The sequence below is a fragment of the Dendropsophus ebraccatus genome, chromosome 4 (genome assembly GCF_027789765.1).
Source record: "Dendropsophus ebraccatus isolate aDenEbr1 chromosome 4, aDenEbr1.pat, whole genome shotgun sequence".
In the NCBI taxonomy this organism is placed as follows: domain Eukaryota; kingdom Metazoa; phylum Chordata; class Amphibia; order Anura; family Hylidae; genus Dendropsophus; species Dendropsophus ebraccatus.
Genome location: NC_091457.1, coordinates 42,216,635 through 42,360,813, shown reverse-complemented (window position 1 = coordinate 42,360,813; position 144,179 = coordinate 42,216,635). Strand labels below are relative to the sequence as shown.

The 144,179-nt window shown below is 42.4% G+C and overlaps 1 protein-coding gene across 1 annotated transcript; it reads left to right on the top strand.

The window, feature by feature from the left end:
- Nucleotides 1–29,358: 29,358 nt before the first annotated feature.
- On the top strand, nucleotides 29,359–138,870 carry BRSK2 (BR serine/threonine kinase 2). The gene is made up of 20 exons (XM_069968338.1): nucleotides 29,359–29,447; nucleotides 62,860–62,954; nucleotides 100,931–101,016; nucleotides 103,472–103,612; nucleotides 105,941–106,057; nucleotides 106,236–106,269; nucleotides 106,372–106,440; nucleotides 112,287–112,433; nucleotides 113,705–113,736; nucleotides 114,111–114,275; nucleotides 115,197–115,294; nucleotides 115,385–115,535; nucleotides 116,052–116,112; nucleotides 119,229–119,436; nucleotides 120,488–120,536; nucleotides 121,788–121,911; nucleotides 122,035–122,215; nucleotides 126,272–126,361; nucleotides 130,779–130,826; nucleotides 138,616–138,870. Exons 2-20 carry the CDS (start codon nucleotides 62,949–62,951, stop codon nucleotides 138,792–138,794), a joined length of 1,986 nt encoding a protein of 661 aa, XP_069824439.1. The 5' UTR covers nucleotides 29,359–29,447; nucleotides 62,860–62,948; the 3' UTR covers nucleotides 138,795–138,870.
- The last annotated feature ends 5,309 nt before the right edge of the window (nucleotides 138,871–144,179 follow it).

The window sequence follows — 144,179 nt, the reverse complement described above, 5'->3', positions numbered from 1 at the left end:
CAAATGACCTAATACTGTAATTATTACAGCACTTGCAAAAGTAATTTTTTGTCCACAGTTTTTGCCACTTTCTTCTCCCAAAATTCCACAGTGCCTTCATGTCAGGTATATCGTTCCACCCAAACTCTGTTAACTGTGGGTCTGTTTCTTATAGGATTCAATGAACTCTAAATGCCCCACATCCCCTGAAGTGCACCTTAAAGGGTTGATGGGGTATTCTGGCATTCAGACGAGAAAGAAGGCTGCAGGGTCATTACACCCATCAACAGTATAGCATTAATCTTATGCTTGTGTAATTTTCTTTTCTATCCCACTTGTTACACATACAGAATTATGCTCTGTTATGTTAAACCTGACATTGTTTTGTTTTTTTTTTGTCTCTAAAATATTTAAGGACTAAATCTATGAATATAGCGCAGGCAGCATTTGAGATCCGCCAAGCATACACAAGAACACTCATGATTATTGCTGGTCTGTTTCTCATAGGATTCTGTTTCTCATAGGATTCATTGAACCCTAAATTTGGATCTGGTTCAGTGGTGTTCACTCTGCAGTAGATACGGCTGATATGGATCGCATCACGGCTGGATAAATAGTGCTCTAACCTAGTGACATCAGTAGAAGCACCTACCGTAATAATCCGCCATGATTTTCTTTTTTAAGCTTAACCAACTCAAATCTGGCTGTTATAAATTACAGTGTTCTTCTATGTCACTGGGATCCAAAAGAAGAAAAGTGGAGCCAGGGCAGCAACTGCATCTGCCAGTGCCAGGTACTGTCTGCCCTCACAGTGTGGGATATCTGGATTAACTTCAGTCACTTCTAATGTTTCACTAGTCAGGCATTAGGATTGTTATACAGTAGCACATACATGATGCAGAATTATTAGTCTTTGAGCTGCACTTCAGTCATCTAAGACTTGTTGCTATAGACCTTCTGTGACATTAGACAAAGCCTACAAACCCATCTCAAATGACTGGTCTGCTCAGCTCCAAGCTGGATTGGCACCACACTTCCAGCAGAGAAGAGGAAAAGCAGTTTGGCAGCGGTAAAACCATTCCATTCCCTATCTCATTGTGAAGTTGGAGATATGGAATATAAGATTGATTGGCAGCACAGAGCAGCTCCAGTTGTGTCTCACTTTATGTCACGTATTTTGGCAAAGCATAGTTTGGATGCCAGGTGACAAAATTCTCATGCCAGAGTGTATGGTCATCATAGAAAGTGCAGAATCTCAACTGGTATATACAGCTCAAAGGCTGTGGATACTACTTTGTATTGTTTATTTCTTTACTAAATGAAACATTTCTAAATAAACGTTATTAAAGGGAACCTGTCACTATGTTTATGTTGCTCTATATGAGGCATGTCTGTCATCTCTGCTTATGGGCATACCTATATTTGGAGTCCATGCTGCCCTAGGCACTAAGTGCTTACGTCCAAAACTGACGACTTCCCCTCCCCCACACACACATGTGACAGTCTCGAGCGCCGCTTGCTCAGCAAGGAAGGGGTTAAGTGACCCCATTTTTGCTGGGTCAGGCACAAAACATTCAGCACAGCAAGGGGATACTGGCTTCAAAAGGGTTAAGTTAGGAACAAATATGATCACTGTACATATTACTATCATACTGCTCCTGAACAAAGCCCACTGTACTGACATCAACATCATATAAAAAACAAATAATAATGTCACACAATGATTGCATAATATCACCCCATAGTAACTAAATATTATCACCAATATTACTACACAAGGGAAAAATAATATCGCTGCATCCTGACCATGACTGATATATACCACCAGTACTGCAACTTTATAGAAACCAACATTCAGAGTCCAGCATAACCCCCACATAGCAACAGTAAATTGATTACAGTGCAGGTACATCCAGTGACTCACAGGAGACGTCTTTCTCTTTTCTTCTTGATGCAGTCCAGGCTATCATGGAGACTTCTTTTAGTCATGACTTGTCCCCACAGCATCTATCAGACAAACATTTTTTCAGTGTTTCCAGTACCCTCTTCCAAGTAGTGATAACCCCCTTTCTGTGCCCAGAACTAGCAATACTCACCTCTTGTGCCCCACAAGCAGCAATTATCCCCCCTTCTGTGTCCAGAAATAGCAATAACACCCCCTCCTGTACCCCCAGTAGTTATAATTCCTCCTCCTGTGCTCCCCAGTAGTGATAATCCCTCTTCCTGTGCTCCCCAGTAGTGATAATCCTCCTTCCTGTGCTCCCCAGTAGTGATAATGCCCTTCCTGTGCTCCCCAATAGTGATAACACCCCTTCCTGTGCTCCCCAGTAGTGATAATCTTCCTTCGTGCGCTTCCCAGTAGTGATAATCCACCTTCCTGTGCTCCCCAGTAGTGATAAATTCCTTCCTGTGCTCCCTGTTGGTCTTAATCCCCCTTCCTGTGCTCCCCAGTAGTGATAATGCATCTTCCTGTGCTTCCCAGTAGTGATTATCCTGCGTCCTGTGCTCCCTAGTAGTGATTATCTCCCTTCCTGTGCTCCCTGGTAGTGATAATCCCTTCCTGTGCTCCCCAGTACTGATAATCCCCCTTCCTGTGATCCCCGGTAATGATAATCCATCTTCCTGTGCTCCCTAGTAGTAATAATCTCCCTTCCTGTGCTCCCCAATAGTGATAATTCCCCTTCCTGTGCTCCCCAGTAGTCATAATGTTCCTTCCTGTGCTCCCCAATAGTGATAATTCCCCTTCCTGTGCTCCCCAGTAGTGATAATCCTTCTTCCTGTACTCCCCAGTAGTGATAACCCCCCTTCCTGTGCTCCCCAGTAGTAATAATCTCCCTTCCTGTGCTCCCCAGTAGTGATATTCTCCCTTTCTGTGCTGCCCAGTAGTCATAATCCATCTGCCTGTGCTCCCCAGTAGTGATAATCCTGCCTCCTGTGCTCCCCAGTAGTGATAATCCTGCCTCCTGTGCTTCCCTGTAGTGATAATCCTGCATCCTGTGTCCCCCAGTAGTGATAATCCATCTTCTTGTGCTCCCCAGTAGTGATAATGCTTCTTCCTGTACTCTCCAGTAGTGATAATCCCCCTTCCTGTGCTCCCCAGTAGTAATAATCTCCTTCCTGTGCTCCCCAGTAGTGATAATCTCCCTTCCTGTGCTGCCCAGTAGTAATAATCTCCCTTTCTGTGCTCCCCAGTAGTGATAATCCATCTGCCTGTGCTCCCCAGTAGTGATAATCCTGCCTTCTGTGCTCCCCAGTAGTGATTATCCATCATCCTGTGCTCCCCAGTAGTGATAATGCTTCTTCCTGTGCTCTCCAGTAGTGATAATCCTGCCTCCTGTGCTCCCCAGTAGTGATTATCCATCTTCCTGTGCTCCCCAGTAGTGATAATCTCCCTTCCTGTGCTGCCCAGTAGTCATAATCTCCCTTCCTGTGCTCCCCAGTAGTGATAATCCATCTGCCTGTGCTCCCCAGTAGTGATAATCCTGCCTCCTGTGCTCCCTAGTATTGATTACCCTGCACCCTGTGCCCCCCCCCCCCCCCCAGTAGTGATAATCCCCCTTCTGTGCTTCCACAGGGTACCACCCTAGGAACTGGACCACAGGTGCCTAATATGTGCAGCCTTGCTTCTGGGGTACTTATTGAATAGCTGTCCACAGCCTGTAATTGAAGGAATTCCCTCTCTAGTAGAAAGGAGATCAAAATGGAAAACAAGAAGCAGGTGTGAGATTTAGTGCTGTGCAGAGGAGTGGGAGACTAATGCTGCGTTTACACAGAGAGATTTATCTGACAGATTTTGGAAGCCAAAGCCAAGAATGGATTTGAAAACAGGATACATCCCAGTCTTTCCTTTATGATCTGATCCCGGATTATAGTCTGTTCCTGGCTTTGGCTTTAAAGATCTGTCAGATAAATCTCTCTGTGTAAACGCACCATTAGGAAGCCTGGGCTGTGTACCTGCATTAGGAGGCTAGTGAATGCTGCTGGCTAATAACCCAGCTCTGGTGCCATCTCATGAAATGGAGAGAATGAGAAATAGCTGTGAACCATGGAGGAGACTGTCAGGGGGTCCAAAAACATAAGCGAGAGCCTAAACTCACCTTGTCACCACTCTAAAGAGTTAAAGCCATGATGGTATTTAAAAGTATTTTAAAAATACATGTCTGCTTCACTATAGCTATAATAGCAGGATTAGAGGAAAGTCAGGAGTTTGTGCTCCATTTGCTCACTACAGCAGATAATCTCTAAGAACCGATTAAAATGAAAATGTATAATTCTGATGTCACTGTTATACCAATGCTGACCGAAAAGAATTTCTAGGCCTCTTTTATTCTAGAAAGAAAGGAATTTAGAGGAAGAATAGGTCAGATGTATCCGGAGAGCTAATATTGTGGGGAAATCAGGGGGTGGAATTTCATATAAGACCAGGCAACGTGCATTCACACTGGATGAATAGTGGTCTTGTTGAGTGTCATGTATCAATATTACTTATGACGTGTGTGAGGCATCCCGTCCTCTGAAAAAACATGTAGAGAGTCGGTATTAATCATTACATTTACTGACCATAGAGATAATATTACAGAGATGTAGACGTGACATGACAAGAAGATATCTAAGACACTGTAACATGAAAAAACAAGTTGTCCTAGGTATGTATACTCTCATGGGGTTCATTATAGAGCACTTGTATAAGGGACAATTAGGACAGTAGGATATAGTGGCTGGACATTATGGAGTGTAGTAAAGGACATTAAAGGGAACTGTAAATCCTTGTATTCCCTACAAAATGGCAATAATGAAGCACCATTTTTACAGCTTTGTGTTTTGCCTTACCTCTGTAGCTCCTCTGGAAAATTCATTCATTATTTATCATTTGAAGTGCTGCTGAGGCTCCCTCCCCGCTACCCTTGCACATCAGTCGGAGCTTTGAAGAAGAGGACAGCGGCAGTGATGGAAGAGCAGGACAGGTAAGTATACATGTTACATGGCAGAATTGGGGTTGCTAGGCAACTGGGTAGCTCACTCCTTGGGCGCTATTAGTGTGGTGGTCACCATTTGGCGCTGCCCTATTTCTTGGTTAGGGACCCACACAAATCAGAAACCGTGAAGTGGTGGGTGGACTTATACACTTTGATCAAATTGTTAACTAACTCCTGAAATTAGTAAGTGTTGTGCTGAGAAGCAAAGGATTAGTGATAAATTTAAGGATGTGCGGCCATGTCTTTTCTCCCCATAGAAATACATGTTTGTTTTGTTCCCCACAGCCCCATCAATGTGTTAAGTTATGTATAATCACAGACAACCCCTTTAAGAACAGACTCTTAACATTTTCCCTGTCAGTAAGGGTCCTTTTAGACATACAGATATTTCGGCTATGGGTGGCCGCTAACAAGCGTCCGGTTCCTCTAGGTCTCCCATCCAGCCACTTTGTGTTCAGGCCCCATCTCCTCCAGATTGATTTACAACAGGAGGAGAGTCTGAAGACACAGCAATTGCAGGGGAGAGCCAGAGATAGGATGCTGGATCACAACAGCAGTAAGTAAGCACCCCTCTGTGAACCGACAGCACAGATATATCTGTGCCAGGGAAGTAGCTAGGGGTCCCATACAGGATTCATGGGGCCCTGCCCTATATGGGCCCCACAACCTTACCAGCCCAGTGCAGTCCCCTAGGGTTCCTTCATTCTCCTAGCTCCCCAGCATATAAGTGACGGACCCGTCGCAGTTGCGTGGTCTGCCTCCATGGTAGCTATGCCACTGATCTGTGCTGTCACTTTCCTTTTATTGCCATTGGCTTCACATCCCCCAGGACACAGGAAGATGTGTGAGCGATGACGATAAACAAGGTCAGGAACCTATATGAAGGTCAAACATGCATAAATGCGACTGGCCTTGGATGCCTCCCCACCACCAATCCCCTCTATCATGATCAATTTCACTTTTACATGGGACGATTATTAGCCTAAGGAGCATTTCTTGCAATGCTCCTGGCTGATATTCACCTAGTGTGAAAGGTCCATGAGGTATGCCCCCACACTTTGACAATATCCAAGTACTGACTATGTGGGGGTTTCACAAAGGGGAATGGTAACACCCAGCTGTCAGCTTATTCAAAATAGCTCTAAAGGGGTTTACCAAACATTTAAACATATCACGTCTCCACAGAATCAGTGATAAGTATCTGATCGGTAGTCACAAGAAGGGGGGTCCCTCGTCTGCTGAGTGAATGGAGCAGCAGTACGCATGCTTGGCCATCACTCTGTTTGCAGTAATCCCAATGAATAGAGATTAATAAAGTGAATCATAATATTGTAATCTTAACACACACAAATACTGGTCGTGGATTATTACATGATCAATAGTATGGCTGTGCTTATAGCTAGATTGCAAACTCTCTCATATTTGTCAGGAGCAGTAGCGCAAAATGACCGACTCCACAGAGAAACCCCACAGGCCCCCATTGTAAATCATTGGGGTCAGCCAGGCATTGTGGTGTCCATCTGACGACAAATCTGTCACTCCATCATTTTAATTTTCTTGTTGCTATGATAGAACAGAGAAAAGGAACTTATGGTGAACATGTGAACAAAGCTTAAATGACATCACATTGTTACGGCCAATTGTACTTATAGGGGCATGTTTATCAGCCATGGAAATGTTTGTGGGGGTTATGGGGCATTTGTGGCTCTGCCTTGCCCAGAGTATACAGCAACACTATAGCAGGAAACTGAATCTTTGCTCCAGGTGAAATAATCATACACCAATCTAAACAATTCCAGGTCGTTTGTCATGTATATAAACAAATATATATATATATATATATATATATATATATATATATATATATATTGCTATGGTCCACTGAATAAGCAATCAGGTGCATTGTACATGACCTTTGGTACACTTCATATAGTCCATTCACTGAAGCAAAACTTACTGACCCCCAGCTGTAACATGAGAATGAGCTCATACGTATAGCACCGAGGAAACAGCAGCACAGAGCAGATGCAGCAAGTACTTCAGGGAGTCGTAAGGAACATTTGTATCAAGGGCAGTGATATGGAATTAATATGTGCATGCTTGGCTGTGCCTCCTACTGAAAAATCAATACATGCTTTTATAACCATAAGACATACAAATAAAATCTAAATATGCCCAAAAGCCTGTCTGCATGCCTAACAGTCCCGATATAGGAATTATAAGTGGGATCCTAATAGATCTCGAGGGTAGAGATGCTAAATCTTTGATAGTGGTCTTTCTATACGTCTGGAATTGTGTGTCTTTAAATGTCATACATCATTACCTTGTATTCATTCAGTGCTACAGTGTTACTACTCCTCACAATGAGCAGCATTCATTACTTCTTCTGCAAGGCAACGTGCAAGCCTCCCACTCTGGGTAATTCAATTTCTTTTTTGCACAAAATTAATTGCACAGATTTTGCACACAAAACACATTAAGATACAATGTTGCAATCACAGTCACACATCCCTACACACAAGGTAACCCCCCCTCCTCAGTCCAATTAAAATGCATCCTTCTGCCACCAACCAGAAAACAGCTTTGCATCCACCAATGGTTGTCTGGATAACATCCCAGCTCCATAGGGCTGCATGCCCCCCCTTCACTCCCCACCTCTAAGCAGTGAGCGTGAGGATTGATCAGCAGGTCCCTGCTGAGCTGCTTGTATGTAACACGGCAGCATCCACACCATGCTCCCTGCACCTTAACACTGTCTTCCCTTCCCCCAACCTACCTTCATCACTACTGCATTATATATTTTCCTTTCATAAAAAGGGGAGGGTGCATTTCTTTTTTTTCCCCTAAAGGGGTGTGTTTTTTTTTTTTTATTTCTTTTTGTTTCATTCATTCCATCCAGTCTCACCGGAGCTCTGCACCGAGACAGGACGTACAACAAGGTCCAGCAGACGGAGAGGAAAGCAAGTCTTTATTGATGGTGAGGACCAAAAGGATCTCAGCTGGGCGTCACAAGAACGGACAGGTTTATCCAGCAAGAGAGGGGGGGAGAAGAAGCAAAGACAGCCATCCCCCCCTCCCTCTCCATCCCCAGCCCTCCTCCCCCCTTTTCTCTTGAGGATTTTCCTTGCATCTGGATCCCAGTGGAAAGAGAGAGGAGAAGATGACCACGGTTGGGAAAGATGGTGGTGGAACACCACACATGCAGTATGTTGGGCCATACCGGCTTGAGAAGACACTGGGAAAGGGGCAGACAGGTGAGTACTGCCGGAAACAAAGATGTAGGGGGGAGGACGGGGTGGGAGCAATCCATGATTCCGTAGGAGGACCTGTGATCAGAAATGGTCTTCATGGTTCGGGAAAATGCCCTTTTACATAAACCAATAAAATCCTGCAGGCTGGGTTCCCTAGACAGCTGGTGGAGGCTTATGGGCCTGGTTGGTTTCACCAGGGCAGGAGTGGGGTGGAGACAAGAATTATAGAATTAAAAGATATATAGTAACTTCTAGGATGTTACAGTTCAGGGGACAGTAGTATTGTGTGGGTGTCAAAAGAGGACACCGCTAGACAAGCAGCGGGGGCAATGACACTTCACCTACTGACATGTCATTTATAGTCCGCACAGTCCGTACCCCATTCACAACTAACCCGGTGTAGGAGAAGTCCCGAAATACATCTAAAGAAGTGCACTGTCATTGTAGCTTCATAGCTGAGATTATCTGCAGATTTATAACTTGCAATATGTTGGCAGCAGCTGGAAACTTTGTCATACGTGCATATGACAGCGCAGTCTTTGCTACAGATGTTGCTATGCAGTGTCCATCAGCCGTCACAATATTTCCTGGATTTATGCCCATTTATGCACTTTTAGGGAACAGTGCTCGGTGGCTGGGAATTGTTATGCCGTTTGTTGTGTAGTGTCCTTATATTGTGCAGGTCTGGTGCTTGGGATGGGATGTGGGGTTTAGACCTGGGAGAGAGCTCACAATTGTCTTTGTTTGCTTGCAGGCTATTTTGTCATGAGTGGTGACAATATGGGGGTTGTAGCTTGTCACATTTCAGAAGTAGACACAATTATGGACAGTATAAACATCACCGCCCCCAGCGCCAATATCTAATTTTGTACCCGTCATATTAGTTTTACAGATGAACCTCATAGAAATGATATTGCTCATAGAATTCATTGGCAAAATACATTACATCCCCCACTCACGATCCATGTCAACTTTTGTGCTCTGTAGCTTTCTATTCTTCCTAGTAGATTTACATTGCAGGACAGCAACTCCCAGCATGGTCTGACAACTAGCTAATCATCTTTTACTAGATGTAATCAACATCAAGCTTGATCAAGTGTGATCTGTTGTTCCCTGTTGTCAGCCATTGAGAACAGGCTGACTGTAGTGTTCCTCAGCCGGATGGGATGACTGACAGGAAGTCCAGAACACTATCCGCCCCATAATCAATACTGTGTCTATATTGTCTACAGCTGAGATGTGTACAGTTGAATGCTGTCTATTGTTCCCTGTTATCAGCCATTTCAGGTTGACTGACAGGGAAATGTCTGCCCCCAGGGTCACTACTTTATGTCTCCTATGTCTTGCAACCTGTAACGGCATTAATATACATATGTATGAATGATACCGGCAGCTCTGTGGTGATGCTAAACTTTGAGAAAGTGCTGATTATAGATGTGGAGGCTCTTCAAGTGACTGACAGCTATAGATGTAGATATAGATCACCAGGTGACCTGCCTTTGTGCTGTATAGGCATTGGACCAGTGTTAAAGAGCATTTAGACAATATTAAATTAAGGGCCAGATAATCTCATGACTACAGATGTGCAGACTGAGTGCTGACAGCTCTCATTGACGACATCAAACAGAGACCGGGTTCACTATTACTATGGCCTATCTTGTCTGATAGGTAATCTTTGGATTTCAGATTAAAGTCTGCAGTATACATGGGGGCTGGGTATGGAAGGGTAAGGGTTAATTCAGGTTTTGACGGCACTGGTAACGTGCATGCTTGCGTGTTGCCATCCGTCATACAGAGGAACAATAGCCACAGCTTACATCCTCAAAGCCTTGCTGAAGGGAGGATGTATGGTGTCCATGGAGAGATAGGATATAGCTATCTGTGTGTTTTATTATTGGGTAGAGGGAGAAGCAGGTGTTGGGACTGACCGGTGTGTAATTAGCCTGGGGGGATTATTCCACAGAGGCTCCCAGGCAATGGGAAAAGGATCCATATGCCCCCCTTCTGTCAGCTAACACACAAAGGCAGATGACCCACTCCCCCCGCACAAAGACACTCACACAATATGTCAGGACATATCGCCTCTGAGATACACCTCTCACCTCTGCTGGATATGCACACCCCCAATGTCATAGAACAAATGTACACAGATAAATGCTGCTATACATATATGTGCTTATACAGGTTAGATAGATAGATAGATAGATAGATAGATAGATAGATAGATAGATAGATAGATAGATAGATAGATTTTTTTTTAGATGGATTTATTCATATAAAAAATGTAAATGCATAAATATAAACTAGATAGATAGATAGATAGATTCATAAATGGACAGGTTCATAGATTAGATAAATTCATTGGTAAATAGGGAGCCCATCCATCATGTAACCGACCATCCAGCATCCCAATCTAGAAGTCCACACAAGGCAACAATCGCAGTCCAGTTATAACTTTTAAGCTGTGTCCTTAAATCCACCAACATTTGCAATAGATAGATAAAGCTATAGACTGAACCATTCATAGACAGAAAGAAATGTAACAGTATAAGCCAGATAGATAGATCCGTAAATATGACCTTAGATACATAGGTGTAAACAATACGGAATGAGTGAATGAATGAATGATTGAATGAGTGACAAAAGCGTAACAAAAATCCCAAGTTCTCTTAAAATTTTTGCTGTCCTCCATTTTTCTAAGCGCCATGACAGCTCCATTATGGTCTGTTTTCCAATGAATACTATTGAATTCTCTTTTTTACTCCATAGAATAACACAAAAAAACCAAGCTATTCTGACCAAAGAGTAACAGAAAGCTGACAGAAAATAACTAATGGTGCGCCCATAGGCTTACTGAAATGATATTAGGAATCCATGAAAAATTCTGAACAAAATAATGCAGTATGCCACATACCATGATGGATGCCAACATATCAGTGGAATCCATCGGGCGCCATGTGTTCCATCATCTGACGTATGCAGCAAATTGTCATTTTAGTTGGTCTGCTTGTACGATGGAGTAGAAGTGATTGAATGCTTAATGCACATGTGTAGATGTACTAAATCGCCTGCCAGGTATATGTGTCAATTGAATTATGTACACAAAATCTGCCGTGTATAGGAGACTGCTCCCTTCACAATCACAAATTTACCTGAGGTATATTTAATTCTAATAAGCTGATGAAATATTTAGGCCGGTCATAAACGTGCAGATGTTTCTCCAACACCGGCAGGAGAAGAGACATCTGCCCATCCTACGGGTCCTGCTATGAACCGGTGGTGGAAACTTACAGCTCACCATTGGCTCATACACTATTTCTGCTTTACTTACGAGAAAATGTGTCAGAACTTCTTCACAGAGCATCTGGATTCTTCAACGTCCATGGCCAGCCTTACCTGGCTACCAGTTATCCATAACTACGGCTGAGTTCCAACTGAAAACATTCAGTAAGACAAGTGCTTAACAAGTATACGAATGGCGGCCCACATTCTCCACTGTACACATCCTTACTGCCAGTAGTTTAAGGGACTCGAGTGTTGGCCATCATTTTAGTCTTTTTTTTCGCACACCCAAGCACTTTGTCAATAAGATCACTAGAAGATAAATGAATATGAATATCTAGTGAAATAACATCTGCATTTAGACAAGTCAGGGATTATAGCTCAACCAACATATAACTCATGACCCGCTTCACATCACATGACAGGTTACTTAAAAAATTTTTTTTGCTGGTTCTTTGCAAAAAATGATAAACAACACACCTAACACACCTGACATGCTCCCTCGGGGATCCTCCGCAAAACAATCCAGCCACTATTACCAATATGGACTCGTCTCAGTTGTAACAGCCTGCTCAGCCAATCACTGACTAAAGTGAGATGGCATTGCAGCCATTGGTTGGTGGGCTGTGCGGGCTGTTACTGCCAAGATGGGTCATATCGGAAATAGCAACAGGGGCATTTATCAGAAAGAGTGTGGTAAATGAGGATGGAATCTTTTTTGAAGAAGAAGAAGAAGAATACCTCTTCAAATTACAGTGTGATCTGAGGGCAGCATGTTGTTAAAGAGCTAGAAAACCTGAGTAATATACAGTTTTTTGGGATAAAATTTAATTTTTATTTATTTATTGACAACATTAATGTTTGGTTCCCTTTAAACCAAAGTTGTCTGTAATGTCTATGACTGTGATATTTCACAATCAGTAAACTAGAAAAATGTGCAGGTATCACACAGACCAACAACCCAGCTCTCACCAGCAGTTTAGACTTTATCCTTGGGTAATATTAACTTAAGACTGACCTCCTGGAAACATTCACACCTGTGCCCATATCCCTCACCTTGCTCTACCTCTGTATGTTTGTTCCTTTAGGCCACTGATAATACTCTTCCATGGTCTGCAGATGTTTATTCTCATTCTCTTAGGATAAGCCTTACTGTTCGCGGTAATAGTTCACCCGCCTATCTTTAACAGTATGTATATATAGAGAGAGAGATACGTTATGCAATGAACCTATAGTGATTAGAGATCACAGTGTTGCTCGGCAGAATCAAAACCAAGTAAATTTAATGTGGTCGCCCTGTGATCCGCAAGTTGCCAGAACTCGATCCTGGGTGGTCAGATGGTCTCAGCAGCAACATGGGCACATTCACTGCTGCCTACTGCTGCTACTTTGGCTACGCAGCCTGTTTAACAGCCAAGTCATTGTGCAGTCGTATCCTAAACACGGTCATACATTTTAGATTCAAGTAGGTTGATGACTGAACACACAGCCATACACTTTTTAGTCCATTGGGCATTACAGTTGTCCACATTGCCTGTACTTGTTCAATGACAATGGGCAATGGGGGAATGATCTTTTAGGGGCATTCTGAAAATTTTGTTAATGAAAAAATATTTTTCCACTACAAAACTACTAATCGGTTAAAAATGTCAAACATACAATTTAATTCCAAATGAGCACAGTCAGTTGTAAAAGGTTACTTGATAAATTATCATTTAGGTTGAAATTGTCTGTTTATTAACATGTAAGGGGTATTCTTAGTCTTACTCTTACTTAGTGATACTCACTTACCCCAGTCCCCTGCAGATCCCATACCAGCACCTTCTAGTCCCCTGCTTTTCACTGTCCATTCCTGCTTCTGAGTTGTGTCAGCAGGACCTTAGCCTGTGGCTGCTGCGTTGTCCTGCCTCAGTCAGTAGTGATTGGTTGAACAGGCAGGCCCGTATTAGATTAGAAGAGCAAAAGGGTTAAAAGGTACTGGAACAGGAGCTAAGGAGGACCAGGATAGGTGAGTATCACATTTTTTTTTTACCACGTCCTTAGCATAATTAAAAAAAAAAATGCAATGATACTGGAATACCACATTAATGAGTATGGGTACAGGCTTTTGTGTGACTGACTGAAAATTAAACAAACAAACAAAAAAAAAAAGGCTAAGGTTTTACGTAAGTGAGGTCACATTTTTTTTTTCTAGTGATTTTTTTGCGATAGGAAAACAATAAAATTTGCAACAATTTTCCTGCAACTCATGGGTATCGCTTTGGAGTTACACCATAAAAATCTCATGTATTAAATTGCATTTTAGCTGCCTTCTTGTATTTGTCTTGTACTGACAGTGGTGTGGCTAAGAAGCACAAGACTGTACGCGCTGTGGGAGTGATTTTCCTCTAATTATATATAGGAAGCTATGTATTTCCGTATTAGACTTGATTGCTGATTCTGTGTACTACATTATTGTGGTAATTGAAATGCTCCGCCTGTAAATGAAGCATCGTGGATACCATAAACCAGGGGCTTGTGTTGCATCTACACTGTTCTTGTCCTAAGCTATAAACATTAATATATACGTTTTACCGCCTCTTTCTTATCCCCATAACCTTTAGTTTTCAATCTTTTGATTTTTTCTTTTTATCACAGTAAATCCTTGTTTATCCGAATCAGTCAGCGCAGAAAAATAAGTGCTGGCATCATCTCAAATGTCAACTTTCAACATATTTATTCCCTTCCACATATTAATACACATATACATTTCACCCAGATGAAGCAGAAGGAATTCTGTTGACATTAGTAGAAAATGCTGATTACTTCCACCATGGTGGGGATGTAAAAGCTCACATTTCCATTTCTGCCCTTAGGCCACTTTTCTTTTTTCTATCGGATACCTCAATGGTCTTTGTAGCTCTCTATGCTTCCAGATCCCTGCTGTATCCCATCTGTACTGAATCAATGCACTAAATTGCTTCAGCCTTTATTAAGATAATGCCTACATGTGTATAATGCAGATATAAGAAAGCACTGATACCTCAACAGTTACAGATTAAGGGAGCTAACACATTCAGAAGGTCTCTGGCTATAGACTAATCCTGAACAAGTTCTGCTTAGAATGCTTCACATATTTAAAGGGTTCCTCTATGTTGTCCCATGGCTAGCTCATAGATTTGGTGAGGCACACGGCACCTACACATATATTGGGGAACTGAAATTACAGCCATTCCCTAATGTACCGCTAAGGTCGGTATTACACGGGACGATTATCGCCTGAAAAATCGTTAGATCGTTCGGATTTGAATGATAATTATTTAGTGTAATAGCAGACAACTATTAAACGGCTAACGAAAAAATTATAGAATTTGGACCAGGCTAATTTGGTTCGCATGCAATAAGACGTCGTTCGGTTGTTCGCAGTAGTGAGAAACGCAGTAGCGATGACAAGACGACCGAAAGAATGATTATAAGTAACGATAATCATTCCATGTAATTTGGTAAACGATTTCAGGTTGTTCGCCATATCGGTTGTTTGAGATCGTTTATCGTTAATCGTTGAAAAATCGATTTGTGGAATAGTACCCTAACTGTTAGACCTGCTCTTTTTGTTAGTGTTTAAAACAAGGCGAAGTGGGTCCAATGGGTCTCTATCAGATTCTGTGTTCTATATCACTACGTCCGTCCTGCCAGGAGGTGCAGACTTTCCTACAGGGAATACCTTAAGTTGCTACCCTCACAATAGTCTCTGTTAGCAGCAGCTGACAAAACAATGAGGAGAAGACACCAGAATGCAGTACCAAGGTGGTAGGCAGGAATCAAAGTAAAGTCAATGCACAAATTAAAGAAGGCCGAGCCCAGTAGATGAAAAGATTATACCAAATGAGTCGGTAACAGAGGAAGCAGGAACAAACACCTTTGTAAACAGCAGGAGCCAAAAGGACCTTATTTCTCAGGGTCATTAAGAAGCCTGGGGAACTATGTCATTGGCTGAGGTCAGGAACTCTTAGAAAGCGCTGGCCCTTTAAGAGACTTGGATTCAGTGCATGCAGGAGTAGAGCAGCGGCTGCAAGGAGGATGCCCAGCACCTCAGTTGTTGAGCTGGCGGATTGTGACAGAACAATCCAATAAAAGAGCAGGACATATGTCTTTGCACTTGGCAGAATACTGACTACAATGAACATAGAAGATATATATCAATTCCAATAACAGAGACGAGAGAATCGAAGTATATGCAGTTCATAAAAGGATTGTCAATATCAGAGGTCTGCCCGATAATCAGAAATAATTTGGCTGTACGTTTTACCATAATCTATGTAAATTATATAGGCATACACTAGAGCCAAACCCACCTTTCTGTTCAGCTTTTTACACTGGATCTTTTAAAGATGCCCACACACAGGGCCGCCGATAGGGCAGTACAAGTGGTACTGCCGTATGGGGCCCGGACCCTAAGAGACACGGTAGGGGGCCCGGCGGGCCCGCCGGCCGCCGCCCCCCGACCGCTACGCTAGGGGGGCCCGCACGGCCCCCCTTGCCAACTGTTTTTGAGCATCCCGAAAAGCTGCGGCCACGCAGCTTCTCGGGATGCACTGATCGCTTTAATGTTCCGCCCGCACAGCGGGCGGAACATCAAAGCGATCAGAATACAGGAGAAGGACCTGTCAGCGTCCTCCTCCTGTATTCTCTCCCATAGGCTGCCGGCACTTCATACCAGCAGCCTATGGGAGGCCGGGCCGTGGTCATGTGCCCCTCCGGCAGGCGTGATGATGTGACGTCATCACGTCTGCCGGAAGTCCCGTCCCTGCGGCTCGCAAGATGGAGCCCGAAGAAGAGGAGGAAGAGCTGCTGCCTGCACAGCGCGGATTAGGTGAGTAGGATGTTTGTTTTTTTTAGGGGCACCTCTGGGGGCATTATTAGTGTATGGGGGCACCTCTGGGGGCAGTATTAGTGTATGGGGGCACCTCTGGGGGCAGTATTAGTATATGGGGGGCACCTCTGGAGGCGTTATTAGTGTATGGGGGCACCTCTGGGGGCATTATTAGTATATGGGGGCACCTCTGGGGGCATTATTAGTATATGGGGGCACCTCTGGGGGCGTTATTAGTGTATGGGGGCACCTCTGGGGGCATTATTAGTGTATGGGGGCACCTCTGGGGGCATTATTAGTGTATGGGGGCACCTCTGGGGGCATTATTAGTGTATGGGGGCACCTCTGGGGGCATTATTAGTGTATGGGGGCACCTCTGGGGGCATTATTAGTGTATGGGGGCACCTCTGGGGGCAGTATTAGTATATGGGGGCACCTCTGGGGGCATTATTGGTCTACGGGGGCACCTCTGGGGGCATTATTAGTGTATGGGGGCACCTCTGGGGGCATTATTGGTGTATGGGGGCACCTCTGGGGGCATTATTGGTGTATGGGGGCACCTCTGGGGGCATTATTAGTATATAGGGGCACCTCTGGGGGCATTATTGGTGTATGGGGGCACCTCTGGGGGCATTATTAGTATATGGGGGCACCTCTGGGGGCATTATTGGTATATGGGGGCACCTCTGGGGGCATTATTGGTGTATGGGGGCACCTCTGGGGGCATTATTGGTATATGGGGGCACCTCTGGGGGCATTATTGGTGTATGGGGGCACCTCTGGGGGCATTATTGGTGTATGGGGGCACCTCTGGGGGCATTATTAGTATATGGGGGCACCTCTGGGGGCATTATTAGTATATGGGGGCACCTCTGGGGGCATTATTAGTGTATGGGCGCACCTCTGGGGGCATTATTAGTGTATGGGCGCACCTCTGGGGGCATTATTAGCTCATGGGGGAACCTCTGGGGGCATTATTAGTATATGGGGGCACCTCTGGGGGCATTATTAGTTCATGGGGGCACCTCTGGGGGCATTATTAGTTCATGGGGGCACCTTTGGGGGCATTATTAGTATATGGGGGCACCTCTGGGGGCATTATTAGTATATGGGGGCACCTCTGGGGGCATTATTAGTATATGGGGGCACCTCTGGGGGCATTATTAGTATATGGGGCCACCTCTGGGGGCATTATTAGTATATGGGGGCACCTCTGGGGGCATTATTAGTATATGGGGGCACCTCTGGGGGCATTATTAGCTCATGGGGGAACCTCTGGGGGCATTATTAGTGCATGGGGGTACCTCTGGGGGCATTATTAGTTCATGGGGGCCACCTCTAGGGGCATTATTAGCTCATGGGGGCACAGCTGGGAATCCTACATACAGGGGGCACAGCAGGGGATCCTACATACAGGGGACATCCCACACAGCGCAGTTACTATGGGAGCCTACAGGGGGGAGAAAGGAAAGGAAGTTGCTAGAAATGTGCGGAGCCTAAATTGTTTGTCTCGCAGGTTCTAAGGGGATGAAACGTATCTGGAAGGAATCATCATGGAGGTCTGGGCCGGATGGAGAGGAAAAGGGAAAGTGACGCCTCAGATCAAAGAAGACGTCACCGGTGAGTCACTGTATGACACTTTTCTTATTTTGTAGAACATCATTTAGTAGGGGCGCCCCGAGGTGACAGCTACTACATTATCTGTACTCAGAGATATCACTGTGTTATCTGTTGTATTACATAGGACTGCAGGTGACTACTACATTATCTGTACTCAGAGATATCACTGTGTTATCTGTAGTGTTACATAGGACTGCAGGTGACAGCTACTACATTATCTGTACTCAAGAGATATCACTGTGTTATCTGTGGTGTTACATAGGACTGCAGGTGACTACTACATTATCTGTACTCAGAGATATCACTGTGTTATCTGTGGTGTTACATAGGACTGCAGGTGACATCTACATTATCTGTACTCAGAGGGATATCACTGTGTTATCTGTGCTGTTACATAGGACTGCAGGTGACATCTACTACATGATCTATACTCAGAGGTATCACTGTGTTATCTGTGCTGTTACATAGGACTGCAGGTGAAATCTACTACATTATCTGTACTCAGAGATACCACTGTGTTATGTGGTGTTACATAGGACTGCAGGTGATATCAGGTGATTTCTCCAGGTTGCAGAAGTTCAAACTTCATCGTGCCCTGGTGTGCTGGTGTCTGTATGTGTGTATACATGTGTGCTGGTGTCTGTATGTCTGTATACATGTGTGCTGGTGTCTGTATACATGTGTGCTGGTGTCTGTGTGTGAGATCAATTCTAGAGAACTGGCACATATACCCCATTTTCCCCAGTGGCTTAAAATGTAACCTCTGTTATACAGTTATAAAATTGTAGAAATTAAATGTGAACAAGGTGCAATTCAAATAGACACTTACTTGTATAGCTGCCTCTTGTGCTCTGTATGCAGTGCATTATATTCACCCCTGCAACGTACAATTTATAGCGTGTCTACAAGCCCAGCGGGGCTCATTATGATGGAGACTAAAACTTATACAAAGTGGGGTAGGGGTTCCCCTGTATTCAGAATGCTGTTGAGTGCTAGGCAATGCCCCGTTTGGGGTTATTGAATTTCGAGGGTCTATGCAGAGCAGGATAAAGACACCTCTGCTGCACAAACAGGATCTCCTAGAAAGCGTTCTCACCGCCATGTATTCGCTATCACTGGCTTGGGTGAGCTAAACTAGTCTGCCTGGGGGGGGGGTGATTTGTATATGCTCACTAACATGGAACAGCCTCATTATATTAGCCTTATCAACATATTCTATGTTAGTGAGCATACCGGGGGGGGGGGATATTGGTGAACATATACAAATCAAACAGCCCCCCCCAGACCCTCGAAATTCAATAACCCCAAACGGGGCATTGCCTAGTACTCAACAGCATTCTGAATACAGGGGAACCCCTACCCCACTCTTGTATAAGTTTTAGTCTCCATCATAATGAGCCCCGCTGGGCTTGTAGACACGCTATAAATTGTACGTTGCAGGGGTGAATATAATGCACTGCATACAGAGCACAAGAGGCAGCTATACAAGTAAGTGTCTATTTGAATTGCACCTTGTTCACATTTAATTTCTACAATTTTATAACTGTATAACAGAGGTTACATTTTAAGCCACTGGGGAAAATGGGGAATATGAGCCAGTTCTCTAGAATTGATCTGAACCAAATTATACCTCCCAGCAAGGCGTGGGGCAAACACACAATTTATTTATTTTTTTTAATTAATGTGGGGGGCCCAGACACTTTGGTTGTATGGGGCCCCGAAATTCCTGATGGCGGCCCTGCCCACACAGTAATGGTCTTAGACAGTAGGATTGTAATTGTATAAACCAAGCCACATAAGGGATGGGGCTTATGTAAATGGGGCATGTTTTTGTGGAGTTCCTGGGCAATTGGGGGGGGGGGAATTAAATGTCCAAAATTCAGCTTTCTTTTTTTTTTTTTTTTTGCAAGTATGATGGCTTACAAATACAGTGTGTGTTCCAGTGAACGTTACCGTCATCTATATCCACTGCCCCCACATAGGTCACAAACAACACAGACACAATCTTTCAATGTTGGCGTCATTAAAAACTCACCATATGGCCACTTATTATGACTAGTGTATGTCACCTGAGGGATAGGTTCACCAAGCACATGTACAGTATATGTCACTTTTACTCATTTGCCCACACAGAGTTATCAGAAGTGACATGTATTTTCTCAGGCAAGACTATGTCTGTCTATTCATTTACTGTATTCTGATCAAACTGTTCACATCACAACCCCTCGGCGTATATACCTCAGACAGAGGTCTGCAATGTATACACTGTGATATGTCGGCGGAATATATATGTATTCTTATTGTTTGCTATTAGTGACACAAAGGACACTCCTTTAGCCTCCATCGAGCCAATAAAGACCTTTGCAGACACTCGGCGGAGATCACAACCGTAATCGAAACACGAATGTCTCATGATATCCAGCGATGCCGCCTCCCTCATTATATTTAGAAAGGACGTGTACATTAAAGGCTCCATTCACATAGCTTGCTGTGCTGGGACTTTCATTTCCGTGACATTGGCAGAATGACGCAGTGGGAAGGGGTCCCGTGCTCTCACACTTGATACGGTGGGGATGGTTTCCCCTAGCAACTAAGGGGATGTCCTGCAGCTGTCACAGCGACACCAAGGAGATTTAGCAGAAAAGAAGAAAAAAAAAAGGGTCGTCAGGATTAAGGACAAACCCGTGCATTTGTTGGTTTTCGTCTAAAGACAAACACTAGAGATTCTGACACCTTTTGCCTATACTTACTGGTCAATTAGAATCTGATTTTTCCAGGTCAAATATTAGTCCTTTGCCTGTGCAAAAAGAATAGGGGACAAAATAAATCAAAATGATGTCCCATTACTGGGTGTGACCCCTAATGAGGAGGAAAAAAAGATTGGAGCCCTTGCAGAGAGGGGGAAGCGATGGGGATGTCTAGGGCACCAGCCTGACCTGGGGCCATCCTCTCTCCATGGCACGCACAGCCGCTCTCATTTATCATTTCTCCTTAGGCTCCAACTTGAATAAACTGTATGTTTTTACGGCTATTATCATCTGACAGGCATATGTCACAATAGATCACCGTGCAGCCATCATACATGACTTCTATTATTGTTTGTAAAAAAAAAAAAAATCAGCCTTATAGGTGAACACATGTTTTTCCTCCTGTAAGAACGAAAAACAAAAATGATTATAACGTGCACAAAATGTGTTAAACGTGTTAGATTTTAATTCAGCCGTATTCAGCATTACATGTGCTAGCCGGGCTGCCTGTCTGACAGCACCGGTGGATTAGGTTTCCTGTTAATGATGATGGTAACACAAACAGAGGGGACTTGCTGAGCTTCTGCTGAAGCAGCAATAGGAAAGCCTTTGCCTGGTATCATCATCTTTCACAAGTCTTCCCCTTATAATACTAAGGGTATATTGCTGTCAAGCCGCAAACAGGATGTTACCGAATAAGTTAGTGCCCTTTTGGGACCCTGGCTGCCCTTTAAGCCTCCAACCACTGAGCTATACATACTCGTCTGTGCCACCGGATGGTTTTCGGCTACAACAGACGCCTGGTTTTGCAGCTCTCTCATATCACAATAGCTGCCATTGTTTACATTTTAAAGGATCAGTATTCCTCAACCCCCTTTTTGTCCGGAGAAATTCACAACCCCCCCTGAAATGACGCATGGTTGTTTACATCTGGAATTATCCTTCTCCACAATACTAGGGAGTTTCAGCATTTCCATTTTGGTTTCCCCCTGACTTTTGTACGTTGCAATCCAGGCGAGCGCATACAGCTCGAGTCTATGATTATGATTTTTTTTTTTATTCTCCCTAATGCAGCAGGAACATCATGCCAGTCGTAGATTACTAGAAGTAAGAAATCCAGGGAACCTCTTGAGAGAAGATTAAGAGGAGGACGGACTCAGAAAGGCCTGGTTTTGGTGTAATTACTGCATAATGCCAAGGACAAGCTGAGTTCTGCAAGAGGTGACCTTCTGACTTCAGATTAGCAGATAATCTGGGGACACATTGCGTGTCTGCATGGCTCGCTGTGCACTCATAGCCGAGCAGGTCTTTCCTAGCAGATAGGGGGGAATCTCTATCCCAGCCATATATATTGTACAGTAGTATAAATTTATGTTTCTACTGACCAGAAACATATAGGAGCAAACCTGCTTCTAAGTCTCTCGCCCACTTATCTGCTTTTACAGCTTCGCTTTTACTGTAAGAGGCTCTATGATGTCATAGCAGCTGATTACAGCCAATGAGATCTCTCCTTTACGCAGCTTTCCATCAAGTCGCCGAGCTGGCAGAAGAGAAGAGAGGGGAGAATTCACTACGGAGGCGTAAATCACTGGTGCAGGCCTCCCATTACAGACAGCAGCAGACGTGGAGGGTTTTTCTTGCTTTTTTTTTTTTTTTAATTCATGAATACGGGTCCATTGATTTAAAAGGTAGTGGAGATGATCTGATACTCTATTGCGCAAATACATTTTTAATAGATGAAAGTGAAAGAGCCTGCCGGAGTAGCTGATTCTCCTAAAAATTGGGATTTCATGGTGTCTTATGAATGACACCATGTGTATAAAATGTCTCATTTATACAAGTTATATTACATCATATACAGTCTATAAGAATTGAGCATCATGTATATAGGGGAAAGGAGGCCTAATTACAAAGATCAAGCCCCTCCATTAGGGTATGTTTGGAAAATGGAATAAAATGTGATGTTTATTTCCATGGCAGATATCCAAGACTGGGCCTTGAATGTGCTGTAGACATACTGTGGACGTGCAGCAGATTATACCCCATGCAGCCCATCCCCACCATTTTTTAGCTAGGACAGGTGCAAAAAACTGTGTGTGAACATGGTTGCTTAAGTCCCATTAACATGCCTGGTACCATGTCCACAGAAATCTACATGAAAACTCAGTGGGGGAGATTTATCAAACATGGTGTAAAGTGAAACTGGCTTAGTTGCCCCTAGCAACCTATCAGATTCCACTTTTCATTCCTCACAGACACTTTGGAAAATGAAAGGTGGAATCTGATTGGTTGCTAGGGGCAACTGAGCCAGTTTCATTTTACACCATGTTTGATAAATTTCCCCAGTGTGTATATACCCCTAGGTTTAACACCCACAAATGCCTGATGTTTTTTTACCCTTCTTGCCCTTTCCATCACTGCTCTTCTTTGCAAATAGTTCAGTTCCCCTGGAGAAGGGAGTCCTGCATAGGTTCTCACCACCCAAACACAAAGGAGATGAGACCAGCCAAGTCTAGGGCCACATAGCAGTCACAGTCTCTATGCTATGTATGACCTTGTGTACTCGCCGAGAACATTGCTCCCGTAACACTGCATGCATCAAAGATTAGTTATAAAGGCACAGTGGTACCCAAGCTATTATCATACCATATTTAATTTGACATCGGATTATAACAATGATCGGTTTGTGCGTATGAAATACAGAAAATACTATTTTCTCTGCATGATATACCATGGCTCTATAGCATGCAAACTGCGTGTGTCTATACCATGGTGTCTGCATGGGTCCTTGTCACTGCTCAGCACTGCAGAGTTATATATAGACCCTGTATCTGCAGTCTCAGTGCTGCCTCTGTGCACTAGGATTACAGAGACCGATGGAGGTCAGGCTCATACAAAGCAGGATTAACTCCTTCTTCACCACAGGCCTTCATATTCATGGTCCACTCACGTCAGCCCTTTATTTTAGTACCCATTTATTACCAAGATTACATCCATCTTAAATATAAAGTATTCAGAAGGTTGGAACAACAATTGTCTCTTGGTTCACTGTTGTTTAGAAAAAAGAATAGATGCGTCGATTGTAATAAATAACATTGCTTATACTGTAGAGGGAAGAGTTTCATGGATAAAGAAGGAGCAGAGGGTAACAGGTCTATGTATAGTCATTTTCTTAGTGAAATTTCCGCTTGCTCAGGACCCTGGACAGCAGCGGACATAGGTGTAGTTGGCAAGAGAGGAAGTGGGCGGAGGGCTCCACAGGTTAAGACCTATGCCATTATTTATGGGGACATCAGAAACCAATATATCATCAAGCTTAACATCTTTAAATTCCGTTTGTGAAGCAGATAAACAGTATGGTGGATTATTACTTTGATTTAAATGTGTCACCTGATATGGTCAGAACTAAAGGCAGATACTTGCAGATGTTTATTGGCTTTAGAAATAAAGAGTTAACAGAGCATGGATCCCCTCCAGTTGTATTGTCACTTCTCCAAAAAAGTGGTTGGAAGTCTGAAAAAAGTGGATGTCCTTGTGTTACAGAGGTCCCCACAGCTAGTTCTCGGAAAAGTGACGGCTGAACAGGGGTTTTCCAAAGCAGGAAACCTCCGTAAGGAGGACTCCAGGGAAATAAAATCTAATGTGGGCAGGGGGGTGCGGCAAGATAAATAATGTATACTTACCTGTCCCTGTGCACCTACAGTGCAGCATCATCAGCCTGCTCTCACCCTCCAGTCTCTAGTTTCTCCTGACTTACTGTGTCATCAAAACACAGGGGAAGTACCCACTCAGCCAATCAGTAACTGCAGCAGTGTCCAGCCCCTGTCATCAACGTGGCAAGAGCAGGAGCCGCAGGAGGCCAGTGGGGATCCAAGAGCAGTGTTGCATTGCTGCGGTGGCACACGGACAGGTAAGTATACATTCTTTATTATGTTCCCTCACTCCCTTCCCACACTGCATTTACTGATCTCTTAATAAGTTGAAAGTCCATACTGTAAACACAGGACAGAAATGAGCAGGGGGGAGTAGCTTGATAGGTAAAGAAAGAAACACTTTTCTCTCATAATATTATATAAAGTTTTGTATATTTACTTATTTATACTATTGATTTATGGAAAGTTTGTTGAAAATACAGTAAGCATTTAAGGATTCTCCCTGGCATTTGTCTAATTGCTGTGAATGTCTCCATCTATATTGTTCTTGATTATCCTCTTATTCTGTTTGGATACATGATGTCCATAGTGTCACACAACCATGACACTGATCAATGCACATTTCAGTAGCTTGGTGTCCATTGGGGCGTGCAGCAATTGACTACCCCAGTAACATGATATTATGTCCATATTGACATCTACAACAGAAAAGAGGACAGGACAGAGATCAAAAGCATATTAGGCAGTCATTTGCAGCTTTTCAGAATATCTCAGAAAGCCATTTTACTATGCTGAAAATAAGAACTTCAGCTTTGTCTGCCTTGTGTCTCTATCTGGAGTTGGTCAAAGGGATACAGTAATTCCAGATCATCACCTGGTGATGATTACAGAAGTCCGACGATTTAAAAAATGTGATTGGGGCGGGGAATACTGTATAACAAACAATCACAACTCACCTCTCTCCATGCCATAGCAGTGCTGGATTGCTGCAGGACACTGCTGTAGTCACAGATTGGCTGAACGCACAATCCATCAGCTGGGACAGGCATTTTTATCCCCCCCCCCCCCCCCCCCCCGAGTTATGACGTCATTGGAACTTCCGGCAGTTGTCCCAGGGCCTATGAAATGGCACTTTACTGGCAGGGGGAGAGGTAAGTAATGACTGATTATTATGTTCTCCCCTGCCTCTGCTGGCTGTAAAATTTTTCAAATTGCTAGAGCTTATAGGTAAATTGTGGCCACTAGCGATGAGGGCAAGTGGAGCATGCTCGAGTCTGATCATTCAGCATTTGAGTACTGGTGGTTCAAGAAGTTGGATGCCACCCTAGGGGGTCCATGAAAATATGGATACAGTCATAGGATCATCTCTAGTGGCCACGAGATATGAGATCACAGCCTCACACTGTTATATAGCAATTAGACTAGTGCTACCTGGCTACTTTCCCTGATCTGTGTGTGTAATGGCTCAAAATCAATGTGTTGCAATACCTGCATTATGCTGCATTGCAGCTAATAAAAGTAAATGTGGATTCAGTGCAACCTCCTACATTGCTGCGATGATGCAGCAGTAACAACAACCTTTGGCATGGCCATAACCACTGTGTAGCCCTATTCTAAATCATAGTGAATGTGGTTGTACTGTGGCCTGCAAATTGCAGTGACTTCATCCAGAAATCCAGCCAGTTTGTGGTACTGGCAACTGAAAAGGGTAATATGACACATTGACGCAAGCCCAAAGAAATACGGCGCTATTGGCTGCCTCACTATTACCAACACAGCGCAGCGTCCCTTTACTCATGTGTCATGTGGATGAGAACATCAGCCTAGCTCCAATAGTGAATATAGCATGCACAGCCATTTTGCACTAAATGTCAGTCTATTATACTATAATAATGCCAATGCTGCCCTATAAGGCTATGTTCACACGTCGTAAGACACCGGCCGTTCCGTGACCCGGCCGGGTCATGGAGGCCGGACTCTGAAAAGATCATCCCGGCCAGTACTGCAGTAGTGGCCAGATGATCTTTCACGCCGCACCTGAGCGCGCCCCCAACAAAACTCCTCACAGCACACTATGAAGCTTGCGGCCAGAGCCGAGCACTCCATAGTGTGCACTGACAGGGCTTTCTGCGGCCGTTATTAACTGAATAGCTGCCACAGAAAACTGACATGTCATTTGTTTGCGGCGCCGCTAGGGGTCCCGGCCTGAGCGTATTCTTTGTGTATACGCTCGGCCAGGATCCCATTGAGACCTGGCCAACGTATTTTCTCATATTAAGTATGGGCGTAGAAATACGACGGCCGTAGAAATACGAAGAAATACGTTGTGTGAACATAGCCTAAGAGTGCATTGTTTTAGTGTACCCTTGTACTGATATTGGACATTGTTTTTATTGATGCAGCATAACATGACAATCTGTCGTAGCCTTAGGCTGGGTTCACACTGTGTTTTTGCAATCCATTTTTTTTATCCATTTTTTGCAAAAAAAAAATGGATGTAAAAAAACCTGAATTTGTGTGCATCCATTTTGATCTATTTTTACAATTGACTTCCATTCTATCAAAAAAAATGCACACAAATGCATCCGTCTTTTTCTTCAGTTTTTGGGGGTTTTTTTTTGCAAAAAACAGATGAAAAAAATTAATTGCAAAAACGCGGAGTCAACCCAGCCTAAGTTGCAATTTTAGCAGTACAACAGCCATCTAATGTAATGCACCCACAAGTAACTGTGTAACCCTGGCCAGAATGAGCAGTTTTTGCCTCCACTTTATGGCAATGAAATAGTTGTATGTACTACCTCTGTTTGATGTACACACTGATCACTGTGGTTCATTGGTATGCCATAGCTTGCGCTGTCAGAAGATCCATACCACCTATCGATTGCATTGGGTTATAAGGTAAATTATAAAGAGAAAGAGATTTGTAACTGCGAGGGATTTCTCCTCTTCCCGTAGAGTGTGTGGCTGCAGGTTTCTTGTTTATTATCATGGCCGCGGCTCACTCACACCAGTGGCTTATTCTTAGATCTACCTCCTATAAAGGTGCACGTTGATTGAGAAGAAAGATACCTGTGAAACTCAGTGCTCACACGTCACAGCATCCCATGTTCCCCAGATCATTTACAATCCACAGAAATCACAAAGCAGATGGATAGTGAGCAGATCAGGGCTAAGCTGTGCTGGGGAGATTACAGGGGGAGCTATTTGTATAGGACGGAGGGCTGGGCAGATGGTGCTCTATCAAACTTCATCTCTCGATCCCTTTCTCTCTTTCACTCCATCCTCTTTGTCTGACGTCCTCTTTTATCTGCTGTAATTCAATTCCCTGAATGTGGAAATAATTGAACGGGAAAAATGGAAATATTACAGTCTACCCATAGAGGTCTAAAGTAATGATGAAATTGATCAGATTTTACATTGGAGAATCAATGAATTGTAATATTATTACAGGGTTCTGCCGGAATAGTATCAATGCGAAAAACTCCCCAGTTGATAGCCTTACGTGAGCAAGTGGGTCACATAGTTACGCATGGGTACTTCTAGTTTTATGTTTTTAATCCTGTTTACATCCATTCTATGTTATATAATGCAGCTTTCTTCTTCATTTTTTTTCCCTGGCCTTTGACTAAGAATTAGTTATTAACCTCTTCCTCTTCTACTGTAAGCAGTTAACATTGTAATGGCATTGTCCCAGAGGAAAAGAAAACATAACGGCAATGAAAAAACTAGTGCGGAAGCTAGTATTAGAAACCCTGTGTGATACAAAGTCATTTAGCATGGGTGTCAGGTGCTCACACATTATTAGTTTCCTATCATGCAGAATGTGCGCTGCCACAAACATACAGTCATTACCCCCGGACACCAATTTTTGTCTGTTCTTCACCGACCCTATCTGCTCCTGCGTCTATACAAAAAAATTGCTATTCTCGGATGATTATCACCCATGTGCAGATGCTTCTTGTAAAGCGAAAGGGAAGGCAATACATTTAAAACTAAAATGGAGTCTATTTTTTTGTGCTATAGCAAGGTCATATATTAGACCGTATACATATTGTTGCCCTTGCTGTGCACAGGAGGATTAGAGGATTCATTTTTAGGGAAAATAGTATTGTTTGAACAATTTACCTGAAAATTGAATGTGGAAGAAAATGTGAAAAAAAAATTGGTTTTCCTGTTATTTACCAGTTTCGAAAAGATATCAGCTTCAGTGCGGAATAAGAAACTTCTATGAATGAAAAAAAAAGAAGAAAAAAATCACCTTTAGGTTAGGTTAACAATAGAGATGAGCAAACCTCGAGCATGATCGAGTCGATCCGAACCTGAACTTTCGGCATTTGATTAGCGGTGGCTGCTGAACTTGGATAAAGCCCTAAGGCTACGTGGAAAACATGGATATAGTCATTGGCTGTATCCATGTTTTCCAGACAACCTTAGAGCTTGATCCAGGTTCAGCATCCACCACTAATCAAATGGCGAACGTTCGGGTTCGGATCGACTCAAACCTGAACCCGGTTCGCTCATCTCTAGTTAACAAACACAATAAAATAGGCAAAAATATGGCAGTAATATAGTTATAAAATGCTGCTGTATTTTTTGACTAATTATGTGCTACATTAAAGGGAACCATTCACCTCCCTGAGGGAGAGTGAGTTGGTCTCCATAGCTTACAGCTCTCTGATGCTGTGCTGGGCAGTCTCCAGTAAGGTGGCAATTCCAAATTCTTGATCTTTAAAGGGGTTGGCCATTTTATAGTAAAATAGTTCAGTGTACAGTATTAGTAACTGTACTCAATATATATACTGACAGCAGCTCCCTGTGTACCTCATAGAGCTAAAATTAGACTCCCCTCCTCCAGGCTGGGCTGCCCTGCTCTGTTATGTTTCTGTGACCATGCTCCACCCTCTGTGTCCTCGATAGGCATATACAGGCTCAGTGTTGGACACTTGGTGGTGGGGCACGGTCACATGCTCCTCCATGTCGGCCATTTTATGGACAGAAACAAAACAGAGCAGGGCAGCACAGCCTGGAGGAGGAGTGTCTGATTTTAGCTCTTTAAGGTACACAGGGAGCTGCTGTCAGTATACACAGTGAGTACACCAAAATACTGTATATTGAACTATTTTACTATAAAGTGGCCAACCCCTTTGATCATCTGCCCCAGTGCCCGGTAACTAGGCATGAGGGTGGAGCCACAGCGGCATGTAGTCACTCTACCTCTACCATCTTCCCAGTCACTCACGCTTGATTTCCAGCCTGAGTGCTAGGAACTTAATGCAAAGCCCTGCACTCAGACTGCTAGTCAGGAGTGAGTGGCTGGGCAGAGAGCGGAGGCAACGTGACTGCATGCCCTGCCCTCATCTTTAGTTGCTGGGCAGTGTGACAGACGACTGAAAATCAAGATTTTTAAATTGTTGCCCTAGGCACAACATTTGAGGCTGTACAAGGCAGCTGTAATGTACTGTGGCTAACTCACTCTTCCTCAGGGAGGTGATTGGTTCCCTTTGGGCCAGGGATGGGGAACTTTCGACCCTCCATCATTTTTGTCCGTCATTATTAAAAGACAGACACCTTTTTTTCAACAAAAGCTTGCCTGTTTTCCTAATGGGAATATAGCCTAAAGTCTATGAAAAAAACATCCATCTGCACACATTGGGGGAGATTTATCAAACATGGTGTAAAGTGAAACTGGCTCAGTTGCCCCTAGCAACCAATCAGATTCCACCTTTTATTTTCCAAAGTGTCTGTGAGGAATGAATAGTGGAATCTGATCTGAGAGTTTTACTTTACACCATGTTTGATAAATCTCCTCTCATTGTTTAAAAAAACAGATAAATTTTTCATGCAGCACATTATTAGATTAAAAATACAGTCACCTTTTATATCTATGTTATGCTTTTATTTTACTGTGTGTGAACCTAGCTTTACAGGGGTTGTCCAGGCAGCTGACTTTTTAGTTTTGGGGTCATGATGTTGCAGGCGTCCTCAGCCAATAAGCAGCTGAGGTCATTGCTGACTGACTTGTTGGGCCTGCAATGTTACATAGCTTTTCAAGTAAACCATATTTTTCTTGCAATTTTATACCTGTCAGATCACAAAGGATGCGATGCTATCTGTGAACTGAATGCCACAGGGAGCGGGGAAAATTTTTGGCACATGATCTGGCCATCATCCAGTCCAGAGCTTTTTGGGAGGAGATGATTGGTATTTTGGTGAGACTTTTGGGGATACCTATACCCTGTGATTCTAAAATTTGCCATTTTGGGGGTATTGGATACATCAACAAAAAAATCATATTATGAGAAGCCCTATTTATGGCCTGAAAAACCATAGTCTTGCATTGGATGGACCTACGCCATGACTACCTCTAACCCCAGCAGATTTATAGGTATCAAGGATTCTTTCTACAGATTAGTGGTTTGTCATTGTACTTACTGTATATTTGGGTCTGCCGTCAGCAGTGCACCCCTTTTCCTCTTTTGCTTTTCTTCTGTGGTTTGCCATCCCACCAGTCGGATTCTGAGGATCTTCGGTCATCAATCCCAGAACATCTCTTTAACTATTCAATAAGATTCCAGTATGATAGGAACAAAATAGTCACATAATATATGAGTCATAATTCCCAGTCATTAGCCAACATACATTACAGAGTGCTCACATGTGGATATTTAATAGATTTTTCTACATCTCACGATCACTTTAGAAATAAAGCATTTACTTTAATTCATTATATATAAAAGGATTATCATGTTTGTTGCATGTCCTTTTTATAGGTTGTGGAACAGACAAGAATTTACATAATATTCTTTTGCTTATACCCATTGTACTCATTGTAATCTAAAGAGCCTGGCTTAGGGATAATGGGATTTATTTGTCTTTAGTAACTACTATGGTCTATGATCTCAATGGCACAAACCATTGGTAAGAAGTCATAGTGTCAGTCTGCCCCAGAGGAGAAGAAAAAAGTATATTGGTGGCATAAAAAAAAGCTATACTCCCCCACATCCCCCACAGCTGCAATGCCAATGCTTCCGATCCTGCTTATCACTGTTACTTCCTGGTCCCTGGTGACCTCTAGTGAACACAGGAACTGTATTGAATACCTAAATGCATCAAAACTACATATAACATGAACTGCCACCATCACCGTCCTGCCAGGTGAACTCATTAGATATCATGAGCTGACCTGCAGTCATGAGACCCCACCCACTCTCTCTGCAAAGCCAGAGGCTTCATGGGAAATGGAGGCAGTAATTTCAGAGGGCAAATATGAATCAAATATGGCTGAGAACTCATGCTTGCCATTTCAGCTGAAACAGGAAATGTGTACCTAAGAACCTCTACATTATTCTCTAATAATGATGCTGCACTATATAGGCAAAAAAAATTCCCTATAAGTTAGAGTTGCCTAATAGGGTACCAGAAAGCCCTTTAAGACTTGCCTATGCAATACACATAGCGCTGCCTGCCTCTGTATGGTAGGTAGGACGATGACACATCTTTTCATCCTAAATACCACCTGTACACTGCTAATCCCTTAGCCGTGGGCCTTTTTTTTTACCCTTAGAGGACCGGGCCAACTTCAATTTTTGCGTTTTCTTTTTTTCCTCCTTGTGCTTAAAAGGCCATAGCACTTACATTTTTTCACCTAGAAACCCACATGAGCCCTTATTTTTTACGCCACTAATTGTACTTTACATTGACAGACTGAATTTTTGCATAAAGTACACTGCAAAACCAGAAAAAAATTCAATGCGTGGTGAAATTGAAAAAAAAATTAATACATTTTATGCCATTCGCCCTGGGGTAAAACTGTCTTGTTATATATGTTCCTCAAGTCGTTATGATTACCACGACATGTAACTTGTATAACTTTTATTTTATGGCTTTCAAAAAATTCAAACTATTTTTAACAAATATATGTTCCTTAAAATCGCTCTATTCCCAGGCTTATAATGCTTTTATCCTTTGGTCTATGGGGCTGTGGGAGGTGTCATTTTTTGCGCCATGATGTGTTCTTTCTATCGGTACCTTGATTGCGCATATTCAACTTTTTGATCTGGATTTGATGCTACCAAAAATGCGCAATTTTGCACTTTGGAATTGTTTTGCTCTTACGCCGTTTACCGTGCGAGATCAGGAATGTGATAAATTAATAGTTTGGGTGATCACACACGCGGTGATACCAAACATGTTTATTTATTTATAACATTAGAAAATGGGGGTGATTCAAACTTTTATTAGGGGGGGGTTATTTATTTATTTTTTTACACTTATACTAGAAGCCCCCCTGGGGGACTTCTAGTATATCCACACTGATCTCTCATTTTGATCTATGCAGTATAGTAAGAATAGAGTGCTGAAAGCAATAGAGTGCCGAGCCGGGATCAGCGCCATTACGGCGCAGACCCAGTCTGGTGCCAGAAGCAAGGATCGCCCCTCCGCCATTGCGTCCTGGGGGTGGGGGATCCACCCGACTAGACACCAGGGAAGGGCTGCAGTAAGTGTTCAGATGCAGCTGTCAACTTTGACAGCTGCATCTAAATATTTAATTAGCCGGCACGGCGATCGGACCGTGCCCGCTAATAGCCGCGGTGTGGGCTACAAGCGGCACCCGGGATTGTGGCGGTTCAGAGCGGCCCCCCTCTGAATGCCCCTTGCGACCACTTATAACTTATAGCTTAGGTAGCATTTTCATGGTGACGGGTTCCCTTTAAGAAAAGGGAACCATTATGTCTATCATGTACGGATTTTCCAATGTCAGAAAATCTCCATGCATTACAGAAGCGTCTCTAGGTGTGGGAATTCCGATTATTTCACCCCTCATTTGACCTGCTTCTTAGCCATGGCGTTGGACAAGTGCATTTTCAGTGTAATACAGTCAATGAATTCTCTGGGGCATGTGTGGAAGTCCTTTCTATTCTTATGAATGTATTGTGGCACACCAAGTAGGTAGGTGGAAGGCGGACGCACAGCAGCCAGCTTAATGAGTGTATATGCAGCTAGCTTACAGGCTCATGTTTACACTGGTATACAGGCATGCTGTGTGTGTGTAAGGCTTATTTGTGACAGCGGTTTGTGCAGTATTACAGCATCGTGCGCTTTGGTATGAATGCTAACACTGAGCAATGCTCTCCAAAAAACAGAACTGTCTTTGATAAATCCAGACCCTCGACTGCTATCTCTGGCTTTGAAAGTTAATCTCTTGCAATTTCCCTATAGGTTCCTCTTCCATCTGCTGTCTGCTTATTCCTCTCTCCATACTCATAACTCTGCTCTTTTTATGCCTGGTCTTTTTTCATTCTCTCTCTTCCTCAAAGCTTTCTGTTATGTTCTTCCTATCCTTTCATGTTCTGTCGTCCTTTCCCATCTGACTCTCACTACCATTCCACAAATTCCTTACACATCCTGGAACCATCATGTCCGCGAGAGCCTTTTTTCCACAGTCTCCTACCACCAGCTCTTGTCCTCTTATAGCAAATACTTGCTTAATTCTTTCTTGGTTTTAATTGTAGTCATCGGGGTTTGTTTTGCTGAAGACTGAGAAATCTTTCCTTTTAAGATCTGTTAATACTTATGAAATAAGCTCTTCCCACTTATATAATTTTTTAAGGGAACGTCCATTTTGGACACAGCCTTTTTTCTAAGAATGATCTAATGATAAAAGTATTAAGGATGTTCATACACATAAAGTTAATGCCAATATCAGCGTGTCTGACCAACCGTCATATGTTTATGTGTCCTGCCTCTCTACCATTTTGTTCTAATGGGAGATGAGCTGCCACCAAAGGTGTCAGTTAACGGCTTATTCTTCGCTCTCCATTGTAAACACTTGCATGCTCAAACAAGCTAAGCATGCATATAGGGCAGGTTCCAGGTTTTTGTGGGCCCTTGGGTGACAGAGCCTCAGTGATCTCCTCATCCATCTACAATACACCCATCATCCACACACTGTGCAATCACTTGAGGCACCACTAACATACACAAACACACATTATTAACACAGATACTGACTGACACTGACCAACTGAAACACACACTAACTGACTGACACAGACACTGACTGTGACACACTTAGACACTGACACACAGCACTTACAGCTCAGTCTTCTGCCTCTGCCTCTCTGTCGTGGTTTTTTACACTGTAAGGTTAAGGACCTACGGGTCATGTGATCAGGTCCTTCACCCATCTCCTGTGTCTTTTCATCAGCCTGCTCACCCTGCACTAAAGTGAGTGAGCTGAACATTAAAACATCAGGCTCCTCTCCTTCTCTGGGCCTGTAGAGGCACTGTGGGCCCTGGCACCTTACCGGGTAAGGCCTGTACTGACGCTGGCCCTGCATGCATATGTAAAAGGGTCCTTGGAAGAATATCTGATGGCTGAACAAGCTTTCAGCCAACAGCTGTCTAAAATGTATGGGCATCTTAAGGCTCTGTTCACATCTGTGTCATGCTTTCTATTAATAACAGAAACAATGCCACAGTGCCAGGTCCAACGTATGATTAATGCCATTGATCTCTAATGGGCGTCTGTTATTTTTACATCAAAAATAGCACTGCATGGCTAATGGCGCATCTGATGCGAAGTATAGCCTGAACCAGGAAGCTCCTTAATTCTTCAAAGGAGACATAACATCTTCTTATGTGTTCCCTTCCTCATCTCCCAGGGAAAGATGGGGTTAGAATTTTATCAAAATTGCAATCCTAGAGATATTTTTGTAGGATTGAGATGAGGTGGTGGTGCATATGAATACACAATCCCAGTGCACCTATTCACTTATAACTTTAGAGCCATAGAGATAACACTTGTCAGTATTTGTATTGTAGGATTCATTGACAATAATTTTTGATCTCCTATCCTTGAGATGGGCCATCAATATCGGATCCATTGAGGTCCAGTTTCTGGCACCCCTTTAATTATTTGCTTTGGAAAGGGTTGTGTCCCCTCCATTACCTACTGGGTACAGTGCCGTACATCATGTAGTGGCTGTGCCTAGTACTGCAGAAAGCTCAATCCCATTCACCTAAATGGTACCAAGCTGCAATACCAGATCATTTAAGATTTGTTGCCAGTTGGAATAGAAGATCTAATATTTATTCTGTGGAGGGATGTCATTTATTACAGTAAACATAGAACCATGGGGGATATAATTTTTTACAAAATCATTTAAAAATTTAGCTGTGAATTGACGCTCTCAAAATAACAATCGGGTTGACAAAATTATCTTTAGGTCTATGTCCATATTAATAGGGTATTCTGGGAAAATGTAACTTTTCCCCTATCAACAGGATAGAGGAAATGTAGAAGATCACGGGGATCCAACCCCCTGAACCCCCTGGCGATCTCTGCATCGGACCCCACCAGCTCTGTTATGAATAGAGACCCAGGTTGGCACATGACCCGCGGCTCCATTCATTCCTATGGAGCAACGCAAAGAGCCGAGGACAGCACTCTTGTGGCATATTTGTCTCTTTCCGTCGCTCCATAGGAATGAAAAGAGCCGCGAGTCGTGTGCCAACCAGGGCCTCTATTCATAACATAGCTGGCGGGGTCTGATACGGAGATCGCCGGGGGAGTATAGTAGTCTTAGCCACAGGAGTAAAATTTTCCTGGAATACCCCTTTAAGGCTATGTTCCCACACAGTATTTTTAAACCAAAACCAGGAGTCGATTGAAAAAACAGAACAGCTGGAAATTAAGAAGATGGCAGTCATTTAACAGCAAATATTTACCATTACAGTGGTACCTTGGTTTAAGAGTAACTTGGTTTAAGAGCGTTTTGGTTTAAGAGCTCACAGTTTTTCAAATTTGTGACTTGGTTTAAGAGCATTGCTTTGGTTTAAGAGCTCCCTGTGCTGGGTGGGAGCGTGAGTGGGGGAGGGGCATGGTCTGCATAGCATGGTCTACAGCACTGTACTCTGACCCAGGAAGTCTCCCTCACCTTCCAAATCATAATAGATCCACTTCAGGCTGGGGCTTACATGAGGGGACAGGACTGTGGGGGTAATCTCTTCATAGCTGTCACCCCTCTCTCCCCGGACAAAGAGTGCTGCTATACAGTGCCCACATCTGTCCTGCTCATTCCTTCATGCCCCCTGCAGTCTGTCAGCCCTTGTGTTTTCCATCCTCTCCATTACTGTACAGTAACTTATAATATCACATATTCTGCTGTTTCTGAATGTTTGTTTCATTTGTTTTACATGTTATTCAGAATAATAAATCATTATTTTTGGGGTGTGGAACCAATTGTCTGCATATCAATGATTTCTTATTGGAAAATGTGCTTTGGTTTAAGAGTGGATTTGGATTACAAGCACAGTCCCGGAACGAATTATGCTCGTAATCCAAGGCACCACTGTATTTTAAAATAAATGCCATTATTTTAATATAACGGCCATATTTGCCATTATATGGCGGCCATCCACTAAATGTCCACAGTGTGTGAACATAGCCTTTTTGTGTTCTCAATCCACTCCTTGTTTTGTTTGCAAAATACTGAGCAAAAATACTGTGTGGGAACATAGCCTAACACAGATAAAGTTTTATGTGTGGTACTTGTTTCTTTTAAAGTAAAGTATCATAAAGTAAGAAGGTCATTTTGGGCCGCTGCGACCTCTACATCCTCACCATACATATATATATTCATTATTTGCTGTGTTACTCATCTCCCCTCAGTTACCCTCTCTGATATTCAGCTTTCCTATCTTCCTTGGTCTCTCTGTGTCCTTCTCTTTAATCTCACTGAGCAATTTGTTTGCTGTCAGATAATCCGGATTGCGCTTCCCTTCCAGTATCTTTCAATAAAGCTTCATGACAACATTGTGAAACAGGCTCGTGACTCCTCCGGTTCCTACCTAATTCTCGAGTTGGTGCAGAACACATTTAGTCTTTTTATGTCCTTGGAATGAATAATGACAGTCAGTAGGTAGTAGATGACAGTGGACGATTATCTGAGCTCCCGCTCTAACAAAAGCACAGCTATAACCCGGCGCTAAAGTGAACCTTAAAATTGCTAATTATATTATTATATTGTATGAGAATCAGAGGTGTATTCATGTTCATTTACACTTTACAATGGTCATAGTATAATTTTATGTAACAATCATATGCCTGGAGGGAACACAGACATTTTATGGATTGAGCTACTGCTTTGATGATAGTCGTACACTCTTACAGATAGTTCAGATAGAAAGATATAAGATAGACACACCAATCAGCCACAACATTAAAACTATCATCGGGTAGGTCTCTCGCGTGCTGTCAGAACCACTCTGACTCACAAAGGCTTTGGGTAGGTCTCTCGGGTAGGTCTCTCGCGTGCTATCATAACCACTCTGACTCACAAAGGCAAGGACTCCACAAGACCTGTAGGTGTCCTCTTAATTAGTGACAGATCCTGTAACTTGTGAGGTGTGACCACATCCCACAGATGGTGGATTGAACTGATAAGCAAAGACTTTGGAGGCCAAAACTTGATGTTCCCCCAGTACCATTGCCATGTGGCGTGTGTGTGCGTGGTGGGTAGCTTGTGGGGTTGGTCTGTACAGTGTTTAGGTTGATGATATATGCCACAGTAACATACACATGGTGTTAGGACCAAGATTTCCCAGCACAACATTGCCCATAGCTTCATACTATGTCTTAATACATCGGTGAGCCATGTCTTCCTCCAACTAACACATACCAGATAGTTCATAAAACATGATTCATCAGACCAGGTCACATTCTTCTATTTCTTTATGGTCCATTTATGATGCTCATTTGCCCATTGTAGGCCACAAACAGTGGCCAGACACTATGACTAGTCTGCGGCTATACAGCATGGTCTGTCCCTGTTGTCTACCCATCACAATTTGGCCCATGTAAAAGGGGCCCAGATCCTTACATTAACTCATTTCTCTTGCTTCCACCACATTAACCTCACTTCATCCTTATATAGTTTTAAAAAACACCAACTATCTATCTATCTATCAAAAAGTATATACTCCACAGCACAGAGCAGTGAGTGAAAAAAACAGTGTATTTATTCCATCAAACGTGCAGTAACAAAAAAACGGCATATGGCAGGACACAACGTTTCGATGGCCTCCACCATTATTATCAAGCGTAGGCCAAGCGATGGCGGAGGCCATCGAAACGTCGCGTCCTGCCATATGCCGTTTTTTGTTACTGCACTTTTGATGGAAAAAATACACAGTTTTTTTCCACTTACTGCTGTGAGCTGCGGAGTATATACTTTTTTATGGACTACCTATATCCTTGGTCAGGATCATCCGCTGGCACCAATCTCATTGTCTCATGTAGTGCTGCTCTATATACCATTGTATCTATCTATCTATTCAGGGTGGTCCAAAAGTAGGTGGACAGTATGTGTAGTACGGTGTAATGTGTAACATGGTGTAAAGTGAAACTGGCTCAGTTGCCCCTAGCAACCAATCAGATTCCACTTTTCATTCCTCACAGACTCTTTGGAAAATGAGAGGTGAAATCTGATTGATTGCTAGGGGCAACTGAGCCAGTTTCACTTTACACCATGCTTGATAAATCTCAACCTTCATAACCCTATTACACATACTGTCCACCACCCTATATAGGTAGATAGATAGATAGATAGATAGATAGATAGATAGATAGATAGATAGATAGATAGATAGATAGATACACAGTGGGGAAAAAAAGTATTGGTCAGTCACCAATAGTGCAAGTTCCATCACTTAAAAAGATGAGAGGCGCCTGTAATTGACACCATATGTAGACCTCAACTATTGGAGCCAAAATGAGAAAACAAATCCAGAAAATCACATTGTCTGATTTTGTAAGAATTTATTTGCAAATTATGGTGGAAAATAAGTATTTGGTCAGTAACAAAATTTCATCTCAATACTTTGGTATGTATCCTTTGTTGGCAATGACAGAGGTCAAACATTTTCTGTAAGTTTTCACAAGGTTGGCACACACTGTTGTTGGTATGTTGGCCCATTCCTTCATGTAGATCTCCTCTAGAGCAGTGATGTTTTGGGGCTGTCGCTTGGCAACACGGACTTTCAACTCCCTCCAAAGGTTTTCTATAGGGTTGAGATCTGGAGACTGGCTAGACCACTCCAGGACCTTGAAATGCTTCTTACAAAGCCACTCCTTCGTTGCCCTGGCGGTGTGCTTTTGTCATGTTGAAAGACCCAGCCACGTTTCATCTTCAATGCCCTTGCTGATGGAAGGAGGTTTGCACTCAAAATCTCACGATACATGGCCCCATTCATTCTTTCATGACCCGGATCAGTCGTCCTGGCCCCTTTGCAGAGAAACAGCCCCAAAGCATGATGTTTCCACCCCCATGCTTTACAGTAGGTATGGTGTTTGATGGATGCAACTCAGTATTCTTTTTCCTCCAAACACGACAAGTTGTGTTTCTACCAAACAGTTCCACTTTGGTTTCATCAGACCATACGACATTCTCCCAATACTCTTCTGGATCATCCAAATGCTCTCTAGCAAACTTCAGATGGGCCCGGACATGTACTGGCTTAAGCAGTGGGACACGTCTGGCACTGCAGGATCTGAGTCCCTGGCGGCGTAGTGTGTTAGTGATGGTAGGCTTTGTTACATTGGTCCCAGCTCTCTGCAGTTCATTCACTAGGTCCCTCCGCGTGGTTCTGGGTTTTTTGCTCACCGCTCTTGTGATCATTTTGACCCCACGGGGTGAGATTTTGCGTGGAGCCCCAGATCGAGGGAGATTATCAGTGGTCTTGTGTGTCTTCCATTTTCTAATTATTGCTCCCACAGTTGATTTCTTCACTCCAAGCTGGTTGCCTATTGCAGATTCAGTCTTCCCAGCCTGGTGCAGGACTACAATTTTGTTTCTGGTGTCCTTTGACAACTCTTTGGTCTTCACCATAGTGGAGTTTGGTGTCTGACTGTTTGAGGGTGTGCACAGGTGTCTTTTTATACTGATAACAAGTTTAAACAGGTGCCATTACTACAGGTAATGAGTGGAGGAAATAGGAGACTCTTAAAGAAGAAGTTACAGGTCTATGAGAGCCAGAAATCTTGATTGTTTGTAGGTGACCAAATACTTATTTTCCACCATAATTTGCAAATAAATTCTTACAAAATCAGACAATGTGATTTTCGGGATTTGTTTTCTCATTTTGTAGTTGAGGTCTACATATGGTGTCAATTACAGGCCTCTCTCATCTTTTTAAATGATGGAACTTGCACTATTGGTGACTGACTAAATACTTTTTTTCCCCACTGTGTGTGTGTGTGTATATATATATATATATATATATATATATGCACACACAAAGTATATAGCTGACACCTTTAAATAACTGCATGCAAAATGACAAATGAGTGACTATTTTATTTTAATTATTTTGCCTTTTTATATATATATATATATATATGAGACTACATTTAAAAGGACAAGTCAAAGACATTTTTTTCCCTTTGTGTTAATATATATATATATATATATATATATATATATATTAATGACTGCATACAATAGGACAAATCAAGGACTATTTTTTTTCTTTTGCCTTTAGGTCATTTCACTCTTGAATCTTGTATGTATGGAGGATAAATTATTCCTGTACCCATTTCTGCTTGTACTGCATCTCTACCAGCATGTGCCTAGATATCATGCTGTACATTCTGTTTTATGACATTTGCTATCGTTTCATACAGACATATGTGGGAAATTCACAAACAATTGTGGGTTGGAGGATTTTTTTCTTCCAGTTTTGCAGCATCTGCATTTTCTGACAGAAGTGTGAGGCTATGTGATTGGCGTGCAGCTATTTTAGAGTCTACATGCACAGTTCATCTCGCTGAATATCTACTGAGCATTTCTTGGCTTTGGTTAATGCTCCTGGCATAAAGAGTACAGTTTTCTTCTTACTGTTTAGGCATTTAAAGAAGACCTGTCACCCTCCGTGCTGGGGTGAAAACCGCCCGACCCCCCCCCCCCCCCCCCCGTGGAGCCCCTTATACTTACCCCCTTCTCCTCTCCAAGTCCCGCTCCTGGAACCGGTCCCGCCGCCGAGATATCCCATCCCCGTCGGAAGCCGTGTGTGCAGCGCAGAGATGAGTGCAATGCCCATAGAGAATGACTGGAGCCGTCGGACTCACCTCTGCAGCGCGCACATGGCTTCCGACAGGGATATCTCGGCGGCGGGACCGGTTCCAGGAGCTGGACTTGGAGAGAAGGGGTAAGTATAAGGGGCTCCACAGGGGTCGGGCGGCCTTCACCCCAGAGAAAATCTCTATTCTTTAAGTATTTATCAAAGCAGAAATGTTTTTTTATGGGGATTTGGTACTGTTCTGGACAGTGACTGTCATGCACAGAGGTGGCAGCAGAGAGAACCATATCAGACTGGAAAGAAAACTCCACTTTTTGCAGGACATACAGCCACACAGCAGCTGATAAGTACTAGAAGAATTGAGATTTTTTAATAGAAATCATTTAAAAATCTGTATAACTTTATGACATCAATTGATTTAAAAACATTTTTCCCTGGAGTACTCATTTAAGTCAGAATACATGCTGGCCTCCATATCATAAAGTTGCAGAGTATTATTGGAGGGACACTTTAAGGCTATGTTCACACACAGTATTTTTGCTTAGTATTTTGGTCAGTATTTTGGCATAAAAAGAAAAAGTAGACAGATACCGGCACTACTATGAGGAGTTTGAACAATTCTTATGTTACCACTCTCCCTTGGGGTAAGACACAAAACAGACGCTGGTTGTCTCTGACCACTGGTTGGTGCTCACTTCCTTGAATAGCAAAGGCAAAGTTCATAATCCACACAAAACAAGAAAAGAAGTGTGGGGAGGACACTCACCCTTTTGATGTGATCTTCTTTATTGCAACATGGTGATTTAAAACTTACAGGACATGTTCAGGGCTTAGCAGTGGTACGCCAAGCACCTAGTTGATAGGTAACAGCTGGTCAGTATTTTAAAACCAAAACCAGGAGTGGATAGAAAATGGCAAATAATTGCAGTAGTTTGAAAACAGCCATTATTTGCCATGAAATGACGACCATTCAATCAATTTCAGCAGTGTGTGAATCTAGCCTTAAGGGGGTTTCCCCACTTGCCTTATCTGCAGGATAGAGAATGAGTGGGATTGGTTGGGGTCTACATGTTCCGCCCTCCCCCACGGTTTACGACAACAGGGGTCCCATGTCCTCTTTATCCAATGGTTCAGAGGTGGATGCACTGCCACTCCATTCAGTTTTATGGGCTTGACAACGCTATCTGACTACAGTATGTCAGTATGTCTAGTTGCACATAAGGAGAGAATGTCCTTGGCGGGAAAACCAGTGAGTATTTATATTCACATTGGACATTTATCAAAATGCTCCCCAGGCATACACTACAGAAAAGGGGCAGATGCACCCATTTTCCATAGCGTATGCCAGCTGTATCTCCGTATTTCTGATGGGAGGGCAGGGGGGGTGTGGCAAGGCGGGGAGGAGACATGGCCTCCTCCTGCGCCTGATTTACCATGATTTACGCCTGTTCACAGGTGGGCCTTTATCAGCCTTGATAAATGTCCCCTATAGTTGCTTATACTATATTTTGTAGGCACAACTAAAAACTAACCCCCTAAAGCTTTAAGAGAACACCACATCATAGGACCCAATTAGGAACTAGGAGCTCCAATTTATTGTTTCAGATGTTTGTTATGAGTCTTTTTGAAATGATTCTTGTATAGAGGTAAATGTCATGCGATTATCGATGTCAATGGAGCCTCTCCACTAATGAGTAGGTGGATGATTATTCTATAATTGCTGTGAGGGCACTGTGATTATTAGGGCGTCAAGAAGCCAAACTTTACACTCTGACTCCTCTATTTTTCCACTGTCCAACTCTGACTCCTTTATAAATAGCTTGTGTATAATGATTTGTAATAAGTTTAATGTCGGAAAATGATAACATCAGACTTTTTTAAATAAATTGGAGTCTTAGATTAATACAAAATAATATGCAGCCTAATATACATTATATTATTACAATTTATAAACCTTCCTAAATTTCTATAAAAGTAAACAAATGCAGCACACAATGCAGGTAATTTCTTATATATTATTTTACTCTGTCACCAATTACTTTGACATACTTGTTGCATCACTCTCCACCAATGCACAGGTTAGGTGTCTCTAGCTGCATTCTTGCCACCACCAGTTCTAGTAAAATGATAACCTTAAGGTTGTTTCAATGTGGACAGCCTGCAGGTAGTCTTGGGTACAATTCTCCATACGCATATACACTTACCGCTCACAGTTGCACAGATGCAGTTGATGCAGTTATTGTCCTAAAAAAACAACTTTTAAACTTGCAGCCCTGTGCCCAACGGCCGTGGCCTACAATATCTGTGCCCTAACTTTGCACCACCCCTCCGTCCCTCCTCCCCACCCTCTTAATCATTAGGAATGCCACTGGAAAATTTTCTCCTGTCTGAACATTGCACAGGTACCTTAACGATCCAGCCCATGTGCCGGGTTGACACAGGTGGTGAATAGAAGGCAATCTGCCAGGGACATTCCTAATGATGAGGAGGGCGGGGAGGAGGGACATAGAGGTTGTACCAGTCTAATGCATACACAATCTAGGCCACGGCCGTTTGGCACAGGGCTGCAAGTTTAAAAGTTGTTTTTTATGACAATAACTGCATCACCTGCCGAACGGACCCCGAGGACAGATCTTGGTTCAAAAGCAGCTATCGGAAGGTGCAAGCGGTTTGGGGAGGTCAGATTGTGGGTACAGAGTCGCTTTAAATCCCATGCCGTATTCTTATAAGCCTCCACTGTAGTCTGCTCCGCCATCTCAAGTGGTAGTCCTCATAGGCCAGCAAAGGTTCAATGGTTAATTCAATACAGTTTAGTCTGGAATTTCTTCTCTTTCTTTACGACATATTCCGAGCAATGTATCTTCTGAATTATGATGTCCTATTGAACCTTGATAAACCGTGATCTACATCTTCATTCAACAGCTTTGATTCTTGAGCAAAGTGTGGGAATTCCATCTAAGCTGTGTGCAGTATAACTAAAGAGAAAATCATTCCAGGTTGCTATGGCTGAATATCACTGACTTATTGAAAATCTATAATGCCTGATGAAATGCGAAATAGATCTAATTCTAGAAGCCGGCAATCTGATTTATAAATCATCGCTGCCAGCTTCTAGTTTTTCTTTCTGTATTTTCTGATTCTTTTATTCCTCGCTACCGGACTGGGAACATACTGTCACTGCCAACAGAGCCCGGGGCCTTAACTGAGTCAGCAGGAGCCTTAGGGGAAGATGAGAAAGGGAGAAGGAAGCCAGGAGGGTATAGCTGATGGGGCAGAGGAGGAGGAATGCTGAGAGTGGGTGGGATGAGCTGACAATGCAATAGGTGTAATGTGCTGCAGTTGATATATTTAAGGCTCTGTCCAGGGTGCTGAAATCATGCATAAGGCAAATACACCTCATGTTGTTACCCAGACACGTGCCATAAATCTCCCTCATACTCCTCCTCTTCCAAGTGCAATGCACTTCTCTTCCATTGATGCTCCCAGAACTGATGATTTATAGTCCTTGTAAAAGGCTCACGTTACTAAAGCCTCTACAGTGAAGTGCTAAGAGGAACAGTAGAAGGTATGTAATGTTACCGATTCTTCATACTAATCGGCTAAACACCGGCTAAATGCTCGAAGCTGCAACAAAGCAACATTGTAGGAGAGAGCATTCCATTAAACTGCCCGTTCACTAAAGTCTATCTTATCTACAGGTCCTGTCAGTGCAATGTATTGTTCTCTGTTATCAGCCATGTCAAGCTGGAGAGAGGCTTTGTCTCACATATCTCCAGTCCTGTATCTGTGTCAGGACAGGGAGGTGAGGACAAGATGAGACAGTGAGCCCAAGACGAGACAGTGAGCCCCGATACTGAACCCACCCTCTATCCCTACCTACTTGCCTCTAACGGCCCTAGGCAGCCGCAGACAACCACAAAGACTTTCTCTGTGCAAGATACATGCACACAGAACAAGACAGACAGACAAACACAATAAAGGATAGTCAGGGAGCCAAGTCAGAACCAAAAGGGCAACGCAGTACAAAATCAGAAAACAATCGGATAATCAAAGGTCAGCAAGCAGAGGAATTAGGAACGGGGATCGCAGGAATAGACAGGGGCAGCTAAGATCAGGGTATGAACCTTAATAGCCAACAGAGAAGGACTGACTCAGCTTTCTTTTATGAGGATCAAGAGCCCCCCGATCCCGATCCCCATTCGGACAGACAGAGGAATATGTCAATGAAAAGACTTGCTCAGCTGCAGCAATCAAGTCTGGCTGAGCTCAGTGTAACTCCTGCATTGTCGGAGGCTAAGAAGCAAGCGGGTATGTCACTCAAAAGCAAAAACCAGGCTCAGTTCACACCAGGCTACTGCACATTCCTGACAGTTTGGCAATACATTTGTTTGGTCAACAGCTTGCTCTCCTGACTGCCATATACACATGCACAGCTAGGTGTGCATGTATTCTGGATAGAAAGAGGGAAAAAGGCTGCTGACATGCTCTTAAGTTGTGTATGGCCAACTTAAGAGCATGCAAACATATTAGGGAGCATTCACACTGCTCTGAGAAAGCTTTTCGAATACATAGTAAATGCATCCACTCACCCAAAGGAAGCAAAAAGAGTGTTCTGTATGGTGATTTATGCCACTGTTTGTCTATCTAGTAGCTTAGACTGGACACATTTATCAAAGGTATACCACCCAATGTAAACCAGTCTGAATGCGCCTTACTTACATGTGTTCTAGCTTTAGTGGCTCTTCTTTAAAGGTTATTTCCAATTTTGCAACCATAGTGTCCTATTATTTTCTGCATACAGCCCACACACAGATTTATGTGTCTCAGTGGTTACTGATTTCAATTAAAATTTGGCCCACCAAAGTACCTGAGAAGCCTTCACCAGGTTCAGCTTTCACCCAATAATGGACCCTAGCAGCAACCAAATTTAAAGGGAAAGTATTTCCCAGAAACCTGTTCTTTTTTCTACTTTTTTTAAATTTACATTTATTATTTTATTTTTCATACTTTATTATTGGGACAGCAATGTCTCTTAAATGGATTTTAACTAGAAATGACCCTATTCATGTCTATAAAAAAGATTTCTAGGCATGCTCTGTCACCTGTGCATTGTGTAGGGATGGCAAGGCTGATCCCTTGTTATCTAACTACTGGTGTCACCTTTCACTGAATGTGGCTGAACTCCGCAGCGGAATTCTGTGGCGGAACTCTCCGCTGCGGAATCCCACCTGCCTCAGTGTCAAACTGCGTCTCTATGGGAGGGCTCACCAATTCTGACACATTTGCTCAGTGTGAACATACCTTAACCCTGCCTGTGATGACACAGGATGACACTGCTGGAAGTGACCTGTACAGAACAGGAAATCTAAGCTTAGTCCTAGGCCTAGTGGCCAGAATATAAACGTCACAATTTCAAGATTGTTTTATAACATAGGTAATAAAATGATAGTAGAAAAAAAGGGAAAAAAATTACCAAAACATAAAACTTGACTTGATTTTCTCACGACACATTCCCTTTTATAGCTGAATCTTTCTATCTATCTGATAACAGGCTGATAACAGGACCAGTATGCACATAAACAATACTTCAAGAAGATGCACATCTTTGGGATAAGTAATGGTTAAGCATCCAGCATCACATATAGGGAGCTAAAAGGTCATGGTTCAGGGTTTGTTTGTAATCTGTAACCATGGAGACACTTAGTTCTGCAGAATAGCTGTACACATAAAACAGTGATTTTCTGACATCTGTCATAAGGGTATTTTAAGAAAGGTCGGTATGACCTTAAAAACTTCTGACCATGGTGAAACTTCTTTCCTTCTTGGGAAAAAAAAAACAACAACATCTAAGCGATCAGCTATTAACACTAAAAAGGAGATGCGGACGACTATACATTGCTCGAATTGTGAGCATCAAATACATAATAATAATCTGCTCTCTGCTTGGGCTCATAGGGGGTCCAGAGTTATTAAATCCACCACTTTAGGACTAAAGATACCGTGGGCTGAAACGCTGTGGATTTTACCTGTGAGCTATCAGCAAAGTAAGAGCAGAGTATGGCTGCAGGGCTAGACGCTATGGTCTATCTTTAAAGTGAATGTATGGCCTAGGCTGCATTCCCACGTTCCGTGATCCTGATGAATCACGGACGTGGAATGCATGTACCGGAGTCCCCCTGCGCCCAGACAGCATCTGTAATTAGATGCTGGGAGCGGGGGAGACTGTATTCATAAGCGCCGCGCTGTAATGAACTAGCCGTGCGGTGCTGTTACTACAGCGCGGCGCTTATGAATACAGTCTCCCCCGCTCCCAGCATCTAATTACAGATGCTGTCCGGACGCAGGGGGGCTCTGGTACATGCATTCCACGTCCGTGATCCGTCAGGATCACGGAACGTGGGAATGCAGCCTTATATTGCAAAACTACAATTCCCATCATGGTTGTCCAACCATAATAGAAATTGTAGTTGTAAAACACCTAGAGGGCCTAGATTTTCTTTTAGTGTCTCTTTTTTCTGGTCACGATTGTTTTTTTATTTCATTTTTTGTACATTGTTATGGGGGCTGCCATCTTGCCTGAGCTGTTTTTAACAGCATTTAGTGTCATGCTTTACAGCAAGACTCATGGACATAAACAACAATAGACAGAATCTGTCCCCTTGAGATGAATGTGAAATGTTACTGAGCCCACTCTGTGACCTTTGAAGAGGTCATTCCATTCCACTATAGTCTTATACTAGTTCTATCTATCCACTGTTGTCACGTGTCGCTGTAACTATGTACAGATCACTTTACAGCAGCCTCCTTTTATCACCACAGACACGACAGTAGGTCTAATCTTTTTATACCTTGTGGTGAGAATGAAGACTGCAACATCTTATAGAGAGAGACAAGAAAAAGTCAGCAAGAATTCTATAAAAATAAGTTTTACATGAAAATAGATCCTTTTCTGATGACACATTCCTTTTACCATCTTAAGGTCAGTCATTGCCTCACAGCCACTCAGCATTCTCTCTCCACATAAACATACCAATAGTATACAGCTCTGAAGGATGTCTATATAGCTCATCCCTGCTTTCACATCACTCATCCTACTGTCTGCAACAATGAAGATGTCTATACGCTTTACATTACTCAGAATTGCCCAACAAATCAATGCCTTAAGAGGCTTATTTCCTGTGTGCCTGTTCTAAGCTCATCTTCCCATGTATTTCATGTATGTGTCTTGCCCGGCCTTCACCTTGTCTAATTATACAAGCAGAGTATGGAAAGCAAAGCATGTATATGCTTACCATAGAGAAGACAGGATCAAAGTATGAGCAAAGTTGGTCAAAGCCATAGATTTTGACTTGACTGACCAACTATCTTATGTCAATAGAAAGAAGGATTGGGCATTCTTTTTGTAGGAAAGCATTCTTAGGCTATGTTCGCACAACATCAAAAAAAAGAGAAAAGGAATATGCCGGCACTCACCAAATTCTTTGTGTTCTTTTATTAAAGTGTCACATCATACAGGTACAAGTAAGGAGGAAGCGTTTCAGCCTGTGGCCTTCATCAGCTGATGAAGGCCCCAGGCCAAAATGCATTCTCCTTACTTGTACCTGTATGATGTGACACTTTAATAAAAGAACACAAAGAATTTGGTGAGTGCCGGCATATTCCTGTACTACTTGTTTGGACTACTTTCTACCACCAGCACCGGGTACCATCTTGCTCCTATACTACAAAAAAAAAAAAAAAAAAGAGAGAGAAAACGTGTCCTCTTTTTCTATTAAAAAAGACGTCTGTTATTGCCGCGGCTAAACTGACTGCAATGCAGTGCATTGAAGTCAATGGAATGACGGCCGTCCAATGGACACAATGAATAAAATAATGGACGTTGTCTGTGCAGACATCAAAATAATGATCATGTCAATTTTTTTGGGACGTCATTTGCAAACAGCGGACGTTATTTTTTGTTGCTCACATGCAGTTTTTATTTTGTCACCGTCCTTTCTCCATTTTTACTATTAAATTCGATCGACTTTTCAATTAAAGACACACCCAAAGGCCAATTAGGTCACCTAAACTAGAATAATGTACCAGCAGCTACTATTGCACGGCCAATCCTCAAAATAACAGATGTAATTTTGGATTCAAAATGACAGACATCATTTTAAAAATTATAAACGGACTAGAAAAAACGTTGTGGGAACATTGCCTTACCATGTTACCTTCGTTTTTATTCAACCGTTTGTGGTCCAGCTTGTGGGATTAGGGCCCTGGATATGGCCCGTTCCAGTTTATTTAACTCAGAGATAGGGAGTCTTTGGCCTCCAGCTGTTTCAAAACTACAATTCCCATCATGCCTGGTTCAGGCATGTTGGGTTTTAGAGTTTTTCAACTGCTGGAGGGCCAAAAGTTCCCCATGGCAGATTCAGCTTATTGGAGCTACGACATTTACATGTTAACCTGCAGTCCTAATGTGTCAATTGAGTTGTTCCGAATGTCAAACTCTACTTGTACAGCATTATTCTATGGATTTGTGGGTGTGCGCGTCCATTTGCTCCTTTTACAGGGAGCATTTTAAGCAGGCATGCAGGCAGCCATTATTGACATGCATTTTCCCACCCACTTGTGTTAGGCCAGGGATAACATGTGTCAGCAGTGATGAATAAAAGGTTGGGGTGGGGGGGATGATTTGCATTTCAATCATTGCCCTCTAGACAGAGACAATGCATCATACGGCCAGTGGCTGTTTTTCATATGTTCTCTTGGATTTTTATGATTTCCATGTTTGTGGATAATATATATGTAAAACTCCCAAATTAATTTCAAGTTAAATTATGAATTCAATTATTACAGTGGTGTTAATAATTTAGATCATTGGTGGAGAGCCCGTAGATTAATCCTGAAGCTGACTTTAATACTCATTTTTCTCCCTGCACAATGTATGTATGAGTGATGATTTTTTTCAGTTGTCATTGCTTGGTTTTACAATTACAGCAGAAAGGATTTAGCTCTAGGCTCTCAGAGTGAATAAAAGGTCTTTTAAGGTGCAGGGAGAGGGACTATTGAGGTGTTTTATAATGGATACAATTAGCTGCAGGTTGGGTTCACATGTAGCTGTAGTGTGCGTCATGAACAGTTACTAAACAGGTTCTCCTGTGAATTTGTACAAGGCGACTACTACTACAGGAGAACCCCATCTTAGGGTCCATTCACACTTCCATGTTTACCAAGGAAATGGTTTACTTTACATTTCAGTTCACACACACACACAAATAAATAAATATATATATATATATATATATATATATATATATATATATATTTATTTTTTATTTATTTATTTTTTTACATTATCTTTTAGTATGTCAGTCATGCCAACTGCTCCATTTTAGTATACTGGTTACTGATTTAGCCGATAGAAACTAACACCAAAAGCAATGAAAAATAGGTAATAAAAATTAATTAAGCAAATACTGTACATATGAAAAAAAACTGATAGCATACAGTATAGCGAAATGCAGATCAAAAATGAATCCAATGCACAATCATTCATTTTAAAGGGAAACTCCGGGTAGAGGTTAAAAAAAATGAAATTATTATTATTATTATTATTATTTACCTGTCTATTCCAGTTTTTAAAGTACCAAAAATCCATTTGTTTGGGGGGGGGTTTGTTCTGTATTGTGCTTCTGCCTTTCCTGGTTTAGCATTTCCCAGAATGCAATACTTTCCTTCATGTGACCATCACAGCCCCCACCCATTACAATCAGAAAAATTAGTGCTGCACCTGCTTCTGGCTGGTCTGAGATGGTGAACATGTCAGGGGATTGGGTTATCCAGCCAAGCCTCCTGTGACATCACACCCTGCCACCTGTCTGTATCATCAGCAAACACGCACAATGTGAGACATAATCATGGAAGATTTGTCTCCTATAGGGGGGGGATAACAGAAGGAGCAGGAGACAATGTGAATTGGCACAAGGGCCATTTTTTTTTACTTCCTGGATTTCTATCAGCTACCAGTGTGGCAGAACCGCATATATACAGTAATACATTGTATAGACACATCTATATAACTTTTAATGTACTTTAAATAGAAAACAAGTTTTTCTTATCCCGACTTCCCCTTTAAGCACTGTCCTGCTCACCGCTGCATACAGTGGAACCTTAGGAGACTTTGTGCCTTGTCTCAGTTCCATAATCCAGCGCCAGTGGTACCTTGGTTTAAGAGTAACTTGGTTTAAGAGCGTTTTGGTTTAAGAGCTCACAGTTTTTCAAAATTGTGACTTGGTTTAAGAGCATTGTTTTTGTTTAAGAGCTCCTTGTACTGGGTGGGAGAGCGAGCGGGGGAGGGCATGGTCTGCATAGTGTGGTCTATAGCCCTTTACTCTGACACACGAAGTCTTCCTCACCTTCCAAATCATAGCAGATCCACTTCAGGCTTTGGCTTACATCAGGGGACAGGACTGTGGAGGTAATCTCTTCATAGCTGTAACCCCTCTCTCCCCGGACAGAGAGCGCTGTATGTATGTGTCCACATATGTCCTGCTCATTCCTTCATGCTCCCTGTAGTCTCTGTCCGCCCTTGTGTTTCCCATCCTCACCATTACTGTACAGTAACTTATATAACATATTCTGCTGTTTCTGAATGTTTGTTTCATCTGTCCTACATGTTGTTCAGAATAATAAATTATTATTTTTGGGGTGTGGAACCAATTGTCTGCATATCTATGATTTCTCATGGGAAAATTTGCTCTGGTTTAAGATTGGATTTGTATTACAAGCGCGGTTATGCTCGTAATCCAAGGCACCACTTGTAATTCTATTTCTGTTTAAAGGGGTAATCCAGCGAAAAACTGGTTTCAGGAAGTTATATAGATTTGTAATTTACTTCTATTTTAAAATCTCAAGTCTTACCATACTTATCAGCTGTTGAATGTCCTGTAGAAAATGTTGTTTTCTTCTGACAGTGCTCTCTGCTGCCACCTCTGTCTGAGACAGGAACTGTCTCCATATTGGTCACTGTTTTAGCCCATAGAAATTGACACCAACAGCAATGAAAAATAGGTATTAAAAATAAATTAGGCAAATACATATAAAAAAGTGATACATATAGCGAAATAAAGATAAAAAATGAATCCAATACAAAATCACTAAATGAATAAAGTGTAAAAATTAAATTTATATTTAATCCGTATAGGTGGTTATTTACAAGTGATGATCATTTGGCATTTTTACTATAACTACCTTGATATTTCAGGGGAATGATATTTGTTGTAGTTGTGGCAATAAACTGCGATACAACCACTTACCTGTGAATATACTTTTAGGCTATGTTCACACTATATAAAAACAACGGCTGTATTTCATAACAAGGGCTGATGTAGTGCAAAGAACAGCCGTTGTTCCACAAATAACTGCTATTGTTTGCACAACAATGGCCTTGGCTATGAGATACGGCTGTTGTTTTTACATAGTGGGAACATAGCCTTAAGGTATGTTTACGCTTAGCTGAAAAATCCATCAATGGTATAACCAGTAGGAAGAGGGAGATTGTGATCCCGCTGTATAGAGCTCTGGTGAGGCCACATCTGGATACTCTGTCCAGTTCTGGAGACCTCATCTAAAAAAGGATAGTGATAAGATAGAACGGGTCCAAAGACGGGCTATAAAATGGTGGATGCTCTCAAGCATAAGGATCTAAATTTGTAAAGTCCGGAGGAAAGACTATGTCCACGCATAGTATTTATGTCAGTCTTTTGGTCAGTCTTGTTTCAACCAAAACCAAGAGTGAGTTGAAAACATTGAAACTGAGCAAATCTTTCCTCTATAATTTTCCCCTGTCAGTTCCAGTCCTGATTTTGGTTGAAAAAATAATGACCACAAAACCTAAGGAAATACTCTGTGAACATAGCCCAAATATGTTAAAAGGCTAAGTAAGGTTTAGGAAGGGTTTCATTTTAATAGAAAACTGAACTGAAGGACAAGAGGGCATAATCTGAGGTTAGTTGAGAGAAAGATCAGGAGCAACATGGGAAAATAATACTTTACTGAAAGAGTAGTAGATGCTTGGAACAGACTTCCAGCAGATGTGGTTGGTAAATCTACATTAAGTGAATGAAAACCCGCCTGGGATAAACATATACCTATCCTAAAATAGAAATAAAGGAAATAATATAAGAGCAGATTAGATGGTCTTTTTCTGCTGACAATCTTTTATGCTCCTATAAGACTATGTAACACACAATGATACTGTAGATTTTCTACAAAGACATATGCAACAAAATATGTACATTTTCCTGTTTATTTAGAGCTTCTATTTTTGCAAAAGCGAAAACTAGATCTTCCGCCAAGTCGCTAGTCACTTTTGCAGTAACTTCTAAGCAAATGCCTGAAATGCAGGAAGGTATTCTGGCTATAATAATACACATTACATTGACAAAATGCCAGAAAAACTGGCAGAAAAAAACACCAGATTGCAAGAAAAAAACTGCTGCTTTTTTTAAGACATTTTTTAAAATAAAAAGAAAATGCATGTCTGAAGGAAGCCTTTGGGTTGCAGAATCTTCTTTTTCTAAACCAGACTATGGCAAAGCATTAGTACAGCGATGGTGGTATGTTTCCTAAAAGCTGCTGTTGGCCTTAAAAGGGGTTATCTGGGTAACAAAAACAATATTCTTAATGATCCCCCTTCCCAACACCACCCTATGTCTAATATACATGGATAACCAATCTTGCACCCTTTCCCTGTTTTTTTCTTTCTTATCCGCTCTGGATGTCTAAAATCCTCTAATCTGCACCACGCTCAGCTCCCTCTTCCTCCTTCTCTTTGTAGTCACAGGACATGTGATCTCCTCTCTGCGGGCCGGGTTAGCTGTCTATTGACTTGGTGACCCAACCCCCAGGAGACATTATCTGCATCATCTCCATGCACCTGTGCTGCTTGCATAGACTTACAAGAGCCTAGGTTTCTGTAATGAAATTTTATAGTTCTATCTCTGCTTGTCTTTGTGTCACAGCTCTGTATAGTGCAAGTGTTATGGATGTATCGTTCAAGGGGCCATGAACTTTAACCCCTGGCGACCCAGGGCGACTCTGAACCGCCGCGGTCCCGGGTGCCGCTCGTAGCCCGGGACTGCGGCTATTAGCGGGCATGGTCCGATCACCTTGTCTGCTAATAAAGTAATCGGATGCAGCTGTCAAAGCCTCCGATTACTTACTGCAGCACTTCCCTGGTGTCTAGTGGGGAGGAGCGATCCACAAATCTTACCCCGTCTGAGGTCAGCGCCGTAATGGCGCTGATCCCGGATTGGCACTCGATTGCTTCCGGCTGCAGCAGCCAGAAGCAATTGATGTGCCTATCTCATCGATCTATGCTGCATATCTATGCAGCATAGATGTCAATGAGAGATCAGTACATTTATACTAGAAGTCCCCCAGGGGGGCTTCTAGTATAAGTGTAAAAGTAAAAATAAAAGTGTTATTATTAATAAAAAGCCCACTCCCCTAATAAAAGTCAGAATCACCCCCCTTTTCCCATGTTATAAATAAAAATAAGTAAACAAACATGTTTGGTATCGCCGCGTGCATAATCACCTGAACTATTAACTTATCACATTCCCGATCTCGCACGGTAAATGGCGTAAGGCATTTTTGGTCACATTAAATCCAGAAAAATTGTAATAAAAAGCGATCAAAAAGTCGCATATGCGCAATCAAGGTACCAATAGAAAGAACACATCATGGTGCATGAAAAAATTCAGCCTGTCATTGCAAAGTACAATTAGTGGCGCAAAAAACACAAAAATTTAAATTGGCTGGGTCCTCTAAGGGTTAAGGGGTTGTTTACCAATTTTTTTTCTCTTTCATATTAACTGATGCCAGAAATTGGCAGAGATTTGTAATTTACTTCTCTTTAAAAAATCACCAGTCTTCCAGTACTTATCAGCTGCTATATGTCCTGCAGGAAATGGTGTATTCTCTCCAGTGTGACATGGTGCTCTTTGGTGCAACCTCTGACCATGTCAGGAACTGTCTAGAGCTGTACCAAATCCCCAGAAAACCTTTTCTGATCTTCAGAAAGAATGCCACTTACTGCAGAACATACAGCAGCTGATACTTTTTTATAGAAATAAATTACAAATCTCTGGCAGTTTCTGGCTTTAGTTGATATGAAAGGGAAAACATTTGGTAAACAGCTCCTTTAAGTTCATGGCCCCATGAACGATACAGGGATTGTTCGTGCTGACCTCTCAGTTAATTGTGCACTCATTTGCGTCCTTGAATAACCCTGTGTAAGCCATGTAAAAGAACCCTTTGACAGACAGCTGTATCTATTTTACATGCAAGACAGGAAAAGATCAGATGTGGATTGTGCAGGTATACCACAGGTTTGCAGAAAAGGGAAGAGGTTGCTGTATCACTTGGAGGCGCTGCTACTAATGGGTGACTGTAGTTTAGGTAGGTAAATGTTGGTGACAGGTTCCCTTTAATGTGATCCTGACAGGCACATTCAGCAGCTTCTGAGGCGCTGCACCTGAAATAGAATACACAGCTCTATAGATGATCAATAGAGATCCCAGTTTCATGTTGAATCCTGATAAATAATAAGCATTACCACTGACGTATATAGGAGAGAGTGATTTTGCATTGGGGCCCTGTAAACCCCAAGCATGTATGAAACATGTGATGAAAGACTATATACTGTATATACTATATAGGTACAGGTAACCCTGGGAGGCAATTATAGAAATAAGATCCAGTCACTCAGATGTTGAAGCCAAGTAAACGCTTGTATTTCATCAGCACAGTAAATCAAAGAGTTTCTTAAGCCTGTGGTCCATAGATCTGGGAATTTTAGACGATGAGATCCTTTTATAGGTGTATTTTGCCATAGGCAAGAAAGGGAAATTGCATTTGCCTCATTGGTTTGTCTACTTGTGTATATTTAACAAGCAGGCCATGGTGCCTAGCGTCATCCTACCATTCAGTATTCCACAGTGCATACTAAAGCAGCTAAAGCGAAACAACACCTAGATATAACAGTATACAAGACACCTTGTGTGAGCAACTCAAAGGGCATAGCCACCAAAATAAAAACAAATGGCAGAAAAAAAACACTAATGTCCTTGACTTGTCCTCTGTGAAAGCTTTTCTGAGCCATTCCGGTTGTTTTGATGCTGGATTTCCTAAAGTGAAATCTATAGGAGCACTTGTCACAATGTTATTGCCACCTATCCTTCCACAAATCCACTCCACATCTCCAACTCATCTGCCTCTGTAGGTTCTCCCCACTGATGATGTTGGTAAAAATTGTGATCAGGTGTAACGGAAAATCACTGTCCAACCCCTTTGTTCTGGGAGAGATAAACCACAGCCAGAGCTGTTTTGCTGCAGTTTAAACCTCCCCATGTAGAACACAGGAACGCTCATTTAAACTTCGCAAGGTATATGGCCACCTTTACTCTTTGACTGTCTTTCAGTAAAAGCGAGACAGTCTGGCTGCAGCTTAAGACCAAAGCCAGGAATGGATTTGAAAAGAGGAGAAATCTTAGAGTGGTATTACACTGGACGATTTTTCGGCAATTAACGATAAACGATCTCAAATGACCGCTATGACAAATGATCTTAGATCGTTCACCCTATTACACAGGCCGATGATCGTTACATTATAGCCGTTCTTGGGCTCGTCCTTTTCCTGGTTCGGTTAATATACCGAACAATGTGCGAACGATTTGTGAACGATCAACGATGAAAATAGGTCCAGATTCTATCAAACGATTAACGATTTCTCGTTGGTCATTTAATCGTTGCCTGCTATTCCAAATCCGAATGATCTATTGATTTTCCCCTGTTCTCTGTTTATAGTCTGTTCCTGGCTTTGGCTTCAATGATCTGTCATATAAATCTGTCTGTTTTATAGGGCTCTTAGTCTTTACTGTAGTCTCATTCAATTTACGAACCAGGATTCATTATATTCATTTAAAAGGGTTCTCCACTTTGGTAAATCCCTACTTGTTAGGGCTCTTTTTACATAGCCTGATGTGCAACTGCAGATCAGCGACAATCAGTGAGATCGGTCTTCTCTTGCAGTGCCTTTACAACAATCGATTTAGCAACGATCTGCTGCCATTGCTCCATGTAATAGGAGCGGCAGCAGCAGACCGCCGCCATCACCTATGAACTTTAGATCGTCCGGGGAGTGTGTTATAGCAGGCAATTATCGGGTGAATGAGCTCTTCCGGGATACTCGGCCCATGTAAAAGGGCCATTAGAAAGCTATATTGACAATAATAAGGTGCCCTGATCTGAGTTTTAGTGATCAGCTGTAATCTGTGTGAAAACAGTAAATGTTCAGTTTCCCTGCAGTGCCACCACAGGGCATATAAAGAATTACACACTGCCCATTCAAATCTATTAGTGGTCAGTGTAAAGCTGGGCAAGGCAGGTCCTCCAGAGCACGAAAGAGTCCACTATGGCCAAGAGAGCGCATCCTGAACAGAAGACCCCCCCTCCATAAACCCTGAATTGCCTAGCCGTATATATGAAAATGGGTTTTCTGAATTGGACAAGCTCCTGATGATATGATAAAGAAGTACTTTGCTGCAATGCTGCGTCCGGGGTGTTTGACATATTGGAATCTTTTAGATGTTTCTACTGTGGTGAAATGTTCCTTATGATAACGTATCCAGTACTTATCTTACCGAAAACTTCTTGAATGTTTCTTACACCCAAAAAGGGATTAATGAATAAGCCGTAGCTCCAGGCCTGTATCCTCAGAATCTTTGTGCTAAATATTAATGTGATATTTGTCTATTTTTATCAGTGGCAGCTATATGTGCCAAGGAGACACTTTATTCTTTGACTGTCTTTCAGTAGAAGCGAGACAGCTCCAGACTTGTGCTACATTTCTGCCCTTGACACATATAGAAAATCAAGGTTTAGCTTAAACAGGGTTTGTCAAAACAGTCATGTCCATCTAGTAACTATAAACTGCCAAAAAAAAGTCCTCAGAGTCGCAAGTAGGAGAATACATGGGAAAACATGTGAATAGCCAGATATCCTTCCAGGGAAGGATGACCACCAAAACCGCCATATTAAGTGGCCCTCTTTTACAATATCCAACTTAATTACGAGACTAAGGATATGGCAAGGGAAATACCAAAGCCAGGTATCCATCCACAGACAGCTGTTTCGGAGTGTTGCCCCTCATCAGTGTGAAGTAGGATTCAGGAGCAAATCCTAGTAGACCATTACGGTAAAATGATCACTGACCTCAGGGAGACCAGACAAAGAAGACCCTGTAGTTTGCTAGTTAAAGCCCTCATTATAATGAAAACCTATGTACATTGCCCCCCAGAAAACCTGTGCGGGCAGGTAAGCATCAGATGTTTATTATTTTTACCGGCATGGCAGCTAATTAGTTAAACATGGCTGTCACTACATTCTCACAGCGGAATTTAGAACCATAGGCTATAATGGTACCGAGTATCACAGCAGATTTCGCTGCGAAACTTGCAGCATGAAATCTGCTACGAAATTGGTACATGTGAAGGCACCCTTATGGTAGATAACCTGTACAGTTATGGTAATCCATTTTTGCAATCCGTTTTTGTAAAATAACGGATGGAAAATTGATGCATTTGTCTGTTAACTTTCATTATAAAAAAAAAAACAGATGAAAATGCATGATTTTTTTTTTGCATAGACAAAAACGTACTTAACCTTATTTTTGTGTACGTTAAAAAAAAGGAATGCATTTTGATCCTTTCTTTATAGTGGAAGTCAAAGGGAAAAACAGATCAGATTCACACAAATGGATCAGTTTTTCCATCCATTTTTTTGCAAAAAACAGATTGCAAAAACCTAGTGTGAACCCAGCCTTATACAGAACCAACAAGGCCTCAGCAATGCAACACTGGCTTTAAGATCATATTCATTTGTATACAATCTCAAATGCTTAGTATAAGGAGGTTCATTGGTCTTTTTAGGATAAGAGGAGCATATTACCCTTTGTAAAATGATATCTATATTATCTTATTAAGTCATTTATAAGAATGATATTGTACTATACATATTTCCAGTCTATCCTTCATCCTACTCCTCGCCTTCACCTGCTGCTTATGTTATTTCTGTGTCTGTTCTCCATTCTCATCTTATATTTCCTCCCCTCTCATGATTCTCTCATCTCTCCATTCCCTTTTACAGCTCCTTTTTTCCCTTCCTGGCTTGAAACTTTTCATGTCTCATCTTCCATTATTTTTTCATTGCTCACTTCCTCTCCTCCTCCTCTTCTGTGTCCCAGGGGCTGCTTTATATGGCACCCTCCGCAGCATCCGGCTACATCAGCGTTTCATCACTCATCATCCGACTGACATAGGAGTATTCAGTGTTTAGGGCCGGTACACCTCAGGCCACATGACGGCTCGGAAATACATGTTCTATCAGTCATTCTGCTAGGCTTTTCTTAAGCCATACACGTGAATTATACAAGGTACACGTCTGCATTGTGATGGTCTACAATGTATAAATCTGCATTCGTTTTGCACAGTGGATATGTAAAATGTATCCAGTCCTAGCAATCTCTTACACTTGTATTTTCTTGCTTATATGCCCCCATGCACGCAGTATGACTCATGTCTGACTCCTTCTGTTGACATCTTATTTTAACATTCCCAATTATAAGTCGTTGCTGGATAGTAATAATAACATGCTCAGTACTTGATGTGAAGAGACCATTTTACCATGTCTTTGCCAAGGATTCTTATTGGCTACTCGCAGTCCTAGCAATTCATTGTTAGATAGTGTTTGTTTTCTAGCTGTGAGCATATGTTCCTTTAATAGGATGGGCAGGTATTCAGGGCTTTGGCTCTTGCTTTGGCACGCAGTAGGGGGCCCCACGTCTCTGCAGTTGCCATGTTGTACGCCATCACCTCAGCTGCCCCCTTTTGAGCGTGTGCTGCTTCTTACATCCTCACAGCTGTGGGGACAAGTCAGGTGATTGTAGGGGACATCATCCGAGTGCCAGGAACGCAATTCCTCTTTCATCTGGAGGAGAGAGATTCTCACACTGAATGATCAGCGATTTTCTTCTGCATTAACCCCCCGATGCTTCCAGACTGACACAAATGCTGGGCAGCCTGTCATTTCCATCAGCAGCTAGAAGGCTTTGCATAGTGTAAGAGCGGTGTCCCCCGACCTGTGGCTCTCCAGCTAATAATTCCCATCATGTCTGAATGACCATTTAGCTGTCCAGGCATGATGGGAATGGTAGCCTCAAGATGGGGGTAACCGGTAAAAAAGGAAAGATCAATGATATTCTTCTAAAGTCACGTCTGCCCTGATATATTATAATTATCTGGTCTCTTTTTTTAGGGGAGCCCCTTGTACGCTTTACTGGTCTATACATGTTCTGTCTCATGCATCATATTTCCTTCTCATTATCTCCTTCGTTCTATAAATCTTTAGGCAACCTTAGGAACCATCTTTTTCTCTCTCCTCTCTTTCCCGTACCCATACCATAATATCTATGTGATGGATATTGATGTCTTGATGTCTTTCTCCACCTCCCGCTCCCACATTTACTCTGCCTCAGCTTTCAATCCATCTTCCTCTGAGACCTTTATCTTCCTCACGTCACCCTCTCACTACTAGGGCCTTCCTGGGTAATGTCTTTTTCTGCTTCCCCACATCTTCTACCCCTGTCTTTCTCTCTTTGCTCTTCTTCCTTGTTCAATTTCCATGGCCTACTTTCTCTTCACTCCTTTCCCAGGAGCACTTTCTGTCCTGCCGCCTGTGACTAACTTCAAAGAGTGCGATATGGGACCCCCTCCCACACACAGCTTCCGCCACTCCCCCCAGCCCCCAACCAACACCATCCCCCGAGTCTTCATTATGAGAAATCACGCCAATTAGTGCTACCATGACTATATTTTGTGTGCCTGGGGGAGCCTGTGTATACTGTATAGGGGGTAGCTTTGCTATATATATATATTTATAATACAACTCTCCTTTGCACCAAGTAACTGGGATTGTCAGTGTGTAATTGGCCATTTCTTATTTTTCCATTCAAGCAAATCAGAATTACCTTGGTTAACCCATCACTCATGTGGACAGATATTGACCGAGATGCTGAAATAATATTCCAACCTATGGATTACAGTCTAGGTGTTTAATGTAATAAAAGCAGAGGATGCTAAGGACAAGTCCATTCCTCACTGGTGACCCTAGGTGAAGAAGTGCCTGCAGCCACCAGCTTCATCTTACCGAGATGCGATTACTCTCTATCATTATATTTCTCCTTGTGAGTCCTGAATAGTATATCATGACCACCGCTGGCAGGTGAATGTGCCTCTACTAGCATTTTCCAGATCGTGTATCAGATATTCACACCGGGTGATACGTAAATTTCTACAATCCATGTAGTAATGATGAGATAAAGTAATGATGCTTTACATGAATCGTGCTTCCTTAGTGGTTTCCTTTCAAGGCAAGACCTGGTTGATGCTTTTTTTACATTGCTTCTGCTTAAACATGCTGACGCAAAGCATCACACTACAGAAACGTGCATTGCGCCAGAACACGAGCAGCTGCAAAACATCCATCAACAAGAGTGCATGCAGACATATTGGACTGCTATGCTGTAGAATTTCAATAATCCATTAAATAGTTTTAAAAAATTGCCCTCGTGATTAAATTTTGAATTATGCTCTTATATATTGGCTGCAGGCTTGTTATACTGCTCTGTTGACATCAATGAAGAAATCATTTTTCGAGTGAAATTTTATATTGACTTCTATGGAGAAAGTTCCACTGTTTGGACCATTCAGAGTGAATTATGGCACCCTTTTGCAGTAGGCATGGACTCTACCAACTAGAGATGAGTGCAACTCGAGCATGCTCGTGTCCAATTGAATACCAGTAGCTGAAGAAGTTGGATGCAGCTCTAGGGATTTCAGGAAAGTGTGGATACAGCCATAGGCCATAAGCTGTGTCCATGTTTTCTCAGACTCCCTAGGGCTGCATCCAACTTCCAAGAGGCTGTCCAGGCAAAATTAACTTTTGTGCATAAGGGACAAGTAAGAAATTGCGGAGTATCCCAACCTCCGTACCCCTCACCAATCTCTGCATCAGGCCCCTGGCTTCTTTGCTATGAATACAGCTGCGGGTATGGCACGTGACCAACGGCTCTATTCATTGCTATGGAGCTGCCGGAAAGTGCTTACTTGTCTCTTTCCAGCAGCTCCATAGGAATGTATAGAGCCGTTAGTCACAGGCCGTACCCACAGCTGTATTCAAAACAAAGAAGCTCCAACCTCTTTAAAATGTTTTTTAAACTTTGATTTCAAGTCTTAATATTGTTCATTTTCTTATAACCACAAATTTGTTTCCATCTGTAACTATGGATATTTTTTTTATTTTCCCTGACAGGTTTGGTGAAACTCGGAGTCCATTGTGTCACATGTCAAAAGGTTGCCATCAAAATTGTCAATCGGGAGAAGCTCAGTGAGTCTGTGTTAATGAAGGTAATTTATGAAGGACATGAAATAAAATCTACTGTAGTTAGCTTAAAGGCCCCAGTGGAAAAATCTATACATAAGCCAACTACTCACTAATGACTACTCACACCAACTACTCACTAATGACTTTGTATGCCTTCTATATGTGATGTCCTGGCAATGCTGCATTGATGTATTTACAGAGAACCTTTCATCATATAATGAAGCCCAACTTACCATCATCATATTGTGCAGCTTTATGTAAATACACTGAGTATGGCTATGTTCATACATAGTATTTCCATCAATCTTTTTTCAACCAAAACCAGAAGTGGGTTGAAAACACAGAAACTGTGCAAATCTTTCAATTATAATTTTGCCCTGTCAGTCCCACTCCTGATTTTGGTTGAAAAAAGACTGACCAAAAGACTAACAGAGTGAGTGTGAACAGAGCCTATCCCTTTAACTTGATTGACATTGCTGCTCTTTCTGTCCTTTAAAACACAGAGGTTGGAGTCGCTTAAAGGGGTAGTGCGGCGCTAAACATTTATTCACAAAATAATACACATAACAGTTATACAACTTTGTAATGTATGTTATGTATGTGATTCCCACTGTTACTTGGAATGACATGTTTCTTATGTGCCTCACAGTTAGGGGCCAGTTATGATTTCTGCTTTTGTAGTATCTGTAGCTATGTCACTGTTTACAATGGGGGACAGCACTGACAGTGCGCTGATTTATGTAGAGGCGCACTGCCTCTACATAAATCCAGTGCGCCCCAGTGTGTAGGTTTCCTTATCATTTTTCGGCGAGAAAAATCACAAATTAAGCAGACCCAGAGTCCGCGCCCCCCCGTTCCACCCCCTCCACACTCCCTCCCCACTCTCCTGGTGAAGCTTGCGGGAAATGGCCAGATGTGAATATTTATTCGCAAAACGGCCATTTGCAAATAAATTTATTCACATCTGGCCACTTTACGCAAAAAAAATACACCTTGTCCCCTCTATGACACCACGCAGTGTCATAGAGGGGAGGGTGTTTCCCCCCACAGGGAGCGGGCTGGCCCGCCTCTAGTGCTTCACCCCCGGCCAGTGCCCGGGAATACACCGGTGCTGTGTGCGGCCCCAGCATCCCCTCGCCTGCATCGGTTTATCAATGTAAATATCAGGAAAGTGTTGTACAGGTGGTACATTCACTTTAATGTATGGCCACATACTACAATCGACTTAGTGCATATGTTGCCTTAAAGGTTTCTGTTTAGCCAGTAGACTTTAGTCGCTCTACATAGCAAATGCAATAGCCAGACCAGTTTGCCATTATCACGAGAGAAGGGACCTAAACTTTAGGATCACTGTTTCACTGCTGGTAAAAAAGAATGTTTTCCATTGCTACAACAACTTAAAGGGGAACTCACAACATGGATATGCATATATCTGTGCCGCCAGTTTCCACAGAAGCATCGCATACATACCTTTAGCGATGCCGTGTGATCCAGCATCTTCCGTAATTCCTTATCCCGGGCTGACAGTGTCGCCGAGGTGGATCTGTGACACTGTCTGCATCCGACTCGCTCTCCGGCTGCTGCTATGTTTTCAGGTTGCCGCCTCCTCTGGCTATTTATCATTGTGGAGCAGGTGGGGCAGCTTCAATGAAGCATCATGTTATTATATTATATTGAAAATACAGCCATATTTTTATCTCAGAAACACAGATGTATTTTACCTTTATTTTATGGGGTGTGAATGTATCCTTAAGAAACCCTATCATGTGGATCAAGCAGTTATACAGTCTGACCTGTTAGGGCTCTAGGAAAAGTCCTTATTTGTGATTGTCAGCTCATATTGCTTTCTAGGACCACCCATTGGACTCCTTAGCACAGAATAAACTGAGATTTCAATAAATAATATTTAAATTTGTAAGATTTTCTGCACATGTGAGTATATTATGGCTCGGTATAAAGCATCTACAGGCCTTTGTGGCGCACAGAGACTTATTTTTCTGATGAACTCTGTTAGTTCATACACTATTCTGGACTATTATCCCCTAGACGCATTGGCTTCTAGGAAGCAGTGCATGAGGCTTTTGGCTGTATTCACATGTACTAATAAAAAGCCTTGAAAAACTATGGCAACGCAATATGTGAGCTTCAATGAAAAATAATAGGACTAATGTAATGATACAATATTACCCATCATACAAATGCTTTTCCATGGAGCGAATCATTAGTATCATGAGTAATACCTCTTTGCCTGTACGCTTTGGGGGACATGTATTATCCGGCGTACGGATGATTTTCGGCGGAAAGTGCCGATTTGCGCATTATTTTATTCGCAAATGGCCGATTTGCGAATAAAATAATCACAAATCGGCACTTACCACCGAGTCCACGCGATTCACCATCTGTTCCGCCAAAAGATACGGCGAAAACCTACTCCAGTCCTCAGCTGGCGTAGGTTTTCGGCCGTGCACACCGGAGCGCACGGGATTTATGTAGAGGCAGTCCGCCTCTACATAAATCCCCGTAGCGCCGGAGATGCGGAGACATTTTTAAGTCCGGCGTAAAAAACGCCGGACTTAATAAATGTCCCCCTTTGTCTGTACGGGTCAGCTTAAGGGCATATTCAGACTACAGAATCCTATTATTTTTTTTCCCATTGAAAAACATTGCTAATACATTCAAAGTGAAACTAGGTTTTTCCCCTACATAGAAGGGTAGGGCAAGGTATGTTTATATATATATATATATATATATATATATATATATATATATATACACACATACATATATACAGGGTGATCCAAAAGTTGGTGGACAGTATGTGTAATAGGGTTATGAACCGGGGGAGATTTATCAAACATGGTGTAAAGTGAAACTGGCTCATTTGCCCCTAGCAACCAATCAGATTCCACCTTTCATTTTCCTAAGAGTTTGTGAGGAATAAAAGGTGGAATCTTATTGGTTGCTAGGGGCAACTGAGCCAGTCTCACTTTACACCATGTTTGATAAATCTCCCCCTAAGGAGAGGATATAACCATATTACATATATATGTACTGTATACAGTATATATAGCCCACATATGAAGTATATCAGAGCACTGTTTGTTATTCATAGATAATATATCGTTTGTAATATGTGGTTTGTAAAGAGGATGTTTTCACCATGAAGCCTGACCTGTCATGGCATTACATGTTTGTATGCAGAATTGCCCATTGCCAGGCTGCTGAGGCCCAAACATGATAAATGACACTTTTATCTGCCCTGAGTAATGGCTTTGCTCATCTATACAGGCACATTAGGGGAATAAGCCCCTTTGTTTGTCTGGGCCTTAGAGCAGTGATTGGTAGCAGTCCGCACATGATAGAGATGTTGTTCGGATGCAGTGTGGGGCTCAGCTGACAATAATCCTCCTTGGCATTAACATGAATGTACGGGGCTCACACATCAGCTCTGACACTGCTGTTTAATGGCTCCCGTGGTAAGAACAGATGGGAGCCCAGACACAGGCCATCCTACTTGGCGTCAAAGATCATATGTTGTTGTACCAAAACAGAGCACTACTATGTGAGAGCATATATGTCATAGGATTAATGAGATGTGTGCTTGGTACAGCCTCAGTATAGTAAGAGTGACTATCCTCAGGGAGAAGAAGAAAAAACTTTGGAAGAAACAGCAAACTCTTAAAGAACAATAATTCTTTTTCATGGATGTATTGTATAGGTTTGTATTCATTTGTTTTTGTCTTCTTAGACCCCATTAACTTACTATTTGGGGTATACATTAACAAATAGGGTATGACAACATATACTATAGCATACTCATCGTAGACCCATTAAATTAAATGGAATCTATAGAGTCTATGGCTTAGATTTATCAAACTGCCATATGACCGCATGCACTGAATTTTACCATGATTTGCGCCTGAGCCTGTGTGAATCATGTCAAATCAGGGACAGGATAAAACCCCATTTCCTCTCAATCTTGCTGTGTTTCCCTGCCTGCCCTTTAGGCGAACAGGGCTGTTCCAGGCGAATAGTTAAAAATAATTATCATTAATAAATATGGACCTTTGTTTATTTTTTCTCTCAAATCAACTGGTGGCAGAAAGTGCCAGAGATTAGTAATGTACTTCTATTAAACAAATCTCAAGTATTCCAGTACTTATCAGCTGCCCTGTGGAAAATGGTATTCTTTTCAGTCTGAAAAGCAGGAGAGGTTTTCTAAGGGAATTTGCTACTGACCTGGACAGTTCCTGACATGGACAGAGGTGGCAGCAGAGAGCACTGTGTCAGACTGGAGAGAATACATCACTTCCTGCAGGCCATACAGCAGCTGATAAGTACTGGAAGACTGGAGATTTTTAAATAGAAGTAAATTACAAATCTCTGACACCATTTGATTTGAAAGAAAACATTTTTGGTGAACAACCCCTTTAATCCACTTACTGAATGCATAGTGTTGCCAGACCAGTTGTTATTCTGCACAGGACTGTTCAGTCCATTTGGGCATTAACCTCTTAACGACGCATGACGGGTATACCCATCATGCGGCCGTTAAGAGTAAACAGAGAGGGCTCCTGGCGTGAGCCCTCTCTGCAGCGCGCGGTCCCCGGTTGCTAAGTGCAGCCAGGGACTGCGTGTATTAGCCGGCGCGGCCGATCGATGCGGCCGGCTAATTAACTATTCAAATGCCGCTGTCAAAGCTGACAGCTGCATTTGAATAGCAGCTGTGCCCCCTCTCCCTGGTGTCCAGTGGGGGATCTCCCCCCCGCGATGCGATCGCAGAGGGGAGATCCGTTCTAATGAGCCGGCCGGGGCTCGGCGTCGGAATGACGCTGATCCCGTCTCGGCAATCTATTCAGATGGTCTGCAGGAGACCATTATAATAGAGCACCGATCTGATGGATCATTGCTCTATTATATACAAAGGATTGATCTCAATGGGACATCAGTTCTGTGTATATAGAAGTCCCCCAGGGGGCTTCATATTACTGTAAGGGAAAGTTAAAAAAAAGTGTTTTTATTAATAAAAAATCCCCTCCCCTAATAAAAGTCTGAATCACCCCCCTTTTTCCATTTTACAAATAAAAATAAATAAATAAACATGTTTTTTATCACCGCGTGCGTAATTGCCCGAACTATTAATTAATCACATTCCTGATCCCGCACGGTAAACGGCGTGAGCGCAAAAAAATCCCAAAGTGCAAAATTGCGCATTTTTGGTCGCATCAAATCCAGAAAAAATGTAATATAAAGCGATCAAAAAGTCGTATATGCGCAATCAAGGTACCGATAGAAAGAACACATCATGGCGCAAAAATGACACCTGACACAGCCCCATAGACCAAAGGATAAAAGCGCTATAAGCCTGGGAATAGAGCGATTTTAAGGAACGTATATTTATTAACAATGGTTTAAATTTTTTACAGGCCATCAGATACAATAAAAGTTATACATGTTACATATCGTTTTAATCGTAATGACTTGAGGAACATATATAACTAAGTTTTTCCATAGGACACACGGCGTAAAAATGAAGCCCCCCCAAAGAAAAATAATTGCGTTTTTTTTTTCAATTTCACTGCGCGTATAATTTTTTTCTGGTTTCGCAGCATATTTTATGGAAAAATTCAGCCTGTCATTGCGAAGTACAATTAGTGACACAAAAAATAAGGGCTCATGTGGGTCTGTAGGTATAAAATGCAAGTGCTATGGCCTTTTAAGCACATGGAGGAAAAAACGAAAACGCAAAAACGAAAGTTAGCACGGTCCTTAAAGGGTTAAATGTATTAATGTTAATTTAAGTTTACCATGCTGTGTAATAGGGTGGCGCCAAGATCATGATCAAAAATGAATCTGGATGGATTTCTGACAATTGTCGGGTTTCACCACAGGCCCAAATGCAGTGTACATTAGCTGTGAAGTAACATGGTTCAAGAAGACCAAGGCAGGAAAAGCTGTTTAGCAGATGCCAATGATCCTAGTGATTTGCGGAGGTTCCCTTCTCTAGGGTATACAGAACATGGTTTGATCATGAAAGAAATGAAGCATGGGATCTTAATGCCCTGCTGAAAATCATCCAGGGAATATTTATTTTGTAGGGTCTGTACGGATATGGAATGGCCAGGCAGGATTTTCAAGGCAAAACAATTTGTTCAGACAAGACTTGATGCAGTGTCAAAATCTGCACTGAACTGGAACCACCTTGCGGGATTTGAGGCTGCTATGGAGAGTAACATGAGCATTTCATTAACTTACATACGATGTGGACGGCTGACTTCTGGGACCTCCACTGATCAGCAAAGTGGCTGAAGCATCGTAGCCTCTGAATTGTTTCTCTACATACAGAGGCATATCTATATTCATATATATTTTGCCTGGTGCTGCTACACAGCTTAAGGCCATGCTCACACTAGGTAAGTTTCATATTTATCACGGCTATTGTTGCCGATTTACAACAACAGCCATGATTAATATGAAACTTACATTGTGCTGCCGTCTATGGAATCACGACCGGAGTGTATATACATAGTATATGTCAGTTTTCATTGAATAGCGACCGCAGAGAACCTGTCAGTTCACACAATGGAGCGTGCAGCTCCAGCCGCACACTCCATTGTGGGCAGCAGTGAATTTGGGTGAACATGAGTGCGCCTGCATCCAAATTCAGCAGAAGTGAAGATCAACCGGCCGGTAATGCAGTACCGGCCAGGATGATCTTCAGTAACACCGGCCGTTCTCCGAATGCAATTCAGGTGGTTTCACTAAGAGGCGTGCACCTCTTAATGAATCCAACGTTGTTATTGGGGTAAATGAGTACGTCGGTCTTCATAAATGACTCCTTTTGAGTTAATACATTATGAAATCACTTCAGTTGACTTTTCAGGATGAGCTGTCCTGTGTGTGTATATAGGGAGACATCTGCCCATTCTGTCACTAGTATATGGCATTTTCCTCCCTGATTTCCACCCTGCAAACTCCATTGCTCAGTCTGCTTTTCCTATACTTAGCTGTAGTGTGGGTGCAGACTCATCCCTGTGCTGCCTCCTGTACACCACATACTCACTAAAAACAACATCCTGCAATCCTATCTCATTGTAGAAAACCTTCAGAAGTTCCCAGACCAGCATTGAGCAATCTAACATGTGAATCCAGCAACTTTTTGGCCACAAAGTTAATTGCACAGGCTGCTTCTCTTCTGTTCCTGCTTCTTCTCATCCCCTTGGCCCCTCCTCCCTCCATAGACTATAATGAGCAGTGCAAAATGGTCTTCACTGTGGTGTAGAAGGCTTTTTCTTGATAGTTAACTTATTACAGGGGAACAGCCTTGTGAGTACAGAAGGAAGCTCTTTTGACTAATACAACCTATTACAGACTTTCTTATATTTGCTTGTACTATTGATTTCTGCAAGTTGTTTAAATGACAGGTTGCTGTATTATCAGAATGGGTCCCTAAAGGCAATGTGTTATCAGAAAATAACCTACTGTTTACATCGATTTTTATGTTAAACAGATTTAAAGTGAAATTGTCGTTCCCCCCCTTCTTTACTCTATGTGCGTTTAGATGCTGCACATTTGATATATACCTGTATAACACTTGTCTGTGTCTTGTTTCTGCTCTAAAATCATGTTATTTAATTGTGGACAGTGTCACGTAGGCGAGGCTTCACATCAGTTGGGCCCTCCCCCCAGCCAGGAGATGGGGCCCAACAGCCACAAAGCTCCGCCCAGATGACATTGTGGCAAGAGTAGGGGGGGGGGGGAGACATTATAAACTTAATTGTTTTTGGTTCCTTTTTTTAAAAAAAATTCCAATTTACTGTCTATATAATAAAATAATCCTAAAATCTTGCAGTTTTCATTCAGACTGCTTAGCTACAACACTTCCTGTTGTGTATAGATCACTTTCCAACAGTGTCCTTCTTATCATCACAGACAGGATTGCAGTGAAAGGTGACACCTGTAGATAAGTTAGGCTCTACCACTATTCACAATGTCTGAAGCTCCTGTTGAATTATTTCTGCACAGGTCGCAGAGCATGCCTAGAAAATGTACCCATTCTAGTAAACTAGGTCTGATCCAGACCAGGTAATAAGGATCTAATTGGTAGGAGTTTGATCACTGGGACCCCCACCAGTCATCAGAATGGAGATAATATGTTCCCTAAGTGAATGGAGCAGCAGCACATATGCTCGGCCAACGTTCTATAGCATGCAGCTATCTTTGGCAGTGATATAACAAGAGAATGCATCATTGCTCAAGCATATGCACTGCCACTACATTGACTTAAGGTACAAGGGACCCCCCATTCTCACAATGGTGAAGGCCCCAGTAATCAGACTCTAAGATGGGCTGCTTTGATCTAGGGACTCCTGACAGAATTATAAATGTGTTAACGCGGCAGAGAAGGTTAACATGTTGCGTATAAGGACTTATCAGGTATATTTCCCATGAATTCTAGGAAAGAGCTAATAGTGGACATTTTTGTTTCCATCTACGTTCCCCAGAAAAAAAGGATGACTTTTTGCAATCACATACATCTGCTTTACTGTATAGTGTTTCTTATCCTGTACATACAAAGCGACTCTGGTTTATATCATCCTGTTTTATTTATTTCTCAAGAAGCTCATACATTTACAAGTAATTGGTAAGAAGGGCCTGTGAACCGTGGCGGCATTGGCCCGGATGGCGTATTACCTTTCCTGAACAGAAGCAGTGTTAAACGCCTTGAGCAGTTAAACAAAGGGTGAAGGTGACAGGCTGGCTTTGTGTGAGCCGAGGCAGCAGATGTCCAATAGAGCAGTCAAGTTTAATGGTTTTGGGGTAGGGAGCAGATGGCACCAAATGATGTGAAAGGCAGGTGTCGTGCTGTTAACTCATCGGCTTCCATAACCGCACAGTGGTTTCATACTCACGTCACAAAGACATCACTATAGTAAGCTATTGAAGTAGCAATCTAGGTAACAGGATCATCTCACATTCATGTTTTGAACATCAAATCCCAATGGAATAGACATCGATGCGGAAATAAATCAGTTTTCAATCAGTTTTCACCCAGATTTCAATCAGTGCTTTTTCTAAAGCAATGACTGAAGCCGAAACCAGCTTTAGTATTTCACCATAGCTTAACAGGTTTCCTATGACATTGGTCCCAATGTGTATTTCTATGGAAATTATATTGGGACAGTGAGTGATGCACTACATTCTACGTTGGTGCCATTAAGGGTGTGTTCACACGTTCAGGTTTTTTAATTGAAATTATTGAATTCAGAGATAGGAATGAATTTGAAACAAGGGGAAGATTCAGTTTTAAACATGTCCTCCATTTACGATCTGTTCCTGGCTTTTTATTCAGTAAATGCTATTAAAAACCTCAACATGTGAACACACCCTCAAGAATGTCCAAAAAGTGCTCCAGCACCAGGGTTTAGTAAACCACATCTTTATTAGAAACAGTACATAAAACATACATAGAAAACCTCTCCTGACATGGACAGAGGTGGCAGCAGAGAGCACCGTGTTAGACTGAAAAGAAAACACCACTTCCTGCAGGACAGCAGCTGATAAGTATGTGAAGACTTTTTAAAAATTTTAAATAGAAGTAAATTACAAATTTATATAACTTTCTGACACCAGTTGATTTGAAATAAATAAATAAATAAAATTCCAACGGCGTACCCCTTTAACAATCACATGCAATGAAAAGGAAATCCTTAAATCTCGACTAAGGAGCTTAGCTCCTAAACGTGTTGGCCCTGCCATTTGTAGACATCAATGTCTTTTTTTATGGTATCTTTTAACATGCCATTAATAAATGTATGATTTTATCTACGTATTTTGGAGCCAAAGGATTTCCTTTTCGTTGCAAGGCCATAGCTCTAAGTTATATATGACACCCATAGAAGTATATAGAACCCTATTGTATCTCCTCTTGCCTACAATTTCTTACAGAGTAATACAGCCCATTATGACTATGTTCCCACTGTGCAATAATATTGGTGGAAGGTTGACGTCTTGTAGCGTAGACTGCCACTAATATTGATCATGATTATTATGAGCGGCCGTCTATTTAAGAGACGACCGCTTTTTGCCGTTATTATTACACTGTAGGAACATTATACAGGTTTTCTCCCCTAGAGAACACCCATTGCTTACATAGAATGTGATGTTTAGAGCAACTCCATTTTCTCTAATATATCATAAAGGAGTCCCCACACCAACACATTCATGGCCTATCCACTAAATATGCTAGAAAAAAATAAAGTGGTAGCTCCAACCACTTTATTCCACTGATCCATAGTCCATTACTTGTGCTTGGCAGAGAAGTGGCTGCACATGCAGTCAATCCTATTAAAGTAACTGGGAGATCCTAAAAAAGCTGGATAAATATGTTAATGGGCGCCAGGATCTTGAGGTGTGTGTGTGTGTGTGGGGGGGGGGGGGGAGCACACAGTTCCTTTCTAATTTCCCCTCATAGAGCTAAAGTTAGACTCCCTTCCTCCAGGCTGTGCTGTCCTGTTCTGTGGTGAGTCTGTCCATAAGATGGCCGACATGGAGGAGCACTTGACCATGCTCCACCCCCCAGTGTCCACCACTCTGCCTGTATTTGCCAATGGAGAACACTGGGGGCGGGGCAAGGTCACATACTTCTCTATGTCAACCATCAGACTCACCACAGAGCAGGACAGAACAGCCTGGAGAAGGGGAGTCTGATTTTAGCTCTATAGAGAACAAAGAGAGCTGCTGTTAGTATATACAGTGAGTACACTTACTAATACTGTATACTGAACTATTTTACTGTAAAGTGTCCAACCCCTTCAAATAAGGGGAGTTTAGACATAGCAGATTTCAAGTGCTGATGTTGCATCTGAAATCTGCAGTAAATTACAGTTCCAGAAACACAATCCACATGTAGCGAACACAGAAAAATGAACATTTTGTGGATTTCCTCCATGGATTCTACCTCTTCATTGTATGGGAGTGAAATCCTCAGTGACTCCACCACACAATCTGTGAACAATGTTATTGTTTCGATTTTCCAATAATCCTATTTCTATTGCAGTATATCTCCTTATTGTCACTGGTACAGCACAGGACAACCCTCCAGAGGCAGATGCTTCTACCCATTTATCACTTTGACACATGATTCACACGCACATAGCTTCTTCCAGCATGAATTTAAAAAAACTAAGCTGCACATAGGACATACGGGGCACACATGAAAATGGAATTAGTCATTGAACTAAAACATTTATATACAAGGAAGTGCAGAGAAGAAAATCTGTACTAGAAAGTATTGGTACAACGCCTGCATCATTCTAGGGGTGAAGGCATGCGTCACAGTAAAATACACAGTTCCAACTTCAATTTGTACAAATTTAAATCACGATTTGACCCCAATGTGTGAACATACTCTAAAGGTAGCCATAAATTTCACAAATGTCCAAAAGGTGACAAATATGTAAGCCTCATTTTTTTTTGTTTCAATTACGATAGCCATCAGCCAAACACTTGTTCATCTAAGAGCTATCCCACCTAATCCCCCTATATACATGAACACTGAGCTTAGTCGATACGCCGCTGCCAGACTCCTGTGGTGGTGGCTTATCTTCCTGAGAAGGATGGAACAGTTGACATTCAATATGCTGGCCAGATTAACATTCTTAAAGTGTAACTGTTATTTATAACAAGTTTGCTGAAATCAATAGTACAAGTGATTTTAAGAAACCCTGTAATAGGTTTTAATAGGCAAAAGAGCTTCCGTCTGTACTGACTAGTCTGTTTTCCAGCCCCCCTTTCCCCCCTTTAATTCTTAATTTGTCTACATTACAGAGAAGCAAAGTGAAGATGGGTTTGCTGTGTCCATTATAATCTATGGTAGAAGGGGGGATGAGTGAGCAGGAAGAGCAGACAAGCAGTCTGGAAGCTGTCTGGGCACTTAAAATGCTGGAATCACAGATCAGAGTGCTGGTCTGGGAACTTAGTAAAGTAAGATTGCAAGATGTTGTGCTGTGCTGGCTCCTATACTGCAAACTGCAGGGCTGTTTCTTGCCTCCTCCTGCTTACCCATCCCCCTCGGTCCCACCCCCCTCCATAGGTTATAACAAACACAACAAACCCAACTTCACTTTGCTTCTCTGCAACAGATAAGAAGTTAGGGGAAGGCTGCAAAACAGAATTGCGAGTACAGAAGGAAGCTCTTTTAAAATCACTTTTCTGCATAGTTGTTTAAAATGACAGTTACTCTTTAAGTCTTTAGACTTTTTTGTAGCTGTTTTCTTTGGACCTGTTCTATGTTATCAATATCTTTAGAAAGGTGAGGTCTCCAGAACTGGACACAGTATTCCAGATGTAGCCTCACTATAGATCTATACAGGGAGATCACATTCTCCCTCTTCCTAATGGTTATACCTCTAGCTATACAGCCCAGTATACGATTACCTATACCTACTGCCTGGCTGCACTGGTGACTCATGTTAAAGGGGTTATCCAGTGCTACAAAAACATGGCCACTTTCTCCCAGTGACAGAACCACTTTAGTTCAGGTGTAGTTTGCAATTAAAGGGGTAGTGCGGCGGTAAACAATTATTCAAAGTTGTATAACTTTGTAATGTGTGTTATTCTGTGAATAATTGTTTACCGCCGCACTACCCCTTTAAGCTCCATTCACTTCAATGGAACAGAGTTGCAAAATCTGCACCTAAACTGGAGACAAGAGTGCTGAAATCACTACCCCTAAATCCTTTTCTTCTGAAGTCTTTGCTAATACAATACTGCCAATATGATACTTCGATTGAGGATTTCTTCCCCCCAAGTGCATGTATGGTCAGTTTCCAACAAACCTATTACAAGGACACTCAGCACCCATAAGTAGGCCATATGTGTTACCTGGACGGACTTTGATGCTGTTAGCCTGGGTCATTCGGGCCAAAAAAAAACAACTTAGAATGTGTCTGTAATTCACACACACACACATATATATATATATATATATACATGTATATATATATATATATATATATATATATGTATATATATATATATATATATATATATATATATATATATATGTGTGTCCAGTTTGTCATATAATACTACCGAGGCAATAGAGATAGCTGGCTGGCAACTACTCACTCCAGATGATCGGCAAAACACATGGTATGGTAACTACGGAACAACACCTAGATAGCACCTAAGAAACAGGGGTGCACCTCTCAAAAATAACAAGACACAGAACGAACTTCCAAAAGAGAAAGAAATAGAGAGGGCACTCACCATAAAAATCTTCTTTATTTAGTCCAAAATATAAAATTCATGCAGAGTGTGTAGCAGTCAGCGGGGACGCCGTACAATCATAGAAAGGGTGTGACAGCCGTTTCACGCGCGCATGCGCGCATCATCAGACTGATGATGCGCGCATGCGCGCGTGAAACGGCTGTCACACCCTTTCTATGATTGTACGGCGTCCCCGCTGACTGCTACACACTCTGCATGAATTTTATATTTTGGACTAAATAAAGAAGATTTTTATGGTGAGTGCCCTCTCTATTTCTTTCTCTTTTGGAAGTTCATATAATACTACACAACAAGAACTTTCTTCAATTACAGATCTAGCTGTAAGTACTGTATAATGCATCCTTCAGACAGCTGGAATTAGCAGTGGACACCACTTTGATATTTGAAGTATTCATTGAAATATTTAGTATTTGTTTCAGCATATTCCATTGATGAATATATGAGCTCTATTCCATTGTATGGCTGTACTGGAGCAGATATTATTATATGTCATTTGATGGACAGCTGTTCTTTATAGACCCCAGTGGCGTAGCTACCATAGAGGCAGGGTAGGCAGTTGCTATGGGGCCCCTGCAGGAGGGGGGCCTGGGGGAGGAGGTAAGAGCGTGTGTCCTTCTTCTTAACCCCTTATGTACTGCAGTGTGTAAGTGACCCAATATCTACTTACATGCTGCAACACAAAAAAAAAAAGGTTAACAAGCAGAAGACATAGATCTCTGCTTCACTGCTCTGATAACCCCTGACCTCTGCTCTCCAGATGCAGCAATCAAGTAGGAAAGGAAAATGTGCAGAAAGGAAAGGAAACTTTGGGTCACTAACACACTGAAGTACATAAGGGATTAAGCAGAAGGTAGTCTGCAGTGCTTTGTGTTGTGCGTAGGGGAGGGGGGCCCCTTAAAATTTCTTGCTATGGGGCCCAGTGAATCCTAGCTACGCCCCTGATACCCCATTAGGTTTATTATTTCATTATATGAAGAAAACTATGTATCCAGGTGTATTCATTCAACGAATTCGAAAATACATGCCTTCCAATGTATTTTATGCGTGGTCGGCCAGGACCCCTTGTTTCCGTGGTAACAGGAAATCCGTTCCTTAATACAAATTTGTACACCCACTTCGGAATTGAAATCCTGGTGTGGAGCAAGTGTGAGGAGAGTACCAGAATAGCTTGGTGATAAAACCATATAATCTTATACATAATAGCCGTCATGTGGATACCCATACAATGAAAGCTCATGTACACATGCCTGTTATTAGAGGCAAGTCTGCACTTGGCATATCCCATTCTGCCCGCAGTACATAGAACCAGCAATCAAATGGGAGTGAAGTTTGATTGGCACCTGACTCGGGAGTGAGCCACCACCCGTGGTAACACCACTTAAATCACTAGTTCAATATATGTGAATAGGCTACTGCCTATTATTTTATTCTGAGGAAGGGGATAAGAATAGATTGGACTGTCAAAGAGCAGGACAGGTGATAAATGAAAATGGGACTGTTCTTGGCATGGTTGCTGCGGCGCCATTGACGTGACACAATGACGGCAATATAGATATCTAAGAAATCAAGTAAAAAAGAAACACCAGAGATTATAAATGTTTGAGATGTCTTCTCCTTGTCTCCTTATATTTGGTAAGGGATTATCAGTACGGCCACTAGTGCAGCTTTTACACAGTTTTCGTAGTTTTGGTGTAGATTTGTTGCAGAGTTTCCACTGGACTAAGGTGCAGATTTTGTGATTTTTTTTCTTTCAAATCAACTGGTGCCAGAAAGTACAAGAGATTTGTAAATTACTTCTATCAAAAAATCTCAAGTCTTAAATTACTTATCAGTTGCTGTATGCTCTGCAGGAAGTGGTGTATTCTTTCCATTCTGACACTATGCTCTCTTCTCCCACCTCTATTTGTAACAGGAACTGTCCAGAGCAGGAGAAAATCCCCATTGAAAACCTCTTCTGCTCTCCAGACTGGAAAGAATACACCCCTTCCTGCAGGATATAAATACTGGAAGACTTGAGATTTTTTTAATAGAACTAAATTACAAATTTCTGGCACTTCCTGACGAACAAATAAATAAAAAAAATTTGGGTGAACTACCCCTTTAACCATTGCAACTGCACCAGTAGGCTAGGTTCCCACAACATCTTTTTTTTAGCTATTTGAGTTTAAATAACAGCCGATATTTCAGAATAACGACCATTATTGTACAATTGACAGCTGTTATTTGAACTGAAATGGCCCAAAAAGATGTTGTGGGAACTTTTTCCTGATTGGAAGATTGCGCAGATCACATGACCTGTTTCTCCAGGCTGCCGGTCCAGTCCTTTACAGCCTGGAGAGGGAGTTGGGTCATCTGTGCCGTTATGTCTCTTCTATTTAGGAAGCAGAGCTGCTTGGATTACTTCTTCAATCCAATTGGTCCTGCAAAAAACAAGCCTTTCTAAGTCTCTGTGTGCAATTTTGTTGCAATTATAACATGCGTCTCCTGTTTTGATAACCTCCTGTGTCCCTCTTTTCAATAACAGTCCAGGTTAGATGGGGAGTCATTCCACCAGTGGCGTCGCTAGGCACAATCATTCGGGGCTGAAGCCCCGAATGATTTCAGCCTAGCCCCGAAAGTTTTTCTGCTCCCGCCACCTCCCTACTGCCTGCACCAAAATGACAGCAGCCGCTGTGATCCCTGGCCTGGCCTCATCATGTATTGCCCGCTCCATGTACCTCCCAGACACTTTTATAGTGACGTCACCCGTCACTTGTTCACTGGATGCCGGCGCCACACTCCTGCCCCGCACACTGTTTACACTGATGTTCTAATTCTTAGCAGCCCGCGCGGGCCAAGCATTGCTTGTTCCTGATTGGATGGGGCAAACAGAAGCGGAAGTGTCGCTCTGTTGTTGCCTAGGGCCGGGAGAGATGCCTGATGAGAGAGTGCTGATGGCGGGGAAACGATATGACAGACGGGAGAAGAGATGAAGAACAAGAAGAGAGGTAATGCCGGCTACCAAGAGAGAGGGAGGGAGGGAGAGGACTGAGGCAGTGTCGGACTGGGCCACCGGAGGATCCTCTGGTGGGCCCCCAGTCCAGCACCTGCAGACTCACACAGGCACACTGAATGTGACAGTCCCGGGCCCCCTGCTGCAGACATTGTCACAGCGGCACAGGCAGTGTATGCCCCCTCGCAGGACCCGATGGTTCAGTCCTTTCCCCTGAACAGTAAGTCGGCACTTGCAGGATTGAGACTGCAGTCACGCTATCAGCACTTCACAAAACTGCAGTCACGCTATCAGCACTAGGAATTGCAGTGCTCTTATATACCATGTATTACGGTAATAGCCAGGACTAGTTAGTTCCAGGCTTCAGAATGTGCCAGGAAGATCAGAGGGGAACATCTACATGTAAAGAATGTAAACTCTAAACCCCTTCAGGTCCATTCACCCACTGTTAACCCCTTCAGATCCACAACTGTTTAATTCCCCCACTGTTAACCCCTTCACATCTACTACAATCTAATTCATCCACTGTTAGCCCCTTTAGATCCACAACACTTTAATTCATCCAATTTTAACCCCTTCACATCCACCACAGTTTAATTCATATACTATTAACCCCTTCAGCTCTGGGATTATTTTATTTTTTCTATCTATATGTTGAACAATCCTAAAATTTTTATTTACATCCATAAGAAAATAAATGTGTTTTGCTTCATTCGTGCACTTATATCCACCTTAGGGACGCTTCACATGTACCGGATTCACAGCGGATTTCACGCTGAGAGTTTGCAGCAAAATTCACTGTGAATCCTTGTACTGTGAAGTTCAATGGGGTTACATACCTGCAGCGGAATTTTCATAAATTTAACACCCCCGCAGCCCGCCACCCGGAGCATACATTACCTGCTCGACACTGCGGCTGCATGTGAAGCTCCAGTCGGTCCCACTCAGCCGGTCAGTGCACGGCAGCAGTGATTGGCTGAGCGGGACCAACAGGAGCCAGACGCCTCTCATGCACGCGCAGTGCCGAGCAGGTGATGTATGCTCGGGGGGCCGGCTGCGGGGGTTAAAAGGGCCGGGTCATATACTCACAGCGGAATGAAAATTCTGCTGCAAGTATGTAACCCCATTGAACTTCACAGTACCAGGACTCGCAGCAAATTTCACTGCAGACTCAAATGCGTCATCGCGCACAGCAGACAATCACTGACGAAAGAGCGCTGTCCAACACCCTGTCAGTGATTGGCTGTCATGCATGGTGACACGAATGACGTTTTAACACAGTGCCAACAATGAAAAAGCCTTTGGTGGGATTCCCCCATGCTGTGGCGTGCTGGGAGCAATGGAAGGTAATAAAAGCATTGTTCTTTCGTTCTTATCTCCTTGCCGAGAGTATTCATTATTTTTAAGCTTGTCCTTTAATTCTTGCACTGTCAATATAAAAATCAAATTGTTATCCAATCACACTACCATATCCTAGAAGAACGCTTACTCTCGTACAGATTCTGTGATTTTCACACATTTTTACTGTAGGAATTTGGAGAAATGTGATGGGAAAGTGTCTATTTGGGGATATATGTCGCATTATTTATATCCCAATAAAATCACGAAATCAAATTGTTATCCAATCACACTACCATATCCTAGAAGAACGCTTACTCTCGTACAGATTCTGTGATTTTCAGACATTTTTACTGTAGGAATTTGGAATAATGTGATGGTAAAGTGTCTATATGGGGCTATATGTCGCACACTTTGAAGTCCAATAAAATCACGAAATCAAATTGTTATCCAATCTCGTTACCATATCCTAGAAGAGCGCTTACTCTCGTACAGATTCTGTGATTTTCAGACATTTTTACTGTAGGGATTTGGAGTAATGTGATGGGAAAGTGTCTATATGGGGCTATATGTCGCACTATTGGAAGTCCAATAAAATCACAAAATCAAATTGTTATCCAATCACACTACCATATCCTAGAACAGCGCTTACTCTTGTACAGATTCTGTGATTTTCAGACATTTTTACTGTAGGAATTTGGAGTAATGTGATGGGAAAGTGTCTATTTGGGGCCATATGTCACACTATTTGAAGCCCAATAAAATAACGAAATCAAATTGTTATCCAATCACACTACCATATCCTAGAAGAGCGCTTACTCTCGTACACATTGTGGGATTTTCAGACATTTTTACTGTAGGAATTTGGAATAATGTGATGGGAAAGTGTCTATATGGGGCTATATGTCGCACACTTTGAAGTCCAATAAAATCACGAAATCAAATTGTTATCCAATCACACTACCATATCCTAGTAGAGCGCTTACTCTCGTACAGATTCTGTGATTTTCAGACATTTTTACTGTAGGGATTTGGAGTAATGTGATGGTAAAGTGTCTATATGGGGCTATATGTCGCACTATTGGAAGTCCAATAAAATCACGAAATCAAATTGTTATCCAATCACACTACCATATCCTAGAAGAACGCTTACTCTTGTACAGATTCTGTGATTTTCAGACATTTTTACTGTAGGAATTTGGAGTAATGTGATGGGAAAGTGTCTATTTGGGGCTATATGTCGCACACTTTGAAGTCCAATAAAATCACGAAATCAAATTGTTATCCAATCACACTACCATATCCTAGTAGAGCGCTTACTCTCGTACAGATTCTGTGATTTTCAGACATTTTTACTGTAGGAATTTGGAATAATGTGATGGGAAAGTGTCTATTTGGGGCTATATGTCGCACACTTTGAAGTCCAATAAACTCACGAAATCAAATTGTTATCCAATCACACTACCATATCCTAGAAGAACGCTTACTCTCGTACAGATTCTGTGATTTTCAGACATTTTTACTGTAGGAATTTGGAGTAATGTGATGGGAAAGTGTCTATTTAAGGCTATATGTCGCACACTTTGAAGTCCAATAAAATCACAAAATCAAATTGTTATCCAATCACACTACCATATCCTAGAAGAACGCTTACTCTTGTACAGATTCTGTGATTTTCAGACATTTTTACTGTAGGAATTTGGAGTAATGTGATGGGAAAGTGTCTATATGGGGCTATATGTCGCACACTTTGAAGTCCAATAAAATCACGAAATCAAATTGTTATCCAATCTCGTTACCATATCCTAGTAGAACGCTTACTCTCGTACAGATTCTGTGATTTTCAGACATTTTTACTGTAGGAATTTGGAGTAATGCGATGGTAAAGTGTCTATTTGGGGCTATATGTCGCACACTTTGAAGTCCCATAAAATCACGAAATCAAATTGTTATCCAATCACACTACCATATCCTAGTAGAACGCTTACTCTCGTACATATTCTGTGATTTTCAGACATTTTTACTGTAGGGATTTGGAGTAATGTGATGGGAAAGTGTCTATATGGGGCTATATGTCGCACTATTGGAAGTCCAATAAAATCACGAAATCAAATTGTTATCCAATCACACTACCATATCCTAGAAGAACGCTTACTCTTGTACAGATTCTGTGATTTTCAGACATTTTTACTGTAGGAATTTGGAGTAATGTGATGGGAAAGTGTCTATTTGGGGCTATATGTCGCACACTTTGAAGTCCAATAAAATCACGAAATCAAATTGTTATCCAATCACACTACCATATCCTAGTAGAGCGCTTACTCTCGTACAGATTCTGTGATTTTCAGACATTTTTACTGTAGGAATTTGGAGTAATGTGATGGGAAAGTGTCTATTTAAGGCTATATGTCGCACACTTTGAAGTCCAATAAAATCACAAAATCAAATTGTTATCCAATCACACTACCATATCCTAGAAGAACGCTTACTCTTGTACAGATTCTGTGATTTTCAGACATTTTTACTGTAGGAATTTGGAGTAATGTGATGGGAAAGTGTCTATATGGGACTATATGTCGCACACTTTGAAGTCCAATAAAATCACAAAATCAAATTGTTATCCAATCTCGTTACCATATCCTAGTAGAACGCTTACTCTCGTACAGATTCTGTGATTTTCAGACATTTTTACTGTAGGAATTTGGAGTAATGCGATGGTAAAGTGTCTATTTGGGGCTATATGTCGCACACTTTGAAGTCCCATAAAATCACGAAATCAAATTGTTATCCAATCACACTACCATATCCTAGTAGAACGCTTACTCTCGTACAGATTCTGTGATTTTCAGACATTTTTACTGTAGGGATTTGGAGTAATGTGATGGGAAAGTGTCTATATGGGGCTATATGTCGCACTATTGGAAGTCCAATAAAATCACGAAATCAAATTGTTATCCAATCACACTACCATATCCTAGAAGAACGCTTACTCTTGTACAGATTCTGTGATTTTCAGACATTTTTACTGTAGGAATTTGGAGTAATGTGATGGGAAAGTGTCTATTTGGGGCCATATGTAAAACTATTTGAAGCCCAATAAAATCACGAAATCAAATTGTTATCCAATCACACTACCATATCCTAGAAGAGCGCTTACTCTCGTACACATTGTGTGATTTTCAGACATTTTTACTGTAGGAATTTGGAATAATGTGATGGGAAAGTGTCTATATGGGGCTATATGTCGCACACTTTGAAGTCCAATAAAATCACAAAATCAAATTGTTATCCAATCACACTACCATATCCTAGTAGAGCGCTTACTCTCGTACAGATTCTGTGATTTTCAGACATTTTTACTGTAGGAATTTGGAATAATGTGATGGGAAAGTGTCTATTTGGGGCTATATGTCGCACACTTTGAAGTCCAATAAAATCACGAAATCAAATTGTTATCCAATCACACTACCATATCCTAGAAGAACGCTTACTCTTGTACAGATTCTGTGATTTTCAGACATTTTTACTGTAGGAATTTGGAGTAATGTGATGGGAAAGTGTCTATATGGGGCTATATGTCGCACACTTTGAAGTCCAATAAAATCACGAAATCAAATTGTTATCCAATCTCGTTACCATATCCTAGTAGAACGCTTACTCTCGTACAGATTCTGTGATTTTCAGACATTTTTACTGTAGGAATTTGGAGTAATGCGATGGTAAAGTGTCTATTTGGGGCTATATGTCGCACACTTTGAAGTCCCATAAAATCACGAAATCAAATTGTTATCCAATCACACTACCATATCCTAGTAGAACGCTTACTCTCGTACAGATTCTGTGATTTTCAGACATTTTTACTGTAGGGATTTGGAGTAATGTGATGGGAAAGTGTCTATATGGGGCTATATGTCGCACTATTGGAAGTCCAATAAAATCACGAAATCAAATTGTTATCCAATCACACTACCATATCCTAGAAGAACGCTTACTCTTGTACAGATTCTGTGATTTTCAGACATTTTTACTGTAGGAATTTGGAGTAATGTGATGGGAAAGTGTCTATTTGGGGCTATATGTCGCACTATTGGAAGTCCAATAAAATCACGAAATCAAATTGTTATCCAATCACACTACCATATCCTAGAAGAACGCTTACTCTTGTACAGATTCTGTGATTTTCAGACATTTTTACTGTAGGAATTTGGAGTAATGTGATGGGAAAGTGTCTATTTGGGGCCATATGTAAAACTATTTGAAGCCCAATAAAATCACGAAATCAAATTGTTATCCAATCACACTACCATATCCTAGAAGAGCGCTTACTCTCGTACACATTGTGTGATTTTCAGACATTTTTACTGTAGGAATTTGGAATAATGTGATGGGAAAGTGTCTATATGGGGCTATATGTCGCACACTTTGAAGTCCAATAAAATCACAAAATCAAATTGTTATCCAATCACACTACCATATCCTAGTAGAGCGCTTACTCTCGTACAGATTCTGTGATTTTCAGACATTTTTACTGTAGGAATTTGGAATAATGTGATGGGAAAGTGTCTATTTGGGGCTATATGTCGCACACTTTGAAGTCCAATAAAATCACGAAATCAAATTGTTATCCAATCACACTACCATATCCTAGAAGAACGCTTACTCTTGTACAGATTCTGTGATTTTCAGACATTTTTACTGTAGGAATTTGGAGTAATGTGATGGGAAAGTGTCTATATGGGGCTATATGTCGCACACTTTGAAGTCCAATAAAATCACGAAATCAAATTGTTATCCAATCTCGTTACCATATCCTAGTAGAACGCTTACTCTCGTACAGATTCTGTGATTTTCAGACATTTTTACTGTAGGAATTTGGAGTAATGCGATGGTAAAGTGTCTATTTGGGGCTATATGTCGCACACTTTGAAGTCCCATAAAATCACGAAATCAAATTGTTATCCAATCACACTACCATATCCTAGTAGAACGCTTACTCTCGTACAGATTCTGTGATTTTCAGACATTTTTACTGTAGGGATTTGGAGTAATGTGATGGGAAAGTGTCTATATGGGGCTATATGTCGCACTATTGGAAGTCCAATAAAATCACGAAATCAAATTGTTATCCAATCACACTACCATATCCTAGAAGAACGCTTACTCTTGTACAGATTCTGTGATTTTCAGACATTTTTACTGTAGGAATTTGGAGTAATGTGATGGGAAAGTGTCTATTTGGGGCTATATGTCGCACACTTTGAAGTCCAATAAAATCACGAAATCAAATTGTTATCCAATCACACTACCATATCCTAGTAGAGCGCTTACTCTCGTACAGATTCTGTGATTTTCAGACATATTTACTGTAGGAATTTGGAATAATGTGATGGGAAAGTGTCTATTTGGGGCTATATGTCGCACACTTTGAAGTCCAATAAACTCACGAAATCAAATTGTTATCCAATCACACTACCATATCCTAGAAGAACGCTTACTCTCGTACAGATTCTGTGATTTTCAGACATTTTTACTGTAGGAATTTGGAGTAATGTGATGGGAAAGTGTCTATTTAAGGCTATATGTCGCACACTTTGAAGTCCAATAAAATCACAAAATCAAATTGTTATCCAATCACACTACCATATCCTAAAAGAACGCTTACTCTTGTACAGATTCTGTGATTTTCAGACATTTTTACTGTAGGAATTTGGAGTAATGTGATGGGAAAGTGTCTATATGGGACTATATGTCGCACACTTTGAAGTCCAATAAAATCACGAAATCAAATTGTTATCCAATCTCGTTACCATATCCTAGTAGAACGCTTACTCTCGTACAGATTCTGTGATTTTCAGACATTTTTACTGTAGGAATTTGGAGTAATGCGATGGTAAAGTGTCTATTTGGGGCTATATGTCGCACACTTTGAAGTCCCATAAAATCACGAAATCAAATTGTTATCCAATCACACTACCATATCCTAGTAGAACGCTTACTCTCGTACAGATTCTGTGATTTTCAGACATTTTTACTGTAGGGATTTGGAGTAATGTGATGGGAAAGTGTCTATATGGGGCTATATGTCGCACTATTGGAAGTCCAATAAAATCACGAAATCAAATTGTTATCCAATCACACTACCATATCCTAGAAGAACGCTTACTCTCGTACAGATTCTGTGATTTTCAGACATTTTTACTGTAGGAATTTGGAGTAATGTGATGGGAAAGTGTCTATTTGGGGCCATATGTAAAACTATTTGAAGCCCAATAAAATCACGAAATCAAATTGTTATCCAATCACACTACCATATCCTAGAAGAGCGCTTACTCTCGTACACATTGTGTGATTTTCAGACATTTTTACTGTAGGAATTTGGAATAATGTGATGGGAAAGTGTCTATATGGGGCTATATGTCGCACACTTTGAAGTCCAATAAAATCACAAAATCAAATTGTTATCCAATCACACTACCATATCCTAGTAGAGCGCTTACTCTCGTACAGATTCTGTGATTTTCAGACATTTTTACTGTAGGAATTTGGAATAATGTGATGGGAAAGTGTCTATTTGGGGCCATATGTCGCACACTTTGAAGTCCAATAAAATCACAAAATCAAATTGTTATCCAATCACACTACCATATCCTAGAAGAACGCTTACTCTTGTACAGATTCTGTGATTTTCAGACATTTTTACTGTAGGAATTTGGAGTAATGTGATGGGAAAGTGTCTATATGGGGCTATATGTCGCACACTTTGAAGTCCAATAAAATCACGAAATCAAATTGTTATCCAATCTCGTTACCATATCCTAGTAGAACGCTTACTCTCGTACAGATTCTGTGATTTTCAGACATTTTTACTGTAGGAATTTGGAGTAATGTGATGGGAAAGTGTCTATATGGGGCTATATGTCGCATTATTTATATCCCAATAAAATCACAAAATCAAATTGTTATCCAATCACACTACCATATCCTAGAAGAGCGCTTACTCTCGTACACAATGTGTGATTTTCAGACATTTTTACTGTAGGAATTTGGAATAATGTGATGGGAAAGTGTCTATTTGGGGCTATATGTCGCACACTTTGAAGTCCAATAAAATCACGAAATCAAATTGTTATCCAATCTCGTTACCATATCCTAGTAGAACGCTTACTCTCGTACAGATTGTGTGATTTTCAGACATTTTTACTGTAGGAATTTGGAATAATGTGATGGGAAAGTGTCTATTTGGGGCTCTATGTCGCACACTTTGAAATCCAATAAAATCACGAAATCAAATTGTTATCCAATCTCGTTACCATATCCTAGTAGAGCGCTTACTCTCGTACAGATTCTGTGATTTTCAGACATTTTTACTGTAGGAATTTGGAATAATGTGATGGGAAAGTGTCTATATGGGGCTATATGTCGCACACTTTGAAGTCCAATAAAATCACGAAACAGTAGGGGGAAAGTGGCCATGTTTTTGTAGCGCTGGATAACCCCTTCAATGGTTATCCTTCATAAGCCATGAAACTGGTCCCTCCTGTAATTGGAAGTAGTCTACCAAGAGCACTCCAACAACAATAACTATATGGATAACAATTTGATTTCGTGATTTTATTGGGATACAAATAGTGCGACATATAGCCCCAAATAGACATTTCACCATCACATTACTCCAAATTCCTACAGTAAAAATGTCTGAAAATCACAGAATCTGTACGAGAGTAAGCGTTCTTCTAGGATATGGTAGTGTGATTGGATAACAATTTGATTTCGTGATTTTATTGGACTTCAAAGTGTGCGACATATAGCCCCATATAGACACTTTCCCATCACATTATTCCAAATTCCTACAGTAAAAATGTCTGAAAATCACAGAATCTGTACGAGAGTAAGCGCTCTACTAGGATATAGTAGTGTGATTGGATAACAATTTGATTTCGTGATTTTATTGGACTTCAAAGTGTGCGACATATAGCCCCATATAGACACTTTCCCATCACATTATTCCAAATTCCTACAGTAAAAAAGGTTGAAAATCACACAATGTGTACGAGAGTAAGCGTTCTACTAGGATATGGTAGTGTGATTGGATAACAATTTGATTTTGTGATTTTATTGGGATATAAATAATGCGACATATAGCCCCATATAGACACTTTCCCATCACATTACTCCAAATTCCTACAGTAAAAATGTCTGAAAATCACAGAATCTGTACGAGAGTAAGCGTTCTACTAGGATATGGTAGTGTGATTGGATAACAATTTGATTTCGTGATTTTATTGGACTTCAAAGTGTGCAACATATAGCCCCAAATAGACACTTTCCCATCACATTATTCCAAATTCCTACAGTAAAAATGTCTGAAAATCACAGAATCTGTACGAGAGTAAGCGTTCTACTAGGATATGGTAACGAGATTGGATAACAATTTGATTTCGTGATTTTATTGGACTTCAAAGTGTGCGACATATAGCCCCATATAGACACTTTCCCATCACATTATTCCAAATTCCTACAGTAAAAATGTCTGAAAATCACAGAATCTGTACGAGAGTAAGCGCTCTACTAGGATATGGTAGTGTGATTGGATAACAATTTGATTTCGTGATTTTATTGGACTTCAAAGTGTGCGACATATAGCCCCATATAGACACTTTCCCATCACATTATTCCAAATTCCTACAGTAAAAATGTCTGAAAATCACACAATGTGTACGAGAGTAAGCGCTCTTCTAGGATATGGTAGTGTGATTGGATAACAATTTGATTTTGTGATTTTATTGGGATATAAATAATGCGACATATAGCCCCATATAGACACTTTCCCATCACATTACTCCAAATTCCTACAGTAAAAATGTCTGAAAATCACAGAATCTGTACGAGAGTAAGCGTTCTACTAGGATATGGTAGTGTGATTGGATAACAATTTGATTTCGTGATTTTATTGGACTTCAAAGTGTGCGACATATAGCCCCAAATAGACACTTTACCATCACATTACTCCAAATTCCTACAGTAAAAATGTCTGAAAATCACAGAATCTGTACGAGAGTAAGCGCTCTACTAGGATATGGTAACGAGATTGGATAACAATTTGATTTCGTGATTTTATTGGACTTCAAAGTGTGCGACATATAGCCCCATATAGACATTTTCCCATCACATTACTCCAAATTCCTACAGTAAAAATGTCTGAAAATCACAGAATCTGTACAAGAGTAAGCGTTCTTCTAGGATATGGTAGTGTGATTGGATAACAATTTGATTTCGTGATTTTATTGGACTACCAATAGTGCGACATATAGCCCCATATAGACACTTTCCCATCACATTATTCCAAATTCCTACAGTAAAAATGTCTGAAAATCACACAATCTGTACGAGAGTAAGCGTTCTACTAGGATATGGTAACGAGATTGGATAACAATTTGATTTCGTGATTTTATTGGGCTTCAAATAGTGTGACATATAGCCCCAAATAGACACTTTCCCATCACATTACTCCAAATTCCTACAGTAAAAATGTCTGAAAATCACAGACCCTGTACGAGAGTAAGCGTTCTTCTAGGATATGGTAGTGTGATTGGATAACAATTTGATTTCGTGATTTTATTGGATTTCAAAGTGTGCGACATAGAGCCCCAAATAGACACTTTCCCATCACATTACTCCAAATTCCTACAGTAAAAATGTCTGAAAATCACAGAATCTGTACAAGAGTAAGCGTTCTTCTAGGATATGGTAGTGTGATTGGATAACAATTTGATTTCGTGATTTTATTGGACTTCAAAGTGTGCGACATAGAGCCCCAAATAGACACTTTACCATCACATTACTCCAAATTCCTACAGTAAAAATGTCTGAAAATCACAGAATCTGTACGAGAGTAAGCGTTCTTCTAGGATGTGGTAGTGTGATTGGATAACAATTTGATTTCGTGATTTTATTAGGATACAAATAGTGCGACATATAGCCCCATATAGACACTTTCCCATCACATTACTCCAAATTCCTACAGTAAAAATGTCTGAAAATCACAGAATCTGTACGAGAGTAAGCGTTCTACTAGGATATGGTAGTGTGATTGGATAACAATTTGATTTCGTGATTTTATTGGGATACAAATAGTGCGACATATAGCCCCATATAGACACTTTCCCATCACATTACTCCAAATTCCTACAGTAAAAGTGTCTGAAAATCACAGAATCTGTACGAGAGTAAGCGTTCTACTAGGATATGGTAGTGTGATTGGATAACAATTAGATTTTTTTATTTTATTGGACTTCAAAAAATGCGACATATAGCCCCATATAGACACTTTCCTATCACATTACTCCAAATTCCTACAGTAACAATGATTCTTATATAAGACAAATGAGAGAAATAAATGACAATGAGCCGGGTTTTCAGGTGGTAAATATTATGTGGCGAAATTTATTGCATCACAAGAAGCGGAACCCCATTCACCTTCTCAGTACAAGGATTCACAGCAAATCTCACTGCAAACTGGCAGCGTGAAATCCGCTGCGAATCCGGTAATGTAAAGTTACCCTTAAGCGGTTATACGTGCAGGAATGAAGCAAAATACATTTATGTTCTTATAGGTGTTAATTAAAATAATAATAATAATAATAATAATAATAATAATAATAATAATAATAATCTTTTATTTATATAGCACCAACAGATTCCGCAGCACTTTAAAATTTTAGGATTGTTTTACATATAGTTAGAAAAAAATAAAATATTCCCGGAGCTGAAGGGGTTATAAGTATATGAATTAGATTGTAGTGGATGTGAAGGGGTTAACAGTGGGTAAATGGATCTGAAGGGGTTAAGAGTTGCCATTCTTTAGTCTTACATGTAGATGTTCCCCTCTGATCTTCCTGGCACATTCTGAAGCCTGGAACTAACTAGTCCTGGCTATTACCGTAATACATGGTATATAAGAGCACTGTAATTTCTAGTGCTGATAGCGTGACTCCATTTTTGTGAAGTGCTGATAGCGTGACTGCAGTGGATTGAGGCCCCTCCCCCAGCCCAGATCCGAGTCCCTGATCTTTACCTGTCTGCTGCATGGCTCCTCATGACTTGGGCCTGGGAGAGGAGCTTTAACCCTGCGGGTGCCGACTGGGGAAGGGAGCAGTACACTGAAGAGTCGTGTTGTGTGAGTGAGAGCGCTTTCTCCTCCTGTCACTGTCAGGCCTGCAGGAGGAGGAGGAGATAAGATAACCCTCCAGCTGCCCATACAGCCTGCTAACCTCTCTGCTGTGTAGTCTGTGTGTGTGAGGCAGCTGTAGGGTTATCTGGCCGTGCTTCCCTGCAGTGTGGTGACCTCTGCATGGCCTGTGTGCCTCCTCCTCTTCAATCTCCCTGTGCAGCCTCCAGGGTCTTCTGTCTCCCTCTCTCCATGTCTACCTGTGCCCCTATCTATCTATCTATCTATCTATCTATCTGTCTGTCTGTCTGTCTGTCTGTCTGTCTGTCTATCTATATATCTATCTCCTATCTATCTATCTTCTATCTATCTCCTATCTATCTATCTCCTATCTATCTATCTATCTATCTATCTATCTATCTATCTATCTATCTCCTATCTATCTATCTATCTATCTATCTATCTATCTATCTATCTATCTATCTATCTCCTATCTATCTATCTCCTATCTATCTATCTCCTATCTATCTATCTATCTATCTATCTCTCTCCTATCTATCTATCTATCTATCTATCTATCTATCTATCTATCTATCTATCTCCTATCTATCTATTTATCTATCTTCCATCTATCATCATAGATAGGAGATAGATAGATAGATAGGAGATAGATAGATAGGAGAGAGATAGATAGATAGATAGATAGATAGGAGATAGATAGATAGAGATAGGTGATAGATAGATATACATAGGAGATAGATAGATAGATAGATAGATAGATAGATAGATAGATAGATAGATAGATAGATAGGAGATAGATAGATAGATAGATAATAGATAGATAGGAGATAGATAGATAATAGATAGATAGGAGATAGATAGGAGATAGATAGATAGGAGATAGATAGATAGATAGGAGATAGATAGATAGATAGATAGATAGATAGATAGATAGATAGGAGATAGATAGGAGATAGATAGTATGAGTACTTGTACTACTCTTTAGTGTCCCATAGTACCTGCAAGCAAAACATAATGTTAGTTTATGTATTCATAATCCTTGAAAAGCTGAGTTGGGGTACATTAACACTGATCAAAACAGGTGGAAATTCCTTGTGGAGCCCACGCCGCAGACTCCGCTGGGAATCTCTCCTACCTCACTGACTCAATGTCATGTCTCACGTGCCTCCGCTTAAGGACATGTCAATTATTTTAGTGGAGAGCAGAGGTGCGCAAGACATCACAATTAATCAGTGAGGCAGGTAAGATTCCTGGTGTCTTGCTGGTTGTTCATTGGTGGGCCCCAATGATCATTTCCTCTGGTGGGCCCCAGGTACCCCAGTCCGACAACATGAGGAGGTGTAATGTGGGGGGAGAGGACTGAGGAGGTGTAATGTGGGGGGAGAGGACTGAGGAGAATGGAGGAGGTGTAATGTGGGGGGAGAGGACTGAGGAGAATGGAGGAGGTGTAATGTGGGGGGAGAGGACTGAGGAGGTGTAATGTGGGGGGAGAGGACTGAGGAGAATGGAGGAGGTGTAATGTGGGGGGAGAGGACTGAGGAGAATGGAGGAGGTGTAATGTGGGGGGAGAGGACTGAGGAGGTGTAATGTGGGGGGAGAGGACTGAGGAGAATGGAGGAGGTGTAATGGGGGGGGAGAGGACTGAGGAGAATGGAGGAGGTGTAATGTGGGGGGAGAGGACTGAGGAGGTGTAATGTGGGGGGGGAGGACTGAGGAGAATGGAGGAGGTGTAATGTGGGGGGAGAGGACTGAGGAGGTGTAATGTGGGGGGGAGGACTGAGGAGGTGTAATGTTGGGGGAGAGGACTGAGGAGGTGTAATGTGGGGGGAGAGGACTGAGGAGGTGTAATGTGGGGGGGGAGGACTGAGGAGGTGTAATGTGGGGGGAGCGGACTAAGGAGGCGTAATGTGGGGGGAGAGGACTGAGGAGGTGTAATGTGGGGGGAGAGGACTGAGGAGGTGTAATGTAGGGGGAGAGGACTGAGGAGAATGGAGGAGGTGTAATGTGGGGGGAGAAGATGGGTCAGGTAGTGTGTGTAGTGTGGGTGCGGATGGGTCAACTGGGATAGTGTGTGTGTGGGGATGGGTCAAGTGGCGTAGTGTTCTGCACGTTGGTGAGTAATGTAGCCGGGATGGGGGGGGGGGCAGTTGCGGGGGCCCGTGCCCCAGATGTTTTAGGACCCTAGCAACGCCCCTGCATTCCACTAATAGATATAATAGAAAAATTCTTTAGGCAATTCTAGAATATATGTGTGTGGTTTCTCTAGAAAGGTATGAAGCTATGTAGAGGCCTCAGAAAGATTGTCTGGCAGCCGCAAGGACCCCAGCCCGAGGCTGATCCCATCTAGTAAGGACATAGAATCATGGGCACACCTCAGTGGACACCTGTCAATATTACAGGCATGAAAAGCTACTAATGTTATGTTTGATGAGACTTTAAAATGAGATTAACCTGATATCATGAAGATGAAATTGCTTGAGGTGTAGATACAATATAGGGATACCCTAATATCTACTATTAATAGATCTAGTTCCAAAAACACACGACCTGCAGAGACAGAAAGAGGTAAATGTGTACTGGCCATCTGTACCCTACACTCCAACTCCAAACCAATATTTGCCAGGAAAATTTGATAGGTCAGGTTACATTCTATACAGCTTCTCAGTTAGCAGCCTTTACCTGTACGTTGTACATGACCCATAGCCTCACTTTACATGATGAACAAGCAGTCCAATCTACAGGAATAATGTTATTAAGGAGGAACTGAGCAGATTAATATAGAGTTTACAGGGAAAAGTTCTAGAATAACTTGTCATCTATTCACATAAATAGTCAAGTGGGCTGTCCTACTGTGTGATTGAAGGCTCTCTCTGTATGCACACAGATAGCTGTCAACACGGACCAAGATTTACAAGAATACAAGTTCTTAGTTATCCTCGCACTTTTACCTTTAAAACATACAACAACCTGCTCACCTTCTCCCACTGTAGAACTTGCTGGCTGCAGATTGGGGATGGTCTCAGCACTGAGAGGCTCTGAGACTATGACCAATCACATGTGTGATATCATATGCCAAAATCCCATAGGTCTTTTTACAGTAACTTTGCTATTAAATGACCCTAGAAATGTGTCCGATTACTAAATTATATTTATTATAGATTATTTGGGATCCTAGAGAACTACAACTACCCCAGACATTGTATAAGGGTGATATAACTGCAACAGGTGAATAGACTCATAGCCTGACAACTGCCTTCTGGTGAACCTGTAATAAGCTCCAAGGAACCATGGTTGGGAAACACTTTCCTAATGGTGCGTTTACACAGGAAGATTTATATGACAGTTTTTTTTAAAGGGAACGCTCCCGACCCCCGTTAGAGCCCCCTATACTTACCTAATCCCGCGGGGTCCCGCTTCTGGATCCGGTCGGGTGATGAAGATCTCAGCCGCTGCAGCCCGGCGCGCACGCTGAGAGATGAGTCCAACACCCATAGAGAATGACAGGAGAGTCCAGCACTCCGTCATTCTCTATGGGTGTTGGACTCATCTCTCAGCGCGCGCCGGGCTGCAGCGGCTGAGATCTTCATCACTTGACCACCTCCAGAAGCGGGACCCGGCGGGATTAGGTAAGTATAGGGGGCTCTAACGGGGGTTGGGAGCCTGTCACCCCGGCACGGGGGGTGACAGGTTCCCTTTAAGGCAGGAACAGACCATAAACACTGAAACGGGTCATAACGGAAAGACTGAGATTTCTCTTCTTTTCAAATCCATTCCTGGCTTTGGCTTCCAAAATCTGTCAGATAAATCTGCCTGTGTAAACGCACCATAAGATAGCTCAGGATTAGAGATGAGCACAACGCGAGCATGGCCGAGTCCAGTCGTTTGGCATATGAAGAATTTGGATGCAGCCCCAGGGAGTCTGGGAAAACATCGATACAGACATAGGCCATAGGTTGTATCCATATTTCCCAGGCAGCATATTTCCAAGGGCTGCATCCAACTTCTTCAGCCACTGGAAATCAAATGCTGGACAATGGGACTCAAGCATGCTTAGGCTATGTACCACGTTTATTTTTTCAAAGAACGGATGCTGATTGCAATAAAATTAGTGTCCGTTCTTTTCTGCACGGAGTGGCATTCTATTCAATTCAATGCCATGCTGCCTGCTGTGTTCACACTTCATTAAAATAATGATCATGCCTATTATCTCCAGACACTGTTTACCAAAATAGCTGTTCACACAATGTAAAGTACGGCCAGCGCCCGGAAGTCAATTGTAAAAAGATTATGTTTCTGCAGCTAATACAGCGGTATCATCACCAGGAACATGCCGAAAGCCACCCGGTGGCAGGCAGTATAACAACGTCTGTTGCTATGCAATGAACGGTGTTAGACGCTGTGTGAACTTTACCTTAAGTTGCGCTCATCTCTAGGCTTTAAAATGTTGTCCAAATATACTGAAGCTATGTTAGCAATTAACTGGGGGAAATATAGTAGTAAAATGAATGGCCAACCATTGAGCCAGTCATTCTCCTCATTTGCTATCGTCCTAAATTCACCTTTCCGTTCTTCCCATTTCATCAGTTTCTCTCAGTGCTTTTTTAGCCCGTTTTTTCTAGTTTAATATTTTTCTCTCTTCTTCCTTGGCTGCTCCCTCCCCACCTCCCACCCCTTCCCTTTGATGTGTCTGTACATTAGAAAGTGGATAATTAAAGATTAGGAAGTAATCATTGCCTCCTTGTGCGCAGTCCCCTCCTGAGGCCAGGCTGAGAATGATGCTAATCAGGTGGGGTGTCTGGGGCTTGTGTTTTCTGTGTACACTGTGAGGGAATGTGACATGGGATTATCTCAGTCACTCTATCCAATGTGACCTCAGGATATGGATAGTCCCGGGTTACAGATACATGGATATAAGCTGGTTTCTGCAGCCTAAAAACAATCTTAAGCATGAATGTACGGAGCCTTTACCAGTCTTGTGAGCCAAAGTAACTCCAAGGTGGTGTTTTCAGCGTGGCATTTCTTGGTGACAATGTTTGTAGGAACTACAATTTTGGTGATATTGGTCGGCACTCCTGGTGGCTACCATTTGGCACTCCAGAAGAGGACAGTTTCACAAAAAAAATCACACTTTTAAAAGATTAACTAGTCAAAGTGGGTGACAAGGTGATTTTAGTGGTCTCGCTGCTGTTATCAAGCCCACAAGAGTCCACTTCATAGTACACAGCTATTTTTCATTCTCTCTATTTCATGGGTGGGAGAAAAGCTGGGTTGTTTGCCAGTAGTACACACGTACTGTAGGTTCTTCTTTTCCCTTAGTTGTCTGTCACTCCATTACATAGTGCTAGTGAAAGTGCACTGTACTGTGATACTGCACTGCACTGTACTGTACTGTGATACTGTTTACTATTATAGATGTTACCTAAAGGAAATTGGGTTAGTGATGCACTTGCTTTAAAAGAAACAGCAGCAGCACAGGAAGGAAGAGGTTACATTAAAGGGGTTGTCCGGTGTTACTCATCTTTTAATATATTGCTGCTATCATATTGAAAACACTAAATATACTATACTTACCTATCTGTGTTCCCCCAGTGTCCTGTTGCAGTGTCCCTGATGTTGCCTGCTGACGGCAGCACCTCTACTTTGACTTTATCAAACTCATCTCAGGATTGACTGTCTAGTAAGCCAGTCACTGGCCGCAGTGCTGTCTAATCTCAGTGAGTGATTCGCTGTGCGGGCTGTCACTCCCAAGACAGGTTTGGTTTAGAAGTGAAGGCGCTGCTTTCAGCGAAACAGCAACAAGACACTAGGGGGGCGCAGACATGTAAGTGTGTTTTTTTGTTTTCTATATGATATAAGCAGTATATTAAAAGTTGTGTAACGCTGGATAACCGCTTTGAACTGCTGTTGCTGAGATGAGAGGGAAGCTTTGATTTACCTTTCAGGGAAAGTCTGGTTCACAGATTGTAGCCGCACTGTCCAGGCTTGCTCTTTTGCTTTCTCTCTTTCTCCTGCACAAATCACTATTTAGGCCCTTCTCCAAACTTTCATGGTCTTTCCTTTTTGTTATTTGTTATTAGAAACAGATTAAGCCTAAAAGCAGACAGCAACAGCAGATTGTATAGACACCTAGTGGCCAAGAGTGTACAACTTTTTTCTGTGGTAAGGAGGGTTTGATTGACCTTTTCTTTGGTTTCAGTGACAGACAGGCTCGTATTTACCACTAGACACTCGTGGTCCGGTGCCTAGGGCAGCACCCTTGGGGGGGGGGGTATGGTGGCTTTTGGCCAGGTCTGTTATGGCGGTGTTACCCAGTCACAGTATGGCGGTATTGGTCAGGTCTGGTATGGTGGTGCTATCCAGTCAGGGGTGGTCTTGGCATTTCGGGGGCCCCCCCCCTCAACACGCGTTCCAAAACAATAGACCGCTGTGTGTTGGCCCCAGTAGTATATACCCCTTGTGCGCTACCGCCAGTATTATATACTCCTTGTGTGCTGCCCCTAATAGTATATACCCCTTGTGTCCTGCCCCCAGTAGTATATTCCCCTTGTTTGCTTCCCCCAGTAGTATATAGACCCCTGGGTGTTCCCCCAGTTGTATAGACCCCTGTGTGCTCCCCCAGAAGTATATAGACTTCCTGTGTGCTGCCCCAGTTGTATATAGACCCCCTGTGTGCTGCCCCCAGTTGTATATACCCCCTGTGTGCTCCCCCACTAGTATATAGGCCCCCTGTGTGCTTCCTCAGGGGTATTTAGCCCCCCTGTGTGCTCCCCACTTCGATATAGACCTCCTGTGTGCTCCCCCACTTGGATATAGACCCCTGTGTGCTCCTCCAGTAGAATATAAACCCCCTGTGTGGTTCCAGCAGTAGTATATAGACCCCCTGTGTGCCCCACCAGTATTATATAGACCCCTTGTGTGCTGCCCCAGTAGTATACAGACCACTGTGTGCTCCCCCAGTTATATATAGACCTCCTGTGTGCTCTCCAAGTTGTATATAGACCCCATTCTGCTGCCCCAAGTAGTATATAGACCCCCTGTGTGCTGCCCCCAGTAGTATATAGACCCCTCTGTGAAGCCCGAGTAGTCTATAGCCCCCCTGTGTGCTCCCCATGTTATATAGCCCCCCTGTGTGCTCCCCCCATTTATATAGACCCCCGATGTGCGCTCCCCCAGTTAAACAGACCCCTGTGTGCTCCCCCTCCCATATAGTATATAACACAATAAAACAAACACTTATACTCACCTGGGTCCGGGCGTCTCCTCTTCTCTTCACTCTTGTGGCTGCAGGAAGGGTTTTCCCTGCGATCACAAGAGGCCGCACTCCCCTTGTCCTGGCACTGATGCTCCAGTGATGTCACTGGAGCGCCGGCACCACAAGGACAAAGCTGCCACTTGTGACCGCAGGGAAAACCCTTCCTGCGGCCACAAGAGTGACTGACAGGAAGGGAGCCAATGTCTCCCGCCCTGTCAGTGCTGCTGTATGTTACTATGAGCGCTTATTATGAGTGCTCATAGTTACAGTTCAGATGGCAGCAGCGAGCGGGGCAGCGGCCCTGTCCAGCGGTCTTGAGCACAAGAGCAGGGCGTAGGGGCCCCCATGGATGTCGGGGGCCCCAAGCAATCGCTTGGGGTGCTTGGTGCCAAAGACCGCCACTGTATCCAGTCACAGTATGGCGGTATTGGTCAGGTCTGGTGTGGTGGTGTTAAATGTGAGGCCTGGAGCTATTACCTACCAATCTATCAATCCTGTGGTGAGAATTTTCTAAGACAATATGCAGACGGCTCTAATCATTGAATCATTGATGTGGAAATTTGCTTATGTTTTAAGTAGTTAAAAACTAGAGATGAGCGAACTGTTCGGACTTTTGGTTTGAAAGCAGTTCGCTCTCTTGTCATGCCTGTGATCCGGACGCATACTTGCACTCCCAGAATTATGCGGCCAGGATATTCCAGGGAATCAATGTTGAAATCCCTGGAATATCCTGGCCGCATATTCGCAGGATCGTAACTATGCGTCCGGGATCACAGGCATGACGAGAGAGCGCCGATGCCGTTGGACCAAAAGCCTGACGGTCCGCTCATCTCTATTAAAAACCATAAAAAATGTGATTCAGACAATGTTTCTGTTACGTGTAGAAAAATGCATGTGTCCGAAACCACGCTCCCCCATGCTCCCCATGATGGGGGGCCTTGAGGCTTAGTGCCTAGGGCAGAAGCAGCTGTTAATACAGCCCTGGTGGCAGAGATAGGATGGTCAATGAATTCCCTATCAGTATCAGTATACTGTACACTTACCCTCCAAGCAGAAATTCTGCCCCAAAAGGGGTGACCCCACCACTCTTACGCTGATTTTTTCTCAAGTAGACCCTATATACATGCCTTCTTTCTCTCACTTTGCCATGTGCATGTAAAAATCATCCCATGGGAGGAACATATGTATATATATATATATATATATATATATATATATATATATACACATATATAATGTTTGTATCTCAAAGTGAAGGACGTTTCAAACTTCCTGAACACATTAAATTTGCATAAACCACTCCCGCTGCTGGTCTGGTTTGCAGAAAACACAGAACTGTTGCCAGCAACGCGCTACTTAGGATCTTCTACTCACTGAGGATTTATTTTTTATTTTTTTATTTTAGCAGAAAAAAAGTCCAACTAAATGATATCTACTTTCCTCCACACACTTCAATCTACTTGAAAGTTTAGAAAAGCATCTGAAAACTGACAGGCATTAACATGGCCTTATGGGAAATATTCCGCTTTGAAGGCACTCATCATCCTTTACAGACGCTGCTTGTAAATAAAAGTACAAGTAAACAAGCATAACTGCATGCTAATACACAGTACACAAGCGCCAAGTGTTGTGTGTAATCACATCCTCTTATTTAAGATTCCTTTAGATTCTTTTTAGCGCAATCAAAAACATTCCACAATTTTTTGAAGCTCAATCACGTTCAAGTAATTTCTTACAGTCTCTTTTTCTCCAACCATGGGGACCTCCGCTCATCATAAGGCGGAGCACCTAGTCCCTATAGCCAATGGAGAAGTGGCTGTGCATAGAACTTACTGTAGTTCTATGGTTATTATCTTGCTATTATATGTGTTTTTTAACAACTACCATGTTACTATACTGAATATAACTTTGTATAACGCTATATTTCTGATTGCAGGTGGAGCGTGAGATAGCTATACTTAAACTTATTGAACATCCGCATGTATTAAAGCTGCATGATGTCTATGAAAACAAGAAATATCTGTGAGTATACAATATAATAGCATAGATCAAAGCCTATACTATGTATGTTGTCTTGCACCATAAATGCTGTAAATATTATCCTAAAGGGAATCTGTCTCAGCTGTAGTTCATGTTCCAAAGTGCTGGCATTGTTAGATGCTGTTAGGTCAAGGAGATACATAGTATCTTACACATATGCAACTGTTCTATATCCAATGCCATTATTCACTGGTGTAAAGAGTCAGAGGCGGCCCCAAGCTCCTGATGGAATTGCTGCAAGCTGGAATGTCTCCTCTCACCCCCCTCTCTGCTTAAAGGGGTTGTCCAGAGAAAACCTTTTTCTTTCAAATCAACAGGTGCCAGAAAGTTATATAGATTTGTAATTTACTTCTATTAAAAAATCGCTAGTCTACCCATACTTATTAGCTGCTGTATGTCCTGCAGGAAATGTTGTTTTATTTCCAGTCTGATACAGTGCTCTCTGCTGACATCTCTGAACGAGACAGGAACTGTCCAGAGTAGGAGAGGTTTTCTATGGGGATTCATAGAAAACCGAGACAGAGTTCCTGTCTCGGCTAGAGATGTCAGCAGAGAGCAGACTGAAAATAAAACCACATTTCCTGCAGGACATACAGCAGCTGATAAGTATGGGAAGACTTGAGATTTTTTAATAGAAGTAAATTACAAATCTATATAACTTTTTGATATCAGTTGATCTGAAACAAAAAGATTTTCGCTGGATAGGGAGGGGGAGTAAAGAGGCACTTCTGAAGCTCAGGAAAGCCTCTTTTACAATTCTTACTATTAGTAAAAGTATTTTTCTGTATACCTTTCATATATGAAAGGTACCATGTGTCTCCTTGACCCAACAGCTATGTAACAGTGTGAAACCTGACTTATAGCTGACAAAGTCGTTTGTTTTTCAACATGCTTGAAATACAAACGACTGCACGATCAGCCAACAAGAACTATCTCGGCTGATCGTTGTCTTTTATTCCACGGGACGATTATTGGCCATAACGGCCGATATCGGCCAAATACAGCCGATAATCGTTACGTGGAATAGGGCCTTGATGCTTTCCCAGCCTGTCAGCCCAGCCTGGAAACACGTCGGCCGTGATACACATTTTACCTTGTGATTATGTAATTTTTTGCAATGAAGATTTTGATACTTTTGAAACGGTGTCAGGCCATATATTTTCGATTGCAACAACGTCCATGATTAATACGAAAATATATCTCACATTTCTGTCTATAGAATCCTGGCCGGAGCGTATACACATAGGGGGACATTTATTAAGTCCGAAGATTTCTGCTCCTGGCGTAAATATGTCCCCGCAGCGCCGACAATATGGAGATGTATGTAGAGACGCACTGCCTCTACATAAATCCCGCTCGCACCAGTGTGTGCACCAGGAAACCTACACCAGTTTAGAGCGAGGAAAATGTCCGCGCCCCCCGTTTTGCCCCCACCCCCTGGAGAAGCTGGCGTAAAATGGCCAGATGCAAATAATTACTCGCAAAACAGCCATTTACGAATAAATTTATTCGCATCTGGCCACTTTACGCCAAAAAATACAACTTTTTCCTTTGATAACTTTCCCCCATAGTATACGCTCTGACCGAGACCTCTAGCGGCACCGCAAGAAACTGACATGTCAGTTTTCTGTGGCCGCTATTCATTGAATAGCAGCCGCAGAGAACCTGTCAGTGCACACAATGAAGTGCGCGGCTCCTGCCGCACGCTCCATTGCGTGTAGTGGGAAGTTATGATGTGGGCGCACACTGATGCGCCCACATCAGAACTCAGCAGCGCTAAGGATCATCCGGCTGGTTCTGCAGTACCGGCCTGGATGATCTTATCTGACACCACCCGTTCCGTGACCAGGCCGGGTCACAGAACGGCCGGTGTCATACAATGTGTGAACATAGCCCCACTCATCCAATGAGTGTATTAAAGCATTTTAAGCCACATAGTCAATGATGCTGTCAGCCAAACATCTTTAGTATCTCTTGTAATTTTTTTTTTTAACCTTTGCATGACCCCTTTAAGCCTCTGTCAGACAGTTAAGGTAAAATTCCAACCTGTCTGATCCCTGTTTTCCTAGCACAAGATCTTTTGGCTTTCACTATAATCATTAAAGAGACTTCATCAAAGTTTTATAGCTAGCTAGTTCTTTTATTTCACAGCTTTTGTATCCAAAGGAAGGGACACAGATAAAGTCTGTTTTTCAGGGGAGCTCTGTAGACTCCATACCAGTGCTGTTGTGGGGGTTGCTGAATAGAGATACCCAGTGGTGACATGTTCTGATGTGTCAACAGAAAATTCAGAAGATGTTTTAAACCTCCCTTTTTTATATTGGTATACATTAGCGTGTAAGGTCACTTTGTTGTTTTTTATTCTTAGCCTGTCTCTCTTTCTCTCTCAACTGCCCCTGTTTCATGCGCTTGCCTTCATCCTCTTTGGTCTCTTCAGATACTTGGTTCTGGAGCACGTTTCTGGCGGAGAACTTTTTGACTATCTAGTAAAAAAAGGACGTCTGACCCCAAAGGAAGCACGGAAATTCTTCCGCCAGATCATTTCAGCTCTGGACTTCTGTCACAGTCACTCCATCTGGTAAGTGGATTTAGAAAAGAAACTAGCCTGCAGTAGGGCATGTTCACAGGGATAACTTTCACGCTAAAAAATAAGATTCCTAATTCATACGCAAACCACATCTGAAAGCGGTGAGATTTTTAAAGACATTTAAATAAGAAAAAGCGAAACTCCCAAAAGTGTCTGCTTCAATGTCTAAAAATGCAGTATCACTGCTTTCCAAACAGACAAAAATCTGCATTGTATGCGCTGTTTTCCATTGAAATGAAGGCTAGCCACAGGGATGCTGATGCAAAATAGGTGCACACTCTGGGGCCAAATCATAGCTAGTGTAAGGTTATGTTTCCACGACGTCTTTTATAGATAAAATAACAGCCATTGTTTTTATAATAAACAACAGGTTATTATACATTTTATAATGACGGACGTAAATACTGAGCATACTTAAGGCCTTCATTATAAAAAAAAAAAAAAAAAAAAGGACTTTTTTTGCCTAAAAAGACGTTGTGTGAACATAGCCTTGTGGTGTCTTTTTGTAAAAATATATCTTGTTTTCAATATCTATGGAGTATGGACATATATGGCAAGTGACACAATTTTTTGAATTTAGCCTCTGTACACCAACACAACTCCTTCAAAGGCTATGTTCACACAACTCCAATAAAGGAGAAAAGGACCCACCTTTTCTATTTAAAAAGACGTCTGATTTTGCCGCAATGTAATTGACTTCAATGCATTGAAGTCAATTAAATGACAGACGTTTAACGCACACAGTGTATTAAATGCCGGACGTTGTCTGCGTGGACGTCAATATAATGATCATGACCATTTTTTTTGGACGTCTTTTGCAAACAACGGACATTATTTTTTAGTTTTTTACACACATAGGGCGGGTTCACACTACGGAATTCTCGCGGACAATGTCTGCGGAATTCCGTCAGCTGTCCGCCCATACGGGCACGCGCTTTTCCGCCGGCTCCATAGACACCATTTTATGGGCCGGCATATTGACATGACACTTCTTTCAGCGTATAGCGGAATACGCCGGCCCATAGAATGGTGTCTATGGAGCTGGCGGAAAGGCGCTCAGATGTGCGGGCGGACAGCTGACGGAATTCCGTGGACATTGTCCGCGAGAATTCCGTAGTGTGAACTCGCCCATAGGGGAGGAATTCTCGCAGATTTTTAGGCGGATTCCGTGTCAAAATGCGCGCGGAATCCGCACGGGATTCCGCCCGTAAAAAATGAACATTGTAAATGCACATTGGCTTTAATGGGCTTTCCGCTTATTTGTTTACACAGCAGAATTTCCGCGCTGAAAATTCCGCTGCAAATCCGCTTTCCGTCTGAAGAATTGACGTGTCAATTCTTTGGGCGGATTCCGCTAGATGAATCCTATAGGAGTCAATGGGGCTTTAATTCTGCTTAAAATTCTGCTCGAATTCCGCTCAAATTCTGCTCCTATTCTGCCAGAGCTGAACAGGCGAGGAATTTCAAGCAGAAAACTTTCCTCTACAATTCCTCGAGAATTCCTCAGTATGAACCCACCCATAGGGGGGAGATTTATCAAACATGGTGTAAAGTGAAACTGGCCCAGTTGCCCCTAGCAACCAATCAGATTCCACTTTTCATTCCTCACAGACTCTTTGGAAAATGAATGGCGGAATCTGATTGGTTGCTATTGGCAACTGGGACAGTTTCACTTTACACCATGTTTGATAAATCTCCCCCATAGTTTTTCTTTTTTCACCGTCCTTTTGCCGTTTTTAATATTACATTCAATTTTCCATTAAAAACACACCCAAAGGGCAATCAGTTCACCTAAACTAGACTAATGCACCAACAGCCGTCACTGCACTGACGGACGGCCAGACAGCGAAATGTTGGACGCAATTTAAAGCGGAGTGGAAAAAACGTTGTGTGAACATAGCCAGTAAGTGATTGGCGTGTACACCTTCAGCTTTACTTTAAGTATTTTAACAAAAATATTACATTAACCATATAGAAATGGGAATCATTGATCACACAGTCTGTTCATTTTCTTAGGCTCAAGTAATAAGACAATTGACTGATAAGCAGTCTCATGGTCGGAGTTGGCTGTTAATATTTCATGACAGATTAAGGAGACAAAAGATCTGTTGTTGATTCCAAGTGGTGAATTTGCATTTGGTAGCTGTTCAGGGGAAAGAGGTGTCATTGCAAGTGAAGGGGTTGAGGATGAGAAAAACAAATCAGAAGCACATAGCAGAAGCATTAGGAGTTGCCCTAGAATTGAAGCTATATTGATAAAAAAAAAACATATAATATAAATAAGAGTATATTAGATATTCATTGTTCCTTCTTCATCAGTCACAGAGATCTAAAACCAGAGAATCTACTTCTGGATGAGAAAAACAATATCCGAATAGCAGATTTCGGGATGGCCTCTCTGCAGGTCGGAGACAGTTTGTTGGAGACCAGTTGTGGGTAAGTGTTGTGGAAGTAAAGTGGCGACATGACATGCGCTCAAGTAGTACAATTGGTTACATTCGGACATACCATTAAGAGGTGCAAATTACCAGGTAGTGTGACAGACACTAGAAGCAGTGCATGGTTTATTGGTACATTGGACTCTTATAGGTGTCTTGCATGTTCTTCCTTCCAGATCTCCACACTACGCCTGTCCAGAAGTGATCAGGGTGAGTGCCCAATTCCCCTGCAGAGAATAATGTAATACAGACACAAGTGTGCATTACCAGTGATTAGACTGTGGTGCCAATAACCCTTTCCATGCTTTACAGGGGGAGAAATACGATGGCAGAAAGGCTGACATATGGAGCTGCGGAGTCATCTTATTTGCTTTACTTGTGGTGAGCGTTCATATCTTGCAAGCCATTTATAATGTCATTTACCAAAAATAGCTTTTATTCTGCAATAGGGGAAAGATAATGGCCCAGATTTATCAAAGTGTGTGCGATAGAAACTGGTGTAAGTTGCCCATGGCAACCAATCACGGCTCAGCTATCATTTTACTAGAGCTGAAAGCTGAGCTGGGATTTGCTATGGTTTGCACCAGTTTCTATTTAATATACTTTGATAAATCTGCTCCTATTTATTAAGAATTCTAAAAATATACAGACCTCTGTTCAAGAGAACGAGACAATGCGGCAAAGCCTTGAATGGTCACTGGAAAAAGTATGATAATTGCCAGTATAAACCAGTTTGTGTGGGGCGTTGCCATTTTAAACAGCTGATCGGTGGGAATGTCTTGAGTTGAATCCCACTAATCTAATAGTAATTAGATAACCCCTTTAATAAAAATAAAGAAGATTTTAAGATCATGTTCGCACATGCCTTTATGGTTGTATTTTCAGCTGTATAAAAAAGGGTTGAAAATTTATGTTTGTGCGGCCAGGTGGTCACGATTCATAAGCACAGGATGGCAATTCAGGTAATATTAAAATAATTGCACGGTCATACTGCTATGCAAATTGGAGTAGTTACAATTATTATGAGTGCCTAGTGATAAGGCAAGATAGATCATGAGATTGTCCATCAAACTCAACCTATAACCCTACTGTGTTGATCAAGATGAAGGCAAATAACCCTTATGAGGCAGAGGCCAATGGCCCCATAGAGCAAGCATAATAAATCCCTGGATCTTATGACATGAAATCTAGTAACCATAACTTTTTCCAAAAAAGAAAGCAATCCAGACCCGCCTTGAACGTCATCTGTCATAATATCATGTGTCAGAGAGTTCTATCAGGTGGCTGTACTACCTTAACAACGGATGGCTGTCAGTTATCTCGTCCTCTCCCTGTCTTCCACATATACAGTAATGTTTAGCCCAGCCAGCACTCCTGTTTCCCCCATGGGGAGGAGAGGGGTTAGCTGCCCTGGCTGTGGCTTATCTCTCTTAGAACAATTCAACTGTAAGCTGCACCAGGGCTTCAATCCTGATCAATTTTCATGCAGCAACAGAAGAAATAAAGCATTACACGTCTCATAAATTCTTTGGCTTGTCTTTGTAGAGCTTATACTTTCTGGGTCCTCCAGAGGGAGATATTCTCTTTGTAGCCAATTTGGCTAAAGCTTGAGTGTCTTCCGTGGACCGCATGATGTATTTATATATGGCTTAACCCCTTTAATAGAAAAAAAAGTAGTAGGCCACTGAAGGAGCTAAAAGGGGTTAGTCAGTTTCGGATTATAATGTGAGCAGTTTGGGCAGCTGTTCAAGGCCAGAGGCTTCTGGGGGGCTGACAGCCGTCCGAACTGCCAACATCTAATCTCACTGCAGCTGCACATCACTCGGGGGCCCATCTGATGATCCTCTGGGGGCCTTCAAGTATTGTGCAGCTGCATGGCCAGTGGGCGCACTAAAAGTTCCTCAGTCGCTGCAGGTGCCCCGGTACTGCTTTCCCGTTATCTCTTCCGGCACAGGCAACACATGTTACAGACCGGGACTTCTGGCACAGGCAGCATCTGCTTATGCCGGAGGATAGAACAGGAGACAGCAGAGAACGGGAGACCTGCAGAAACAGGGGAGCATGTGGGAGTTGAGTGATGCTGGAGGATAAGGGAGGTGATGCTGGAGGATGAGGGGAGTGATGCTGGAGGATGAGGGGAGTGATGCTGGAGGATGAGGGGAGTGATGCTGGAGGATGAGGGGAGTGATGCTGGAGGATGAGGGGAATGATGCTGATGGATGAGGGGAGTGATGCTGGAGGATGAGGGGAATGATGCTGATGGATGAGGGGAGTGATGCTGGAGGATGAGGGCAGTGATACTGGAGGATGAGGGCAGTGATGCTGGAGGATAAGGGAGGTGATGCAGGAGGATGAGGGGAGTGATGCAGGAGGATGAGGGGAATGATGCTGGAGGATGAGGGGAATGATGCTGATGGATGAGGGGAGTGATGCTGATGGATGAGGGGAGTGATGCTGGAGGATGAGGGCAGTGATGCTGGATGATAAGGGCAGTGATGCTGATGGATGAGGGGATGATGCTGGAGCATGAGGGGAGTGATGCTGGAGGATGAGGGGAGTGATGCTGGAGGATGAGGGGAATGATGCTGGAGGATGAGGGGATGATGCTGGAGCATGAGGGGAGTGATGCTGGAGGATGAGGGGAGTGATGCTGGAGGATGAGGGGAATGATGCTGATGGATGAGGGGAGTGATGCTGATGGATGAGGGGAGTGATGCTGGAGGATGATGGGAGTGATGCTGGAGGATGAGGGCAGTGATACTGGAGGATGAGGGGAGTGATGCTGGAGGATGGGGGGAGTGATGCTGGAGGATGAGGGGAGTGATGCTGGAGGATGAGGGCAGTGATACTGGAGGATGAGGGCAGTGATGCTGGAGGATGAGTGCAGTGATGCTGGAGGATGAGGGGAGTGATGCTGGATCATAAGGGCAATGATGCTGGAGGATGAGTGCAGTGATGCTGAAGGATGGGGGGAGTGATGTTGATGGATGAGGGGAGTGATACTGGAGGATGAGGGCAGTGATGCTGGAGGATGAGGGGAGTGATGCTGGAGGATGAGGGGAGTGATACTGGAGGATGAGGGGAGTGATGCTGAAGGATGGGGGGAATGATGCTGGAGGATAAGGGCAGTGATGCTGGAGGATGAGGGGAGTGATGCTGGAGGATGAGGGGAGTGATGCTGGAGGATGAGGGCAGTGATTCTGGAGGATGAGGGGAGTGATACTGGAGGACGAGGGCAGTGATGCTGGAGGATGAGGGCAGTGATACTGGAGGATGAGGGGAGTGATGCTGGAGGATGAGGGCAGTGATACTGGAGGATGAGGGGAGTGATGCTGGAGGATGAGGGCAGTGATACTGGAGGATGAGGGGAGTGATGCTGGAGGATGAGGGCAGTGATGCTGGAGGATGAGGGGAGTGATGCTGGAGGATGAGGGGAGTGATGCTGATGGATGAGGGCAGTGATACTGGAGGACGAGGGGAGTGATGCTGGAGGACGAGGGCAGTGATACTGGAGGATGAGGGCAGTGATGCTGGAGGATGAGGGGAGTGATGCTGGAGGATGAGGGGAGTGATGCTGGAGGATGAGGGCAGTGATACTGGAGGATGAGGGGAGTGATGCTGGAGGATGAGGGAAGTGATGCTGGAGGATGAGGGCAGTGATGCTGGAGGATGAGGGGAGTGATGCTGGAGGATGAGGGGAGTGATGCTGATGGATGAGGGCAGTGATACTGGAGGACGAGGGGAGTGATGCTGGAGGATGAGGGCAGTGATACTGGAGGATGAGGGCAGTGATGCTGGAGGATGAGGGCAGTGATGCTGGAGGATGAGGGGAGTGATTCTGGAGGATGAGGGGAGTGATGCTGGAGGATGAGGGGAGTGATGCTGGATCATAAGGGCAGTGATGCTGGCGGATGAGGGGAGTGATGCTGGAGGATGAGGGCAGTGATGCTGGATGATAAGGGCAGTGATGCTGATGGATGAGGGGATGATGATGAATAATGAGGGGAGTGATGCTGGGTGATGAGGGCAGTGATGCTGGATAAGGGCAGTGATGCTGGAGGATGAGGGGATGATGTTGAATAATGAGGGCAGTGATGCTGGATGATGAGGGCAGTGATGCTGGATGATGAGGGGATGATGCTGAATAATGAGGGGAGTGATGCTGGAGGATGAGGGGATGATGCTGAATAATGAGGGGGAGTGATGCTGGAGGATGAGGAGATGGTGCTGAAGATAAGGGCAGTGATGCTGAAGGATGAGGGGAGCCACTACACAGGGGACATCTATTAATGGGGGACTACACAAGTGGTCATCTACTATATAGGGGATGCAAAGATGGAGGGTGAGGGCGGTGATGCTTTAGGGGTCCCGCATTGGGTCCCGCATCAGTGTGTGTGTGTGTGTGTCTGGGGGGGGGGGGGGGGTTGGGTGTCTGACAGACCAGGTACATTTAATCTGCCGCTGGGGTTAGTGCAAAATTAAAAGTTGCTGGAACCCCCACTGCTAATGAGAACAGGGACTGTTGCCCCCCAAGTGTGCATGCATGGCTGCCCCTGTACATAGGGTATAAGCCTAATCTTGAGTTAACCCCTTCTATGCTTTTGTTACCCAGCACTGCGGACACATTCATGTATAATTAAAGAGCGGAAACTCTTCTTTTTCCTCAGCCAGATATTATTTAGCTCGGCCTTCTCATCTGTGTGTGCATATACAGTCTGATCCTCCAGAACATTATGTAATTATCTGCATTCACCACGGACTCTTCTCCTGCAGTCTCCTCTATAGACACATAACATCTCCCTGCAGATTTCTGCATTGCTAGCACAGCTCAATACTTTTATGAATACTGCTGTGGCAGGGAAAAAAATGTCATGATAAAGTTTAAAAAGTTTATTATTATTTTGCTGTTCTTTTGAGTTAGTCGGATATAAGCGCTAGCTTTTATCAGCAATGAGCGACCTCATTACGTGTCCTGTGCAGACATTGCAATCGTGTGTTTATTGGAAGCACAGGAAGTTTAGAGCGCCTCGCAATATTAGTCTCAATAAAAACGAGGCAGGTCCACAGATCCTCAGTTATTATTATCATCCAGTATTTACAAGAGCATAACCATTTTATGTATCGCTGTAGGGCGGATGAAAGATGCTGAAACAGATCAGGCAAGATGTGGCATAAAGAGAACCCATCATGACAATTTGCAAATAGCTTTACTGCAAAATGAGAAATAAATGCATCAAAAGATGGATTCGCATTGCCATCCTGTATCCTGTGTCTGACTCTGGGAGCTAGCGTAGGATCTGTAAAGAAAATGGGTTATACCATTTATACTCACTTTGTAATCTTTCATGTATAAGACTGCATATTCTTTTTTGCTTAAAGTTGTTTTGGGGTTAGTAATAGCATTCTTGCACTATCCCTGGCGATCTAGAGTTATATAGAGGGTGGTCACCTCGGATGGTTTAAAGTGGGAAGGGGTTAATATCCATTATACTTGGTTATCCAGAGTGGTTTAATGGGTAATACAATTACTATGGAAGACCTAGGATGGTATTCTAGTAAAGGGTTAGTGATCTAGGATGGTTTAGGAGTTAACATCTGATATTCCTGGTTGGTGGTTTAGGATAGTGAAAGGATTTATGGAGAAGATTTAAAACAAGGGCACCTATAAGGTCATACTGCAGTCTGTTATAATGGAAACCATGACAGAACTGCACGATGTATCACATGATGGACACTAACGGCACCCAATAGACTTAATAGACTTGTTATAGGATCAGTCAGGTTCCATCATGATGTCTATCCTCTTGATAAGAAGAATAGCCCTGCCCGCTGCAGCAGTCTTAATATTAAATCAGTAGTGCGAACACAGCCTTAAAGCCCTATTACACTAAGCGAATATTACGGCATTACGGTTGATAATCGATACGTGCAATAGAAGACGATGATCAGCCAACGTGCACAATGTCGGCTGATCGTTGTCTTTCAACATGTTGAAAGAGCAACAATGCAGATAGCAACGATCTGCTGCCGTTGATCCGTGTAATAGGAGCGGGGGCAGTAGACCGCCGCTATCTGCTATGGGCTGCCTGGACCATCTAACAAACCAGTTATTCTATGCCTAAGGATGTCTGACTGCCACCCTATTCAGCTTTATAACTGTGTTGGGAAATGTGTATGTTATGGCACCAATGGAAGGCCGAATCAGTGGCTGTTTTCTTGTATTTCAGGGCGCCCTCCCATTTGATGATGACAACCTAAGGCAACTCTTGGAGAAAGTAAAACGAGGGGTCTTCCATATGCCACATTTTATTCCCCCCGACTGTCAGAACCTCCTATGTGGAATGATTGAGGTGGATCCTATCAAGAGATTGACGGTGAGGAATTTGGAGTAATCCAAGGACAGTGTCTTCACCATGATATTACTAGCTCTCCAGCCTTGAAGACAGGTTGTTGGAAGTAAATTAAGTATAATGGTGACTTGCATCAGAATGTTGTTATCTTGCCACCACCATCAAATATGGGGGATCCATCACTGAAATTGTAAAATGGTGCACAAGAAACAACTGCCTGCAGTCAGTCTAATAACCACCTTGTGTTGGAAATAAACTGCAAATCTACTGGTGTCTGGTGATGAGTACCTCGGGAAAGTCCAATGTTTAGAGCATTGTCATGTGATATGATACAAAGATCAATATCGCAATCATATGTTAGCTGTAGAAAAAAATTGCCTTTGATATAGATGCAGCAGAGCTGAACGTGTCACTTGGGATAATTATGGTGGTGCCAAATGTATGGCAATCTATTTGGCGCAAATTAAAAAAGAGCAAGCTTCTTGGAACGCCTTAGCACATACATTTGGATGGTGGTCAGTAGTGGAATCAAATTCTGCAAAGGCATTTAATATTAAGCTACAAATCTCCAAGTACCAGGGCAGCAAAGGAAAATGCTGGAACTTAAAAGTGCATCTTACCACATCCTACGCCTGCAAGGCCTCTCCAGAAATATACAGGCATAGTTTGATGGCTTGGAATGTTGCAGGGGTTAAAAGAGGTGGTTTTAGGGCAAGAAATTAACCTCTAATTTAATTCTGTTCAATTCAGCTAGGTCAAAAGTGATTTTCATGAATTCCCTAAATCGTCATGCAACTAAAGCACCAAATAAAATAAATAAAATTCAGCTTCCCTTTAGCCATGACAAGTCAGAGCTCATGGCATTAGAATTTATACCGCTGCCATTGAACTCTATAATAAATTAGTTTGTAGAGTGCGCCCCTAGTGGTGACAGATAGTAAATATCATCCTCTAAGTAAAATTCTTTGTATCAGGAACCCCCTCCCCAATGCTCCCCAAATTTACTTCTTAAGGTTTAAGCTTGATAGTTATGAGGATAAATAAACTAGGGAGTCTCACGTGAATAAATTCAGCTCTGCTTAATCCCTATTACAACTGCATTGCCAGTATGTTCTTTAATACTTTTTTTGTCATGGATTTATTGAATCACTGTTACATAATCAGAATTATGTCTCTATCTCCTCCGTGTGCACCAATATGAAGAATGGGTGCTGTACCTTGTGCAGTATCACAGTTAGAGCTAGCATGGATGATGTACAGCAGTATGTGTTAGTTGTATGTTTTTTCCCTTGCAGTTAGAAACCATTCAGAAGCACAACTGGTACATGTGAGTATATACACCATAGCAGATTAGATTCCATGTCTCCTGTGTGTAACCTTTCTATGAGTCGTATTTCCTGCATGTGTATTGCATGCGTGTAATATGCCTGTATATGAAGCAGCCATAGCAGTGTGTGTTCATCTCGGATACGCCGTCCATGACAGATAAATGTGTCTGTAAATAGGATATGCATGTAAATGAAGATTAGTGACTGTGACAGATTGCTGTGTGTGTATATTAAGCTTACTGACAGATAGATGGTTGGCAGCAGTGCGTACATATAGCACATGGACAGATGGCTGTGTACATGAAGAATTGTGACAGATAGCTATGTGTACATGCATGATATACAGACATCTTTTTCTTCTTTTTTAATACAGTGGGGGGAAGAATGAACCAGAACCAGAGCAGGCAGTTCCCAGGAAGGTACAGATGGGGTCTTTGCCGTCACTGGAGGATGTGGACCCTGATGTGTTGGAAAGTATGCACTCCCTAGGCTGCTTTAGAGATCGGAACAAATTACTGCAGGACCTCTTGTCTGAAGAGTAAGAGTCTAGATTGCTGTTTCTATTGTAAATTTAATATCATTTCTCTATATGTAGTGAATACATTTATTTACATGGTATAATCAAAAAAAGGCTGTTGTTTAACCATAAACTGCATAAAGTCTTGTTTTGGGGGTGCAAGGCTATGGCCAGACACAGTGGTAAACCTATCACAGATTCTTCCACAAGGGTAACAGTTCTTAAAGGGGTTAACCACTTAATAGTAAAATTGTTCAGTGTGTAGTATTAGCAAGTGTACTTACTAAAATCAGACTCCCTTCCTCCAGGCTGTGCTGTCCTGCTCTGTAGTGAGTCTGTCCATAAGATGGCCGACATGGAGGAGCAAGTGACCATGTTCCCCACATGCTCCTCCATGTCGGTCATCTTATGGACAGACTCATCACCGAGCAGAACAGCCCAGTCTGGAGGAGAGGACTCTGATTTTAGCTAACATGGGGACCTGCTGTCAGTAAGGGCAGTGAGTACACTTACTAATACTACACGCTGAACAATTTTACTATTAAGTGGCCAGCCTCTTTAAACAGGAAGGCTTGTGGCTAGAGTGATTAACCCAAAATTTTGGTGTATCCTAGGTACCTGGAGCTGACCCACTTTACTCTAGGCCAGGGCTTTTCTAACTTTTCTACTGGAGCCTCACCAAACAGAGCAAAGTGATGCCTTAGTTTTGGTGTGGGTTTGCAGCACAGTTCCACTGAAGTGAATGAAGCTGAATTGTAATACCCCATACAACCTAGGAACAGGGATGGTGCTATTTTTGCAAAAAAAAAAAAAAAAGTAGCTGTGTTTTCTCTAATCCTGAATAACCCCTTTAAACTAAAAGGAAATTATAGCAGCATATTCTTATTCTACCTATAAACAAAGGTTGAACTTTATTTAAACTACTTATCTCTTAATATTCAGAGAGAATCAGGAGAAGATGATTTATTTCTTGTTATTGGACCGTAAGGAAAGGTATCCTAGCCAAGAAGATGAAGATCTCCCCCCAAGAGTAGACATAGGTAAAGTATCTGCGGTCCCTTTCTATAGTCCAATGCTCATTTTTACTTTGACATATTTAATTTCTTGGTCATTTTCACAATATTTTATAGATCCACCTAGAAAAAGAGTGGACTCTCCGATGCTGACTCGTCACGGGAAGAGAAGGCCAGAGAGAAAATCTATGGAGGTGCTTAGTGGAACAGATGGTGGCTCACCAGTACCTGCACGCAGAGCTATTGAGATGGCACAGCATGGGCAGAGGTAAATCTGATCACTCGTGTCATAAACTTCTATGAGGATTTAAAGGGGGTCAGTTAGCAGGATCGCACTAGCCCTACCTGCGGGCAGTATGATTTAGCGACAGGTCATATAATCCTAATAAATTCTGTTTTACTTGAGAGGAAAGACAGATTTAATGCTGGCTCTCAGCCAGTGTTATGTTCCAGGCTCGGGAAATGTGTCCTAGGGCATGTCCTGTCTACCTACCTTGGCCCATCGAGCTCACTTTGATTGACAGGTTGCTTTATGATAGCAATCATGGTTCATGAGGGCATCTGTCACTGAGCCAGAAAGCCGGCATAAGCTGATTAGTCATTCTGGGCCTATGTGTTTAAATCAACAATGCCGTCAAGGCCTCTGCTTGCTGTCTGTGAATGGAAACATCCAATACAAACCTAATTATCCAGTATAGAGAATCTTATAGTTAGATCTGCTCAGATTGTAATTACTATTGGTGAAAATGGAAAAGATGATAAGATGTTCTCCAATTTATTTCAGGTCGCGGTCTATTAGTGGTGCTTCATCAGGACTTTCCACCAGTCCGATCAGTAGTCCTAGGGTGAGTAATCATTTCTTCATTACTCTACTCCTTATATTTCCCCTGCCTTCTCCCACCTTCACCTTTAATAGCCAGTAGGGCTGTGATTCCACATACAGCTGTTCATATAAAGTCACAGTCACTATAACTTGCTGATGGGAGGCATTCCTCTGTTAGCCCTTGCCTATGTTAGTCATCCTTATTACATTTGTTTGATGTAATATGTATGTATAATGCTATCTTTTATGTATATAGTTTGCACACATACAGTATGCGGCTTGAGTTACTGAGGTGCACAGTCATATACATTATAATGCATCTAATCCTCAATAATATACCATAATTGACTTTGTATGGCAATAAAGAACTATCCAAAGCCTAACCAGAAACAAAATACTACGTACCTTAGTAAGGGTGACACTGAACTTGTGACTGTTTAAGGTGGCTCGGTAACTCAAGTCAAATCTGCATGTGTGTGTGTGTGTATTTGTGGAATATCTGTGTGACATGGATAATTGTAAAAGTGGATAATGTGAACACTAGCTGGGCACTCTTACAATAACTTTGGGAAAAGAAGTTGCAGTGATCCGTTGACTGTCTGACAGATCCACAATTTCAGACAGAATAGGACTTATTATATGGTATGTGCCAGTACACATGTACGTAGATTCCATGTGGATGTACATGACCATGGTTCTCGCCTCCTAGGCTTCATTTGGCCTCAGTCTGGGATTGCATCCAAGTATTAGAGACCCACAAAACTAATATAAACGCACGCAGGTATCACTAATACCACCATTTTACCAAGCATTGTCATGAACAAAAGTCACTGAGAACCTTACTGTTTAGATTACATGGTGCAGTCATACGCACACTGTGTGCCACTAATAGATGCCTCTGTACACCCCCTCTTCTCTAGCATTGCCTCTATAACATGACACCCAATGCAATATGCCCCAATATGTTTTTACAGAGATGAGAGATGAGAAAAAAACTACTTGTGTCTCCATATAAAAGCACTGACACATGGAGGTACAGGGTGGGCACATAGGGGGAGATTTATCAAAGGGTATAAAATTTAGACTGATGTAAGCTGCCCACATCAACCAATCACAGCTCTGCTTAAAGGAAAGAGGAGCTGTGATTGGTTGCTGTGGGCAATTTACACCAGGTGTATATGTACACCCTTTCATAAATCTCCCCCATAGTCTATAACATGGATCTACTGTACATGATCCCTTACCAAAAATAATAGATCATCTTGATCAGATCGGGTGATCATGCCTAAAATTTCTCACATAATTTGACATACTTGAAATATAAGCAATGATGTACATAAGGTAGTACTTTATTCTATATATTTATACAGTTATTGGGATGCCGGGCTAGTAGCCATGTCTGGATAAATGAAGAATATCCATGTTTCTGATTTTATATGTTACTGTTTAATTGCGCTGTATGTAATTCAGCACATGCTTCCATTATAACATAGCTTCTATGCATTAAGACATAATGTTAGTAATCCTCCTTACTTATTTCTTTAGACTGTTCCAGTCATGTCTACCAGTTACAGAGTATTAGCCAGTAGTAAATCCTTATGTACTGTAGGAATTTGATTTGGGGGTTCATACAGGGGTGTAACTACCACTGTAGCAGCCATAGCAGCTGCTGTGGGGCCCACCACATCAGGGGGCCCTGTTGCCTGCTCTTGCAATACACTGGGCCCCCTGAGCTGTCATAATTTGCAGTTTTAGGTGGCCAAGCGGGCCTCCCAGGTTCTGCAAAGTTCCCTTTAACAGCAAGCATTCCTGATGAGTCCTTGCAGTTATAACTAGACTTGACGGCTTAGTGGTAAGACGGGAAGGGGGTCCCCAATCAAAAGTTTGCTATGGGGCCCAAGCATTTCTAGTTACGCCCCTGGGTTCATATGTAGCTACATAGTCCACGATTAAGTTCAAAGTTTAAAGTCTAATCTGGCTTTATTGTCAAATGAAAGTCCAAGCTCTTCCTGCAGACTTTTATTTTCCAGGGGTTAACTAGGCAGGGATTCTCCCTGGGGACAATACCCATACTGAACCGGGAGGAAATGGGGCATCCCACTACCAATCTACCTGCCATTCTATTAAGGCGGACCTGTCAGCAGCTCCTTGCTGACTGGATATAAGCTTTAGAAGTTTTATGTAAAGTATTAACTAGAGCCCAGCAACGTCCAGCCCATTGATCTGAACAGAATGGGTGTTTACTTAGAGGTGTTAGGAGGAAAGGGTCTGAACATTGGAGTGACAGTAAGCTAACTGGGAGTAAAATATTTTATACAGAGAAAAAACAGTATAGAGGATTGCTGACTTAATCCATATCTGTGAATATCTTGTAACAACCTGGCAGGTAAAATGGCCATTTGCCATTGATTACTGCAGGACTGCTCTCTCGCTTTGGCTGGTTTTGGGGTGCTGCTTCTAACATGCATGTCTTTTTTCTTTTTTTCATTCTCATTTTGGCTGCTGTCATTCCTTCCATTGACCCTTTTGTACCCCTATATGGCAAATTATTGTCCCTCCTCCCATGGCTGCTTTGCTTCATTGTCTCTGTTTGTGACCCACTAAATCTATCAATCTGCGTCTTCTTATCTGTCGCTTTTGACTATTTCTTTTTCACTTATTTTTCATGTTTCACTGCTGTTTGTCCTTTGTCCTCTCTTTATATTGTGCTCTTATGTATGTGCCCATAACTTTATGACTGTGTTTCCGCTTCTTTGGCATCCTTTCTCTTCTTTGCCTTCCTCTCTTTGCTTTTACCTCTTGCCTTCCTTACTACGTTTTCTCTCACAGCCGATAAGGAGGTTTTTTGCCCTTCCCCAGTCCCCTACCCCATCCTCTTCACCTCATACCCCACCAACCTCTGATTCTGCAGGGCATAATGATTGCAATCTGACTCATCCCAAAACCCACACCTTCCCACCCAAGCCCAGAACTTCAGAGAAGCCCCTTCAGACAACTCGCTCCAATCCCCTTCCTTCTACAAATAACTCTAGTGTCCCATCAAGAGCTCCAAACTCTCCTGCTGGGCATAATGCGTGCAGAACATCAAATAAATTGCCCGCATCTGATCTGGCCCCCAAATCTGTGCCCCTTATACAGGTTACCCCTCATCCGTCACCCCGTGGCAGCCCCCTCCCTACTCCCAAGGGAACGCCTGTACACACGCCCAAGGAAAGTCCGGCGGGCACCCCTTCCCCTACCCCTCCATCCAGCCCAAGTATTGGTGGAATGCCTTGGAGGACAAGACTGAATTCAATCAAGAACAATTTCCTGGGGTCACCGAGATTCCATCGCCGCAAGCTTCAAGGTGAGAAGGAATACTAAGAATGAGTGGAGATAGTGGATGAGTGATATATGTGCTATTACCTCATATCTCCTTTAGACCTCAGGATGCTTTGCCATATTAAGCAATTAATATACAATATGACCACCTTGTAGATATACTTCTTAAAAAGCCACTAAACTATTACTGCAGTGTATAAGCAGGTCCTCACCCTAACTATGAATGGCCATAAAAAAAAATCACAGATTTTCATGGAAAAATGACTGGAGAAAAACTTCCATTATATGTAAAAAGGCTATTTTTCTGGCCAAAAAAATGTCATTTAATTTTATGTCTAAAGGACATTTTGATATTGAATTCAGTAGATCTTAATAGGAAAAATGTGTTTTTTAAACTGTAAAACTGTTATACTGGCCTTTACAGCCCCCAAATACTGGCAAAAATACATTGTGTGAACATGGCTTAATATTGGTGCGTTCATGAATATTGTTCATGGCTTGGCTGATATTGCAGTAATCTGCTGCTCAATATATTCCAGTGAATGGCACTGAGCTGCAGTACCAGACAGCGAGTCCAGAGCCAATCAGCTCATTGGTGGAGAAGTTGAACCCCCATTTAACTGATATTGTTGGTCTATTGTAGAGTAAACCATTAATGTTAAAGGCTTTCCAAAGCCCCTGCGATCTGAAATGTCTCCTTGCTCCCTTTCCCATCCCTGACCCTGCTTTAGGGCTCAGCTTCCGGCTTAATGTCAGTAAAACAGGGATATGGATGGGATAGGGGGTGGTTGAAGAGGAGGCATTCCAGCTTGCAGCAACTTAGAGGTCTGGAAAATCCTCTTTGACACGTTGCACAGGAGAATAAAATCATTTTTCTATGTTACGGAACATCAGTTAGACATATAAAAGGTACCATGTGTCTCCTTGACCTAACAGCTATCTAACTCAGCAGTCTCAGCACTTTGGAACATGAATTGCAGCCGACAGATTCTCTTTTATACAGCCATTTTGCATAACCATTAAATATATTATTACTAAATGACTGTATTAATAATAAGTCATTCATATTTGTTCAGTTCCCACAGCAGATGAGATGACCAACCTGACACCGGAATCCTCTCCAGAGTAAGTCCTTCCTCATGCCGTGTAATTGTCATGCCAGTTCTTTTTTATACCAGTAGTAAATTCTTATGGTAGGTAATGAGGTAAATGCTCATCTGATCTTGGGTAATGAATGATTCCTCTAAACCCACAGATCTTTCATGAGTGGTTTTAAAACCATTGCATTGAAAGGGACCTTACAAGATCCAGACCATTATCGCACATTATACGGTCATCTGCATGGCCATAAACATAGACATTGTGAGAGATCTATGAACGTTGATGAAAATATGTTTTGGATTTCTTAAATGGTACCAAAAATTTTGAGTAGTTGGGTTGGATGGTGGGTTTAATAGGGCCCAAGGTAAAATGTGGTCTAAAATGCTGTGTTTTCAAGTTACAGTTCTCTGAATCTCTGAGGTCCTCTGAGGTCCTTCACACTCTGGTCATGGCTTCCCCAGAAGAAAGATCTATCACTTTTACCATAGAGAATAGAGACTATTAGACCACTCATTGATGCTTGGAAAAACCAAGGGGTTGGGCAGTGAAATCCCATCACTATAATCTGTCAGGGGGAGTCTTGGGATACCCATACACTTTATACTGATATTAGTATAAAGTGTAAGGGGACCTTATGGATAAAAACTAGAGAAGAGCGCAACTTGACCATGCTCCGATTGTTCACCATTTCGCTATGGCCTATGGCTGTATCATTGTTTTCCAGGACTCCCTAGGGCTCCATCTAACTTCTTCAGCCACCAGTATTCAAATGGCGAACGATCGGATTGCGGTTACACTGAGGTTGTAGATTTGATGTGGATGCAATGTGGTTGGCCATATACAGTAAGAACTTCTAAAATGCTGCTAACCTGTAATTTTAATACTTAAAGTATTTTTTTTTAAATGCAGTTTAACAGCAGCATATTGGAAACATGTATTGCATATGGCCAACCTCAACTCAACTGTATTTAAGCTGCATTGTGTGCTTTTACCCTTAGGGTAAGGGAGGTAGAGCCCCTATTACACAGGACGATTTAGAGGAGCAAGCGAGGGCCGACCTGTTTACTTGTTCCTTGTTCCCCAATAATTTCTTTGTGTAATAGGGCCTTAACCCCCTTATGTTGTATAAAAATGACATAAGTTTTTATCGATGTCACAGACCATCTATGGATTTGCCATAATGACTCTTCAAGCCTAAGTCGGTTCTGACTCTAATCGTACATACCATTTCTTTTTTTCCCCTCTGTCCGTATTTTTAATGTGATTTTCTCCCAGACTGGCCAAAAAGTCTTGGTTTGGTAACTTCCTCACTTTGGAGAAAGAGGATCAGATCTTTGTGGTCATTAAGGACAAGCCTTTAAGCTCCATTAAAGCTGACATAGTACAAGCCTTTCTTTCGGTAAGACTCTATTATCTATACTATTTCCTATGAACTTGTCTATCTCACTGCCGGTACATTGATAATATTTTTTAGCTGCATCTGAATTCTGAGTCACCCATTTATTTTCACTGTCTTCTATAGATCCCAAGCCTCAGTCACAGCGTGATATCACAAACCAGTTTCCGAGCTGAGTACAAGTCCACAGGGGGTCCATCTGTCTTCCAGAAGCCAGTGAAGTTTCAAGTGGATATTACATATACAGAAAGTGGAGAGAAGCAGAAGGACTGTGGGATTTACTCAGTCACATTTACTCTGCTATCAGGTATTACTGACCCGATCACATTTATTTCCGTACTGCTCACCTTTATGTGGTCATACTATTTTCTCTTCTGCCTTGGACCATTGCATCACCTCGGGCACTGGGTATAATAAATTCATTACTGTCACAAAACAGGGATAGGCCACGACCACACAACTTCTTGTGTGGCCATCATTTCACAGCCAAATAACGTCTGTTACTGCAAAATAGTGGACCTTCAAAAAACGTCCAAAAAAAAAAAAAAGACATTGTGTGGTCATGAGAAGTCTACAGAGAGATGGTAAACATAGTAACATCACAGCAGTAAAGTGAAGTAACAAGATAGGGATGGCAAAGTACTGTGCATGGATAATAAACAAAATGTTACTTCCATGGTACAGTGGAAGTAATTTTGTGACATCGTAACATAGTTAAGGTTAAAAGAAGACAAGAGTCCACCAGGTTCAACCTAGAGAAACCCTAAAGTTTTGATTCAGAGAAAGGCTTACAGTGATGTCATAGAACATGGGTAATGTTACAGCTCATTGTTAGGCTCCGTTCACACGGAGTAAAACTGGCGGAATTCTCTGCCACTGAATCCCACCAGCCTCCGTGACATACTGATAGACTATGGGAGGCTTGCGCGCCTCCTCTCTCCGCACTGAAGAATGGACATGTCACTTCCTCAGCACAAGGAGAAAGGAGGCGCGCAAGCCTCCCATAGACTACCAGTATGTCACGGGGGCTGGCGGGAATTCCACCAGTTTTACTATATGTGATTGGAGCCCTGGGTACTTTAGTGATGTCACAGAATACAGATCATGCACATTAAAAAGAAGCAATGAACAACTGTGATGTCACAGTAAGTGAATAGTGTACACTGTGATGTCATAGAACAGCCATAATGTCACAGAACAGGGATAATAAACATACTGGTGTCTCACTTAATAGTGAAGGACCACAGTGGCATCATAAAACAGGGCTAGTGAGCATAATAATCACGATTCAAGGAAAATGCACACAATGATTTCACAATACAGAAGTGTTGAATGCAATGATGACAATGAGGCATGACTGCAGTGAGGCACAGTTAGTGAGGCATGGCGGCAGTGAGGCACAGGTAGTGAGGCACGGCTGCCGTAATGCACAGTTAGTGAGGTATGGCTGCAGTAAGGCACAGTTAGTGAGGCATGGCTGCCGTAATGCACAATAAGTGAGGTATTGCTGCAGTAAGGCGCAGTTAGTGAGACATGGCTGCAGTGAGGCACAGTTAGCGAGGCATGGCTGCAGTGAGGCACAGTTAGTGAGACATGGCTGCAGTGAGGCACAGTTAGCGAGGCATGGCTGCAGTGAGGCACAGTTAGTGAGACATGGCTGCAGTGAGGCACAGTTAGCGAGGCATGGCTGCAGTGAGGCACAGTTAGTGAGGCACGGCTGCCGTAATGCACAGTTAGTGAGGGATGACTGCAGTAAGGCACAGTTAGTGAGGGATGACTGCAGTAAGGCACAGTTAGTGGGGCATGGCTGCAGTAAGGCACAGTTAGCGAGACATGGCTGCAGTGAGGCACAGTTAGCGAGACATGGCTGCAGTGAGGCACAGTTAGCGAGACATGGCTGCAATGAGGCACAGTTAGCGAGACATGGCTGCAATGAGGCACAGTTAGTGAGGCATGGCTGCAGTGAGGCACAGTTAGTGAGGTATGGCTGCAGTGAGGTACAGTTAGTGAGGTATGGCTGCAGTGAGGTACAGTTAGTGAGGTATGGCTGCAGTGAGGTACACTTAGTGAGGCATGGCTGCAGTGAGGCACAGTTTGTGAGGTATGGCTGCAGTGAGGCACAGTTTGTGAGGTATGGCTGCAGTGAGGCACAGTTTGTGAGGTATGGCTGCAGTGAGGCACAGTTTGTGAGGTATGGCTGCAGTGAGGCACAGTTTGTGAGGTATGGCTGCAAGGTTGCACAGTTGATGACACATGGCTGCAATGAGGCACAGTAAGTGAGGTATGGCTGCAAGGAGGCACAGTTGATGAGACATGGCTGCAGTGAGGTACAGTTGATGAGGCATGGCTGCAGTGAAGCACAGTTAGTGAGGCATGGCTGCAGTGAGGTACAGTTGATGAGGCATGGCTGCAGTGAGGCACAGTTAGTGAGGTATGGCTGCAGTGAAGTACAGTTAGTGAGGTATGGCTGCAGTGAGGCACAGTTAGCGAGACATGGCTGCAATGAGGCACAGTTAGCGAGGCAGGGCTGCAGTGAGGCACAGTTAGTGAGGCATGGCTGCAGTGAGGCACAGTTAGTGAGGTATGGCTGCAGTGAGGTACAGTTAGTGAGGTATGGCTGCAGTGAGGTACACTTAGTGAGGCATGGCTGCAGTGAGGCACAGTTTCTGAGGTATGGCTGCAGTGAGGCACAGTTTGTGAGGTATGGCTGCAGTGAGGCACAGTTTGTGAGGTATGGCTGCAGTGAGGCACAGTTTGTGAGGTATGGCTGCAAGGTTGCATAGTTGATGACACATGGCTGCAGTGAGGCACAGTAAGTGAGGTATGGCTGCAAGGAGGCACAGTTGATGAGACATGGCTGCAGTGAGGTACAGTTGATGAGGCATGGCTGCAGTGAAGCACAGTTAGTGAGGCATGGCTGCAGTGAGGCACAGTTAGTGAGGCATGGCTGCAGTGAGGTACAGTTAGTGAGGCATGGCTGCAGTGAGGCACAGTAAGTGAGGTATGGCTGCAGTGAGGCACAGTTTGTGAGGTATGGCTGCAAGGTTGCACAGTTGATGACACATGGCTGCAATGAGGCACAGTAAGTGAGGTATGGCTGCAAGGAGGTACAGTTGATGAGGCATGGCTGCAGTGAAGCACAGTTAGTGAGGTATGGCTGCAGTGAGGCACAGTAAGTGAGGCATGGCTGCAGTGAGGTACAGTTGATGAGGCATGGCTGCAGTGAGGCACAGTTAGTGAGGTATGGCTGCAGTGAAGTACAGTTAGTGAGGTATGGCTGCAGTGAGGCACAGTTAGCGAGACATGGCTGCAGTGAGGCACAGTTAGCGAGGCATGGCTGCAGTGAGGCACAGTTAGTGAGGCATGGCTGCAGTGAGGCACAGTTAGTGAGGTATGGCTGCAGTGAGGTACAGTTAGTGAGGTATGGCTGCAGTGAGGTACACTTAGTGAGGCATGGCTGCAGTGAGGCACAGTTTCTGAGGTATGGCTGCAGTGAGGCACAGTTTCTGAGGTATGGCTGCAGTGAGGCACAGTTTGTGAGGTATGGCTGCAGTGAGGCACAGTTTGTGAGGTATGGCTGCAATGAGGCACAGTTAGCGAGGCATGGCTGCAGTGAGGCACAGTTAGTGAGGCATGGCTGCAGTGAGGCACAGTTAGTGAGGTATGGCTGCAGTGAGGTACAGTTAGTGAGGTATGGCTGCAGTGAGGTACACTTAGTGAGGCATGGCTGCAGTGAGGCACAGTTTCTGAGGTATGGCTGCAGTGAGGCACAGTTTGTGAGGTATGGCTGCAGTGAGGCACAGTTTGTGAGGTATGGCTGCAGTGAGGCACAGTTTGTGAGGTATGGCTGCAAGGTTGCACAGTTGATGACACATGGCTGCAGTGAGGCACAGTAAGTGAGGTATGGCTGCAAGGAGGCACAATTGATGAGACATGGCTGCAGTGAGGTACAGTTGATGAGGCATGGCTGCAGTGAAGCACAGTTAGTGAGGCATGGCTGCAGTGAGGCACAGTTAGTGAGGCATGGCTGCAGTGAGGTACAGTTGATGAGGCATGGCTGCAGTGAGGCACAGTTAGTGAGGTATGGCTGCAGTGAAGTACAGTTAGTGAGGTATGGCTGCAGTGAGGCACAGTAAGTGAGGTATGGCTGCAGTGAGGTACAGTTAGTGAGGCATGGCTGCAGTGAGGCGCAGTAAGTGAGGTATGGATGCAGTGAGGTACAGTTGATGAGGCATGGCTGCAGTGAGGCACACTTAGGCCTCATTCTTCCTTAAACACATTATTTAATGTACTGGCTGTCATGCTATGTCTATAGGATGTTGACACATGTAATACATTTCCCATAATCTGTTACTTGCTTTAGGTCCTAGCAGGAGGTTCAAACGGGTTGTGGAGACAATTCAGACTCAGCTCCTGAGTTCCCACGAGCAGCCGTCTGTACTGCAGCTTTCAGGTGAGAGTCAACAGAGAGGACAGAAAGTAGCAACATTGCATGCAGGTGATCTTTATTATACATTAGAAATACATAATTGATTTGTGACACGTGTCTTTATGGTTAGTAATCGATGATGCACAGATAGGTAGAATCTGGCGCTTCACATGTGATTGGCACGCCATCAGATTAAGGCTTTATAATTCAGGGTCATACATCAGTGATGAAAATATTTGTGTACCAGGCAAAAAAATTTCCACTAAATACGACTGGCTTGCCATGTCGTCATTTAAAGTGTTCTTATAGGAAGTACAGATGATGCATGAGTGCACTGGAACCAGGAAGAAGTCTATTTGTACAGTGAATATCACTTAGGCTGGGTTTACACTACATTTTTCCTATTTGTTTTTCCCTCCGTTTTTGCAAAAACGGGTGAGAAAAACAGATTGCAAAAACGTAGTGTGAGCCCAGCCTTAGCATAGTATTCTGATTTAATTAAAAAATAAAAAAACTAACTACAGCTGCTAGGGCTGTTTAATAAGAAAATACAGCATACTCACCTTACCCAGTCCAACACTGGTGCTCCCTAGTGTCTTTGTTCCCTTACCTACTGTAGCTGATGAAGCATGCTGTCTTTCCTGCTGATATTCCACAATTTGGAAAGTACACAGAAACACAAGGATGAAAGAGAGGACTGGGCAAGGGGAGTATGCTGCATTTTCTTATTTTACAGCCCTAGGGTGCGTTTACACAGAGAGATTTATCTGACAGATTGTTGAAGCCAAAGCCAGGACAGACTATAAACAGGGAACGGGTCATAAATAGAGATGAGCGAACCTGGAGCATGCTCGAGTCGATCCGAACCTGAACTTTCGGCATTTGATTAGCGGTGGCTGCTGAAGTTGGATAAAGCCCTAAGGCTATGTGGAAAACATGGATATAGTCATTGACTGTATCCATGTTTTCCAGACAACCTTAGAGCTTTATCCAAGTTCAGCAGCCCCAGCTAATCAAATACCGAACGTTCGGGTTCGGATCGACTCGAACCCGAACCCGGTTCGCTCATCTCTAGTCATAAAGGAAAGACTGAGATTTCTCCCTTTTCAAATCCATTCCTGGCTTTGGCTTAAAAAATCTGTCAGATAAATCTCTCTGTGTAAACGCACCATTAGCAGCTATAATTTGTTTAGTAACTAAATTGGAAAACTCGTATAAGGTGAGTTCACACATTCAGGTTTTTATAGCAATTATTGAATACAAAGTCAGGAATGGATTGGAAAAGAGAATTCTCAGTCTTTTCTTAATGTGTCCTCCATTTATGATCTTTCCTTGGCTTTGTACTGCAATAAAACCTTATTAAACGGCTGTTTTTAATAGATGGCCATCATTTAACGGCAAATACTTAGCTTTAGCTTTCCCAAGGGCCCCAGAGCTTGTGCCCGTATATTCAGAGGTTCTAGGCTCCAGCTAGTAGATGGGGATTTTAAATTGGAGACTAGAGATGAGGGAACTTGGCGAAAGTTTGAACTTTGTGCAAGCCCAAACTTTTGGCAAGTCCACTCCTCTCTACTGGAGACTTTCATGAACCAAAATTCCCTAATAGACCAGCTTGGTTGACACTTATCTAATGTATGAGTAGCTTAATAACCAATAGCTATAGGTCCTAGTGACTATCTTTTTATACTGATGTTACATTCAGGTTGACCTTTAAGTGCCACTGATAGACAGGTGACAAAGGTGAATCAGACCACATCAATAAAATCTGAAATAACTATTGTATGAGTATAGTAAGTCTTACATAATATCCTGAATGCTTTTAGGCCATGTTCACACCGTGTATTTTTAAAACAAGAACGGCCATTGTTGCTGATTAAAACAAAGGACGTTCTTTTCTTAGAATAATGGACTGTATGGCACTTTGTTGGAACAGCGGCCGTTATTCACAAACTGCATTGAAAAACGTCAATTGTGTCAACATCTGTGTCAAACAACGGCCGCTATTTTTACTGAGTGTGAACATAGCCTTAGGGTGCGTTCACACCTACAGGATCTGCAGCAGATCTGCAGCAGATTTGATGCTGTGTTCAGTTATTTAAATGAAATCTGCTGCAGAAAATCAGCTGCAGATCCTGTTAATGTGATTTTTGGTGAAATGTAAAATGTGAAACGTGTAGAACATGTAGAGCAGATACAGCAGAACTTTAGAGATCTTTCCATAGGAAGAATATTGTGCAGATTGTTTTGCTTTATATGGAGCAACTTGTTAATACACATCAATAAGTGTAATATAAAACCCATTGTGCCATATATCATCATTGTACTGGTTATATCCCCTTTATATTCTTACAATAAGGAACATGAATGATCCTGAATGGCATTTCGGTGTCTGGGTTATTACTACAGTGTAAATCTCACTCCCAGCAAACTGTAATCTGTATATCCTTTCTCTGGAAAGACCTTTCTGTAACTGTGTATTATTATGACATTTATAAGGATTCATGGTGTAGGGAATATAGAATTGTTAGAAATGTGCAAGAATTCATTTCAGTGTTGCCAGATGAGCCATTTAAAGGGCCAGTACCATTTTGTGTGACCTCACTTTGATTGGCTGCCTCGGCCAGCAGATATTCTCACAAATATTCCATACATATGAATGCTCAGTATATTGGCTTATTTATTAACATATGGATTGGACAGCTCGTTCTCTACCCTGACATCCTCTGTCTGGAGAAAGTCAGAATCCCCCATACACATTAGATTGTCCGCCTGTCCTACTGAAATCATTGGGGGAGATTTATCAAACATGGAGTAAAGTGAAACTGGGCAACTGGGTCAGTTTTACTTTACACCATGTTTGATAATTCTCCCCCATTGTGTTTGGCAAACATTCACCTAATGTATATGGTCACGGAGAGAGGACCACGTGACATAAATCACCATAGCCCAGTGATATTCTGGGTTGAAGGATGTGGGCAAACTAAGCTAATCTTCTCCCTCCATAGCCTACATAAGAGGCACACATCACTGCCTTTAACTGGCCAGCCTTGCAACATCAATCTCATCATAAACACGAAACCATTAGTACAGACTTCCAACTCTGTGTGTGTTACAGGCCATAGTCACAAAAACGGTTTCTTGAAGGTCTTCAAAGAAGGAAAATATTATCTACCTACCTTTCAGCATAGTATATAAAGCTTCTAATTCGACCAAAACTGACACTGAACGTAGACCCATTGCCTGCTTAAAATGGAGGCTCACATATTCAGGGGGGCTGCAATAGCCTTCAAACTAGTGGCCTCAGCGATAAAAGGCCTCATGCATGCCGCTATGTTACAGCTCTGTTGGGCTGTCAGAGATGCTCGAGACCTGTACTGTACCTCCGTATGCCTCTTATTTAATCCATAGGCATGCCGAATTTTTCCCAGCTGGATACTGTACAAAGCTGTTACAAAAGTGCCTGCTCCATGATGGGATTGTGTATGTACTGAGCTGTTTTCCCATAGAAGCATTCCTTCTCGGGGAGAATATCTCCTTTGTAAGGCACCTGAGAGAGTACAGTACATACAGCCGGTGCCATGTACAAGGACCCTAAAGGGGACAGGTGCACTCAATAGGAAAACTCAATTCATATCACTGAAGAGTTGCATGAGAGTAAAAAAAAAAAACACATGGCTGCTTCTTTCTAGAAACAGAGCCACTTTCGTTCATAGGCTTTGTGTTGTATTGCAGTTTAGTCCCAATGACTTCACCAAAGGATTAGCTGCAATACCAGGCACAGTCTATGGAGAAAAGTGGTGCTACATTTTCTAATCTTATACATCCCCTTTCAAAAGAAGATCATTCAGGGGTGCTTACAATTAACCCCTTTAAGGTGGGATTTAAGATGTTGTTGGTGTGTCCCTCTGTTGGTTTAGCTGCCCTACCTATAACCTAAAGAAGTGGTTTTCATTACTTGACAACAGAGCAGTTTTGCAGCATAATAAGGAATATCCCATTTTATTATTGGCTGTATTCTGTGACTCTCACTAGACGTGCAGGGCAGCTAATAGGGCCTAACTATACAACTCCCTATATCTCAGCTTCCTTAAAGGGGTTATCCAGCACTACAAAAACATGGCCACTTTTGCACCACTCTTGTCTCCGGGTTGGGTTTTGAAATTCAGTTCCATTGAAGAAAATGCAAACCACAACTAAACTCGAGACAAGACCGGTGCAAAAGTGGCCATGTTTTTGTAGCGCTGGATAACCCCTTTAAACCTCTGCGAGCAAGAAGCAGAGGGAACAATGCAATGTTGGGGTTAACTGCAGTCACTCCTGTATTTTCCAGGTTTGGCTTTAATGACAACTGGAGTGTGTGTTCATTGGGGTGGTGGGCTGTTTTGTGTGGGAATGTTTGGTTCATGTCCCCCCACCCTGTTTTTCCCCTTGTGCTGTTCAGACACAAATAACTGTATGGAGTATCTCAGTGGGAAGATCTCAAAATGTGGTAAGGACCCTCCAGCTGTGTGCTCATATCTCTGCTGCTGTTGCTGTCGCTCTTTCCCTCCCTTGCTTCCCACGCAGATGCCCCCTAAACCCCACCCCACCCCTGCTCATATCAGTTCCTTTCCTCAGATTGCTTCTTACCCTTCCTGGAGTAATACATTACACCAACACAGAAGAGAACTGACCCATACTGGTAATACACGCTCACCAAACAACATCCACCGATTCTTCTTCTATATACAATGGCGTAGGTTGAGTTTATACTTCATACACACTGATGTAACACATGCTAGTTACTCTTCCCTTACTGGGGCTTTGTCACTCTGCAAGCAAAGACATCTCTCTAAAAACATTTGTAAAAGAAAAATATTTTCCCCGAAATCTTTGTCACATTTTTTTAAAGGGACTTTACTTTTTATTTTTTTAAATAAAGCTTACATATTGTATTATGAAAAGTAGTGCAACTTTTAATACACCATGGGGGTATGTGCAATTTTTTGCCGCTAGTGCACTTTTCATGTGCTGCACAAAAAGAATTCTAGCAAACTATGTCAGGGTCTGACTGGAGTACTGCTGCACAATATTTTTTGCACTAAATAAAAAAAATAAAAAATCGCACATGATAAATCTGGCAAAAAAGTGGCTAATACAAACCACGCCCCATCCATGTGAAAAATTTGAGTAAGCTGCTAAAAAATGATTGATAAATGCAGCGAAAAATATACATTGTTCGCTAAAACAAATTTTCCCCCAAATAATGGCGGAATAATAGCAAAAAGATTGATACATATGCCTCAATGTGTTTTGGCCCATGCCAATTTCGTAAATATTTGCTATCAGTCTGTTAGGGAGAATGTTCCCATTTAATATACAGCTTAGCCCTTCAGAAGGAAGAGAATTGTCTCTCTAGTGCCATCTATTGGAGGTAGCTACCCTTTGGTGATTTAGTGCAACATGACTAGGATGAATAGCCAAGCCACTCATCTCGTCATTTTTTTAGGGTTTAAGTTTTACCAAGTGTATAAAGAATTACACAAGGGCATAGTCACACATGCTCTACAAAAGGAGGCCGTGCAAATACCTTCCACCACACTCCAGGCCTGATAAGGTTGGGGATCAATGGCCATTTTTATTTCAAGAGTAGCAAGAGTTTGTCTGTGTTGCTTCGACTTTGGCAGCCACCTTAGTATCCTCAATGTAACTGTAAATCGAGGTTAGCCCCACCAGAGCCAGGGATGTAGGAGGTAAAGAATCTAATGGCACACACAGCAGATCAGCATGGACTTCCTAAAAGGGCACCAAGGCCTGACCAGCAAACGTAGACAGTAGATTTATTGTGCTTTAAAGAGGCACAATAAGCTAGCACCGATTTTGCACGGCTGGATATCAGGCCATGTAAGAGGACCCTTAAGTGGCACAAAAGAGACATTTCCCTGCCTTCTGAAAGAAAGCTAATTTGCTTACTTATTTCCCACAGAGCATTGCCTGTAAGACTCCATATCTCAGTTGGATCTTTTCAAGGCAAAACAGTAAGCCTCCATTTATATTGTAGGAGCTACATCCCTATCATGATCCAGTCCAAATGACACGTGTGCACAACATGTTAAGAATCCTTAAAGGGGTTTGTCACCATGGACACTTTTCCGTTAAGAACCCTATAATTTCAAGAATGAAAATACATATAAATGGAGAGGGAGTGTTCATGGTGCAAACCCCTTTAAAGTGAATGTACCATCTTTACATTCTCTTTAAGTATTGTACATGTATAGAACGGCGCCTGCACGGTGAAGCCGGTGCCACAGTCCTTTTTTTGAACACTGTCCCGATTCCTGCGTACAGCGCTGTTCTATTCCCGGGCACCAGCTGGTCGTGAAGCACTAGAGGCGGACCGGCCTTCTCCCCCAGTGGGAAAAAACCCTGCCCCTCTATGACGCGTCTCCAATCAATGAAGCCGCTTCATAGAAGGGTGTGGGTTCCCCCCTACTTGGGGCAGACTGGCCCGCCTCCAGTGCTTCACCCCCGGCCAGTGCCTGGCAATAGAACGGCACCGACCGCGGCTGCCAATGCTGTTCTATGCATGTGCAAAACCTAAAGCGAATGTACTGATGGTACATTCGCTTTAAGCACTTTAAACACAAAGTATATTACAAAGTTGCAGAACTTTCCATTATACAATAAATTCATTTAGATTAACAGAACAGAGAATCCCTTTAATTATATCTGGATGTCGGTAACAACCAATATGGCAGCCATTCTTTAGACTAATGAACAGCATGCCTACTGCAGAATGAAACAATACAGAAATGCTCCCAAAGCATTGAGAGAGACAGGGTCTATGAATATCCATGGTCCCCGTAAGACATTGCTGCCATTTTGGGGGCTAGGCATTAGTCTTGGTTCTCATCATAAAAATGTAATAACTCCATTACTGGGTGACACCTGCTCAGTGACATAGCCCCTTATGTCCTGTCCCCACCTATAGCCACCAGCTGCTTTTCTCCAGATATGCCCTGAGGCCTGAACTTGTCCTTTGCATGATTGGATGTCATAGATGTTGGCACGTTACTTGAATAGAGGGGCAGATTTGGGAAACCTTTGCTCTTCTCCCAGATAAGATGGGACAGAAACTTTCTAAGGCACTGCTTATGGCGAGGATCCCTCAATGACCTGTAACTTGTGATTCTAACACTTGCGGCTCTCCCACAATGCCTGGCCTCTTTCTTTCTTTCTTCCCGTCTAACTCCTTTCTCTGTCATCCTTCCTCATCTTATCTGCAGTTTTCCTATGTTGTCCATTCATCATTGTGGGTCCCCTCTGTTTATTTTGCTTTCATGTTATTCCATCCATTTTCCTTCTTACCCTCTGTTTTCACTTCCCGCCATCCATCCTTCACAATGGCATCTTCATGTCTCCCTAATCTGTTATTTCCCTGCATATGGCTCCTGGCAGTCACTTCATTTCTCTGAAATCGACATTACAAGCAGTGAACTGGATCATATATCACCTATGTGTCATTGTAACAGCTACAAGGACTAACGTGGCTCCTGCAAACACCTATAATGTCTTGGTCCAGCCCTCAGAAAAAATAATGAAACCTCTGCATGACACCAATATCTCTAATGTCTGCTGTACACTAAGTTCTGTCGCAGAAGGAGAAGTAATCGTTTACTCAGAAAACTTTTTGTTATATATATATATATATATATATATATATATATATATATATATATATTTATCACTACTTTTAATATTGCTACCAATAATACTAATCTCAAGCCCATAACAGGCCATATTTTGACACATATTTTATAACCAGATCATGTAAGATTTTTTGCCACAAACTATGGAACATATTTTTTCACCACTATGACAAGCCCTCTGGGACAATACCAAGACTTGACCACAACAAGGATGGAGTTTGAGTTAGCAATGTCTAAAGTTAGCTTGACAAACCCCCATCTACCCTACTAATAATTTGGCCCCACCCACATATAATTCCTTCCTTCCTAGCAACAGACTACACAGTGTGCTGCTAAAGTGTCAAGGTGCAGTCTGTTGCCATGGAGTAAGAACATACAGCTCAGTACCTCTAGCATTGCTATTCATTGACTGCCTTAATGTGAATATCGTTTAGGCAAAACAGCCATTTGTTTTGCTTATCTTTTTTTTGTATAGGGCCAGTGTTCACCTTAAAGGGGTTGTCCATCGAAAAATCTTTTTCTTTCAAATCAACTGGTATCAGAAAGTTATATAGATTTGTAATTTACTTCTTTTAAAAAGTCTCAAGTCTTCCCATACTTATTAGCTGCTGTATGTCCTGCAGGAAATGTTGTTTTATTTTCAGTCTGACACAGTGCTCTCTGCTGACATCTCTGGCCGAGACAGGAACTCTGTCTCGGTTTTCTATGAATCCCCATAGAACACCTCTCCTGCTATGGACAGTTCCAGTCTCAGCCAGAGATGTCAGCAGAGAGCACTGTGTCAGACTAAAAATAAAACAACATTTCCTGCATCACATTTAGTAGCTAATAACTATGGGAAGACTTGAGGTTTTTTAATAAAAGTAAATTACAAATCTATATGACTTTCTGACACCGATTGATTTGAAAGAAAAAGATTTTCGCTGGACAACCCCTTTAAGTTGAACTTGTCATGTTGAAAATGCAGTCTGATCTGAAGGTAGCATGAATAGAGCAGATGGAGCTGAGCAGATTGATATATAGTTTAGTTAGAAAAGTTACTATTTTATGCATTTAAACTTCTACTCATCCTGGACCTCGTAGGGGACTTTGCATCCCTGTGGATACAGAGACGCAAAGAGACCATAATGTGCACAACCCCAATTGAATCCAACAAGGGGCCACGTGCATTATGGTCTTATTCTGTCTCCATGTCTATGGAGACTCAAACTTCCAGATTAACAGGATCTTGCCAATGATCCGGAATTGGGCCGTCATGATTGGTACACTTTAAACAAATTAATAGATACTCCTCATCTCTGTTACAAATTTATGTCACCTATGTCTTATAGAGCATTACTCCAATTCACAGAGTCCACATAGCAATCTTTAAATGATGTTTAAAAAATGTAAACTGAAATCTGATTGGCTGCTACGGACATGATGGTCTCTTTTTAGTGAATCCTGAGTTATTCAGTCAGACATTACATTCATTACCCCCTAGTTACATCCCAACCAACAGGACATAGAAAACTATCTGCACTAACAGAAGTCATATATCACATCCCACAATCCCTAGACAGTACACTACTCACTTAGCCACTGTCACACACTATATAATCAGCTCCTGCTCCGCTTTCCTCAAACCATTCGCTGCTTGTTTCCCTGCGCCAACACGCTCCTTCTGCCTCCTACAATACGCCGCCATTTCTGTCACATCCGCTTCATGTGTCATTCAGCTCAGTGGCTCTAAAGGCTGCAGCACTTGGCAACGTCCATTGGCTACAGAGCTGAACGATTGCTTGTATAATGTTACATGCTCAGCATTCTCTTAATGATTTGTGTCATGTTGTCTCATATCTGTCTATGGCTGTCTCTGCATATCAGTGTTCCTTCTGCTACATCTATCTTTCCCTCCCCTGTCCTTCTCTTCCTCCCTCTTCTCACTATTCTAGCCCCTAGCTCTCTTTCTTACTGCTACTCTTTTCTTTTCTTTTTATATCAGCATTATTTTTTTCCCCATAAAGATATATATTGGATATAGGTGAAGGTTCCCATTTGGTGAGACTATAATATACTTCCTTGAATAGAGTTTGTATATATATATATATATATATATATATATATATATATATATATATATATATATATATTCAGTGCACATACTATGGGCTATTATAGCAGTCAATAGCTTGCCTCTCTTACAGACTGAAGCAGTTCGGACTGGCCCACCAGGAGATCCTCCGGTGGGCCCCCAGCTTTAGAACCTTTAGAACATTGACTGATGTTGTTTCTCACTGGTTCTTTATTGATGGGCCCCCAGGATCATTTCCTCTGGTGGGCCTCAGATACCCCAGTCCGACACTGGATGCTGAAGGCTGCCATGATCAGCAACTTATGGTCTACTGAAAGAGGATTTAAAGTACAGCTGTTACCCCCTACATAATCCCATATCAAGTAGTAAATATAAAATTCAGCCCCAAGTCTAAATTATCAGCTCAATAGCATATTTCTCACCTGGCTATAAAAGCATAGGTTCATTGAACTTTTAGTACAGATGAGTTCACAATGTAAACCTATTTATTAGTAATGAGCGAACTTGACGAATCGGTACGCTCTGCATTTAACTCCCAGTGGGTGGAGCAGTTGGATTCAGCCCTAGGGAGTCCTGGAAAACATGTATACAGCCATGTATAGGCTGGTGCCATATATATATGCTGGTGCCTGGGAGTTAGCTCTGATCTCAGCACTACATTATTTTAGTTTTATTATTTATTACCTTATGGTAGCAGATAAAAGTATAAAGATAGTTTATGAGGTCTTTAGTTCCTCTGTTTCTGAAGAGTGACCATAAGGTGGCCATACTTATTAGATGGCTGTAGGCTGAAGACAGCTATTAGGTCGACAGCTTGTTCTTCCAATCCCCCCCATACACATGCACATTAAGCTTGGCTCAGTCTACAAGTATTGTGAATGGGGAGAGCGAAGAAAACTGCTGCCAATCACCTTTGGAGGTTGCAAACAAAAGGATAGGGTTTTTTCCGCAACATTGGGGAGCATACATACACATGAGATGGTCTACCAATTTCAGCAAATTTGGTTGGTTTAGACACCTTTAAGGTGGCCATACACCTTCAAGAACTGATGGCCGAATGATCATTCAGCCGTCAGTTACCTCTGCTGTCCAGCGCCCGTCCTCCCCATACATTGATAAGTCTGATACGGCCGAGCAATTGTGTCTAATGTTAAGCGGGTTCAAAGAACTGTTCGGGTTTGGCAATGTTCTCTAAAACCCAATGCTTGGCATTTGACTCCCAGTGGTTGTAGAACTTGGATGCTGCTCTAGGGAGGCCTGAAAAACATAAATACAGCCATTGGCATCCAACTTCACTAACACTAATCATGTCTTCTTTATGGGAAGGGTTAAGATGCAACCAGTAAGCTCTGACTTCAGCTTATCTCTCCTAAAACAAAGGGGCCAGGCAGTGAATTACCATCATGCCCGACCCCTATGTCCATCAGCATCATCTGCCGGTGGTCTGTCGGGAGAGCCCCACATACGGCCGAACTGCGAGTGATGGATATGGCCGACAAAAATATAAGGTTATGAGGACCTTAAATCTGATGTATATGGCTAGGTAAAGCTAAATGATTTGATATAATTCACTTCTTTACCTCCTACATTTGTGCCTCCAGGTAGTTATAAAAAAAAATGACAAATAGGAATAAAGGAATAAAATATATTTTCCATCCATTAAAGTTAATAGGAGCATAGTGGGTTAAAGAGAGAACTGAAGAGACTCAAAGGCCCTGTTCACATGAAAATTTCTTTTATTTAAACTGGAAGAGCTCCTGATGTAGAGGCCTGTAATGTCTCACACTCGAGACATACTGTGGGATTTGTCGCCAGTAGGGTCCCACTTTTTTTGTGTGGAATACCACCATCTACTATGTTATTCCATTCTTATTATTTTGCTCTATACAAACTTACAGCGATCCAGTGGAGTGGTTAATGGAACCTTATGGTCACTCTTGGTGTCTATGTTGGGAGCTTTTCCTGGTGCACACGCAAAGCAGAGGCCATGACCATGATCTGAACAGGCCTAACTTTCATTTTGGTTTCCTCATTCCCTTTATGGTTCTTAAACGACTTTTCCCTTCATCCTTTACATTCCTTCTCTTTTGACCATTGACCTTTGCCTCGCCATCTGTCATTTTGCCCCTCACACTTTCTACGTAACCCCTTCCTTAAAATGTCCCTGTCAAGCGCATACAACATTGGCAGCCATTTTGACATTTCTTTCAAAACTCAATGCCAACTTCACCTACCAATCTACTTGATACCGCCAATTCCCCAGGTACCCCCTTTTTTTCTTTTAATGAATAGTCCCTAATTGAAAACCAAAATGGCTGCCAACATGTATGGACAATGGGCTCATTTTGAGTCTCTCTCTACAACCCCTCCCCATTCTCTCTGTCTCTTTCTATCTCTCTCTTTCTTCCTCTGCCTGTCTCTTACCCTCCTACCCTCTCTCCCTTCCCTGTTTTTCTCTCTATCTCTAGGCCGCCCAATCAGTAACTTCTTTGACGTACTTAAACAACTTTTTTCAGACGAGAAGAATGGTCACGCTTCTCCCGCCCCTGGGCCCCTCAGCAAGCAGCGTCCGACTGATAATAAGGAGCAGGGGCCCCTGGGAGCCAGCGGGAAGGAGAGAGCCAGGAAAACCAGCCCCGTCATCACTCAGGAGACCCCCGTCCTTTCTTCTTCCCCCAGCAAACAGGGCACATAACAGAGGAATTTACTACCGTGACCCCAAGATGTCACTAAAGCCCACTAATCCTCCAGGGAGTATGCCCTGCCATGTACTCAGTGCACACCGGGTGTCTGTCACAGAGTGATACTATAGGACCTTATTCCTGTAATACACTCTATGAAGAAACAACATGTAGCATTTTTCGGCAGAAATGAATAAGGACCTTCTGTATAATCCAGGAGAATATGCCTGTAGTACACACAGTGACATTGTGCAAACATCTCCGTCTGCCGTCATCACATCATCAGGCAACATCTGGCCTTCCAGCCGCTGTAGAACCACAAGTCCAAGCATGCCCTAAGCGCCAGCATAGAGAGACTTGTAGTGCCACAGCAGCTGTCAGAGCTACGAGTTGCCTTATCCTGATGTGCTGCTCCATCAGTCGCCATTGCCTTTAAGTAGCTAATCTGCAATATCCATTGGGCACGGGGTGGCTCCTCTCTATGTCACATTGCTATAGGAACAATCAACCATTTCCAGACCATCATCTTCATCGATCCAACTGCACAATACAGCTCTGAGATATGGGTTCTCCATCATCTGCACCATTGTATGTAGATAGGACTGGACTATGGAACATGGATTTATCTAAAGTCTATATCTCTATCGTCTGCTTTGTAAATACATATAGACGTGTGTATATATTGTAGCACACACCTTTATCTCCAGTATTAGTACTAGTTATCAGTGCATCATTTTATAGTCAGGACACTGAATGTCTGTGTATATACGGCTATAAATATGTATATAGAGAGCTCGGAGCACAATCATTGCTGGCTGCAGCCTGCTTCCCGGATTAATGACTTTTCTTCTTTCATGTATGTTTGTTTCCCATTTCATCTCTCTTCTTGTTCCTCATGCTTGTCCCATTCTCTGTCACTACTCAACGAATCGTCACCAATCGTCATCTTCTGCTTCTCTCCATCCTTTCTCTTTCCTTCTCGCATGTGTGTTCTCCCTCACTTTACTCTCCTTAGGAATTATCCCAAAAAGCTAACCAGCCGCCCTTCATCTCCTCCTATTCTTGTCTGCCTGGCCAGAAGATGACCCTGATCAACCCTGCGCCTGCCATCCTCCTCGAAGCCTGCAGCAGGGACATCTCTCTTCCTGAGATGGGCAATAAGGCAAGCAGGAGTTGGGTTACCATCAAGTAGTAATATGATTGAATGAGAAGTTGGAATTTAGGATTTTGTCAAAGGAACGTAGAAGAAAAAAAAAAAAGCTAAAAGACAGGATCTCTTAATATTACCTTAATGCTAACTCTACTCCTGAAGACCTGCTTAGCTGCACCACTCAAGAAACCGAGAACCATAATGTATTGCCTATGGCCATGTGTAGCTCTTCAGGCCAAATGGGGTTCATAGACTATATTAAGGGTTTTTAAATGCTGAATGTATTTAAGGGGTTAATTATGTTTACACGTAGACACATACACACATACGTGCATACAACACACTGCTACATCCAGAGAGGGTTAAAAGAGGAGCTGTGTTCTGTACTGAACCCCACCCCCCCATAGGGCAGTGCCCTAGTATTCAGCTCTTAATCATCTTGGGGGTGGGGAATGATTTCTGGGGGATGTAAACAGGGGGGTTGGCATGTCCTGTTGCATAATGTGAAATATTGGGGCTATTTTTATAAGGTTTGTAAGTTTAGGGGTCGGGTGTTAATCCTTTGTGTTTAAATTATTAACTGCTAACTGCAAGACGGGCCTGCGGATCGCCGCTGCAGATGGTAGGTGGAGGCATGCAGAGCAAGCAGCACACAAGCATTGCAAGCAGTGTTTACATATGTTCTTCTATGTATATGCATCGGCACACAGCGCCCTGCAGGGTGTCTACATAAATGACGTACATATGGATCCCGAAATCAATGCCCCACACAGTGCCCCTCCATGGAAAAATGGAACAGAAAGGTAGGTCTATGGCTATAGTAATAATCTCCAACCTGTGACTCTACCAGCTGTTCTGAAACCACAAGCACCAGCATGCCCTGATAGACCGAGATGCAGGTATCAAAGCATTCTGGGGGTTGTAGCTTCAAAACATCCAGAGATCCACAGGAACATCCACTTTTTTGAGAAGACTGCACATTTTTCAGTCTACTATACTTCGTGCATAGTGGCCACTTCTTTTCAATTTTGGACGGTCTTCTCATTGAGAGTATATACTAATAGTTGCCTTAGTGTTTATAGATGTGTTTATCCTTACCTTCCCGCAAATTTCACTAACATTTCTAATGCTGGCAGAACCCTTGACGGGCTGCAATTCACTTCCCAACCACAGGGCGCACACACATATAGTGAACAAAACTCCCAACACGTGTAGCAGTAACAACGTCCGACAGAGTATTGTGAAATAATGTTTTTTCATAGTTGTGCAACTTGTCTCTTGACACATGGAGACAAAAAGAAAGATAAGGAAGGACACATCTGCATGTACTATAGCACCAACACATGTATTCCTCTTCTCCATTAATGGGATGCAATGCTACTTTTGGGGCACAATGTATAGATTTCACATAAACTCATAATACAGCCCAAACAGTCCTTTGCTGGTAGCGAAAATAAATCAGGTTAAGGAATTTCCATGCAAAAATTGCAATAAAGTTGAATGTATATCAGCTATGATTGTGCAAGTTCCCATATATTCAATGGGGGAGGAGTAAACAAATGCACAGAGTTGATGGTCCATTTTTCCAGTGCAACATAGAAACATAAAAGCTTGACCCTAGGTGACTATACTACTTATCACACATATACTGGACCATGTAAATGGCACAATAACATGATGGATCACACAGATGGATCATAGACGGAGCCTCGCAGGTCACACTTTGCACAGTGACTACTATTACAACGATTAGTAAAATTTACGGGACCATCTTGAATACTGTCCTTTAGCAACCCCCAGGGCTCTGCTATGTGCATGTATATACAAAATATTGCAATGTTTAAATGGTATGGTATACAGATCCAGTCCCCAGTCTGAAGCCTGTATACATACCACACCACGCTCTGCATTCTCTGTGTACGCAGCCCATCGCTCCGCAGGCCTTTCGCACAGTGTGTGGTGTGAAAGTCTCTGTTATTTATAAATACAATATAAATATATATATTTAAGCTATTAGCTGTACAAGGATCACGTTTGCGATGAATGATTCCGTTGGTATGTAAATAATCTGATTTTCTGAGAATATGTCCTGTGAATGGGAGAGACAGCACAATACATATCTATGGTACAGCAGGAGAAAACACATATTTCCGCCATCTCAAGGTTCAGAAACAAAACAAGGCCTCAATCTTTGGTATACATCAAGCTCCCTCCTTGTTCTCTCTTGTCCCTATGGTTTTAATATCTACTCCATTGTATATATGTTTGAACAAAAAATGAACAATGATCAGAGGGTATTATGTACTACGAGGTGCTGAATTCTTGGGGCAGGAGAGATGTAAGGGCAGGGCATGAGACCCACACTAACTCTTTCAATTGTGTCGGTTACCTGAAAGAGTCAATGCCAATGTTCTGTTGACCTCCTGCCTTTCTACACTTGCACATTTTACAGTATTACACCCCATGACCTCCTGGGGGCCAGACACATATGGCTCCAGGGCAGGAGTGGTGGTGGTAGGCATCTGGACAGCAATATTCCCCTTGTGTGTTTTGTAAAGCCAGTGGGCGCACACTGCGGCATGTTACCCACCCGCATTGGCGTTCTGAGAACAAACAAACAAAAAAAAAAAAAATGAACGTCTGAAAACAGCCAATAAAATTGTTCAGTATGTACACGTGCTCTGGTGTGGTTATTTCATGTCGTAGAACCCTATACAGCTGTAAACATAGCGCATAGCTTGAACTGACACATGAAAGGTTACCGCTTTTCAACAAGATTGCAAAACTTCTGCTGTAGGTCCTATAGCAAAATGCTTCCATCCAGTTTGGCGAGTCATTTAACATGGGGTTACACAATATCGGATGCTTCTGTTCTTACCTCAACAGACTAGTCCACTTTGGATGGATCCGATGCAGCTATGTTGGTAAAGTCTAAACCACATATAGGGGGTGTGCATGATTCTTTTTGCACAATTATTTTGTTGAAAAAGTTGTTTTTGTGCATGGTGTATATATATTTTATATATTTGGAGAAGCTGGAGGCTTGGGTGTTGAAATGGCAAATGAAGTTTAATGTTATGTAAGGTTATGCATTTGGGCAGTAGAAATAATAAGTACAGTTATGTGCTAAATAATACAGCACTCGGTACAACTGCCTCCGAAAAAGGACCTAAGGGTGTTGGTGGACCGTAAACTCAAGTTTAGTGATCAGTGCCAGGCAGCAGCTGCCAAGACTAATAAAATAATGGGATGCATTAAAAGAGGTATAGATGCTAAAGATGAGAACATAGTTTTGCCTCTTTATAAATCACTGGTCAGACCACATATGGAATACTGTGTACAGTTTTGGGCACCGGTATATAAGAAAGACACAGCTGAAGTGGAGCGGGTGCAGAGGAGGGCAACAAAGGTCATTAAGGGAATGGGTGGGTTACAGTACCAGGACAGGTTATCAAGCTTGGGGTTATTTATGCTAGAAAAAAAGACGTCTTAGGGGGCGATCTGATCCCAATGTACAAATATATGAATGGACAGTACAGAGATCTTTGTAGTGGTCTTTTTACTCCTAGGTCTGTAACAATGACAAGGGGGCATCCTCTACGTCTAGAGGAAAGAAGATTTTATCATCAGCATCGACGCGGGTTCTTTACTGTACGAGCGGTAAGACTGTGGAGCTCTCTGCCACATGATGTCATGGCCGATTCATTAAATAAGTTCAAGGGAGGCCTGGATGCTTTTCTTGAAAGATATAATATTACAAGTTATGGGCATTAGATTTCTGGTGATACGTTGATCCAGGGATTATTCTGATTGCCATTGGAGTCGGGAAGAAATTTTCTCCCTGTGATTGGCTAATTGTCATCTGCCTCATAGGGGTTTTTTACCTTCCCCTGGTTTACACAGTAGGGTTTCCCTAGGTTGAATCTGATGGACTCTTGTCTTCTCTCAACCTTATTAACTGTGTTACTATGTTACTACCCAACTTCAGCCACCGGTAATGAAATGCTGAGACTTCTGGGTTTGGATGGGCTCAAGTTGAGCTCATCTCTACAGTTGTACATTTTGACACAGAAAAACGCATTGCTAAGTAATATCTGTGTTAGGCCTCATTTTTGGGCAGAAAAAAACAGCACATAGTACGTCAAATTAGACTTGGTGTAAAAAGCTGACGCTTTATAGTCTGTCTCAAGAGGAATTTAAGCAGAATAAAGGTTAGAGTTTGGAGGAGGAAAGGAGCTTGATAAGAGGA

Coding starts and splice junctions, on each gene's coding strand:
- BRSK2 (XM_069968338.1), top strand. Junction 121,912..122,034: donor TAGTACAAGCCTTTCTTTCG/GTAAGACTCTAT, acceptor TGTCTTCTATAG/ATCCCAAGCCTCAGTCACAG. Junction 122,216..126,271: donor CACATTTACTCTGCTATCAG/GTATTACTGACC, acceptor TACTTGCTTTAG/GTCCTAGCAGGAGGTTCAAA.